This window comes from Camellia sinensis, chromosome 10, assembly GCF_055761805.1.
Source record: "Camellia sinensis isolate YWXY chromosome 10, ASM5576180v1, whole genome shotgun sequence".
Classification (NCBI taxonomy): Eukaryota; Viridiplantae; Streptophyta; class Magnoliopsida; order Ericales; family Theaceae; genus Camellia; species Camellia sinensis.
In genome coordinates this window covers 26,842,495-26,946,421 of record NC_138970.1, presented here as the reverse complement: position 1 = coordinate 26,946,421, position 103,927 = coordinate 26,842,495, and the positions used below count along the sequence as shown (strand labels likewise).

The following is a 103,927-nucleotide window of genomic DNA, read 5'->3' as shown; positions in this document are numbered from 1 at the left end:
TCAGTCATACCCTTACTTTGGCTGAAGAGTACAAAGAGTTGGTTTAATCCAGCCAACCTCTAAGTTAGTTTTTCCAACCAACTTAGAATAAAGTTTTTGGTTTTTCCGACCAAACGTCCTGCAGCCTGGATCCTTATCCTGGGCTTTAGAAGGGGTGTTGGTTTAATCCAACTAACCTCTAAGTTAGTTTTTCCAGCAAACTTAGAATAAAATGTTTATAAAGCTCCTGACTTATTTAAAACTATCATCTACAGAGAACAACTTATGCTGAAAAAGAATCGATTGTTTTATTGAAAAAAAAAAGAAATTACACATGTTTGAAAAGAAAAAGGCTAAAAATAAAATAACTTGAGATTGGCCGTGTTCCATGGCCTAAGGATTGCTTTGTCGTCCTTGTCTTCTAGGTGGTATGTCCCTTTGCCTGCTAACCCAACCACTTTGTAAGGACCTTCCCAGTTTGGCCCTAGCTTGCCATCTCTTGGTATCAAGGTGTTTCTCATCACTTTGCGTAGTACCCAATCTCCGATCTTGAATTGTCTTGGATGCACCATTTTGTTGTATTTCTTGGATAACTCTTGTTGATACGAGGCAATGTGAACCAGTACTCTTTCATTTCTTTCTTCCGCAAGGTCAAGTTCCAATGCTATGGCTTCTCCATTCAAGTCTGGATCAAAATTTTCGCTTCGAATTGTGGGGAGGCCAACTTCCAGTGGGATTACTGCTTCCATTCCATAAGCTAAGGAGAATGGTGTCTCTCCTGTTGATCGACGAGGTGTGGTGCGGTAAGCCCATAAAACATGAGGGAGTTCATCCGCTCATTTGCCTTTTGCCTTCTCTAACCTTTTCTTCAGTCCATCCAAGACGACTTTGTTTGATGCTTCTGCTTGGCCATTTGCTTGAGGATATGCCGATATAGAATTATAGAACTCTATCTTGTACTCTTCACAAAAGCCTCTGAAGATTATGCCGTCGAACTGAGTGCCATTGTCTGATATAAGGGCTTTTGGTATGCCAAACCGTGTGATGATGTTCTGCCAAACGAATTTCTTCACATCTCTTTCCTTGATTGATGCCAATGCTTCTGCTTCCACCCACTTTGTGAAGTAGTCTGTTGCTGCGAGAAAGAACTTTCTGTTGCCAGGTGCTGTCGGAAGTGGTCCTACTATGTCCAAGCCCCACATTGCGAAAGGCCATGGACTAGTTAATGGAAGGAGTTCTCTAGCTGGTTGATGTATTTGATGTGCGAATTTCTAGCATTTCTCGCACCTCTTCACATATTTCTTCGAATCTGCCTGCATGTATGGCCACCAGTATCCTTGCGAAATGGCCCTGTAAGCTAGCGATCTTCCTCCTTGATGGCTTCCGCACACCCCTTCGTGTATTTCGAACAAGAATGCTTCCACTCTCTTCCGCTTCGGGGTCCTCAATGCTTGGTCTAGGTAGGTAGTCGATCAGTAGTGGATGAGGGATGGAGGTGTCTGCCATTGAGGCGAAGCCTGCTAGTTCGTCTACTCTACTATTTTCCTCCCTGCCGATTTGCTTTATCCTTACTACTTCGAATTTCTTAATCTCTGTTTTGACCAATTCTTGGTACTTAGCCATCCTGTCATCCTTTGCTTCATAGTCGCCAGAAATTTGGTTTACCACCAACTGTGAGTCGCTGTAGACCATTAATTCGGTGGCCTTCATGCGGTATGCTGATTTGAGTCCTGCTAGAAGTGCTTCATATTCCGCTTCGTTGTTTGATGCTGGGAAGCCAAGGTTGATTGCTTACTCCACAACCAGGCCGTCTGGTGAGATGAGGACTATGCCAAGTCCTGCACCATGCCGGTTGGATGCTCCATCCACAAAGAGCTTCCACATTTCACCGACGAACAACTTCCAGCAAATGGAGGGGTCATATGATGTTGCGGGATCAAGAATGTCGCTGGTGTTTTCTTCAAGGTCCATGTTTGCTGTCTGCCCCTCGCTATCTGATTGTACCAAGTCTTTATTTGTAGTATGGTTTGCTCCCTCCTTGCTGTCTATAGTCTGGCCTGCCTTGGGATCTGGCTGAGTACCTTCTGCTAGGGGTTGCGCTATTCCGGCGTCAACTTTCATCCCTAATTCGGTTGTGTCAGTTAGGTCGACTGGGCAGATATGATGACTTCCTGGAATAAATTATGCGACAAAGTCTGCCAAAGATTGGGCCTTTACTGCGGTTCTAGGTTGGAACTTGACGTCGAATTGTCCCAGTTCTACTGCCCACTTCAAAATTCGCCCAGAAAAGTTCGCCCTCTCAAACAAAGCTTTTAGTGGGAAAGCTGTGAGGACAACTATGGTGTGGGCGTGAAAGTAGTGTGCCAATTTCCTGGAGGCCATCATTAAGGCCAATGCAAGTTTTTCCAATGGCAAGTACCTTGTTTCGGCTCCCAGTAATGTCTTGCTGACATAATAGATGAGCAGGTGTTGAATTCCTTCTGCGCGGACCAACACTGCGCTAATTGCGTGCTGAGAGACTGCAAGGTATAGGAAGAGTTCTTCTCCTGGTATTGGGGTGACCAGTAATGGTGGAGAAGACATGTATTCTTTCAGGCTTTCCAGTGCTTGGTCGCATTCTTCGTCCCATTCGAACTTGGCTTTTAAAGCTTGAAAGAATGGTCGTAGTCTGTCTGACGATCGGCTGATGAATCGGTTGAGTTCAGCTGCCATGCTAGTGAGATGCTACACTTCTTTTACTGAGTTTGGTCACTCCAAGTCCTGGATTGCCTTGATCTGGGAGGGGTCCGCTTCTATACCCCGGTTGGTCACAAGGAAGCCCAAGAATTTGCCTGACCCTACTCCGAAAGCACATTTTGACGTATTGAGGCGTAATTTGTGCTTCTTTAGGATCTGAAACATCTCGCCTAGGTCCTTGAGATGGTCATTCTCATCCTTGCTTTTGACCACCATGTCGTCGATGTAAGCTTCCATTGTTCTGCCTAACAATGGTTCAAACATCTTGGTGACCATTCGTTGGAACGTTGCCCCTGCATTCTTTAGGCCAAAGGGCATGACCTTGTAACAGTATAGTCCTCTGGGAGTTGTAAAGGATGTGACCTCCTGGTCTGGTTTATACATGGCGATTTGATGGTAGCCTTTGTATTCATCCAGAAAGCTAAGTCGGTTGTGCCCCGCCATTAGGTCGACCAGTTGATCTATCCGTGGTAAAGGAAAGCTGTCTATTGGGCACGCCTTGTTGACTGTTTTGTAGTCGATACAGACACGCCACTTGTCATTCTTCTTTGGCACTACGACTGTGTTGGAGACCCATCTTGGGTAGTGCACTTCTCTGATCGCTCCTGCCTCCAGTAGGTTTCCCACTTCTTCCGCCACTATCTCGGCGTGATGGAGTGCCGATCTGCGAGTGCGCTGAATGACTGGCCTGGCGGATGGGTGGACATTGAGTTGGTGACAGATGAAGTTTGAATCAATGCTTGGCATGTCGTAAGGTGTCCAGGCGAACACTTCGATGTTAGAGGTTAAGAATTCCAAGCCTCTAATCTCTCAGTGCTGGACAACGACGAACCGAGCAAAAAAAACTTATCCGGGTTCTTTTCATCTATTTTTACCTATATATGAAGGAGATGGATTACGAAATCAAAATAAGAACACATTTAATTAAAATACATTTCATTAACTGAAAACTTAAAACACGGAAGCAGCATATATATGAAGGAGATGGATTACGAAATATATATGAAGGAGATGGATTACGAAATCAAAATAAGAACACATTTAATTAAAATACATTTCATTAACTGAAAACTTAAAACATTAAAAACATTAACATAACTTACAATTGTATTAGTAGCAACTGCAAGGATCTTAAATAGGTACAACGGGGAAACTGGTAAGGCTCTCAAAACACTCTGGTTTTTCTTACAACAAAGAAGGGGAAGAAAAAATTGAAGACTGCCTGAATCCTTACAATTGATTACAATATAAAGAAATAGAAAGCAACACAGTAAACATGTGACTTCTGAAAGCAGCTGGCCGAGCATGTGAAAAGTAGATGCTGTCGGTTGCTTTCGGTGGATTCATTGAATATTTGAACAGCTTTAAACAAAAGTTGACTGGGTGAATAGTGACAGTGAACAGTAAAAGTGAACAGTAACTTTTACTATTCATCACTTTTGGTGAATTATGGAATCAATATAAATACAAATTGGCAGCTTTTCTCAAAAGAGTATTGATTGAAGCTAATTTGTATTTATATGGAATCCAAAGTTGATTAAACAAATGGATCCTGAGCATCTTGAAACTCGGGTCCTGAATACTGATTGGTTGATTCTTCAGAGGAATAGATCTGGGCTGAACCGTCTGAATTGTCTGAATCGGTGGATTGAGCTTTAGCTTGATTCAACAGTTGATGGGCTAACTGGATCATGTCTTCTTTGGATGCTTGGGCTTTACCTTTGGATTTGCCTTTGGGCTGAACAGGAGGTGGAATGGGCTTTGATTTGACTTTGGATTTTGATTTGGGCTTTGATTGGACTGGCTGAGCAGCAATGGCTTTGATCTTTGATTTGGATGATTTGGGCTTGGAGCCGCTAGATGAGGGGCTTCCAAGATTGACTGGAGGAAGACTGGGCTGACTTCCTTGAGTAAATGCAGCAGTTGGGTTCTGCTGGGCTTGAGCAAGAGCAGGAGTTGGAGCACATTGATCAGGTGGAAATTCTTCTTGAACAATTTCAAGAATTCTGGGAACATTGAACTTAACCCACCATTTAACTGTGTGTTGGCGGATGATGATATTATCATCAATCCCATAATGCCATTTAAATATCCATGGAATCTTGTATTTGGCAATGAATATGAGTAATAAGGGAAATTGCTTCTGGTGAGCAGAAAATGGGTAAACAGAGTTGAAATAATGAATTATATTTTTGAGACCATCAGGAAGGATAGCTGAAATGGCGCCATAGTGAGACCACCATCTCAGAAACCAAGTTGGTAACTCAGATTTGAATTTTTGATCAAATGAGATGAACCAGGAATGACTAAAAGTTTCATTTTGGTACAAGAAAATCTTGAACCAAGCATCAACGTAATCATGATAATTATATGGAATAGAATGGCCAGGTAGATCACGAAGCTGATTAGGATTACCCCATTCAGCCATGGAAACAATGTTGTGAATATAAAGTGAATGGTATAGGACCTTATAGGCATAGGTGCGGTCCTGAATTGGCTTGATTAAGATGGAATGATGGTTGATTAAAATATCCTTGTAATAGGCTAGGGTTTTCTCTGGATGGGAAAGGGTGAAATGGCATCCAGAGCCAAAATAGAATTTAGCAATGTCATTGATGGTTTGATTTCTTGGGTGACTGGGTTCTTTATAGAACAGGTTGGTAACATGTGAATTGGTATATTCAGGCCGAGATGATTTAATAGGGTTAACTGGGAATGGAGTAACTGAAACCGATTGGCTAGAAACAAAAGGATCAGCGGCCAAAGCAGATGAATAATCAGGGCGTTGAATAGTACCAATGGTTTGGTAACGGTTAATGAGGTCAAGTGAATAAGAGGGGGTAACTGACTCCAAAGGAGGAGGGACAAGGAGTTGATTTGGTTTAGTGGAAGAGGAGGCCAAAGCCTTGGAAGGAGGCCTTGGACGAGACATCTGTGAAATAATAAACAGTAATTAGCAACCAGAAAGGAGATCAAGATAATCTTGATGACGATGTAAACAATTGTAGTTGTGAGCAAGTAAATTGCGGCGAGCTAGAATTTGGTGGTAATTGATGTATTGGGCTCTTTTGGTAGTGGGTCTAGCTGATTTGAGGTGGTGAATGCGATGGGTAAGCTGTTTAATAAGGGTTTTGAAATAGGTAATTCGGGATTTATGGTAAGCAGTAAATGGTGTAGTCATCCCTTACCCCCCTGTAAAAATTCCCGGGTAAGAAAATCAGGTAGGGAATTTTGACAACCAGGTATATAGGTAATATCAAAATCAAAAATACTTAGAATAGCTTGCCAACGGGCAAAAATTTGTTTACTAGCAAGATTTTGAACATCCTTTTCTAAAATAAATTTGGCAGATTTGCAATCAACACGAAGTAAGAATTTTTGATTTAAAACATCATCCTGAAATTTTTGAATACATAAAACAGTAGATAAAATTTCTTTTTTAATAGTACTATAATTAAATTGTGCTTTATTCCAGACACCAGAATGATAGCGAACAATTTGTTCAGATGATTGAGGAGTAAGTTGTTGAAGGAGAATGCCACCATAACCAATATCGGAGGCATCAGTTTGAATAATTTTGAATGAACTTTCAGTGGGAATACCAAGACAAGGAAGAGACTTAACATATTGTTTGACCTGTTTAACAATAGAAGTATGAATAGAAGACCAAGGAGGAGGATTATCTTTTAACCTATCAAATAGAGGTTGACAAGTTTTCCTAAGGTCTTTATAAAATTCAGCAATGTAATTGAGGGAACCTAAGAACCTTTGTAATTGAGTTTTATCAAGGATTTCATCAGGGAATTTGGAAGCAAATTCAATGGATCTACTAATGGGTAGGATAGTATTATGATGAATATCGTACCCTAAAAACCTGACTTTGGTTTGAAATAATTTAATTTTAGGAGCAGAAATGACGAGACCATGACTTTTGATGGTGTAATAGAATGCATTTAAATGCTTCCAATGTTCACTAAGTGATTTTGAAAAAATTAAGATATCATCAATGTAAACAATTGAAAAATGACTAAATAGGTTAAATATGTCATTCATGATATGTTGAAATTCACTAGGAGCATTTTTTAAACCAAATGGCATGACATTCCATTCATATTGACCAAAGGGTGTATTAAATGCAGTTTTATATCTATCTTTGGGATGAATTTGAATTTGTCAAAAACCACTTTTTAAGTCGAATTTACTGAAAATAACGGCTTGGCTAAGTCGTTTAATTAAATCTTTTTTATTAGGAATAGGATACCGAATCCATTCTAAAACAGAATTTAATGGTTTGTAATTAATAACAAGTCGAGGGACACCACGTTCTAACTCAGCATTTTTATTAACATAGAAAGCAGGACAGGACCAAGGTGATTTACTTGGGCTAATGATGCGATTTTTTAATAATTCTTTAATTTCTTTTTTACACATTTCAAGTAATTCATAGTTCATTTGAATAGGTCGAGATTTAGTAGGAATTTGAGATTCATTAAAATTCTTAATATAGGGTAAGGTAACGACATGTTTTTTCCTATGCCAAAATGCAGTAGGTAAAGTGGAGCAAACAGTTGATTCAAGTTTTAATTTAAAATCATTAATTTGGGAAACAAGAACGGGGTCAATTAATTGTTGATCAATGCGTTTGTGATTGATTTCTTCTTTAAGAAATTTTAAATGACGAGTGAGGCGGTTAATTTGATGAGAAATAGAACAATCTTTTAATTGGTTTAAGTGTAATAGTTCAGGAGGAGATAAAAATTTGAATGTAACAGGTTGTCCTAAAACATGTGTAGTGATGCCTGTACTGGATGTAGTAAAGGGATATAATAAATAAATAAATAGGGAACCTAAAATGATTTTATCAGTCATGTTAGTGACTAAAACAAAAGAGGTTTTGAAACATACATTATCTTGGCAAACATGTACTTTTGGTAATTTATATTTGATATGCATTTGAGTACCATTAGCGGAAGTTAATTTTTCTTGACATTTTTCATAATATGTAGTGGGAAGTAATCCTTCTTGTATACAATTTAAATCAGCACCAGTATCAATTAAAGCAATTAATTCTAATTCAAAATCATTAACAATTATTTTGATTTTGGAATACCATTTTTGAATGTAAAGTTTATTGATTAGGCTTAATCGTTTTTCGTCAGGATTATTGGATTGGTGTGATCGGTTATCAAATATTAAATTAGCCGGATCAGATTCATGTTCAGATTCATGTGGGGATTCATGTTTATTGGTTTGGAAATTGTCTAAACTTTTATCAAGTTTTAAAGTAATAATTTCATCTTCTAATTTGTTATCTTTATGTTGTAATTCTTTGATTGTTTGTTTAATCTGATTAATTTCTTGTTGTAAATCTTGTAATGTGACTTCTTTTTGTTTATTTTTAAATCTTTCTAAAGTTTTGGATAGACTAATTATAGGTTTATCAAATTTAGGTTTGGAATCTGAATGAATTAATAGGGATTTTAATTTATCAGTATATTTTTGTTTTAACTTGGGATCATCTAATTTACTAATTAGGTCAATTAAAGCAGATTCTTCTTGAGTAGTTTTGGTAAGGACAGTAATTTGTTTGACGGGTTTACAACAAACGTCATTACAACCTATTGTAATATCATGATCGGAATTATCACTAGGTGAATGGTAGTCAGATGAAGTATTAGATGGATCATAAGAAGAAGAACTATTAACAGAGTGATTTAATTGGAAAATTTCATATAACTGATTTTTGGAGTTATCATCAATTTGAAGTTGATTTACTTTATCTTTTAATTTTTGTTTGTCTTTACACTTATTTGAATAATGTCCTTTTTGACCACAATTATAACAGGTAACATCTTTTGTTGATTTAGATTTTGGATGAGATTTGGATTTGTAATATGTCTTTTTAGGTTTGGTATAAAATTTATCATTGGATTTGGAAGGTGAATAGTTCTTCTTATATTTATATTTATTGGAATGTTTGTATGAGGATTTATGTTTGGAGTATTTGTGTGATTTCCTACGAGAGGGTGCAACAGGAGGTAAACCATATTGTTCACAGAAATTGCCTAATTCATACTTAGCTTTATGTTTATCTTTATTAGCTTTTTGAGTAAGTTTGAGGTCAATACACATTTTTAAACCTTCTTTTTGAATAGTGCTGATTATATCACCATATGTGAGGTTATCATATTCAATAACACCAGTGGGTTGACTAAGAACATCTCTAATTTTGTGAGCAAATAGGCTAGGTAATCCATTAATAAATTTTTCTTTCCAAAATGATTTAGTACAGTCTTCTCTTAACATGACTCGAGAGGTAAATACATCTTTATACCATCGAAAATCACTTAAAGTTGGACAGTTAAGATTACTAAGTTAATCATGGATTCGAGAATAAATATTTGTAGGAGTACCAATAAAATGTTGAACTATTGTGTATATGAGTTGATTAATACCATCAGGGTAACAACATCCTAGGGATTCATCAAAAAGAGGGAGACCATTTTCATCAGTTTGATTGGCATAAATAACAGAGTCACGGTCTGTTTCAGTGAGATATTTTTCCCACCAAGATTTGAGCATACCAGTAAAACCAGAGGTAAGTAAGGAAACAATTTCAGGTTGAGAGTATTGGGGATAATTACTGAGATAACTATTGGCGACCATAGATAAATGGTTTAATTTTTGAAGGATTTGATCTTCACTGAGACCATCAATATTCCATTCGTATAATCTTTTAGCAGAAACAGAAAATTGATTATTAATATTTGTTTTTTCAAATTGGAGGTCGACAGGAGTTGGTTTAGAATACCAGTTTTTGGTATTGTGAGGATTAACTTTGGGATAGTGGATTTGTTAAGAGTAGAAGGTTGAAACTGTTGAGCTAATTGAGTTAGTTCATTATCAGTAGTGTCAGTTTCAGATTGATCAGATACAGTATTAGTAATAGGAGGTTGTTGATTTAAAACAGTAAGACCTTTGTCTTTAGATGTAGAAGTATCATTAGGAGTTAATTTGGTAAATAATTGTTCAATAGCTTTGACAGTAGATTGGTCATTAGTAACTAGACTATTTCGTTTAGAACGATGACTAGGTAGATTAAGTAATGGTTGATCTAGAGATTTGGTTGATTTGGCAGATTGGTCATCTAAATTAGTTTCTAATTTATCTAGTTGTTTACCAATTGTTTTTAGACATTGATTAGTGTAATTATTTTGTTCAATGACCTTTTTAATTTCAGGATCAGTACCAGGTAACTTAAAAGGAGAAGCTGGGACTTCAGAACCTTGATGATCAATAATTATATTTTCTAATGGAGGATGATTAGAACTGACAGAAGTATTTGGAGAAGTTTTCCATTTATGTTTTGTGATTGTATTAATCTTTTTGTAATATTGATCCATATAATCAAAGAAAGATAATTCAAAACCATATTGAACCATAAAATTATACCATTCTCTAGTTATTCTGGATTGTTGAACAGAATTATATTTAGCACTATAAGTATGTCGTTTAGTTTTATTTTCTTTGGATCGGAATTCAATAAGTAATTTATTTAAATCAGGAGTAAAATCTTTTTTGATTGTCATTAGCTGGGGATTCACAGGTTGTATAAATTCTTCGAAATCAGTTTGAGTTGGGGAATTATTTGAAGCAATGTCTTCTTCGGGTAACTGTGTTTGAGTAGTGTAAACAGGTTTACTAATTTGGGAAGTGGTAGAATTATCAATTCCTTTTAGTTTATTTTTTGAAGTTGGATTAAGATGGATTTGACTATTTTTTCTAAATAACGGAGTGTTAAATATTTCATCTTCAGTTGATATTTCGGAAGGGACACTAGATGTACTATGTCGAGAAGATTGACTTCGATTAAATTTGATATTAACTGATCCATCATTGTTTTGCTGGATATGTTGAATGTCTTGTATTGAAGATTGTTGTTGATTATGTTTATAATTTTCATTGACAGTAACCCATTGATCAGGTAAATTAATATCTTTCCATTCAATCATGTGAGGAATATTAATATTTGATTCATTAGTACTACTACTTTGGATGAGTAAAGTTTTATCTTTGGGACTTTTATGTAAAGCATGAACATTTAAATTAGTTTGCATACATTTATAATGAACACGATAAATTAAAGCAATATTATGAGAAGAATCTAACATTTCAGTATATTCACCATGTAATTGAATGTTTAATGTTAAAGCCTTGAGAATATGTGGATCTCTTAAACTTAAGGTAAAATCAGGAAAACAGTTAAAATGTACGGGACCTTTATTAAGACCAGTTTCCATCATTCCCATTAAACTAGCATTATAATTAAGAAAACAGGCATCTCTTAAACAGAGTAAAACAGAAGTATTTTGTCCTATCATTGTTAATGGGTTGACACCAATTTGAATTAAACCAATATGCATAAAATTGTAACCACGATCTAAATGTCGTTTGATTAATTTTTTATCAAATAACTGACAGGTTTCTCTTGGTTTTTCGAGAGCATAAACTTGTTCAATAGTTTTAACATGGAGAGTGACTTTAAAAACATCTTGTATAAAAGAAGTTTTATAAATTTCTTTAATAGGCAGTTTTGGAATATTCCATCCAGAATTAATCTGGTCATTTTGTATTTCAACATCTTCTTCATTAATTATGATGCCTGGATTAGGTATGGAAGGCAAGGTAGTTGACCTAGAACTGACTGATGAGTTACTTCTAAATAATCGATTCATTGTTTTGATTTAATTAACTAGTTTTACAGATATCTTAATACATACCCTATTCTTGTCAATTTTACCATATACCTAGTATACATACATACCCTATCTTGAAACCCCAAAGTCTGCCTCTGCCTAAACCGAAGGATTCACAGAAGACTGGGAAGAAGTGGGTGACTTAAACTAGGTGGATAAAACAGACTGATCTTGTGGGTGATTAAGATGAACTGAAAACAGGATTAATTAACCAAACAAGAAAGACGATTGATCATAAGTAGCTAATCAGTTAGAAACAGAATACAACATAACTTGGCTCTGATACCATAAAGGCGGAAGCAGCATATATATAAAGGAGATGGATTACGAAATATATATGAAGGAGATGGATTACGAAATCAAAATAAGAACACATTTAACTCGGAGCTTTCCGGGGTCTACGTACCAGAACCATGGGCGTAATGGAGTTTGAACAAATGACCTGATCCCGAGGACGGTGAGTAGAGATAAATTCACTCTTCAGTTAAACTAGCCTATATCCGGGTCGAGGCGGCACGATCTAGGGGGTCCCTGAGACTTGGTAATATTTGCGGCAGGCCGTTCTCTTGAACTACCTCTGACCCTTCTGCAGCAAGATGTCCTCTAGGACTACCCCTGACCCTTTGGGATGATTGGGGATCATTGGTTAAGTGTGGCTAAGAATAAGGGTTCGCTGAGAGGTTGATCTCCTCTTCGAGGGTTTTTCTCATCCTCGGAGAGGTCACCTTCTTGGATAAAGTGGTGAGAGAGAATATTCCCAATGTGCCTTGCACATGGGCTCCATCTTACATCATGAGGTGCCTATAAATAGCATCCACCCATAGCTTTACAGGGAATGGAATTTAGAGAGACAACGCTTGGGAAAGAACTAATTTTTCTTCTCCATTATCAACATTGAAAGTGAAAGTGGGAGATCCATGGGAGAGCCATGCCATTATTCTCTCTCTAACTATTTTACCTTCTTCTTCACCCAATCTTTTATTTCCATCATCTCTTTGCTTTCATGTTCTTAGTTGTGATTATTGAAGAATCTAGGCCTCTCATCATTTATAGAGAATTCAACTTTTCTTAAAAAATCTTCGAAAATCTTCGAATTTTCCAACAACTTTCTTGAACCCTCTCATATAAATAGCAATCACAATAATAAATCATAATTATTACAATGAGTCATAACCATATCATAATTAACATTACAATAATTATAATTAAAGAGCACAAAAAAAATCATAATTGGAACACATAATACTACTTTATTTAGGGTGTTTATTTTACAAGTTCTCATACTAGAGGGATTGATGCAACCTTTTCTTATAAATTATGAAGAAAAAAAAAATAGAAATTAAATGTAAATTATGTTAACCTTCCTCAAGGTTTTTAGAAAATAAATTGAGCTTCACATAATACTTGGCTCCTTTTCTTCAATAATTTTTTATACTTTTTTATGCACTGAAATTTAGATTTTAACTTATTTATCTCTACATGTACTCGAATAGTGATTAAGAATTCTAAAATTAGAACTCCAAAGTGATGTGACATAAAAAAAAAAAACACACACACACACAAACAAATAAGCATAAATTAGAGTTTTCAATCACTTTTGGTATGTACACATTTCATGTAATAATTCCAATCATTTTACTCTTACTAAAAAAAATCAATTTAATTATGCTAAACACATAAGAATCAATGTATTTTTTTAATATCTTATAAGTGATCAGTGTAATAATTTAAAAGTTGTGACGAATGATGCTTGTCTATTTGGTTGTATTTTTATTTATTTGTTTTTGTATTTTATGTTCTAAAAAACACTTATCATTCTAGTTTCTATGTGAAAATAGTTTTAAATTTTGCTAAAGGCCTTGTTTGTTCGGCTCATGAGTGAGTGGATTGAATTGATAGTGAGGGAGGATCACATCGAGGGCATATTTGTTTGGATAGATTGGATTAGATTAGATTAGCATTTCTATAATTAATAATCTTAGAATTATGAATTCATTTGGATTGTGTATTCTATCCTATGTTTGTATTGAATTAGTATCATAAGGAGGGATTAACAAAATATTATATAATCTGATATTTGTTTAAGGGGATTGGAATTGATAGGACATAAGACATTCAATATATTGACTATAATACTCCTGTTATAATTATTGTAAAATTTTGCACCGGCAAGTGTTATAAATTTAAAAAAAACAAATTTCCCTATTTTTGCTCCACATCCATTTCAATTCATTTGAATAAAATTTAACCTACTTTTTTTTATTAGAAAAAATAAAAATCATTCAACTATAAAATTTATATATACATAAGCAATCATTAAAAAAAAATGCACTTCTACTTTAATCATCTAACCATTCATTGCCCAAATTCAAAAAATAATTTACTTGAACAAAATTTAACCCCCCCTGTTTTTTAATAAAAAAAATCAAAAATCATTCAATTATAAAATTTATATATACACAAGCAACTATTAAAAAATATACAATGCTATTCTAGATAGTAATATTATTGTTCTTAGATCTCCAGTAGAAAATGTGTCAAATCATGTTCTTAGTTGCATTTTGAAATTGTTTTGGTTTTTTTTTTCAAAATATTTTAAAATTTTCTTAATTTTTTTAAAATATTTATAGATTAAAAAAAATATTTTATGGATTTTTTTTAAATATTTCAAATATTTTTTTAAATATTTAAATGAGGGTTAATATATATATATATATATATAGTCAGGGTTAATTTGGTCATTTGATGAGTTAGTCAAGACTTTGACTTAATCCCTCAATTTATATCTTACCACCACCTGTAGAATTAAATAATCTATCATATGTGAGATACCATATCTGAATAGATTATTAGTCTATACTTCAAGCTTTTAACCAAATATCGAATTAATAATTTTATTGAACTATTAGTCTAATCTCAAGCATATGCCCGTCAAAACAAACATGGTCAGAGAGTGTTCGATTGCAGAAGGTTGAGACGGGATTAACACTCCAAAGGGGCTAGCAATCCCTCTCCTTGGTTGGACTAGCATGAAAGGAAAACATGTGAGATTCGAAATCTAGTAGTGAGATTAATGGATTAAAATACGAAATAAAAAGGATTAAAGTATTTTTAATATTATTTTTTTCAAACAATTTATTTGTGAAAGAAATATTTGAATTTTTTAATAAATACTAAAAAAACATGATTTTTTTTATATATTTAGTGAATTTTTAAATGATTTTTACGCAAAATTTATATTTTTTAAGTGTCTAGATTAAGTAGACTTAAAAAGTACAATAATAATAATAATATTATAAAATACTAAAATTAAAAAAATATTAATTTTATATATTAATACTATTTATAGTATTAATAATCCGATGGTGTACAAACAAACACTCTTTATCCTCTATCTCCAACTTAATACCATTATACTAATAATCTCTTCACTCAATCATACTGTACTCTTAATCCCTTCTATCCTATGGAGCCAAACAAACGAGGCTAAAGAGTGTGTTGTTATCAAAAACAAATTATGATAACAAATTTTTAAACAGATTTCTTATGTTTTATAAAGAAAAAATTACTATTAAGTCTATTTTAAGAAAATTAATTTCAAATTCATTGTAAAACTTATAATTTTAATTATTAATATTGATAAAATTTATCATTACTATATAATTAATTTTCTTAAAAATAATCTGGTTTATAATTTCTATTTTTATAAAAAATGAAACCAGAACATAACAAAACCTAAGAATCAAAACAAATATGTTATTAGTTTTTTTATTATCAATTTTTTTGAGAAGAACTTGTCAAAAAATACGACCACCTAGTAAAGTATAAGTGTTATGCCTATAAAATTAATTATTATTAATTTTTACCTTGTAAAGAATATTCCAAAGAGGACATTTAACATGACAAGTCTGGGTTCTTTTACGAGACTAAACAATGAAATATCATACTCTGAAAAATCAAATAGATTTTTTAGTTTAATAAGATAAAATATCACATTCAATCCATAATCATTATATTCTTTCTCTTATAAAAAAATAAAAAAGCCAACTCACTTCCCAAACCAAACTTTTTAGCCACAGGCTAAAATACTCAAAAAAAAAAAAATTCAAAAAACCAAAAAGTCAACCCCTTCCCAAACAAAACCAATACATTTGAGTGAGCTTTGCTGTTCAAGTTTCATACAACATTATTGTTTTGCATATCAACTTTACAATCTAATGATTTAAAAGTGGTGAAGCTCGATAAACTATAATACATTAATAACGTAATAAATATTATAAATTCTATAGTATCCATATTATAATTTTTTTTTTCAATATAAAATTATTTGGTTCTCTAATTGACAGATGATCAAAGAACATTTGGAATGATACGGTTGTTGAGGCATTTATCATGGAAGCATAAAATTATTTTTTATGAAGAAGACTTATGAAGAGTATAATTGGATATTGATATATACCATATAATATTTAGTTGGTTTGATAATTATATTGTAGGACATTTAAAAAAATAAATAAAAAAGAATGTCGTTCAATTGAATAGTCTTCTACTTGAAGCTCTATTTTGGTGTATTGTTAATAAACTAATAGAAACTATACCCCTCTCTATTTTAATTTTTTGACTACGGTTGTTGTAATAGTTTTGTATTTTATTTTTTGTCAGAAAAAGTGGATAAAAGGATAAGAATTTAAGTAGGAGACCAAGGTGACAAATTTGGCAATTAGCTAACTTTATGTAAAATTTGAGATAAGATTTGATAGCATTACAATATACAATCCAATTATGTGGAATGGGTTACCAAAATCTCTGGCATTAGAAATTATGGCAGAAAACAACGGTAAAGACTCTCTCTCTAAACATCGGTAACAATGGCCGATCCATCGAGGAGGAGGATCACCTAGTGCAAAGCACCAAAAAGGTCAAAAGCACTACGATTGATGAGGGAGATCAGCCGATGGAGGAGAATCTAGCATCACCTGAGGCGATCCAAGAAAACTAGGAAGTGGAAATGCTTCCCACGCCCTCGGAGGTGCCCCAAATGAAATCCTTCAAACAAGCTCTCACAGCAACTAAACCTAATGAAAAGGCTTTTGATAATGATTTGGATCGGCTATCCACAGACGACGAATTTCTCACTGATAAAGAAGATAATGAGGCCGTATCAAAAGACGAACAAGAGCTAGACCTAGCTCCTAAAATACCCAGAATCAAGTTGCCCCCACGGCTCGCGAAATGAATTCGCAAACCTTGGAAGGATTGTCTCATAGTTCGCCTCTTGGGCAAAACAGTGGGATTCAAATTTCTTGTCAACAAATTAAGGAAAATTTGGGGATTACAAGGTGATTTTGAAGCCACAGATCTGAGACTTGGCTCTTTCCTAGTGAAATTTGAAATGATTGTTGACTGCAACAGAGTATACACAGAAGGGCTATGGATAATCATGGATCACTACCTAACTGTTCGTCGATAGGAACATGATTTCAAACCATCGGAAGCTAAAGAAGTTGCTACCGCTCTGTGGGTTTGTTTCCCACAACTCCCCATTGAATATTTCAATGAAAAGGTCCTATTCCATATTGCTAAGGTGATTGGTAAACCACTCAAAATGGATCTGAATACAACTATGTCTACTTAAGGTCGGTATGTTCGGGTTTGTGTGGAAGTTGATCTTACAAAACCTCTTGTATCTAGATTTGCTATTGGTAAATATACATATATATAATAGAATATGAACACCTTCACTACTTTTGTTTTGCATATGGGAAGGTTGGTCACCGTAAAGAATACTGTAACCTCAAAACCGTCCAGTTACCGACTCTGGCGTCGGCTCCGGCACATCAAGGAGATGTTAGCAATAACTCAACTGCCTTCTCTGAGAAAATTCCAACGACTCTTGCACCAGGCCCAATAGACGACCAATACCTTGGCAATGAAGCCTAGTTTGACCCACGGATGCTTGTTAATAAGAGAGCTCGCAAGCCTACTCCTCCTGTCTGTAACTCAGGGCCCATAATGTCCAAAAAGCCCCAAAACAAATTCAGCCCACTCACTTCCAAATCCAATAGGGATAGCAACATTTTTCAAATAAAGCTAAGGAGGGCCAGGTACCTCAACACATAAACCTCCCTCAGGAATCATCTAGTGTAAACACCTCACACGCTAACTTTGAGTCTGCTCTTAATTCACATCTGTAATAACCCTCATCACTGCTTACCGATAAACATTGATTACCATCAAACTGAACTGATTATGACTGATAATTGAACTGATTAAAGTACTGAACTGACTGACTGAAAACTGGAACTGAATTGACTGAGTATGTGTGTTAATTTGTATTCTATCTGTTTGATTGATTATTTGATCTGTTCACGTTTTATGTTTAAACTGCTAATTGAAGGCCTTATCAGCGGCCGAACCGAGAATTGATTGATATTTTATGATCATCATAATTAATGTGATTTTACGGTGTAATTACCTGAAAACTGATTAGGTATGATTAAATTAGATTAAATATTGACCAATTGCAGAGTTTGACTCATTTACACTTTTGCCACATGAGTGGCCCACTACCTAGTCACTATTAGAGCCTTGCACACTTGAATCAAAACGTTTTCCTCAGCCTTCTTCCTTGCCTTGCCGACCTTAGTGAGAGAGAGAGACTTGAGAGGTAGATTTCATCTCACTTTGCTTGGCTTTGCTTGGAAATTTAAGAGAATTGAAGCATAGATTGCATATTTGAGCTCCTAGTCTCCTAATTCAAGACTTAGGTAAGGATTTCATCTTCTCATTCTTGTGTTTGAGCTAATTCTTGCATGGTCCATGTTAAATTATAGAGCTAAGTCATGTTTTAGTTCATACATGTTGATATAGAGCATAATTCATGCATGCATGTTTGAATTGTTGGATTTTGAGTTGAGTTCATGGCAAATGGTACTTGCATGTCCATAGTTTTGTAATGGTCCATGTTTTCAACTTGTTTTTGGATCAATTGGCTCCTTAGAGCATCAAATTGAGCTTCAAAGTTGTTTAAAATTCATGCATGTTGCATGTTCATCTTGTTCTTGAAAAATGGTTTGAAATTGAGTTTGAATTAAACACCCTTGGGCTTTGATTTCTCAAATTGAGCTTTAAACCATGTTATTCCATGTGTTTACAAATGTTTTCCAGAAAATGGGCCCAAGAGGATTGGTTTTGATGCATTTGAACCTGGTTTTGGCTTGGAGGTGCAATCTGGAATTCCTAGATTTTGCACTTCCGCTCGAGCGGGTAAATTGGCGCTCGAGCGTGGAATCCGAGCATCCAGTATTTTCTCTGCACTGTTTTACAGTCCGCTCGAGCGGAGGATTGGGCGCTCGAGTGGAGGCATGTGTCTCATGATCGAGCGGGCGTCGAACGTCCGTCGAGCGGAGATTTCACCCATTCAGTACTTTTACAGTACGCTCAAGCAGGAGATTTGACGCTCGAGCGTGTACCTTTGTTGCATGACCGCTCGAGCGGGAAACCTGAGCTCAAGCGGGACTCTGTTTTTCTAAAACTCCTGAAACTGTTTTCTGATCACATCTTTGCATCCTCATCTCATCCTAGGCATTCTTAGGCCTAGTTTAAGACATCTTGTTGAGGATATAGATGTAGAACACACCGAGGCAAATTAGGGATTAAGTTATTATCTTTCCCAGCTGTGTAGCTTAGTGTGTTCAATCTGTTAACTGTGTAGGGTTGGCGACTGGGGAGACACGCTCTAGCATACTGTAGCCCAGAACTCTGTGAGTAACGATTGTGTAAAGATATGTTCACAAATGATTATCTTCTGAACAACTGAACTGTACTGTTTTCTGAACTGATTTACTGTTAACTGAATGAATGTATGTCCTATATTCTGAAATGTATTGTGGCATCCTTAGCACCTACTGTTTACTGTTACTGTGACAGAATTCTCTGTCGGTTCCCTCGTTGGAACCACTACTGTTTACTGACTGATGGCCATCATTACTGTTCGGTCTTTTAAGACCTACTGCTTACTGTACTGTTATGCTACTGGGTGTACCACATATGATTGTACTGACTGAACAACTGAAATACTGTTTAATTGAACTGTTTTCATACTGTAAGGACATTCATTCTTAACCTCTTTACGCATTATGTTATTCACTGGGCTTTAGCTCACTGCTCATATATATATGTAGGTGTACAGGCACCAGACTGCGGCTAGGAACGTCAGGGTTACTCCAGTTTTGTCAAGCCAGCCTATGTGCCTCACTGCGAGGTTCCGAGCCTATCGTGTTAAGGCTTAGGGGTGTTTTGCAATTCCCCCTTCTGTACTGTCTTACTGTTTTGTATAGACCGAATGCTTACTGTATTGTGATGTGCAGGGATTGAGTCCCTAGTCTGAATGATTATAAATAGTGTGTATACTGTTCTGTACTGTTTATGTATAAATGTATGAGAAGTCTTTTTGCATACAGACTGTCACAGCTCATTGGGCATTGTTTATTTACTGTTTTGGCTTCCGCCAGGCCCTGTACTCTGTTTTACTGTTCTACTGTTCAGCAGGCCTTCAGTAATCTCGGATTACTGGCCGGTTACGGTGCTAAACCCATAGGGCCAGGTTTGGGTCGTGACAACATCAGTCTACTCCTCCTGCTTTACAACACCCTATGGATAGCTTAGCCACAATCCTCTAGGATAGCCATGTGAAGATTACCACTGCTTCAGGCACTAGACCTATGACCAGCTTTGCCTTTGAACCTGAAAGCTTGTTACATGAACTGGCCACCACTACCATAATTAGCTCATGTTCTATCCTTCCTTTATTACCATATCTTTTTAAGACCCAAGTAGCTCATAATCCAATCTCATCTTCTGTAAACTCTTCAACTAAGAAGAAACTACCAGATCCTAAACCTAAGCCACCCCAGTACCACGACAGAAATGGAGAATTTGGAAGTTCAGATGTCCGAGATGATACACAATGCAGTGGGTTCATACCTCGAACCCACGAGTGAAGCAATTCACCAAGTAAGCATCATTTGGTGGATAGAAGAAATCAGGCTGAACTTAGAGCATAAATGGCTGAGCGCAGATGGCCGACCACTTCAAGCAACGCAGATGGCAGCCCTGAGGTCAACTATGCTGAGCCAAACTCTCATACGTAATATGGTGGGTTTAAGCCATTCAAAACGGTTACTACACCGTCCTAGTTGTCCATCAATGAATGCCATGCTATGGAACTGCCCGGGAGCCGTCAACAAAATCTTCAGAAGGAACTTCAGAGAGATCATTAGAACTCATAGACCAGATGCGGTAGCCCTTTTTGAAACCAAAGTTTTGTTCAGTTCCATGGGACTCTTTTTCAACAACCTAGGGTATACTGCTTTTACAATTGTGGACCTTGTGGGTCATGTTGGAGGCATTTGGCTTCTCTGGAATCCTACTCAAGTCTCTGTTAGTGTTCATATTGCTAACCACCAAGTGATTCAAGCCACGGTCCAACGGAAAAATTATGAGGACTGGGTGTTGGGTGTAGTTTATGCAAGCTCTAACACCAGACTCCGCCAAAATCTTTGGCATGACTTGGAAGACAGCCAGCTCTATGACCAAGCCCTGGTTCATTGCTGGAGATTTTAATAAAATTAGTAGCAACCATGAAAGGAGGAGCTTCACCTCGTCTAACCAACAGACTCGAAGTCGTAGATTCTTAGACCAAATCAACCGATGTGGTCTCATGGATCTTGGTTGCTCAGGACCTAAACTCACCTGGACGAACAATAGGAAAGGACTTTCTAATACTATGGAACGTTTAGATCGTGCATTGTGCAATGCTGAATGGTGCACCCTCTTTTCGGATGGTACAGTGCGGAACATCCCTCGGACCTACTCTGATCATTCTTTTCTCATTGTACACACTGAAGGTATTTCTAAACTTTCTCCTTGTAATCGCCCTTTTCGTTTCGAGGTAGCTTGGCTTTCGCACCCTTAGTACAGAGATGTGATCTCTTCCTCTTGGGACCATAATCAATCTCTAAGTACTAATTTATTGCAAGTTCTTGATGATTTTCTTATTTGGAATAAGGAATCTTTGGTAATATCTTTAAAAGAAAAATGTGTTTTCTTTCTCGCATTGAAGGAATTCAAAAAGCTCTTGCTAACCACTTTTCCCACAACCTGTTTTTACTAGAAAAAAACCTTATTTGTCAATTTAATAAAACCCTCTTGCAAGAGGAGATCCTTTGGTTTCAAAAATCTAGAGTTAATTAGAATACTCAAGGCAAAATAAACACTAAATATTTTCATATGTCTACTATCACCAAACGAAAGAGACTCAAAATTGATTCCTTACGGTCTGATACTGGTAACTGGATAATAGAAGCCTAAGCTATCAAAACTCACATCCAAGATTACTTTATAGCTCTATTCCAAGCTGTTCCAATTGTTAAACTTAGCCACTGGAATAATATTACTACTCACACCTGAAGAGAATTACAGGCTCACTAGGGATTTAACTAATCATGAGATTTGGGAAGCCACTAAGCATATTAATGCCTTCAAAGCTCCTGGCAAGGATGGTTTCCAGGCCATCTTTTACCATAAATTTTGGGGCATCATTGATCAGGATGTTTGTGCCTTCATCAAAAACTGTTTTCTTGAAAATGCTATACCCCCAGAAATCAATAGAACCCTCATTGCCCTTATACCTAAGTCTGATAACCCTGAAACCATTAAGCAATTTCTCCCTATCAGCCTTTGCAATGTGTCTTACAAAATTTTAACCAAAATTCTTATCAACAGACTTCGCTCCCTTTTTCATAATCTTATCAGTCCTAACCAAAGCAGTTTTCTCCCTGGCCGGTCGACCCATGACAATATCATTATAACCCAAGAGTTAATCCATACCCTTCATCATAGGAAAGGTCAACATGGTGGCCTTATTCTTAAATTAGATCTTGAAAAAACCTATGATAAAATTTCCTGGGATTTTCTTACAGATACCCTTCAGGAATTTAATCTGAATTCTCACTGGATTGATCTTATTATGTCCTGTGTTACTTCCATTAGATCCTCTTTTCTTTGGAATGGGGAAACATTAGATGAATTCACACCTGGCAGAGACTTGAGACAGGGTGATCCTTTATCTCCTTACTTATTTGTTCTTTGTATGGAAAGATTGTCCAATATGATTAGATACAAAGTGGAGAAAAAACAGTGGAAGGGTCTTAAAGCAGCTCGTGAGGGCCCATCTATATCACACTTGTTTTTTGCTGATGATCTCCTTCTATTTGCACAAGCTGACCAACTTAACTGTGAGACCATTATGTGTACCATCAATGAATTCTGTCTCATCTCTGGTCAGCAACTTAGCCTGCACAAATCAAAAATGTTTATCTCTCCAAATATGAGTAATAGAAAGGCAAAAGAAGTGAGTCAGTTTTGTGGGATAAGTCTTACTAAAAATCTGGGCAAGTACTTGGGAGTCCCTCTTCTTCACAGTAGAATTCAGAGGAGTATGTTTAATGACATCATGGAAAAAGTTCAAAACAAACGATCCACCTGGAAAGCCAAGACTCTCTCTCTAGCTAGCAGAACTACCCTTATTCAATCTGTGACCTCAGCCAGTGGCGAATGGAGCATGCGACAAGGGAGGTCATGTGCCCCCTAGATTTTGGGATTTTTTTTATTTTTTTTTTGCAAACATAAACAAATATTTTAAATAAAAAATTACAAAAATATTATTAGAGTGAAATGTCAATGACATTTTAAAAATTATGAAAACAATAATGGTTGTTTTGATTGAAAATGAAGAGACTATTATAAATAAATCATATTAGCTATGAAATTTTTTGAATGTAACGACGATGCCATTATTAGTGATATGCAAGTACAAGTAATCTCACTATAAAGATATGAAATTTATTAGATTGTTAGTTACATTTGACATGTGAGGTTCACTTTTTATGCGTTTATTTATCATTAGTGAATGATATCACATACCAATGATGACGTTGTATTACCATTATATTAAATTTTTAATCAAATTTTGTATCAAAAAATAATTTACCATTATATAATTTATTTTAAGGCTTATATCCATATTTTTTTTTGTATTGTCCATGACACACAAGTTACAAATAACATTCAGCTTGTTTGTTTTAAGTTTCCAGAAAATTTAATTTTTTATTTTTCGTATTTTAATGTTTTGAATGAATTTTTTTAATATTTTAAGAAATTTTTATTTTTATTTTTAGACACACCTAACATAAATACACTTAAAAAATATAATATTTGTAAAAAAAATATTTAAAAAATATTTAAATACCAAAAAAAAAAAATTAGTATATTTTTTTTTTGTATTTTTGTGTATTTATTAATTTTGTAAAATATTTTTTTATAAATATTTTACTATTTAGATACATCTAAGTAAGGTGCATCTAAAAAAGTAAAAAAATTACTTAAAATTCAAAAAATATTCACTAAAAACAAAAACAAAAACAAAAAAAAACTCAGTTTTCAAAAAACTGAATTCAGAAAACTAAAACCAAACACACTAATTATATATATATTTTTTTGTGATATTTCTTGAAATCAATCGTAAAAACTTACGCGAAAAATTATTGTAATTAATAAGTGCCCCCTCTAATTTAATTTTCTAGCTCCGCTACTTACCTCAGCCATATCATCTTATATCATGCAAACTACTGAACTCCCTCAGAGTGTGTGCAAATACCTTGATAGACTCAACATAAACTTCATTTGGGGAGACCTTCCTGGCAAGAGGAAAGTCCATCTTGTTAATTGGAGACAAGTATGCAAGAGTAAACAAGAGGGAGGCCTTGGCATCAAAAGAGCTGAAGACTACAATCTAGCACTTCTAACTAAGCTTGGATGGAAATTAATCAGTGACAAGGACACTCAATGGTCTGCTGTCCTCAGAGGTAAGTATCTTCACAAAGAGTCATTGATGGATTGGCCTAGTAACAGATTGGCTTCTCACACTTGGAGAAGCATCATCAAAACCAGAGATCTTTTGAAAAAATGTGTGAAGTGGCCAATTGGTAATGGGCAGAATATATCTTTCTGGAATGATTGGTGGTGTGGAGAGACTACTATTGCGTCTTAATGCCCAGGAGACCATACCTCTAGCTATTTGAAAGTTACCGAGGTTATTAAGGAATATGGGTCTTGGAACCTTGATTCACTTACTGAGTTCATCCCCCAGTCCATTCTACTTGACATATCCCAAATCCATCTACCTCAATTTGTAGAGGTACCTGATAGCCCCCACTGGACAGGAGCTCCTTCTAGAAACTTCACTGTTAGTGCTGCTTATGACCTCCTAACAACTTTGGATCAAGATAGTGATAACGTTAGCTGGCATTGGATCTGGAAACAAAAAATACCTTAAAATCTTAAGGGCTTATGCTGGTTGCTTTTTCATGAGAAAATTTTGACCAACTACCATAGAAAAATTAGAGGCTTGACCATGGATGACAGTTGTCCCCGGTGTAATCTAGCTCAAGAAGACTTATGCCACCTTTTTAAAGACTGTCCTAAATCTATGGAAGTTTGGCTTGCTATTCGCAACCTTAGCTGGTTATAGACTAGTGCACATCAATCCTGGAATTAGTGGCTCCAAACTAATTTGAGATGTCAGGAGAAAATAATTTATCAAGTCCCTTGGAGTATTGTATTTTTGTTTACTGTGTAAAAAATCTGGAAAGATAGAAACACTCTTGTTTTCAGGAATGAAGAATGCAATGTCTATGAAGCCATCAGATACATTCAACAACAAGCCACTGACATTTATGATGCATTCAAATCTGATCACCTTACTGGTCAACTTCTCCAACACAAAACTAATTGGTCTTTGCTTTTTGCGGGTACAATTAAACTTAACATTGATGGATGCTCAAAAGGTAACCCTGGACCAGCTGGTTATGGAGGCCTATTCAGGGATGAGAGAGGACCTTAGATTCATGGCTATCATGGGAGGCTGGAGGAAGCCACCAGCTTGGAAACAGAGTTATGGGGAGCGTATAGTGGTCTCACTATCATATTAGAGAAATGATTGAAAGACATTACGGTTGGGACTGATTCTGTGCAAGTTATTAAACTCCTTGAAGATGCAAAGTTCCTAATGCAGAGGTGTAAATGCACCATCCAACACATCCCTAGAGAAAGCAACAAAGCTGCTGATGGCTTGGCTAATCTAGGAGTTCAACACCAAGAATCTTTTGTTTTTTTGAATGATCCTCCTACTGAGGTTGCAAGTCTGCTTGTGGCAGATATTATAGGCACCTTCTGTATGTAATTTAAGGCTTCATGCCTGAACTCTGTCTTTATTTCTTTTGAATAGAAAAAAAAAAAAATTACATACGATTATAGAGTTCTTGAACTCGTACTCTTACTCAATTTTAATTATAGCAACTCATGATAAATCGATAGAGTTTCTTTTACATTCAGTCAATTCTTACCATATCACTAAATGAGATGTAAAATAATATAAAGAAACTTGTGTTTGTAGAATAATTATTGGGTATGTAAAAAATGGACATTTTAATGGCCAGGAATAAAATATAATTTTGACGAATGAGTTAGAAATTGTTTCAAGGAATTTTTAAATACACCCATTTTTACATTCACCATATGCAATGTAATCATTATACCTTAAGAAGTATTTGTACATGTGGGGGTGCATAGAGGAAATTAATACGTGTATTTAATTCACTTGTTTCAAATTTGATAGTCTGCCCAAAGAGAAAATTGCACAACTTTACAATGACTAAAATTGAGTTTTTTGATGAATTCTATTGTTTGTACCTCTAAATTTGCATTTTTGCAGTTTTAAAAACCTTTTGATTTGGTAATTACTTTGTGTTTAAATATTGGTTTTCAGTGCAACAAGTTTTGATAAGTGTCTAATTTTTAGTATTCAAATTTAGGCTTAATTTCAAATTTACTAAACCAAATCAAGTCTTAAGTCCCATCAAATGGGGTTGGCTACATGAATCCTTCTTCTTCACACAGCCCTATCAAAGGCCATTTCGTCAGTCAAACTAAGTAGATCCATATCTCTATTTACAACGCTAGTCAACGTCAATCTAGGCCTATCTCATTCCCTAACACTCCCATCTACCATTACAGTATCGCATCTCTTCACTATAGCCTCTATTGGTCTCCGTTGAATGTGACCAAACCATCTCAATCGATTTTCTCTCAACTTATCTTCTATCTTTGTTATTCCTATCCATTCCCAAATACATTCATTTCTAATTCTGTCTTGTTTAGTCTTGCCACACATCCCTGCGCATCCTTATTTCAGCCACACTCATCTTATCTACATGTTGTTTATTGGTTAGCCAACACTCCGTCCCATATAACATCGCTGGTTTAATAACCGTTCTATAGAACTTACATTTTAGTCTAGTGGGTATTCGTTTATCGCACAGTACCCCAAACGCACTTCTCTACTTACACCATCCCGCCTTAATCCTATGGCCCACATCCGCATCAATCTCCCTCTCTGTTATGATAATTGACCCTAAATAACGAAAATGTTCGCTCTTAGGCAGTTTGTGGTTCTCAATCTTCACTTCTCTTCTACTTTCATTGTTGCTGTTACTAGATTTACATTCCATGTACTCTGTCTTAGTTCTAATTATCCGGAATCCTTTAGATTCAAGAGCTTTTCTCTAAGTCTCCAACTTTGTGTTAACTCCTTCTCTAGTCTCATCCACTAGCACAATATCATCTGTAAAAAGCATACACCATGACACTTCATCCTGAATATTTCTCGTCAACTCATCCATAACTAAAGCAACAAGATAAGGACTTACAGTAGATCCTTGGTGCAACCTTACAATGATAGAAAATTCATTTGTCTCTCCAACATGCGATCTAATGATGGTCACCACCTCTTCATACATGTCCCTAATCACATCAATGTAACCTTTTGTCACCCCTTTATCCTCTAACACCCACCATATTATATCCTAGGGCACTCTATCATATGCTTTCTCAAGGTCAATAAATACCATATAAATATCTTTTTTCTTTTCTATATACTTCTCTATTACTCTCCTCAAAAGATAAATTACTTCCATTGTTGACCTACCAGACATAAACCCAAATTGATTCTTTGACACCTCTGTTATATCTCGTAATCGGCGTTCCATCACCCTCTCCCACACTTTCATTATATGACACATTAGCTTGATTTTTCTATAGTTATTGCAATTCTAGACATCTCCTTTATTCTTATAGATTGGCACTAAAATACTTTTTCTCCACTCATCTAGCATGTTCTTAGTCAACAAAAATTTGCTAAACAACCTAGTCAACCAAGCAATCCCCTTTTACCCAAACACTTCCAAGCTTCAATAGGGATATCAATGGGTTCTAAAGCCTTATTTGATTTCATCTTCTTAAGTGCGATCTCCACTTCAAAATTCTTAATCCTGCGATAGAACCTATAGTTTTGGTTTATCGTATTACTCGTTATTTCTTCCCTTGTTGTCGAATCTCCATGTTCCTCATTTAATAGTTTCTCAAAATAGTCATTCAATCATTCCTTAATCTCTTCATCCTTCACCAATACCTTAGAATCCTCACTCTTGATGCACTTAACTTGATTAAAATTTCTCGTTTTTATTTCCTATATCTTAGCAAGTTTGTATACCCTCTTCTCTTCCTTCTTACTATCTATTATAGTATATAGGTCATCATAAGCTTTCAACTTAGCCTTTCTCACCACTTTTTTGACATCCTTATTAGCTAATGTATAGCTCTTAAGGTTTTTTTTTAGTTCTATATTTCTGTTACTTTTTAAAGCACTATTTTTTTGCCTTAACTACCTCTTGAACCTCTTCCCTCCACCACCAAGTTTCCCTAGAGCTGGGTCTCGTCCCTTTCGACTCTCTAAGCACTTCCTTTGAGATTCCCCTCATATAGTTGGCAATCGAGTTCCGCATAGTATTAGCATCATCTTCCAAGTCCCATGCACCTTCCTTATCTATTATATTCTTAAATATTTCTAGTTTTTTCCCTTTTAGGTCCTACCATCTCGTCCTACGACCCCCACTATCCTTCCTAGTTTGGTATTGCCCTCTAAAACATAAATCTAGTACCAAAATTCTATGTTGAGAGGCCAAGCTCTCTCCAAGAATCACCTTACAATCATTGCATTTTAGGTGATCCATTTTTCTCACTAAGAAGTAATCTATTTGGCTTTTAACTGACCCACTCTTAAAGGTTATCAAATGTTCCTCCCTCTTCTTATACATAGTATTGGCCACCACCAGGTCAGAAGCTAATGCAAAATCTAAGATACTTTCTCCAGCCTCATTTCTATCACCAAAACTGTATCCACCATGCACCATTTCATAGCCTAGTTTATCTATGCCTACATGGCCACTAAAATCTCTACCTATAACTAGGTTCTCTCCTATGGGTATCTCTTGTAAGATCTCATCCATTTACTCCCCAAATTCCTTTTTAGTCTGGTCATCTAATCCTACTGGAGGGGCGTACGCACTAATAACGTTCACTATATTCCCTCAAATAACTAGTTTAAATAATATAATCCTATCTCATTTCATAATGATCGCCATTATATTCTCCACAAGACCCTTGGCAATTATGATTCCTACCCCATTCCTGCGTCTATCCTTACCACTATAATACAGTTTAAAATTGGTATCCTCAATTTCTTTAGCTTTCTCACCCGTTCACTTAGTTTATTGTATGCAAACTATATTAACTCTCTTCCTAATTATAACATCTACCAATTTCATCACCTTACCAGTTAAGATTCCTATATTCCAAGTGACTACCCTAAACCTGTAGTATTGGACTAGCTTCTTTACCCGCGCTCGTCCACAAAAGTGCGGGAACCTTTGCCAATTTTTCACTGCACCTAGACGTCAATGCGGCGCCCTTGCTCACTTTTCGAAACACCCAGAAGTAGGCACAATGGGTCACTTGAGGGGAATGACTTAGTATTTAAACGATTCAAAATAGGATTCATTGTCATAAGGGATCCGACCTGCTTTCTTACATGTTGGCTGTCGACTACCTAATACACAACCCTCCTCCTTAACCCGGACTTGGGACCGGCGGAGTTGCTAACAACCCCAGTGGAGTTAATTTCAAATTTACTATTTTTATAATTTTGTGTCAAGGATGACAATTTTGGTTTTTTTCTTGCCCTGAATATATATATATATATATATGGGGAGGGGATGAAATTTGTTTTTCCTTCCTGAATTAAATTAATTAAATACTTATTGTATATATATATATATATATATATATAAATATAATTTAATTTATTAAATATAATAAGAGGAAACATAGAAACATTGATAATCATTCTTCCGCATGTGTTATATCATTTCTTTCATTAATACTATTTGCCTTCTAAATGTGACAAATTATCTTGATACCTCTTCGTTGTCGTCATCTTCTTGATTTCCCTTACCCTATTCCAACAAATAATAATAATCTATACTATATATTAAGTAAAATAGAGTTTTTAACCCTAAGTCTTGTAGGAGCTTCAATCTCCCAATCTAAATTTATTGATTTTTTGATTTAAAAAAAAAAATCTTAGCATTTATTAACTTCTCCCAACCCCTAAGTCTTACCCTCATAATAACATTTTAATGCATTAAAACAAGTATAAAAAAAAATCTTTGAAATCCAACACATATATATTCCTTGAAAAGTCCCAACATATAAGATTATTATGCCTCATAATAACACTTTAATACATTAAGAACAAGTATAAAAAAAATTTATTGAAAAGTCTAACACATATGATTATTATCAAAATATTAAACTTTAATATAATATAGAAAAGGAAAAAGAGAAGACATTTAAAAAAAAAAAAGACATTTAAAAATTACAATTCATACGTATAGATAATTGTAAATATATTAAGAAAAATGGGGTTTCTAAACCCCAAGGCTTGTGGGAGTTCCAATCTCTCAATCTTAATTTTTAAAATTTTTTATTTAAAAAAAAAAACTCAGCATTTATTGATTTGGTCAAATTCCCTGATCAGCATTTATTAACTTTTTTCAATCCACATGTTTGCATTTATTGATTTGGTCAAAATCCTTGATTAGCATTTAAAATCCCCTCATACAAATAATTATGAATACAATCCGTACATAGTTACTGCAGTAGCATTTTTATTTTCTCCTGTGCACCATGGTTATTAATAAGATTGTTAAATTATTTTTATAAAAAATCTTAAAAAACATAATTTCTATATTAAAAAAAATAAAAATAAATATAAATATCTATAATTATCCCGTGCATAGTACGGGTGATAAGCTAATAATAAAAGAAACAAAAGTGGGAAATAAAACACCACCAACCAGTTCCGTCCTGCTCCGTTACCATTCCTGTTTTGGGTTTCTTGTTAGAGGATGATGCATGGGTGCCTTGCTTATTGACACAAGCCAACAAAACGAAAGAGTGCTGTTAGCAGAGCTGCATCTATTCCTTTCTTGCTCTCCATGTGGTGGTGGGGTTGTGGAAAAGATATGTAACATGGAAAGGTAATATAGAATAGTATGAAAATATCACAAAGGATGGACCATTTACGAAACAATTTAATTGTTATAATCCTTCAATGCTTTGAAGAATTTGTACTATTTTTTTTAATGATATATTTGGATGTAGTCTCTCTTTGGTTGGAGTTTTAGAATTTGTTTTCTGATAATTGTTTTTAGTTTGATTGAGTTTTTAATTTTTTTTTTCTTTGCGAAAATTAAAAATTAATTTGACAAAAATAAATATTAAAAAATATTTTTAAATTAAAAAAACAACTATTTTAGTAAAAAAAGTCATAAAATTTTTAGGATAAATTTCATAGACTTCTCTTATGATTTATAAAAAATACAATTGATACTATAATTTTAATATAATTACAGTAATTTCTTTTAATGTTTTAACTTATATAATAATCAGTTCCATCTTCATTAATAATTCGTTAATTATATAGACAAAAAAATGAATATTGTCATTATTTTATGCTAAATGAATATGTTTCATTATTTGTTCTTGCATTTTCATATTAAATTTTAGTTCTTTTAATAAATTCACCATAATCATATTAAATTTTATATTTTCTTCAAATTTATTGTAATTTATCCAAAATTTCAAGTTAAGTGTGTGATAGGGTGGAGTCAACTCGATTGGGTCAAACCGAGTGAATTTAAATTTAAATATCCTTGCGAATACTCACTCTTAGGATTAACGCTCCGTGAATATACGATACTACATATATCAATTAATATATTAATATTAATTATAATATTATTATTACCCTTATTAATTAATCGCATTATAATATTATTTATTAATCACATTATAAATATTAAAAATATCTTAAATTATCTTCTATAAACTATATCACATTATAAATATTAAAAATATCTTAAATTATCTTCTATAAACTATACTAATTGATACATAGGATACTTCGGATGCGGATGTTTCTCTTTCTCTGTAAATCCCTCGCTCCATCGTGAGTTTCGCCGGCAGACTCCCTCTTTCTCTCTGTAAAACCCCACACACTCTCTCTCTAGAACCAGTGTACGCACCATGGGTTTTACGCTCGAATCCTTCACGTTTGCAAACCCTAACCCTAGCTTTTGTCCCTTCTCGAAGAGAGCTTCAATGGCGTTGTGTCCTTCACAGACATCTCTTCGGTTCGAATCTCTCATCCGACCTCCCAGAATCTTCGTTTGTCCCAGGGGACTCGGCCTCGGTTTACTTCCTCTGCACGAGCAAGGGTTACGGAACCGGTCGGTGTTCTCCTTCGCGGCCTCGCACGAGGAATCGGTGAGCTGTGTTTCGATCAGTTTACGCAATTGCTTTTGGTGGTTTGTATTATTTTGTTTTTTTGGATTCAATTGCTTGATTTACTTGTTTTGGTATTAAATGTTGGCATTGATTGAAATTTTGAAAGGGATATTTTGAAAGGTATGTTTTTGATTCACATGAGAATTGTTTGAAATAGTTCAGGAGATTTTTGAGCATTTATTGTTGTTGGAATTTGCAGGGTTATGACGAAGCATTTGCACTACCATGGTGATACATGCATTAATTAGTGTACTAATTAACTAGTGTATCAATACTAATTATGACATTATTATTAACCCACTCATTAATCATATTATAAATACCAAACGCCTCTTAAATTTTGCCACATCATCGATTGGCATACTAGTTAAATTGATTCCCATCGCATGAAAACATCATCAAATTTTCCAAGAGGATGTGGAATTACAAAGATTGCTCCTGTCTGATGCATTGCAGAAGGTAAGTTCCACCATTCATTCTTTGGATCTCTTCTGAAATTAGAGAACCTTGGTACTCGGTCTCCATATGTTGGTCTCTGAGGAATAGGAATGGCAGTACTTCCTGTAGCTGGTGGATATCCTGGAGGACCCATCATAGAATCTTGAGGTGGCCGATAATTAGAAACAGCAGTTGAGGATGAGGAAAGGATGCCTTTTTGCTTCAGTTCTCTTTCATCTTTTTCCAATTGTATGATGAGTACATTAATTGGTGCATATAATATTATATTAGTTAATACATTAATTAGTGCATTTAATATTATTCTTTGCACTAAGAAAGGACAAGTATTATTTTTTTCCCCTCAAAATAAACAAATGAATTTCATTAGTTCCCCGAATGTGTAAAATTTTCATCTTTGGACAGGGGAAGAGCCAAAATTGACACCATTTTTGCACATGTTTGAACCGCATATAGGGGTAATAAATGTACCAAACAGTTCGAGCTGAATTTATCTTTGACTTGTTAAAAGTTCATTTGAGCTTAGTTTGTTGGGTAAACAAGTCAATCTTGAACACATTTTTGGAGTTTGTTAAACTTTTCAAACTAAGTTTGAACAATCAATTGCTCATTCGGCTTGGTTTGATAACCTAAAACTATATAAAAATACCACACTAATTGAGCTTGGCTCAACAAAAGCTCATTTGAGGTCGGCTTGAAAGCTTAATGAACCAAACTTGAACCAATTCTAAAGCTCGTTAAAGTTTTCAAACCAAGTTTGAATAATTAACCGTTTATCACCTCTAACTGCATTCTCTGCTTGTGTTTATGCTAAAGCTCATTTTTCAAATGATTAGTGGTGGGTGCAAATGTGATGCGTTTGCAATTTTGCATTAAATTTTTTTGGACGATTTGATGAATGAAGAAAACTGTAGTAGTTATGGTTTATTTAGCAGCTATTGGATGTGGAGGTCATTCTTGGAAAAATTAAAAAGCATGACAGCAGTTACACCAAATGGGGTATATTTATTCTATATAATATAATAGAATAAATAGAATAGATTTTCAACATCAATGCGTTGCAAGATTGTATCTCACTGATGTTATGGAAGCCTGTGAATCACTGACATTATGGTGAATTCAATCTACAAAGGGAAACAAAAATCAATATAGTGAAGTGTTTTTGTCTCTGGTGTAAAAGATGGGTATTTTGTTTGCACTTACCAATTGGGAACATATGTTTTAATACTGTATACCATATGCATTTGGGGTTTTTAGTCTTGTATAATGTTGGGAAGGCTTTCGTTGTTGGTGCATAAAGCATGTTTATCTTTTGCCAGGTACATCTTGGTTATTCTATATTGCTGTGGCCTGACATTTAATATATATATATATATATATTTAAATTTGTCAGTGTGGACTAATGACTGTAGGGAAGTTGTGGCAATATATCACTCATAAGTTCAACTTCTGTTTATAGGGGGAAAAAATTGTTGAACTACATCTTTCTTCATCAGGCATGCTTGTAGTTGCATAATCAAGTAATGACCTTTCAGTTTCTTGATTCAAATGCACGAGATCTTGAGGTTTATGTACAATTTTTACTCTAGGGACAGGGTAGAATAGGGATGGGAAAACATAGTGGCCTTTGTTGAACTGATATAATTTTAAGGAATAATTTCCATATGATTAAGAGGATGGGTGACCATAATCTTCTCTATAATTGGAGTAAATGTGAAGTTTTGGAAAGGAGTTGCTTGTTTGCTAGTTAAGTAATGATATATGAAGCAAAGCTTATGGTTTATCTTCTTATGCATGCATAATCTCAACCATATATTTTGCATGGTTAGCTTGGATTTATTGTCACACTTGATTTGATTTGATTCATAAGTGTATACATATTTTTCTTTGGTGCTAATAAGTCTATGCGTATTTGATGGTCTTTTACGTATTTGATTTTTAGAAACCTTTAGAAGTTGAAGCGGAGGAACAGAAGAGCGATCTTCAAGCGGAAGCTAAAGAATCACAAGAAGCATGGAAACAGACTCTAGCCTCTTTCAAAGAACAAGCACTAAAGATGCAGAGTGTGTCACAAGAAGCATACGAGTTGTATTCTAAGAAAGCAATGGTCATTTTAAAAGAAACCTCAGAGCAGTTGAAAATTCAAGCAGAAAAGGCAAGGTATGATTTAACAGTGGTTGCAAAGGAAATCAGCGAAGAGGGCAAAGAATATCTATCCACTGCTGCTGAGAAATCCCCTGAACCAGTGAAGGATATCATTGAAACATTCGCTTCCTCAACTGATGATGTCAAGGACATTTCTAAAGTGTGTGACTTTTACATTGGGATACCATATGGTAAGTATTTAAGCATTAATATTTTTGACAGAAATATTGTAAACATTCTCTATTCTGTTATTTGGTTCCAATGGTTTTATGCTTCAACATCATTTTTTGTCTGGTGCTTATATTAAGCAGAAGATGATTTGCAGCAAAGTTTTTAAAGGTAAATGCGTACCTTGAGGCGTTTACCCCTCATGAGGCGGGGTGTAAGCCTCAGGACGTTGAGGCGCAAGCATTTCAAATTTCAAATTTTAATATTAACTGAATAAATTAAATATTTTTAAATAGTTAAAAAAATAAAAACAAAATTAAATATAAATGTGTAAATACTTTTCGCTTTAATGCGTTGAACATTTTACTGCATAGAAGGAAGTTTTCCTTCATTGAAAGAGAAATCGATATTCTTAACTTCAGTGATTGAGTTTCTCACTTGACCATTAACTGTGTTTTTCTTGATTGATCATTTACTTAATTTTTCCTGTAGAATATAGTTGTAAAAATGGATTCTTTTTAATTTTTTATGTTTAAACAATCTAATAAGTTTAACAAATGCCCACGGCAACTTCTGCATGTGCATACTCCTCACATGCTTATGCACAAAAAGCGTAAAAAGTGCACTTAAGGCACATGTCTCAAACTATGATGCGCAAGCCTTTGGGGAGTAATGCCTAAAAATCAAAGCTTTGATGCGTTTTACCTTAGCCTCAATGCGAGGCGAGCATCGAGGTGAGCCTCAAGAAAGCCTTTTAAAACTCTGATTTGCAGTACTTCAATTTTTTGTAACCATATTGCTAATGTTTTGCAGGTATCCTTCTTTGTTTAAGTGGCTTTCTTTCCTTCATGCTAACTGGAAGCATTTCAGCTATTAGGTTTGGTGTTGTCCTTGGTGGTGCTCTTTTGGCCTTAGGTGTCACTAGTCTGAGATCATGGAGAAGAAGAGAGTCATTTCCTCTAGCCTTGAAAGGGCAAGCAGGTTGGTTTATAAAGGAGTCATCTATTAACACCATGTGTCTGTGTGAAACATCATTCACTACGGCAGTTAATTGATCATTCAATTGAATGGCTTCTAAAACAATAGCAACTTAGGCCTCGTTTGGCAAGAGGCTATTTTAGCCAATTAGTCAAAAAGTTACTAAATTAGCCAAAAAGCCAACAACCCATACCAAAAAGTCAAAGATTCTCTTTTCTCTCTACTTTTTGCACATCTTTTCATAATTAGCCAAAAAGTCATCCCAAACATACAAGTTTTTTTACCTACCTTTTTAGCCAAATAGCCAAAAAGTTACTAAATTAGCCTGTTCCCAAACGAGGCCTTGCAAACCCCAAGGGGTTGGCCTGGTGGCAAGGCCTTGGATCTTGGGAGTTTGCTCCTTCCAAGGTTTAGGGATCGAAATCTCTTAAGTGCTAACAATTCCTTGGGGCCATCAGATTGGTGGAAAATCTTTGAATTAATTGTGGTGCACTTGCGGAAAACTCCTTGCCGAGGGCTTGTGCGCCGCTGGGGATTGGTCGGGTTTTGATCCGGACACTCCAATGATAATAAAAAAAAAAAAAAAAATTGGCCTTCTTGCAACTTAATCACAGTATGATTCCTTGCATTGTATTACTCCAGCCATTGCATAGGTCATCATAAGTATTACCAATACGAGTTGAGCTAGGCTTGTGAGCTTATGAAAGTGTCACAAACCAAGCCTGAATATGCATTGCTGTGCTCATCATGAACACAATCTGAGGCCGAACATACATTAAACTGACTTAGCCAAGCTCAAACACCTTAGTGCTTGGCTCGGCTTGGCTCATTTGCAGCATTAATCCTCTGACACATCATGCAGTTTTCTCTTCATTGGGTTCAAGTTTGATGCCCAAAGCTTATCTTGACTCCATTTTTTCTGCCCTTGAAATCCTTTGGATAAAATAAACTTAAAAGGGAACAAATGACAAAATCCACATTATGTCAAATTTGTATATTATTTGCATTTTTGTTCCACTATTATGTGTTTCTTTGTAAACAATGCACATCTTATTCCTTCAATGCGTAAATACATGATATGGTGTATCTTCTACTATGTCAGAAACTTAGAAACCCTAAACTATCCATATTGCTGCACATGCCTTAGTACTATGGATACTTTTTTTTTTTGAGCTATGTTTGTGAGAGAGGATTTTTGGAGGTTGTTTGAGGACTGTTCCTGCGTGACATCCACAATGGTGGAATGGCCTTGCTCCTATTGTCTACTTTTCCATTTGCTAAGTGACACCCACAATGGTGGAATGGGCCATAAGAACACCTTTCAACTGAGAAGTACAGGAGAAGGCCACCACCCATAAAGGCTTATAAGTGAAACGTAGAGAATCAGAGAATGATGTGTATTTTTTACCGTTCAAATAAATTCTGTTAGAAGTAAGCATAAATGATGATTTTAGGTAATTTTTTTTGGTAATACAACTTCCCATCAAAATGTATTCATTTCATTCCCAGATCTAGCTGTAAACTGGACGTTAACATTTTTTAATGGCTGTTTGAAAGATCTAAAGATTTAGGTTGGTGAAAGAATATTAATTTATGAATGCAGTTAGACAACTGCCTGGTATTAACATCAAGGATGTGTTTAATATCCCACCCCCCTCTTCTAAAATGTCAGGATTGACCACTGTCTTTTAATGTTCAACAGGGGGATGAAGTTGGAATTCAGGCTTCAGCTTACTTTTGTGGAGTTGTATTTGTTACTTAATTTTCTCTGTTAGTAGAGTTCACTTTCAGTTATGTTTGTGATTTGATTTGATTGATTGTACTGTTGATCCTGCAGCAATAGCCAGCATATTATTTTTAAGGGAGACACGTGTGCTGTTTGAGGTAAGATTATCTAGCTATCATTCTATTACTGGTTTTAATATGCCTTCTCAACAGTAGTTAAACATGTATTTTCTTCGTTATTTTCCCCCCCTTTCTTTGGATACATTGAAGACCATACCCTGGTGAGGGGGGTGTCTTACCTCCTAGTAAGGTGCATGAATTTGGCCAACTGGTTAAACATGTGATATTTTCTGACATTTTCTTGTTCTCTCTCTATTTTTTTTTTTTTGGGAACCTTGCAGAGACCTTCATTTGGCAGTTGCTTTACAGCCTTGTTCAGGTGCTTCATTTTAACACTCTGTCATGATCTTTTCTTTTAATCAACTTATGGATCTCCTGCTATTTTGGAATTATGTTTAATTATGTTAGTTTAGGAATTGTGGAATAAAGGTGTTGGTTGTAATCTATGGAAAATTTGGAACTGGATGAATGGAATAGCATACTGGAACTTTTACAGTTAATGCTAAATTTCTGAACAGCAGCTTGGTGTTGGTTGTAAGGGGAAAAGCTTATGGGATATCGGTGTGGTTAGAATTATGATTTCATTTCATAATCTCTTATTATCTGTTTGGTTCTTGTATTTTTCAAAGGAAGAGAAAAGAAATGAACAACAAAATAAAACGGGAGAATCTAAGGTAGCGTTTGGTAGAGTTTTAGAAATATGATTTGAGAATAGAGTTGTATTTTGAGTTTGTAAGTTTTGGAATTATGATTTGAGTATAGAAAATTTGTTTGGTTATGAGTTTTGAAAAGAGTTTTGAGTTGAGTGTTGAATTGAGTTTTAAATGTTTGATGTGACATGTAAAATAAGAAAATTTGCTTGGTTATGAGTTTTGAAAAGAGTTTTCAAAACTTAATTCAAAAAGTTATAACTCATAACCAAGCACATAACTCAAAATTCTATTGAAAATTATATTCAAAACTCATAACCAAACTCTTTTAACATTCAAACCAAACCAAACCAAACCAAACCAAACCAAACCCAATAAGCCTTAAGTCCCATCAAATGTGGGTCGGCTACATGAATCCTTCTTCTTCACGCGGGCCATTTCGTTAGTGAAATTAAGTGGATACATATCTCTATTTACAATGTTAGCCAACGTTAATCTACGCCTACGCCGTCTCCTAACACCCCCATCTGCTATTACATCATTGCATCTCTTCACTATTGCCTCTGTTGGTCTCCGTTAAATGTGACCAAACCATCTCAATCGATTCTTTCTGAACTTATCTTCTATCGGCGTTATTCCTATCCATTTCCCGAATACACTAATTTCTAATTCTGTCCTGTCTTGTCTAGTCTTGCCACACATCCATCTTAGCATCTTTATCTCAGTCACACTCATCTTATCTACATGATGTTTCTTGCTTGCCCAACACTTCGTCTCATACAATATCGATGGTCTAATAGTCGTTCTATAGAACTTACTTTTTAGTTTAGTGGGTATTCGTTTATCACACAGTACTCCAGACGCACTTTTTCACTTATACCATCCCGCCTTAATCCTATGGGCCACATTCGCATCAATCTTCCCCACTGTTGTGATAATCGACCCTAAATAACGAAAATATTCACTCTTAGGCAGTTCTTAGTTCTCAATTTTCACTTCTCCTCTGCTCTCATTGTTACTGTTATTAAATTTACACTCCATGTACTCTGTTTTAGTTCTGCTTATCCGGAATCTTCTAGATTCAAGAGCTTTTCTCCAAGTCTCCAACTTTGTGTTAACTCCTTCTCTAGTCTCATCTACTAGCACAATATCGTTTGCAAAAAGTATACACCATAACACGTCATCCTAAATATTTCTCGTCAACTCATCCATAACTAAAGCAAAAAGGTAAGGACTTAAGGTAAATTCTTGGTGTAACCCTATAGTTATAGGAAATTCATTTCTCTCCAGCAGGTAATTTAATAGTCAAGGTTCTAAAAAGCGGTTGCGGTCGCCGTAACGGTGGCGGTGGAGCGGTTGCAGTTGTGGGGTGTAAAGGCCGTAGCGTAACAGTTGCGGTAACCGGAACCGTGAATTTTTTTATTTTTCGCACAATTTAAAAAAAACTTACCGATACGCACATTTTTTTTCCATGATCATATTTACTGAGTTTTAAAATAAATATTGATTAATTTTTATAAATTTTTTAGTTTGATCCAGTATATTTTATATTTTTAAATCATTACAAACTGAGTTTTTTACATTTTATTTTAATAATTAATGACTTTATATTATATAAAAAATCAATCACTAACTATTATATATAAGATAAACAATGACAAAAGTAAGTGAATAAATAAAAGCCTAAATATATATATATATATATTAATCAAGCCAAATAGATAATGACCACACTTGTTATTATTATTATCAAACAATATATAGATAGACACACACAAGCAAAATGGTTGAGTGATAGCATCTGAATATAATAGTATAAGTCTTACAGCTTCAACAAATCAATAACATGTTCTTCATCTTCCCTCTTCTCTCTCTTTATCTCTTGTTCCTCCATCTTCCCTCTTCTCTCTCTATCTCTCTTCCGTATTTTCAACTTTTTTTTTTCGAAAAAAGCAATTTGGAACCGTTACGTAACGGTGCGTAACATGCCGTTACGGCCGTTACGGCACCATTACAACCGCTATAGCAGCCATTACAACCGCTATAGCCAAAAGCCAAAAGCGGCCGTAACGGGTGGCGGTAACGACCACAACCGTTACGTAACGGCGTTACGTAACGGTTGCGGCCGCTTTTTAAAACCTTGTTAATAGTGGTCACAACCCTTTCATATATGTCCCTAATCACATCAATGTAACCTTTTGTTACCCTTTTTTTCTCTAACACCCACCATATTATATTCTGGGACACTTTATCATATGTTTTCTCAAGGTCGTTAAACACCATATGAATGTTTTTTTTTCTTTTCTCTATACTTTTCTATTACTCTCCTTAAATGATAAATCGTTTCCATTGTTGACCTGTCAGGCATAAACTCAAATTGATTCTCTAACACCTCTGTTATATCTCGCAATTGGCGTTTCATCACCCTCTCCCACACTTTCATTATATGACATATTAGCTTGATTCCTCTATAATTGTTGCAATTCTGGACATCTCTTTTATTCTTATATATTGGCACTGAAATACTCTTTCTCCACTCATCTGGCATGTTCCTAGTCAACAAAATTTTACTAAATAACCTAGTCAACCAAGCAATTCCCTTTTTACCCAAACATTTCCAAGTTTCAATAGGGATATCATCGGGTCCTAAAACCTTATTTGATTTCATCTTTGTAAGTGTAATCTCCACTTCAAAGTTCCTAACCCTGCGATAGAACCTTTAATCTTTGTTTATCGTATTATTGGCTATTTATTTCCCTATAGCTGTACTTTCATGTTCCTCATTTAATAATTTCTCAAAATAGTTCTTCCATCTTTCCTTAATCTCTTCATCTTTCACAAATATCTTAGAATCCTCACTCTTGATGCTAACATTCAAATATAAAAAATAAAAAAGAAATTGTCATTTTGGTTTAAAAAAAATAATTTTTATATTTAAAAAATATCAAAAACAAATATAATTTTTTTTCCTCCAAATAACAAGTGGCAATTGACGTTTGACAGTTGCCAAAAAAGAAAAAAAAAAATACACTGTTCCGGTCAATTGGCCGAGCGTTCGGGAGGATGACCAGGTAGGTCCAAAATTCAAAAATTCTCGATTTTTCAGAATGGAGAACACAAAAGAGAGAGAGAGTAGCCAAACGTGAAGGAGAATTACATTTTGAAATGTGTGGTGGAATCACATTTTGAAAACTCCATCCAAACATGAAATGGTGGAATTATATTTAACATAACCAAACACAGCCTAATTTACTTGCTTTTGTTTGGTTGGATTGGGAAAATGAATAGACGTCTTCAAGATCTATTTTTTGTTTGGTTCCTATAGAAAAATAAAAGATGAATAGGGAAAAGTGATATAATTGTCCTACTTTTTCTTTTCCCTCAACAAACCCAAGATCCAAACAGTCTTAAGGTTGTATTTGGATTCATGGACTGGAAATGAACAGATTTGATTTTAATCATTGGAATGATTACTATCTCTCCCATGGATTTGCAAATTTAAAGCTCATCCATTCATTTGACATCTCTCCATCTAAATGCTGCCCAAAAGGTTAATTAGTTACTGACAGTTCTTTCTGTAATCAAAGGCAATACAGTGTATGCTTGTAATGTAGTTGAAAAATGCTGTCAATTATAACATCTACATGGATAAGTCACAAGATCTTTTGGTAAATATTTTGGCACAATCGTCTTGAAAATGTTGGATTGTGGTAGCCATTTTGTGACTGCATGGTGGTATGCAGAGATCTCTTTCTAATGTATAGCAGTTGAGAAGGATTGGGGCACACATACGTCTAGTTCTAGATATTTTAAATTACATGCTTAAAAGGATGATGTGTGATATCAAGAACGTGTAATTTCATCCCAAATGCTAGACAATCATTGACGACTTTGATTTAAAACATGCTAAACTGAATTGGCATGTAGTTCATTTGTTTATCTGACAATTTGCTTTGCCCTGTGCAGTGGTGCAATAGTTGTGTTCTATCTTTATAGGATCACACTGAGTGGTGGACAGACAAATGCAACAGACTACCGCGGGACTGAATAATAAGGCTCTTATGTATCACAACTTTTACAAAATGTAATTTTCCATGTTATAAATGAGGGAATGGATTATGCCTCTGTCTAGCAAGCACAACCATCCTGGTGGAAGAAGGCACGGCAATCTCTCCTATGTTCCAGGTAGTAGATGTATTGGTCTAGACTTTGAGATTCATACTTCCGAAGCAAAACTTGCCTGGCAATATTGGAGAGTGGATAATGAGATTGTATTTTCAGTTTGTTTGTTTTTTAGTCAGTTATGAAATAATTCTGCCACAACCTTCAATGTGGGAAATTCAACTGTTTTTACATGCTTGTAAAATGTCAATGCTTTAGGATTCCCTTGGTTTATTGGATGTAAATTTGTCCAGATTTGAACTGAAGTGACGCATCTAGCTGTGTGGGTTGCAAGGTATTCGATCAGATCAGATTTAAGACCATCCTTCTTCTTCCTGTTCAAACTTTTGCAGACTAATCAAATTTGATCGACTGGAGAAGTCGTTATTGTTGACCTGGGTTTTCAATTGAGTTGTGAGAGAGTTAGGATTGTGGAGGGTTAAGAGGACAGACAGACCATTTGCTTGATAGGTTTTACGGTTGCTGCTGCTCTGTTTTTTATTCAAATGCTTTGATGGCGTATGCTCTGTTTTTCATTCAAATACTTTGATGGTGTATGAGCAAGATCTATTTACGCCACATTATTATCTGTACACATCATTTCATATATTTTTATAATCATTTTACCCAAAATTACTTTTTGTGGGATAAAATTTTTGAAGTTTAAGAATTAAATTTCGCTGTACACCCACCTCCTTTTTCATCACAAGCTGTCACTGCCACTGGCACCTCCCCCCTCCTTCACTTGCCCCCACCCCACCAAAGAATGTTACCCCCTTTCACCAGCCACCCCTAGCTTCCCTCCCTCCCTTGTTAATGCTCTCTGAGAACTACCACCACCTCGGTCCCAAATGACCACCAACCCTCCTCCCTCCTCCCTCACAAACCCACCTCCCGTTTCCCTCATTACCCTGCCACCCCCTTCCTTCACCAGCAACCTTGCCTCAGCACCCTGATAGCCCCCATGCCGAACCTCACACCCTTCTCTCCCCACATAAAAACCCTTGCCACCATTCCTTCTCACCACCTTCAAAACCCTAGTTATGCCGCCACCCTAGATCCAAGGGGGAGCGAGGAGGGAAAGAGAAGAGTAGAGGATGATTGTAGAGAAAAACTAATCAGAATGTTTGGTTATCATTTTTCAAACACTTTTTAGAAAATTATACGTTCTTATTTTTCGTATTTTTTTGTTTTTACTTAATTTTTTTAATATTTTGAGCAATTTTTATTTTTATTTTTAGACATACCTAACATAAATACACCTAAAAAGTAAAAAAAAAAAATTAATTTTTTTTTTTTTAAAAATTCACTAAATACCAAAAATATAAAAAAAATACGAGAATTCAGTACATTTTTTATATTTTTATGTATTTATTAATTTTTAAAAATATTTTTTTACAAATTTTTTACTTTTTAGATACATCTAAGTAAGGTGTATCTAAAAAAATTAAAAAAATAGTTAAAATTTTAAAAATATTCACTAAAAACAAAAAAACATGAAAATCAAAAAATTCAGTTTTTAAAAAACTTAATTCAAAAAACTCAAACCAAACACACTGAATGAGTTTAAGAATGATCATCGATTTGAGACGCAAGAATGCAAAGAGAGAACATTAAAATTTAAAAAAAATTAATTTGGTATAATGAGAAAAAAAACAAAGCAGCCATAACACTACCCTCCATTCAAACTTACTGAGTTTGTTCTCTTGAACAACATAACAAGAATGATCCCTGAAACAAATGGCAAAAGGACAAGATTATTCTTGTGATGTACAAGAGGGTAAAATCTGCAAGTGCTTCTATTGGTAGGTCTATTGTTTCATCCATCATATTGTGACAATTATGTTATAACCAACAAAAAAGACATGGGACACGTGTCATATATGTATGAGAGAAAAGAAACTATACCAAAATCATCATATGCCAGCTCCATCGAAGGAAAATTTCCCAAGTTGGGAGTTTATGAGCACTAGTTCGGATTCTGTATACATAAATATGAACAAGAGAACAAAACTCCCCAGAGAATAGACAATAGAGAGAAAATGCAAAATGCAACAAAGCCACCACCACCAAGGTAGAAAATTAAACCAAATCAATGCTGGTGGGGGATCTTCCATGTCCACTTTTCAATACGGAGCCTCATGTTCATACACCACTGTGAGGAATGTGATTAGTGACCTCCCCTTGATTATCCAATGGCATGTATTGCGCCATGATAGCCCGAATCTCAGAATCCATGTATGTCTGCAAGAATCGAGTTCCAACAACAATGAATACAAGTGGACACTTACAAAAAGATAAAAAGAAATTTGGTGCTCCAAAACAATTCTATCTATTCCACTTAGATTAGAAGAGGGATGCCCCTAGAAGGGCACTTTCAAATCCTCCCACCTTTGGATCCCAAGCTCACAACACTTGACAAAAAGGGCAATCCCAATAGATATGAGCAACATTGTATGAGAAATTATTACCTATATTCAGGGACAAGGGGCAGAATGACCTTTGGATCTACTTATTGTGGAGTGAAATCTCACATCGCCTAGGTACCAAAGTAATGTCAAGTATATAAGCATGAGGGCATCCTCACCTCAATAGCTAGCATTTGGGGTTGAGTTCTATGTAAGACCGTGTAACAGTTATTGTAGCATTTAAAATGGGCTTTAAATTACTAAATCACATGTAAGAGTTTTTTGGGATCCAAGTTCATCGATCCAGTTACCAGTAGGACACAGATCAAATTTAAATCATCACCGGGTTTCATTCAGACAACTAAAAATTCCTTTGTATCTTCTATTTGTCTTCTTCTCAAACTTCTCTTCCCCACCTTGTGCCCCACTTGAGTTTTAAACCCACTCGGGCTCCATCAATTACCGAGTTCATTTAGATAATCGACAGACATCACTATTATATTTTTCTTATCCTAAGGCCTCCCTTTTTTCTCATCCGTCCCTCATGAAACATTCTCTACTAGTTCTCACATGTGTTTTGCCCCTGTTAGTTGTTGGCTCAAATCACTTTTATTCTTTTCGATAGATAAAGAAATCCAGCTTCAAGCCTGCCATGAATGACATCACATTGTTGGATATAACAAAGCGATGAAGGCATACCCGGATTCTGTACTTGTAAACTGCATATCCACCAACTCCAGCAGCAGCCAAACCGAGAATAATAACCCAAATAAAGCCCCAGCCGACCTCTGTATTAGCATCTTTACCTGCATCTTTCCAATAAAAAAAACTTAGCTACAGACAAGCAAGCATAATAAGGAAACTAGAAGGAATTCAGATTGTTATTATTTAAGGTTGTATTTGGATTTATGAATTTGAAAGGAAATAATTTGACACTATTCATTCAAGAAGAATTGCTCAAATTTAGATATGGATTTCAAGATTGAATTTGATAGCTTTTCATGATCGATTTGAAATAACAACATAAAAGTAGTTACTTGAAATCCTTTATATATGCTAAATAAAGGTTCTAGTTAAAGATCCTAATAAAATATTTTCCTTCTATCTTTAATCCATCTTCTCATTTAGTTTTTCAATCCACTTACCTCATATTAAAAAAAAAAAAAAAATCAATCTCAAATCCATTCATTTGAAATCCATATATACAAATGGAGCTTAAGAGTAGCAATTAAATTTAATATGGTCAGCTGTATAACTATGAGCCAACACAACAAAAATAAATTAATCACTAGTTCTTTCATTTCAGCAAATAGTCATAGACATGCTCATACTCACTTATGCACGTGTCATGTTCTCGCATGTATAATAAATTGCTGCCGCAGCGGCACTCATAACTACCCCAGGTATTCTTGCATTTGCACTGCAGGCATTGGCAGGCTGACCTTTCTTTGCATTCGTCAATATCTGGAAGACAGAGAACGGTCAATAGAAAGAGACTGAAATCTACAGGGTATCAGCCTACAAACCTACTAAATGTTTAAAGACAGTATGCTTGAAAAGAGTCATCGCCTAATTTGATATAGCCATAGCAAAATAATGGGCCCAACAAGCCTTGTAAATCCCAGTCATCTTTGTAATGCTCCACGACATTAATCAGTAAAACCAAGAAGCGGAAATACATTACCTTCACAAGTGTGCACTCCATCACCCTCAAATCCTGATGGACACTTGCAGCCTTTTGTATGGTTATCCTAAAAGTACGTCAAGAACCGCTCAATGGTCAGTGGGCAGTTAAAAAGAACTGAGAAAGTGTCCTAATAATAATCAACTCTGACAGATGAGTTGAGTTTGAACCACTTACAATGCAAGCAGAATAGGTCCTGCCTTCCTGGGTCTTCTTCCAACAGCCTCCATTATTTAATTCACACCGTAAAGCACCTGAAGCTGTTAAACCAAATATGCCAAAATATGATGTAAATATAAATTTCTGAATGCTGTGTGTTAAAATCCACCTACTCTCCACCTACTTCACCCACTTAAACCTACTCCACTAAACCTAACCCACTACACCACTACCACCTCACCTACTCCACTAAACCTAACCCACTACACCACTACCACCTCCACTTCACCTACTCCTTACCTACTACACACTCACCCTCGTCTATATATAGGAATCATGAATCATTGTAATAGAAATCAACATATCAATCAATAATACATAAATTTTTACATGGTATCAGAGCAAGGTTAAGACCTTAGTATTTCTCGCTTCACCGGCGGGCGGCAACCTCGCCTTGGCCGCCCGCCGGACCTCAACCTATTCCGCTTATTTTTCTACACATACCTTGACTTCTTCAACATTTTCTTACACCCCTCCTCCGCTATGTTGGCGGCGGCACCCGCATCATCGTCTAGCCTCTATTGCCGTTCACCTCGCCTCTCACATATCCGTGGTTGTACTCTTACTCGTCGTCGTCGTTGGCGTTTCTGGCGCTGCTTTTCTGCTCGTCACTGCTGTTTTTTTCCCGATTTGCTCTCTCTCTCAGCCATGGATTTGGGTGTGGGGTGTAGAGCTGTGGCTCTGTTGTTGGTAGCCATGTTTGCTGGCTTGAAGTTTTCAATGGCAGCAGTGTACAAGGTTGGGGACTCTGCTGGTTGAACCATCATTGGGAATATTGATTACAAGGCCTGGGCTGCTTCCAAGACGTTTCATGTTGGAGATGTCATCATTTTCGAATACAATTTTCAATGTCACGTGTTGCAAATGCATCACAAAGAATACCAAGCCTGCAGAAGTGTAAGACAGTAACATGCATCTTCACATACAGCTTGGGTAATGTGTAACTGTCAAAAGCACAAGCTTCTTGGACATCCCTCTCTCTCTCTCTCCATGGACCCAACATCATCATCATGCACCCACTCTATCTCCCTCTCTCTCATCTTTTCCCACTTTCAAACCCATTTTAATCATATCTCTCCTTTCTCTTAATTTATTTCATCCACGTTCTTTCACCCATTTCTTTTATTTTAATATATATATATATATATTTTATTATAATATATTTTCCCTATCCCTTGTTAGTAAGCATCACCCGTTTTCCATTCTCTTATTATTATTTATTTTATATTCCACCAAAAAAAAAAAAATAAAAAAAATAAAAAAAAATCACACTGCTGTTTTTTCTTATCACCCATCCACAAATATTTTTCTCTATTTTCTTTATCCATTATTTTCTTTTATTTTATTTTTCTTATTAAACAAAACAACACCACAAAATAACACCAACAACATTCCACAACCTTGTCATTTTATTCATATCAGGGGATCAACCCCGATCACACTTTTACATCAAAAAAAAAAAAAAAAAAAAAAAAAAAAAAAAAACCCACACAAACAAAAACAAAACTACCACAGCCACAGTGGGATTTTTCTTCTCTACTCAACCGCCGGTCTTTTCTTCTTGCCTCCGTCCTGGGTGGTCCTTGCCGGTGTTGCCTCCGTGCTTCCTAGACCACCAAACAAGTTGCCTCCTCCCTGCTCCTCCACTACAGCATATGGTGGACCTCCAAATCGGAACATCACGGTAGCCTTCCGCTTCAGCTCCTTGTTTTCTGTCTTTAGCACACTTATCTCTGCTCGCGCATCCTTATACATGCGTTGGAGCAGAGCCAGCTGGGAGTTTAACTGTTGCACCTCATTTGTCCTGCTCTGCAGCCGGTGCGACAAGTTTGTGACCGCAGTCATGGTTTCCACACATGACTTCAGAGTATACTGATTGGCCTCAATATCAGTTTGTACCGCCATTTTTTGCTCCACCGACCGCATCGGAAAGTTCAACGGAGCAAAACCAGAGGTGTTTGGTTGAGGTTCACTGGCCACCGCACCAGTTATTTCTCTTGTGGACTCGTTCAGTTCTGGAAAGAGCGTGAGCAGACCACGGGAAGAGGAGGCTATGTTCTGGGTAGCTGAACGGGAAGAAGAAGCCATGTTTTTGGGTTGCTGAGTGTTCAGAGAAGGGTTGGTTACAAAATGTTACAGAGAACGAAGAGGTTTCAACTGGTTTGTTATGCTTCCAAGCCTCAGACTTCGCTTTGGTTTATAAAGACAGAGACGACGAGGCCGACACGCGCTCTGTCAATCACGTGCATCGCCGCGTGTCAGGCGCCCCTTTTGATGGCTCGACGCTTTCTGTCGGGCACGTCTTTTGATGAAGTGGGCGCGCCTTTTGATGGCACGCCTTTTTATGGATTGGGCACGCTTTTTGATGGCACGCCTTTTGAAAGATTGGGCACACCTTTTGAGGGTGCGACTTTTTAAGGGTCCGACAAGACTCTATAAACTGTCCCGACATTGATTCCGGTTAGCTCCTTTATGGGTCCGACAAGACTCTGTAAACTGTCCCGACATTAATTCCGGTTAGCTCCTTCATGGGTCCGACAAGACTCTGTAAACTGTCCCGACATTGATTCCGGTTAGCTCCTTTATGGGTCCGACAAGACTCTGTAAACTGTCCCGACATTGATTCCGGTTAGTTTCTACAAGGGTCCAGCAAGACTCTGTAAACTGTCACAACAACTGTCAGAACATTGTCTGCTACAACGGTCCGACATGACCCCATAAACTATCTTCTACATTGGTCTGACACCGCCATCCAGTGTCCTCTACACCGTTATGACACCACCATACAGTGTCCTCTACATGGTTTTGACACCCCCATACAGTGTCCTCTACAACGTTATGATACCACCATCCAGTGTCTTCACCAATGGTCTGACACGACCATACAGTGTCTCTTATCCTCTTTTATTTTTATGTATTTTCTTGTTTTGTTACTCTCTCCAAACTCAAGTTGGTTAGTTCCTATCCCCCTTGAGTTTGCGGGGGCTGTTAAAATCCACCTACTCTCCACCTACTTCACCCACTTAAACCTACTCCACTAAACCTAACCCACTACACCACTACCACCTCACCTACTCCACTAAACCTAACCCACTACACCACTACCACCTCCACTTCACCTACTCCTTACCTACTACACACTCACCCTCGTCTATATATAGGAATCATGAATCATTGTAATAGAAATCAACATATCAATCAATAATACATAAATTTTTACACTGTGTGTATAAGTTCAACAGCTTGTTCAAAGTGTAAGATGCCCGCTTGATCAGAGTAAATATCATCTTTCTAAGCTGACGGCACTTTGTGTACGGCTGCAGGATATTAGTTAAACATGTCTATTGGAAGAGACCATTAGGTTGTGTTAGGATCATGGAATGGCTAAGAATTTGGAAAGGAAAAGGAAAAGGCGGGGGAAACGGGGAACAAATTTAGCTTATATTTCCATTTCCATTCACATTCCCTTCACCTTCTTCCTTTCCCTTCCAAATCCCTATTCAAATCCATAATCCAAACACAACCTTAAGGTTCCAATACAATAAAGGAAGATGAACACCTAGTTGCAATATTTCAAAGTAAGACTATGAATCATGCTGGAGACGGTATCTTATCTATTTGATACTTATTTTAGATATAAAAATAGAAAAACTGCGCATTTAAAGAATTCAACCAAGTCCTTGTATCTTATGATTTCAATATCCTATGGGTACACACCCCTGCAGCCAGCATACTATTTACTGGCTGTAAGCGTAGGTTAAGATTTCAATTCAATCAAAAAAGGAAAAAAAAAAAAAAAGGTTGCCACAAAAATTTAAGAGTTACATTGTTATTAATGACATCAGAACCACAATGAATCAAACTGATGTTACAAGATCTGTTTATAACAGCAAATCACAAAAATCAGCAACTTAACAATCAAATCTATTTTGCTAGACATTTTCATCCAAAATATTCTCTTGTTTCATCTAAAGTGAGAAGACATGAAAAACAAAATTCCTTAATGGAGTAAGATATCAGGCATGGTGATAATTTTTTTTATGCTGATGGCACTGAAAAAACAAAAATGGGTGAAACTAAAAAAGGGGGCATTTTTACTTGATTTAACTAAAAAAGGGTGAAACTACTGCCACAACTTTTCAAGAAATGATTTTCCTAGCTAGATTTGTTGATCTATTGTCTCTTGAGCAATATACCAAAAGGAGCAAAACTTACACTCGTAATTTGAATAAACACATACCTTCACAATGAGTATAACCATCACCAACAAAGTTTACACCTTGCACAATAGGACATTCACACACTCTCCCTCGAAAAGTATCCTACAAGAAGTCTCTTAAAATCAGAGAAAACAAACTAGAAGAGATCCAACCATATTCAACTCTAAAAACACAAGAAATTTTATTTTATTTTATTTTTCCCAGAAGCATTCAACTGAAATGGTTCCATACCCGGCATGCAGTGATGTTAGCATCCTTATCCTGCCAGCATCCACCATTGTTTGTTAGACACTCGTTTGTTTCTATATCTGCAAAGAAAATGCATGAGAAAATATTAGGGCCCATCCATAAAAAATTGCATAGATTATAATATATATATATATATATATGTATATGATTTATTATTGATTGTTGAAGTTAATCATCTAAAAAGAACCAGATCCATGCACACTATAAGGAGTTGAGGACTGCAATCACAAGTAACAGGAAATTTAACATGTTGCTCCCATACAAGTTCCTCCACTAATTATGCATAAAAAAACCATATCGATATAGACTAGGCATTTGTTCCCATTTACATTAACCTCATGCACATTGAAAGGTAATAACCCTAGAATTCTGGTTTATGACCTCGGACTTATTGGAAATGAAACTTATGTAGTCTTATAAAAAAGGGACTCTTTTGCAATTTATGCTTTGGTTTCTATTATGAAACGATAACTGCACCCCTATGGTGGGAGACAAACATCCAATTGCTAACAATTGAAATAACCAAACCAAACCAAACCAAACCAAATGAAGCCTTGTTTTGTTACCCAATCAATTGAGGTCAGCAACATGAATCCTTCTTCCTTCACTCAGCTCATCAAGGTCAATATGCTCAGTTAAATTAAATAAATTCATATATTTTTTCACTACTGATTGGCTGCATGCAAAAATCCCCATCAGATCCCTTATGAACATCACTCGTAATTGCCAATTGTTAGAATTTCCCATCTTTACCTTCACCTACTCCACTACACACTCCACTTCACCTACCTCTACTCCACTACACACTCCACTTCACCTAACCCACTATCACCTCCACTACACCTACTACCACATTACCTTCACCTACTCCACTACACACTCCACTTCACCTACCTCTACTCCACTACACACTCCACTTCACCTAACCCACTATCACCTCCACTACACCTACTACCACATTTTCTTCTATATATAGATTGTATAGGAATTGTAATTAATGCATCTTGTAATCTATCAATCAAGACATCAATCAATAATACATAAATTCTTACATGGTATCAGAGCAAGGTTAAGAATTTAATATTTTTTCGCTTCACCGGCGGGCGGCAACCTCGCCTTGGCCGCCCGCCGGACCTCAACCTAGTCCGCTAGAATTGTCTACTACATACCTACCTCCTCATCATATCTTCATAACATCTCATTCTCTCTCGGCATCATAGTAGCCGGGATACTGCTCATACTTCTGGACAGCGGAGAGAACATCGTCTTTCTCGATCTTTCCGCCGACGCCGGTGGCGAGATCCAAGGCTCCGGCTTTCGACATCACTCTCCCCAAATAGTCCATAGCAGCTTCTCCACCGGAAAGATACTCCTAACAGCAGCGGAAAAAAGGTGTTTTCCTCAGCCAAACAAGGCTCAATAGCTGTGGTCCTCATCAAAATACGTGTAATTGCTACTCCTCAACTTGGTTTCCCTATCCTTGCTAACAAGCTTCTCAAATGCTTCCGGGCCATGTTCTTCTATGTACTTCTCAGCAGCAGTTAGAATGTCATCTGGCTTACTGAAGATGTCCTTCTTCCTTGGGACATACTAGACGTTAACAGTCTGCTGTGGGTTAAGAAAGAAAGGCCTCAAATAATGCTCATAAACATATGCAGCACCACTGATACTCTTTATGATGGTGGATATTTCAATGCCATTACAACACAGCACCTTGAAATTTATTTTATTTTATTTTCTTATCTCTCTTTCCCATTACAACACAGCACCAGCACACTTGTTCCCACCTTTCATCATGGTCTCCACTTTCTTTTTCTTTTTTTTATATTTATTTTAATCCATCTTTTTTGAAAACAAAACCAATATCACTTTTTTTAATTCCTTAATTTATTTTAATAACATGAGTGGCCTCTCTTTTCCACCATCTCCCTCTTTTTCTACACAATATTTTTGTACCACCGCCCACTCCATGATTTCCATATTAATATTATTATTATTATTATTATTTTCACAAAAAAAAAAAAAAAAAAAAAATTCATTCCAGTTGATTTTTCTGCCTTACCACACCTACCATTCGAGTTTGCCAAACACACTTATTTTATTCATGTCAGGATCAACCCCGATCATAATTTTACACGAGAAAAAAAAAAAAAAAAAAAAAACCACCATAACACACCCAACACCCACAGTGGGATTTTTCTTCTCTACTCTGCTGCAGATCTCTTCTTCTTTCCTCCGTCCTGGGCGGCCCTTGACGGTGCTGCCTCCGTGTTTCCTACGCCGCCGAGCACGTTCACTCCTCCATACTCCTCCACTGCAGCATACGGCGGACCTCCAAATCGGAACATCACAGTGGCCTTCCGCTTCAGCTCCTTATTTTCTGCTTTCAGCACACTTATCTCTGCTCGCGCATCCTTATACATGCGTTGGAGCAGAGCCAGCTGGGAATTTAAATGCTGCACCTCATTTGTCCTACTCTGCAGCCGGTTCGACAAATTTGTGACCGCCGTCATGGTTTCCACGCATGACTTCAGAGTATACTGATTAGCCTCAATATCAGTTTGCACCGCCATTTTTTGCTCCACCGACCGCATCGGAAAGTTCAATGGAGCAAAACCAGAGGTGTTTGGTTGAGGTTCACTGGCCACCGCACCAGTTATTTCTCTTGTGGGCTCGTTCAGTTCTGGAAAGAGCGTGAGCAGGTTCTGGGTAGCTGGACGGGAAGAAGAGGCCATGTTTTTGGGTTGCTAAGTGTTTCAGCGAAATAGCAATTTCAGACTGGTAATGTTCGGAAGGGTTGGTGACAGAATGGCAACAAAGTGTTCCACAGTTTCTCTCTCCGCAGAGGCAGAGTTTTTTCAGCGAAGGGTTAGTTTCAGAGGTTTCAGAATGGTATGCCTCAGCCTCAGCCTTCGTCTTGGTTAAATAGCCGAGGCAGCCACGCGTATCGCGCGCCTCTTGCCGCCCGACAAACTGGCACGCCTTTTCATGGCACATCTTTTGACAAAGTGGACACGCCTTTTGATGGCACGCCTTTTGATGGCACGCCTTTTGATGAATTGGGCACGCCTTTTGATGGCACGCCTTTTGACAAAATTGGGCACACCTTTTGAGGGTGCAACTTTTTAAGAGTCCGACAAGACTCTGTAAACTGTCCCGACATTGATTCCGGTTAGTTTTTACAAGTGTCCGACAAGACTCTGTAAACTGTCCCGACATTGATTCCGGTTAGCTCCTTTATGGGTCCGACAAGACTCTGTAAACTGTCCCGACATTGATTCCGGTTAGTTTCTACAAGGGTCCAGCAAGACTCCGTAAACTGTCACAACATTGTCTTCTACAACGGTCCGACATGACCCCATAAACTGTCTTCTACATCGGTCTGACACCACCATACAGTGTCCTCTACAACGTTATGACACCCCATACAGTGTCTTCACCAACGGTCTGACACGACCATACAGTGTCTCCTATCCTTTTTTATTTTTATGTATTTTCTTGTTTTGTTACTCTCTCCAAACTCAAGTTGGTTAGTTTCTCTCCTCCTTGAGTTTGCGGGGGGCTGTTAGAATTTCCCATCTTTACCTTCACCTACTCCACTACACACTCCACTTCACCTACCTCTACTCCACTACACACTCCACTTCACCTAACCCACTATCACCTCCACTACACCTACTACCACATTACCTTCACCTACTCCACTACACACTCCACTTCACCTACCTCTACTCCACTACACACTCCACTTCACCTAACCCACTATCACCTCCACTACACCTACTACCACATTTTCTTCTATATATAGATTGTATAGGAATTGTAATTAATGCATCTTGTAATCTATCAATCAAGACATCAATCAATAATACATAAATTCTTACACCAATAATAGAAATGAAAAAAAATTACATAGGAGTTTTAGCTTCAATATTAAAAAGCAAGGGTTATAAGTCGATACCTTCAGTTAAACAAATGGCAGGCTCCGTGGTCTCCTGGAAACCTGAACAGATGGCTTTCAGAACAGCACTCTTGCCCAGCTTTCCTGAAACAAGAAAGAAGTACACACTCCAGAAGCAGATTCATGAAATTAGAAAGTAACTGAAATTACGAAGTATAGTTTCTTAGAACCTCTATACTGTCGATTGTTTATGACAAGGGTCGGCAATATAGTCACATCTCCACGTGAGCCTTTGCCAATCTGAAACAAGATTTCCAAGAAAATGCAATATTGCTATCAACATGATACACAGAGAGAGAAGTATCAGAAGAATCAATCTCTTTGGTTTAATACCTGTGCTTCCTGCTCAGCCTTGAGGACCGGATTGTCTACATCTGCTTCAGTATCTCCTATACATTTGTCTATCAGCTTGACATCAACCCCTTTAACGTTTACCACAAGAAACAAACAAAAATTTGTTAGAATATACAGTACATGGGTCTTAGTTAAGTCATCCTTGTTCTGATTGAAAATCAACCAAATTAAATAAAATCCGAAGGTGCTTTCTTCAGAATTCATATGCCCACAAAAGCTATTGGTTTCACAAATTTTTATTTTTTTTTCTTTTCCCCAAAAAAAGTCCCAATCAGACACAATTTCTGGATATTTCACATCTAATGACACATGACTCAATTTGACAAAAATATCAGAACAATAGACCAAGGAGTAAATCTAATTTGCACACTCTGAAAATTAGAACTACTGAAACATGCAGTGCCACGATTGATTTGACAAGAGTAATACATGGATTAGGATTTGATGATGAAGAATGAGAAAGCATCTTACAAAATTACTAGTCGGTTGCAAATCAAATCATCGAATGATATGCAATACTCTTGAGGACAAATGCATAATGAAGATTTTGTGGGTACTACAGTGGGATATTCCTAATATTTCAAGCTCTTATGTCATTTGAATTAAGACTTCTTTTGGCTGCAACTCAAAACTTGTGCTACTTTTTAGGTTTACTCGTCTTCAGTAAAAAAATTCAACTTTGAGTCAAAATGTTACTTTTTAGGTCTGTTTAGATTAGAAGATTCTAAAAATTTTAAGACACAGAAAAATTCTCAAATTTTTTTTAGAAAAGACAAAAATATGCCAACCAACTTTTATAAGCTTCTTCTTTTTTATATTGTTAAAAAATTTGGCCTATTTTCATCTTTGATAAACTTTTTTTTAAAATTTTTTGAACTTTCAAGGTCATCTAGATTAGATGGACCTTTAAAAAACTATTTTGACATCACTTTTTAAAAATTCCAATAAAAACAAATCAAAAAAAAAAAGGCCCAAAGACCCTAGTAACCTAAAGTTGTGCAACTAGAAACATAATGACAAATTGAAACATTCAGAAATTTACCAAGTGACTGAAGAACTTGATTTGCACACTCATTGTTATACTTCTTCTCTTTCATTGGGCAACGGATTGAGAAGTCGGTCACATAGTCCCACCAAAGCCACGGTTTTCCACTTTCATTGGCCACCTTGAAAAGGCAAGCTTGCCTCAAATTCTGAACGACAACATCTTTCCCATCATACCCGATACTAAAGTCCTGCTCTGGATCCGGAGCACAGTACCTTCCATGGTTGATGCACTGAGACTTGCACTGTTTGCTCAAGATAAAAGCCTCTGGGCAATACCAAGTTATGTAGTGCGGGGTAAACTGAGTGTACCCTTTCCGTTCAAGAATCTGAGCCGCTCCTTTGAAACTCTTGACAAACTCGATCTGACTATCACATTTGGGCCCACACTCGTCGTTGCTATTTGTCCAGAACTCATACTCAACCCGATCATCAGGATGTGGAAGAGACTCTCTCCAGTCAAGATTTATGTTAACCATCTCACCATTAGATAAAGCTTTCTTGATATTTTCACCAAAAGATTTGCTAATTAGTGTTGCAGGGATAGTTATTTTTTGCAGATAATCTGGTGCTGTGTCCTCTTCTTCTGGGGTGTCCATGGTGATCAAAGGTTCAACTCTGTCGTTCACAACTAGAAGAGCTGCTGCTCCAGCATTCTGTGCATTCCATGCCTTCAAGGTGAAGTAACAATCTGCGACAAATGGAAACTTATAGATATCAGAAATTCCCTTGGCGAGGTCAATAACAATGAATGTGAAAATTATGAGAACTAGTCACGACTCAACTTGTTATCCGAGTTGTATATATATTTATGAACAAAAAATCTACATAGACGTACACACACACACACACACACTTGGTCCGTAGCTGAGCTACTTCTCCCAGACCTGCATCCAATGAGGACAGTGAGGACTAAAATTACTGAGTATACTCTTTACTTTTATGGAGATACAAAGAGAGACCCATATCAGACAATATAAAATTTAAGCAAGGCCCATACTTTCTTTTTTGTCTTCTATACCATCAAAATTGTACAACTCAAGTCATATGGAAAGAATACAAAATTACATAACTTGAAGAGTACAAAGACATCACAAATTTACCACAAAAAAAAAAAAAAAAAAAAACCATCACTGAAAAAAGCCAAGTTGATAACTTAAATATAAGAATAAGATACATAGCCAAGACAATTAAATTGCATTTACTCAGAATGATATAGTATTGTTGAGATTCAATTAGTGTATTGCAGAATCCACGCTTTAGAATGAATCTAAAGCACGCATTAATATTTTTACATCCCCTCTCCACTTTCCGTACATCTTTACATTAAAAAAAAATATCAAAAAGTACACTCAAGAAACAAATCCCAAACAACCTCTCAATATGGGCAAAAAAGTGATTTTTCAGAAGTGAACATTATGGACGTTTAAGATTTTTCAAAAGTGAATCCCACTAAAAAAAAATTCTGTAAAATCTTATTCATTAATACCCATTATGTGTCCACTTCTGTGATCGTCCTAGTATTGATCAAATAAACAAGATAACCAATTACCATAAAAATCGAAAGTTAACAAAATTGAGAGCTAAAAACTGATCAAAATCAAATTTAATTCAAAAAAATTGTAAATTAAAAAATTTCACCTCCTCGATCGGCAAGAAGGAAGATTGGAAGACCACCAGGCTTGGATTTGAAGGAGAGATCAACATCACTGAAGCTCTTACAAGCCTTTTGATTAGCCTTTGCATAAACCACAGTTCCAACCATTGTTCCTCCATATTGAGGAACCCCAAAATTCCCAATTGCAGATTCATAAACACCTTTCAAAGAGTCCGGTGAAGTCACCTTCAAGCTATTCCTCTCCACCACAAATCTACCCAAACAAGACCCATATAGAAGAAACCAAACATACACAACGAATCCCACTTTTTCTCTCATGTTTTCTCTCACTTTCCTTCGAAAGAAAATGACCCCAGAACCGAACAATCAAACTCTAATCACTTTCTCGAAACAAACCCAAACCCAAAAATCAATTCTTTACACGAATTTATTTCGAACCCACATCATTATTAATCTAGAAATGACGTAATTCTTCTGGGTTTTTTTTTCCTTTCTTCTTTTTCAGCTGAATATGGGTAGTTGGGTTGTTTGGAAGACAAGAATCTGCAAGAAAAAAGAAAAGGTTGAGGAATTGTTAAAAAACATTGCTTATTGGATAGAAAAATGTATACTTTGGATTGTTTTTGGAAAAAATTCGCTACCCTTCTTCACGAAGTAAACATGAGATCTAAAACCGCCATTGATGAAAGCTTTCAAAGCTTTATTTGTAAATTCAAGATAAGACAAAAATGAGGTTGCTTTATGGTGAAGGACAGTATCATATATAATCAACGGTTCAGATTTATTGAGGAAGAAAGAGGTTGGGCCAGATAGTTTGGGCTATAATCCAGTGTGGCAGTCTTACAATGATATTATGAAATCTCCTTCTGATTGGGTTTTGTTTGATGTGTTTGACCTGATTTACTGGTTTGCATGTGAACCACGTGTACAAATGGATGATTGAATCTCGGATCTCGAGGTAGTTCGATTTGGATACCGTGGATCTGAGTGTAGAATAACACGTCACTGAACTCCCTTTCTCATGATTTGATGTGTCTAAAATAATTATAATTTTTAATTTGTTTTTTTGTTTTATCTGTCCCCCCAAAAAAAAAAGATAAAGAAAAAAATTGAATAAATAATAAAGATTCCCTCATTTCATTCTTATTTAAAAAATTAAATAAATTCTCTCTGCTTCATAATAGAAAATTTTCTATAAATTTAATATATTAAATTATATTAATTTATTTTTTAGCAGGTTGATGGTCTGAAAATACAAAAATAAATATGATAAAATATGTATAATGCTAGAAATTCTTAATATAATTAGGTTTTAAGTAGTTATTTTTTAAAATCAAGCACTAACTAGTTTACACCATTTTGTATAAATTTAAAGATCATGTTTTAAGATTTTAACTTTTTTCATATACTTTAATATAAAACAATAGCATCATTTTTTTTATTTATTTATCTAAATCATTAATAAATAATTTTTTTAAAAAATAGAATAAATGTTATGTGAATTAAAATTTAACAGACCTAATAAAATTATGCTAAATTTATGATGTTCAATATATTTTTTTACAAATCACAAAAAAGATTAAGTATAGTTTATATAATAAAAAATTAAGAAATTCTATATATCATCAAACTTATTCACTTACATAATTTTTCATGTACTTGAATAATTCTATTATTTATTAAATATGATAATTTCCTTTCTATATTTATTGGGCGTGTTTGGTATAGTTTATTGTAAGTTAAAAATTGATGATTATAAAGTAGAAATCAAAAGTACCCATCCCCCAACTTTCAAATAATCAATTTTTAAAAATTTTATTTAAGTTATTTCTACTTAATAAATTTTAAGCAAAAATTGTATCAAATAATTTAACACATTCTCAAATTAGAATACACTATAATTAACTTAGGGTTTTGCCAATAAGTGCCTCTAGGGTACAAACAAATGACAAAAAATTTAAATAATACAAAACACTTTTCACTAAATTCAATACAATTTAATTGAAATCAATACATTTTTTAAACATTTTTACATTTTCAAGACACTTTACAAATACTTCTTAATATTAAATAATACAAAGAGACACTTATTAATATTTGCCATTAACTTATTTAAGTTGCAACATACAATTCCATTGTCTAATAAAGGGTCTTTTGGAAAGAGAGTAAAAAGTCAACTTTTAGCATTTTACTCGTTTTAGGTCACATCACCTCTTACATTTTTTACTCACAAAAAAATAAAATAGACTAAAAAGATAAAAAAAATTAATTTTTTACTAATTTTTCAAAACACCTAAGTACTCTTATGAGAAAAGTTAAATTACTTAAAAAGAAAAAAAATAAAAAAATTATAAAAAAAATAAAAAATTAGGGCAAATATATTGTTTGTCGGGGCATTGATGGGAAATGTGAGAGAAACTTCCAAGGCGTGAAACATGTTGTGTGATGTAAAACACGTGCACGAGTTTTAGCTGACGTTTTCATGCACTTTTTGTTTGTATCCCAATTTCCAACAGTAAAAGTTTGGCAAATCTATAAAAAGACAAAAAAATTAAAAAGTTATTTAAAAAATTAAAAAATTATCATTATTTATCAAAAGTTAAAAATTACAGCTGCACAACTCTTAATCTTAATTTTTTTTATACATTAATTTATACAATTTTTTAATACATATTTTTTCATAAAAAATAAAAAAGTTAACCCAAATATTCATATTTTTTTCCTCAATTTTTTAGTCCAAAAAGACAAAAAGTGCACTTATTTAGTACCAGTGGCGACTCCAGAAATTTTTGTTAGTGGTGTCAATCAAAAACTTAAATACCATATATCTTACAAAAAATTCACATTAATCATTATATCACATATGGAGAAAAAAATCAACAAATTAATTTAAATTCTAAAATTATAAACAAAAATATTTCAATATATTGATATTATTATTTAAGCAAAAAGACATGCTAATACACGAGCTTCTACAATTGACCACGACGAGATTTCATATTTTGAAATCATTGCATAATAAGCTCATTATCAACACTATCAAAATAGTGGGTTCAAAAGAGTAGGATTTAAAACTATGAGTTCCAAATTGTATTTTAGTTGGTTCAATTACTAATTTTTTTCTTAAAATCTAATATTTATATAATAATAATAATAATAAAAATTCAGCCAGGGGGTTCGGGTGACACCCCTGGCTTTGGAGCCGCCCCTGTTTAGGACACTCCAAACAATCCCTAAAAATATTTTGGAAAAGCTACAAAAACAAAATTTAATAAAAAAATGTTGAAAAAATATTATAGACAAATTAGATTACCTTACAAAATACTCTATAATCATGAACGGTAATGCTATATTCAGAATTTTTACTCAAAGTTTTGTTAAAAAATATCAATATGATTCAGATTTATTTATGCATAACAAAAATTTTGATTAAAATCCTATTGTTCTACAAAAATTAAAGTTGATTGTTTTGGATAATATGTTTGTGTGATGGAGATTGAATTGTTGTCATGTGAATCTAAGTAAAATTTTCTGAATTTATTGTAAATATTGAGAGATTTATTGTAAAATTTCTAAATTTTTATGCCTCTCTTGAATTAATATTACACATTTTTAGTATAATATTACATAATTTATCTTTTAATTATTTTTCTGTGCATTTTTTTTTAATAACAAAGTTGAGTAATATTACTTTGGCCTTTTGTGGATGAAAATTTTAAATTAATAGTAGAAATATTCTAAGGAAGAAATCACAAATTGTAAGATTAAAAAAAAGAAAGGAAAAAAGAAAAATAAAAGAAAACATAGAAAATTTCACAATAGAGGGTTGGCATCTTCGACATAGATGAAAGCAACCAAAGTTTACCTATTAACAATCACATCTATCCATAGGCCTCTTTCGAAAATAAGTTATTTTAATAACTGTTTAATTTTTTAAAAAAATATATAAAAAAATTAAAAAAAATGATGTGATAATATGTAATAATTTTTTGACTTTTTAATTAAAACATATAATTAACAAACGAGACTTTAAGTGGGGTTTTTAGTCCCATTTTTCATTGTCTAACTTTAAAAAGTTAAAAATTAATATTCATGTAGTTAATGAAAATGGCTGAGCTTATTTAGAGATCATTGTATCTATTTTTTTTTTAATTTATTTACATAATAAATGAAACACTTTTTATTTTTATTTATTATTTTTTTACACATATTTTGAAAATAAAATAAAAAATAAGGTTGTTGAGTTGTCGGGGCACAGTAGAGGGTGATGGTATAGGGAGAATGTAAAAGTATAAATTGGTGATAAATCTAATTTGAAGGGTGCTTAAGAGCATTTCCAACCCTGAATCAAAATTTTCATCAAATTTGAGTAAAAAAATGACTTTTTCCTCAATCTGATACCGAGTGCTTCAATTGTTGATTTTCATCAAATTTTCATCAAATCTGTGCCGGGATAACCGGTTGGTCGATCGGCTGGTCGACCAGTTAAGCCAAATTTTTTTTTTTTGATTTTTTTTTGAACTGTTTGAACCTTTTAGTGGTCGATCGGTTGGTCGATCGGTAAGGCAAATTTTTTTTTTTCAACTGTTTGAACTTTTGTTGGAACTGTTTGAACCTTTTGGTGGTCTACTGGCCGGTCTGCCGGCTGGTCGACCGGTTGGTCTCCCTCAACGGTCATGCACAGTGTTTTGGTGAAATGCGGAGCCTGTCCTCATTTTAGTGAAACGTTTGGTGAATTCTCGATTTGATATCAATTTGGTTAAATCGTTGGAGCTCCAAACAGTAGTACTTTTTTCACCAAATTTCAAATTTGATGCTAGGTTTGGTGAAGGGTTGGAGATGGTTTAAGGCATTAGATTCCGTGAATATTTTTTATTAGTGAGAGATTCACGTTTTGTGATATAGTTTGGTGAGAAGTTCTTTTTATTGTTTTCAATTTTATGTCTTAATTTATCTGTTGACTTTTTTTTTATCTGTTAACTTTCGTTGACTATCTGTTCAATTTTTTTCCCTATCTGTTCAAAAAAATTTCCTATCTGTTCAAATTTTTTTAATCTTTTCAATTCAAATTGCCCTTATCTGTTTAATTATCTGTTCAAATAAAATTCTATCTGTCCAACTTTTTTGTCTATATGTTCAATTTTCTCCCATATTTGTTCAATTGTTTCCCGTTCGTTCAATTTTTTTTTTAATCTTTTTCGGTTCAAATTTTATTTGTTTTAACCTTTTCAGTTCAAATTTTATTCTATTTGTCAAACCAACGCTATCTGATGTCAAACCTTTTCTATCTGTGTGAAGTTTTGTATCTATCTGTTGCAATTGCTAGGGAGATGACAGAATTATTTGTTGCAATACTAAGACAAACCAAACCAATCTGTTAAAAAAAGATATTATTTTTTCTATTTGTTCAAATATCTCTCTCTTCAATCTGTTCAACACAAGAACAAAAACAAATGGTGCAATCTGTTTCATCAACATCTACATCAACAACAAAAACAACAACAAAAATAACTAGAACTACAACTATCTGGTGAAATCAAAGAGAAAAAATGGTGCTAGTTCCAAAGAAAAAAATTGGTGATGAAGAAGATCTGGATAAGAAGAAGATCTAGATCTGAATAGTGATCTGTTCAGATCTAAGAAATACACCAAGCCACAAGATCCACCGCAGATGGAGCGTGGTGGTAGAGTAAGATCCATCAGAACAAACGAACTTCATCAATCTGAACAGATCTAGAATATATATATATATATATATAAAACTAAAAAAATATAACATATATATATACACATATATATGATTAGACAAGTCAAAATCACCGAAATACAAAAAGCTAATCGTTTAACAACAAATCAACGAGGAGAGCTTGTTCTCGATCTTGGACCTGTAGTCCTTGATGGTGGAGACAGGTTGGCATTACTGCAAGACTACTCTTTCTGCTCGATCAAGGAGATGATTTGCTACGAACCACAGCGAGCGTCGATCATGTAATGTTCTTGTAGGTGACGAAGAGGAGGTTGCGCTCCTCCACCGTGAGCTCCTCGGATTCGACAGCGACGGAGGAGACTTTTTCCATGAATTCCACTATTTCTTCGTTGTGCTCAGCTTGCTTGGTGGAGGAGACTTGTTCCATGAAGTCCCTTGGTTTTGAGAGAGAGAGAGAGAGAGAGTAGATATGCAAAGTGAACAAGAGAGGGGAAAAGATCAGCGGAGGATACAGATCACCGGCGGCGGAGATTGGAGGATGAGGATTGGGAATGGAGGAAGGAGGAGATGGAGATGATTTCGGAAGGAGGAGAAAAGAAATCTGGAAACCGACACACACATAGAGAGAGAGAGAGAGAGAGAGAGAGAGAGAGAGAGGAAGAGTCAAATTTGGTGAAATGATATTTGAGAGAGTATATACCATATATATATATATATATATATATCTGCTTATTTTGGTCATTTTATGACAACTTGTCCTTATGGACAGACTAATTTAGCCCCGTGGATCTATAGAGGAAGAAATCTAAATTTGGATTGTTGGACTAAATCCCTAATATAAAATTGTAATAATTATTCCTTTGGAATGTAAGTTGACTTTTTAATTATTTTAATTTGAGATTAAAATATCACGTTTAGAATAAATTTTTTGATTTTTTTAACTTTTAAAAAAAAAATGAGATGATTATGATTTATTGTAATATTTTATTTTATTAACTTTTTAGCCTATTATATATTTTTTTGACTAAAATAACCTTTTAACCCCAAAAATTGGCTTGCCAAACGAGTGCTAAATGGGAGATAACTTTGTGAGAATATAACGCTACTTGAAGAAAAGCCAGACCTTTCTACTTTGATTAGCTAAAACTAAAAAAACTTGTTCTTTTTTATGTTGTTTATGTTTGTCTATGCTATACTTTTTTCAACTTTTGAGTCACAATTTCTGACTTTTTAGGTCCATCTCAACTAGAAAAGATAAAAAATATTAAAAAAAAAAAAACATAATTCAAAAAGAAAGAAGTTAACCAAGAAAAAAAAAAAAAAAAAAACCCAAAGAAGTCACTCCCAATAGAAGCAGACCAGCGCAGAGCCTCCTGCCTCTTGGTGAAGGATTAACCTTCCCAAAGTGATGGGCTCAATACACAAGCAAAGCAAATGGTAAGCTTCCTTCCACTTGTATAAGGTAATACAACCCCAAACAGATACATAAAAGAGCACGCACCCTAGTTGAATTTCTCTCTTTCATTACCTCAAGAAAGGGGTGATCAGACAATTACAGTTAGAGCTTCCTGATTTTACTGTCCAAGTTCATCACAGTTGATTCTAGTATATACATTTGCCAGTCTTTGTACATGCAATACAGACTGTACAACAATAAAGGCAATTCACCTTTTCACAAGCAGAGGTTAAACAGTTATTCTCGCTTATCCTCCTCAAGATCTTCCCTTAGCACAGTTACCTGGTCCGTTTCACCGGCTACCTTCACTCCACTACTTGTAAGTGAGATGGCCTCCTCATCATAGTCATCTCCTGCTGAGTATGCATACCTGAGTATCCAAATTTATATATATTAAAATACTAACATTAGCCTAACGACGATCATTTCTATATGGTGCATCTTCTAAAATAGCATATTTCTGTATGATGAAAAGATTAGAAGAAAAAAAGAGAGAAAGATTTGTTCTACATTGAGTTGTGTTCTAACCTAGTGAGTGTTATTAAGTCTCCATCACTCCTCCAATAGCTAAGCCCCTTTGCATGCAAAGAGTGTGTTTGGATCTTGTATTTGGAGCACTAGATAACTTAAAGTTCAATAATATGCTTTTTGTTTTTATCAATGCAAAATATTTTTTTTTTGTTTTCGGGAAGGCAAGTGGCTACTGGTTCAATGGTTAAAACTCGGCTTATTAACCTGATAGATTGTGGGTTCAAACCCGAGGACACCCACTTCGTGCAAAGAGTGCAAAAGGTCAAGTCTATGCCCAATCTACTTCCTCACAGACCCCAATCCAATGGAGACTAAAGTACTATTTTTTACCACCACCACAACTAGTACTAATACTATTATTTGAATGGTATTTGTTCTAAAACTAAAAAGCATAAATTTCTATAGAAGAGACTTGGGAATGGCCTTTGCAGGCCTATACATGTGTACATTTCTTCTTCTTTTTCTACATTTTCTGGATGATAACTTATGCATATATATTAATAGGCAGTGCATATATCTGGAGGTGTGTCCTATATTATTTCAGAATTTACACCTCAAGGTGTATGTATCATGTGTCCATGTCCCATCTCAACGTCTATGTATCATGTGTCCATGTCCTATCTCAACATCTATGTAACATAGGTCCCTATAACACTTGTAAAACTAAAATGTATCTGCAAAGTTACAACACTCTTAATGGGTTAAGCCACCTCAGATTTATGTTTGAAGCTCAACTAATTTAGTAAGTTGGGTGTCTCGTTGCAAACATCTAGCCCTGCCACAACTCTAAAAGGCAATAAAACCAATAACTCCATCACCATCCAAAGAGTTTGTTCATATAGTTTATGAATAGTAGACAAAATAAAAAATAAGAAAATGAAGGTGTCGATGTCATAACGGATACCTAGTTGGGTTACTTGAAGGAGCCCAAAGAACACATATCACCACCAAGAGAGAGAATGCAAGCAGAGTCCAAAAAGCTGGAATTATCCAGGCAATTCGCCACAACTCACTCAATGGGTCACTTGCATTGAAGTACAGCTGAGCCAACATGAGTCAATAGTCAGTATTCATTGAGGTTAGTATATAAATGAGATCATCAGACCAGTTTTCATCAGTCATCAATGTTTATGAAGCCATGAATATATATATATATATATATATATAATATTAGGTTGTGAAACAAAACAAGAAAGGGTACTACCTCATAGCCAATCCAAGCAATAGAAAGCAGCACAAATATTGCGAGGGAATTGGTAAATTTTCGGTAGAGCTCAAGTTTGGCCATGCTTCTGCGCATCTACACTCAAGATAAACAGGAAAAGGAGAGGAAGAGAAACAATCAATGGTTGCACAATACGAATAAAAGTATAGTTTCCATACCCCATCGATCATCTTGTTACTCGGGGGGAGAAAGCGTTAACATATGTTCCAAACACAGTTTTGTACGTAAAATAAAATTAGCACTCGATCAAACTGTCATTCTAGCAGCAGTAAAAATCACACTCACAATATGCCAAGTCATGCATTAGATCAATTACATGGAAAATTGGCCCAACTATGTGGAAATCCATTTATTTATTCATGTCTTTCAATCACACACACAAACACATCCGCATGATTTACAAACATCAATTCATGCAAAATATATGAACAACATATGCATAAAGCATGCAACCCACATGACCTAACAAGTCAAATTTAGTAGATATAAGCCATGAATTTTACTGGGACCTATAACCAACCCATTGTGTTATTAAATTGAATAATTAAGAATTTGTATAGTGTATATACTGAAGACAAATTGAGATATCTCAATGTTCATACAGAACATAAGTATATCATTGGAATAGGATGATTTTGAAAGAGAAAAAATACCTGAAGTTTTTCTAGTGTTTTGGACAATGATGAGAAAATCCACAATATAAACCAAGCATCCAAGAAAACAACAGGAAGCGCCAAATATACTCTAGCTTTTTGAGAGAGGTCATTGATGTTCCCCAAATGTTCAACAAGATCAAGTGCCTCTGAAGCAATAAAATAAATCACACCAAGAAGAAGTACTCTTGAGGTTGCACCACCAAGGGTAGGCTTCACCACACCATAGCCCATTGAAACCACCAAAAGAAGCAAGCGAGACAGAGTCTTTTTAACAGCAGTAACGGTTACTGCCAACAATGTAATGCCCATTGGTCTGCTTCCTGTGGCATTTAAATTTGCATATTCAAAATACCAGAGAGCTGTTTCACACATTCCAAGAGCAATAACCGCTGTAATGTGATAATGCAACTGTATAATATCCTTCCAAAATTGGACAAACCGTAAAAACCACATTAAGCCAAGTGCAAGATAAACTAAAGACATGATTCCGTAGAAAGTCATTAAAGGGACCATTTTGCCAGGTAAATAACCTTCTGGGTTCCTCCACACAGTACTACCCCGAATTACTGTGCCGTTGAGAAATGGATCACAAAACATGAAATAAAGATAGTACATTCCAGTGTTGTTTATTTCAACAGATAGCATATCCATCTTAGCTTCTTGATTTTTTCCTTCGAAGAAGGTTTGAATGCGTTTTGGCCACTCAGGGTTGTCTACCTTTTTGTCAATAATAACTTCCCCTACCTTGCAGGATCTATCCTTGGAAAGTTCTGGGTTGCAACATATTGCATCAGATTTTAGAAAAGCGCCTCCAATCCTTTCCTTGTCCTTTACCTCAACTATAATAGCTTCAACCAATCCAGTCCTAGTCTGCATCTCATTCTGTTTATCACTGGACTCTTTCGTCCTCACAAAGATGATGCTTTCGAATCTGCAATTCATCAGTTAGACTGAGATCTGGCATGAATACTAAAGCAAGGATCTACGTATTAAAGAGCATAAGTACTATTTGGGAAATCAGAACCAGTTGCCCAATTAATTCAAATCAGGATACGCCCATGACAAACATTAACAAATAAAAAGTTCTTTTAAAAATAAATAAATAGCTTTTGTAAATTTGGTCATTAGCTCCATAACCATATCTTCCAAGAGATGTAAATTCCTTAGATACATTCATGGAAGACTGATGATCCTTCAAAATTAATTTCCTTGCATTTTCCACAAAATTCCAGGTTTGATAGTTGTAAAAAGCCCTCCACGCCAGTTTCAAGTAACTAAGAAAGGAAAGAACATGTAACGAACACAAAAGGAACAAAACTCCCCAAAAGATAAAACTCACGGTCATATAAAATGTCAGAGTAAGCAACTTCCAATTGGAGAAACTACAGGTCAGATTCTTTAGGAGATTATCTCTTCTAAGTCAAATTTACAAGAATCCCTTTATAGTTGTAAGACCATTGAAAAAGACATCAGCTTTGATCACTTTCCATGTGCTACTATTATTTGATTAAGACACCTAACTATTCAAAGATCTAAGTAATTGCATTTCTAACGTAAAATAGACAGGGCAAAGCAAGAAAGTGAGCTTATGAAAATTGAAGCACCACAAACTTTGTTCATATCACATCCAGATAGCTCAGCCCCTCCTCCCCCACCTCTGCAAACCCCCTCCCGCAGCCCTCCCTAGTAATGAGAACCCCCTCCCATAGCCCTTGGCACCGTTGCGAACCCCCTCTCCTTCTCCTTCTTTGCAAACTCTCTCTCTCTCTCTCTCTCTGGAGGTGAGCTGGGGGTGGCTGCCGAAGGTTGAGTGGGTTGGGGTGGTGGAGACGGTGGTGATGGTGGATGATGGCTGGGTGGGAAGGGTTTTAGGACTAGGGTTTGGATAGTGACAAAGGTAGGAATGAATTTTATGTTGGTGTAAAATTGTAATAAAAAATTATAGCAAGGTGGGGGGCACCAAATAAAAAATGTGAGTGATGTTAGCACCACCACAAAAATAAAAAATCATGATATGACAATAATTGTTGTCTTAAATAAAAAATAATAAAAAAAAGATTTAAGCATTAAGGCATTAAAAAATGTAGCATCACACATCAATTTAATAACAATAACAATGTTAAAAAACAACAAACATCATGGTTTCATCAAATCAAAGTTCACATTCAAATATTAGGGCGTTTTCAATCATCCCTTCAACTATTGAAAATGTTGTTGTATAGCATAAAACTTTAATTTTTTTGTTAAGTAATGCATCAGCGTAAATGCAACGCATTCAAAAAATCAGCACATATCATCATAAATCACAATTACAAAACCCAAATCACAAAACCCTAATAAACCTCGGCTTCTAAAATTATTTCAATCAACCACTCACTCACTAACTTCAAATATACAATCCATAGATAACAAGACATATAAACAACGCAGCACAGTGAGATTTGAGTTTTGGTACCTAATAAAGGACCTGCCTTCGTTGGAAGCGTAGAGAACTTCACTGCCTCCATGGAAGAAGAAAGCATTCGACTGAACAGTGAAGGGTTCGTTTTTGTACTCGTGAATTGAGGCAGAGACTTGTGAGATTGACTCGCATATATACACAAACCCTATTATAAACCCTAGCCAATCTCTACTACCATGCCAATAGCTTCGCTTCATCTCTCTCTCTTCGCCTCTGTCCTCTTCTCTGTGTAAAGCGGAAAGCGAAGGGAACTGAGACGAAGAAAGGATTTACATTAGCTAACAACTGAAATGATGATTAGCTTAATTTACACATTAGTCCTCTAATTTGAACAAAATTTCTCTTTGCTCATTGTAATTTAAATTTTGTTACAATGTGGTCTTTTTGTCCCTAAAAATTTAAAGGGAACTTACATGTAAATCTGAAATTGGTAGCAGAGTAGTGACTGTTGTGCCTCAATGTGAGGTGCATTGTGGGCTTATTTTTATGATTTGAATTGTTGATTTTGTAGGGCTTGTTGAGTACTTCATGCCTACCAAAAATCATATTAATCGGATATCAATAACTATATGATTGATAACAAAAAATATGCAATTTGAGAAATAGCATAAAAAATATGCAATTCGATCATATAGTTATTGATATCCGATTAATATGATTTTTGGTAGACATGAAGTACTCAGCAAATCCTACAAAATAAACGGTTCAGATCATAAAAATAAGTCCATAATGTACCTCAAATTAAAGCACAACAGTCACTGTTGTGCCTTTAGCACAGCAGTGATTCCTCCTGTAAATCTTAATAGATGAATTTATTGTCCAATAGATCCTAATTAATGATATTTTTCATTAAACACTATTAAAAAAATCACTAATTGTTAATTTTCAGTTGCAATTTGAAAATTGTCACAAAAAAATCACTAATTAGAAGTTTTAACAATAGTTTAAAAAAATCATAACAAAAAAGTCATAAATTTTCAACTTTCAATAATAGTTTGACAAGTTCGTCACAAAAAAGTCGCTAATTGCAAATTTTAGTGACAATTTGTAACAATCGTGACAAAAAAAGTTACTAATTGTCAATTTTTAGCGACATATGCAAAAAATTGTCACAAACAAGTATTTTTAGCGATGATTTTATTAGGACTTATTTTCAATAAGACTTTATGGAAATTATTGGTAGTTTACTCAAATTTTTTTAGAGGGCAAATTACACTAGTAATCTCTACATTTTGGATAATTCTATTTTTATACACCATTTATACTTTGTGAACATTATTTCTTAATTCATGCACTTATTAATTTAGTTACATTATATTTTTCTCATTTTATCCATCAAAAATTTCAAATATACCCCTAACCTGTAATTTGTACACACACAACACAAAACACATTTACACACATCACACCCGTAACTTCGACATATCCAGCAATAATTCGGCACATTTTCAACAATTCTTCAGCTCTATTGAAACCTACATTGAGCTCCATTGCATTATCGGATGTTGATAATTTTTACCCGCCTATTTTACGGTTATTATAGAATAAACTTGAAAAAATAAGTTGTAGTTTTACCATTTTCGATGGTCATTTAACCTTGGTTGGCGAAGAAACAAAAATAACCTATTCGATATTGATTTTTAAAACTAATTGGATTTATTCAGAATCAACATACGAAGCAAATGATTTCGTTTGATACACAACTACCAAACAACCCACTTTCTATACATCTGAAATGTATAAACCGAATAAAGGAAGATATTTTAAAAGATAATTTTCAAAATAAATGAAATAATTTTTGGCTGTTGATTTCTGAATAAATTGCACCTGTTCAACACCGATGGTGCTACATACACCAATTGGTATATCAACTAGTATACCAACATATGTATGACATTATTAGTTCAAAATTATGACCCCATCCATTATACAAATTATAAATACCCAAAACCTTTAAAATTATATCACATCATCTGTTAGTACACTAATTGGTATATCAATTAGTGCATATAGCATTATTCATTTGACACTGGTTTTTTGAATGAGGGTCGCCAAAAAAGAAAAAAAACAAATTAGCTTCTGTTCATAAAAGATCACATTTTCATCATTACATTGGTTATAAAAACAGTAATATTCTTCTCTAAATTTACACATATATTATTTTGCAAATCTTTTATTGCACAAATAAAAAATGACAGGAGGAACAATAAAGTTCAACCATAGCGAAAGTGAAAAACAATGGAGAAGCAATGTGGGCCTAAGCACTCTACCAAGGGTGGCCCAGTGAAGAATACAGTTCTCTTCGTAGGGGTGACCCAGGTTCAAATCTTGGCAGGTACGAAAAATGGTTGATTTTCAGCTAGCTTTCTTTGAGATCTCGCACTGTATTTTGATTGACCTTAGACGCTTTTTGTGGCGTGTGGCTGAACTCTATTGGTGTCTCGATGGTGGGTCCCTTCCTAAGGATTGGGTTAAATCTGGTTGGCAACTGGATACCACGGGGCCAGGGCCTACGGATGCAATAACGATACCATAGAGCATCTTTTTCGAGTTAAAAAAAAAATGTAGGCCTTAACACGATATGTTTTTGGATTTTTTTTTTCCTTTTTGTTTTTCCAAAAGATGTGCAAAATTTTATGTCAAAGATATATATAGAGAAAATTTAGTTTTAAGATTAGTTATGTATTAATGTTTATAGAGGTCATTTTGTTTAATGATAAAATTATAATAAAAATTTAATTCCAGTATACAAAGACTAAGTGGGATGTGAAAATAGAATTACTCCTACATTTTGCCTCTAGTGTCATTTTAGTCTCTACACTTTCAATTGGCTCAATTTGACCATTGATTTTATATTTTGTGTCAATTTGGTCTAGTATTTTTACGAAAAATAATCGCTAAATTATTTGAGATTAACTCACTGAGTTGAACAAATTTATTATTTCGACTCTAAAAGCATAACATATGTCACTTTTGTTTGGGATGTAGGTTGGCTTTTTGACTTTTTGATTATTTTAGCCTAGGTTAAAAAGCCTCATTTGGGATGAACTTTTTGATTTTTTTGACTTTTGTAAAAGAAAAAATGAAATGATTATGGTTTGGATGTGATATTTTGTCTTATTGACTTTTTAACCTATTTTGTCATTTTGTCGCTATTTTAGCCCAAGATTGAGATGCCAAATGAATGCTTATATGCATATTTTTCATTAAAAAATACTAACAATTGTTAGTAATTAGACTAAATTTAGGCAAAATCATAAATTTATGACCAAAATTGAGACAATTAAAGTTACAAGGAGCAAAATGATACAAAGATCAAAATATAGGGACTATGAACATAATTTGCCCAATTGTAAATGGAAAAAGACCAAGTATAAAATTAGAGGGACAAAAATAAAATTCAAAATAAACTACAAAACCGATCAAAGTAAAAGTAAATTGTGTAATTTACCCTAAAGATTACCAAAGTATGCTGTTACAATGAGGAAGGGTTTCTTTTAAAAAGATATTAAAGGAGAAAAAAAATAAGGTGGGGTTTATTTTGAGTGTTGCTATTAGCATTTCATTTATTATTTTGTACCCTCCATTTTTTGATTTTTTTATTACAATAAAACCTTAAATGAAATTACAAAAGAGAATATTAATCATTTTAAGACACCCTATCTCACAATTAAGGCTATATACCTACTAAATCATGAGATATGGTTTATAAGAGCACCTATCTCTATCACTACCTATCCTTCTTCCTCAAATCCCACCTATCCTCAAAACCTTGAAAACTTTTCGGCAGTAACGACAACCATTTGATTACATACATTTTTATGGCAATAGCAATAACAATGGCAATGAGTGAAAGTTTTTCCGACAACCACAACTTCCATGAGACGAGAGAAGGATAACAATGTAAGTTTAGAGGAGGTTCATACTTTTGATCTTGTTCTTAACTCAGAAGAGGTTGGGTTTGTAAGGGTAAGTTTCTTGAAAAACACAACAAAAATAGTGAAAAATGTTTGTATTTTTTTCGATACTAAACTTTAGAACATATGACCAAAATTCAGGAATATAGGTCCGCACATTGAAATTTGATATACTTTGAAGGGTTAAAATTGTTTACATTTGTGGGAGCTTTTTTTTTTATCAAGTTCGGAAACACATGCTTGAACATTGGTTATTTGTTTGGGAATACAGGCCCAAACATAGTTTATTTGTTCGGGAACACATGTTTGAACATTCTCAATGAAAGAGAGAGGAAAGAGACTTTGAGGGATTGGAGAGGAGTGAGATTGCGATTGAGCAAAATGCGAATTTACTCCTTTTGAACTATACATACACACACACACACACACATATATATATATATATATATACATACGTTTGCTATTTTTAGGGTTTTGGGTTAATCAAAGAAATGAATGGAATTGAAGGAAGATATAGGCACCTAATGCGAAGAAAAAAGTGAAGATCGCAGAGAACACATTCTTTACACCAATCGATTAACTTTAGAAATATTTTTCTTCCATCGTCATGAGAGAGAGAGAGAGAGAGAGAATGGGTTTTGGGGAGTTTTTTTTTATTAGGAATTTGGGAGATAATGGTTTTTTGAGGTGTGGGGGTGAAATTTTTATAAGGATAATTTTGGTATTATTTTGGAGAATGAAAGAAATTTTAAAGGTTTAAAAATTTATAAGTAAAAGTCTAAAAAAATGAAGGTCCAAAATAATAAATGATGTCCTAATAGCAGCAATCTTTATTTTTGTTGTAGTTTTCATAAATTTTTCTGTTGGGTTGAGCTCCTCCCCCACTTGAATTGGATTTCAGTCTGAGCAACTGATAGTCATTACATCAATACTTTTGTAAATTAATTGTTTAGATTTTGTTCATCTCACAAATTTAATATGGGTAAATTATCAATAGGTTATAATAATTGGATTTAATTTCTATCAAATCCTATTAAAAATAAGTTTTAATAAAATCGTCGCTAAAAATAATTTTGTGACGAATTTTTTGCATATGTTGCTAAAAATTGACAATTAGTGACTTTTTTTTTGTCACGATTTTTATAAATTATCGCTAAAACTTACAATTAGTGACGTTTTTCTGTGACAAAATTTTCAAACTGTCGCTGAAAGTAAAAAATTAGTATTTTTTTGTGACAATTTTTTTAAATTGTCACTAAAACTTATAATTAATAATATTTTTTATGATACAATTTTCAAACTATCGCTAAAAATGAACAATTAGTGATGTTTTTAAATAGTGTTTGATGAAAAATGTCATTAATTCTTACAAGACCTATTGAATAATAAATTCACCTATTAAGATCTATACGTAAAAGATTTGATGCAATATTTAATAGGTACATAAAAGCTAAACTTTTAATTTACAAAAATTGCCAATGTGACACAAATTTGTTGTTCGGATTGTTCCATACCGTCCAAACTTGGACTATGAATAATTCCTTCTTTTGTGTAAATTTTATCATTGTATTTCTAATTGCATTAAGAATTTTCACTTTCAAATTTTCATATTATGTTTTTTTTTTAATTTTATTGAAATCAGCTAATAAAATATTCATTCACTTTTTTCAAAGTAATTGAAGGGTTAGCATTTAATTAAAAAAAATTCATTTCCTTTTGCATGGACAATTTTGTCATTGATTCATGTTTAATTTCGTAATGGATCTTATATATTGAACTAAATTGAGACACATTATGGAAAATTAAAATGCAAAATTAATACAATTCAAATTACAATGACCAAATTCAGTTAAAAAAAAAAAACTATAATGATCAAATTGAGGCACAAGACAAATTTGATTATGTTTAAATTTATAGAAATTAAAATTAAAGAATATAATACTCATTAAAAAGTAAAGAAAAGAAAATTAAGTTTAAATTTAGTAGTTTAGATAAAGCTTTTAATATTAAATTTGAGCATACTACACAAGATAAATTTAAAATAACAATATAAAATAAGCACTTAATTTCCTGTGATTTTAGGTTGTTATAGACGACTCCCTTAATGTTTAAAAATATCACGGACTCCTTTCCTATGATTTTGGACTTATCTGCAATTGTTGCTTCTTCCATCCAAATAAACAAAAAGTGGGCTTTGTTTGACAAATTTTCCTCCAAAAATGGTTTGATCAAGGACCAAAATGACCCTATCCTGCATGTGATTTGAAATGGATGTTATACTCCACCCAAATTGGAGGGAAAAGTGAAACTATCATGGAACAATTAGTACTCCATCTCCTTTTTATTTTAATTTATTTTAATAAAAAAAATTACTTAAAATTTTAAAAATATTCACTAAAAACAAAAAATACAAAAAACAAAAAACTTAATTTTCAGAAAATTGCAACCAAGCATAGTAAATAAAATTATGAGAATTTCATATTATTATATGCCTTAGTTATGACGTGTGTGAATTTTTATTATGATCTATTGTGGTGTTAGTTATGATTTGGTTATAATTCGATTATGATTCATTGTGACATTAGTTATGACTCATTGTAACATTGATTGTGAACTATTATGATTAGAAAAATGATATCCACATATAAAATTCATACAAAAAACACTATAAAAATAAAGGGGCTGTGGCTTCATTGCAAATATAAGACATCTTTATGGGTGTTTTGTTTTAAAATAAAAGGTTATCATTTAGTTATATCATTATGTATAAAAATTCTATATGAGTTTTATGTTTTTATTGTTGGAGAAAAATGGTTGAATAAGAAATTGCCTCATAAATGTGTATATAACTCACACATTTAAGGCTCATCAGTTTTACAAAATTGATTGGCCAGTTTTGCTAGCATTAGTTGCCAGCCTTGATGGCTAGAGGCTCCTCCCCTCTCCCCCATGGTGTATAAAAGGAGGCCCTATTCATTGAAAAGAGATATAGAATTTTTCCTTGACATCCATACATTGTCAGTCTACTTCTCCTATAATTTTCTTCCTGAGAGAGAGTGCTGCCGTTGCCCGTTCGCTAAGATAATCAGAAGGTGCTTCTGTTATAGTTGGTAAAAACCGTTGTATCTTGGGAAGTAGATGCCGGCGTACCTCCAGCACCCAACGATGAGGCGGCGAATCTATTTTAAGGAGACTGTGGTATCACACAGGTTTCGGTTTGCTTCCTTTAACCATTTTATATTTTATCTGTATTTTATTCAGCATGTTATTTTTCCTGGGATTGAAGGTTTGTTTTGTTCATCTCATAATTTTGCGATATGCAATATGAAATTATGTAATGTGAGTAGTTTTTCCCAACAAGTTTAAAATAAATTCGACGTTTATCATAGAATTAGATTAATATATTTATAGGTGTGTGTAATAATTTTGCATATAATTGGCCACTGGTAGTACTAGCGAGTTAATTGGTTTATTAGATGCATGTTAAGCTTTTGATTTTGCCATTTTGTGTATGCTACTGTTTGGTCTTCCCATGGCATGGAATAGGCCACTGTTATCAATAGGGAAGAAGAGTTCCATTGGTGCAACATTAATTCACTGTATTTTCTAATTAATTTATTAATTTATGGTGTACCGGTTCATGCCTTATATTTCTAGATTTACATGCTTCTAGTTCACATGCTTCTAATTTACAATATAAATTACATGTTCATTCGGGTTTAATTTTTAGTGTAATTTACATTTCTAGCATGTTTATTAGGTAGTGAATTTTCATGTAACTTGTATCTATTAATCTTTAATTTAGGTGTGGAGTTGTAAAGTTTATAACTTGCCTATATTTAAATTCATGTTAATTTCTCTAGAATTATTTGCATGTTAATCATGTCATTTGCAATTCTTGCCTAGTAATGTGATTTAAGTATTTAGGAGTTATAAAATGTTTGTAACTTGCCTCAATTAATTACATGTTTAGTGTACCATAAGTTCATATGTAACCTTTACCAATTTAAAATATGGTTTAATTATATTTAATTTAGGTCTGTAACTTATATAGTTAATTACATGTTTATTATGTAATTAATTTTTTATAGTTTTTTTAGTTTAAATTCTAGATGTGTAACTTAAGGGTTGGTTTTAATCTTTACTTACAGTTATTTATTAGTTTGTTTGCTAGTACCATCCCCTTCAATCACTACTTTGCCAAAAGCAAAGAAAAGTTGAGGGATATTTTGTTGTATTTTGCTGCTAACTCTTTATTGCAGGAATACCTATGAAAATGGGAAAAAGGATTAATTTGGACTAAATATTTGAAGCAATTGTTTGTTTGGGTGTTCATTTGTGGTTATTCACCAATATGTAAAGCACGTTTTATTTGCTTGTAATTATTATAGCAATTTTGTTGTAATTGCTTGTACAGTTTGGAACTTAGTGTGTTTAACCTAGTTCATCCCTTGGAAAATTTAATTCTTAAAGTTGTTTCCCATGGACTAGGAATCAACATGCTCTTGAAAGTTTTGTCTAAGGTTAACTGGGTTTTAAGTGGGACCGGTGTGACCCCTCCAGTTTTCCTAGAAACTTTTCTGACCATGTTCGATTCTAGGTTGCGTGGTGAGGCTAGTTTTGAATTAAATTTCCAATTGTGGGATTTTCTAGTGTTAAGTTTGATTTCTGGAAATACAGAATAGTGAAAATTCTGCTGCAATTTTTTCGAAATGGCAACTGTCTCTGATGCTGCTAATGTTGGTGGGGATCCAAACCCCGGGGCAATTGGCTTGCCAACCCCTGCTGTGACCTCTGTGGTCAATCCTCCTGTTGTTACTCCGGCTGTTCCGGGAGGACCGCTCAATCATCACGAGCACCCGGAGAAGTTCACGGGAGTGAATTTCAAGAGATGGCAGCAGAAGATGCTGTTTTATTTGACTACTCTAAGCCTTGCGAGGTTTCTGAGTGAAGATGTACCAGCTGTAAAGGAGAATGAGCAAGATAAACAAAAGCTCATGGCTCTGGACGCTTGGAAACAAGCAGACTTCTTATGCCGGAATTACATTCTGAACGGCTTGGCGGATCCGCTTTTCAACGTGTTCTATGCCAAGAAATCCGCTAAGGAGTTGTGGGATGCCTTGGACAAAACGTACAAGACCGAGAATGCTGGGGTAAAGAAATTTATCGTCGGCCGGTTCCTGGACTTCAAAATGGTGGACTCTAAAACTGTCCTGAGTCAAGTCCAAGAGTTCCAAGTGATTCTACACGAGATACATGCGGAAGGGATGGTCCTAAGTGAGTCATTCCAGGCAGCTGCTTTGATTGAGAAGCTGCCTAACGGCTGGAAAGACTTCAAGAACTACTTGAAGCACAAACGAAAGGAGATGACAGTCGAAGAGCTTGTTGTCAGGCTCCGGATTGAAGAGGACAACAGGAAGAAATAATGGAGTACCTCCACTGTCAAAGCCAACATGGTTGAGCATGGTGAGTCCTCGGGGGCGAGGAAAAAACCACTGATAGGCAAAAGCTCAAAGTTGGGGGCTAGAGGAAGAATCTCCTAAAGGCCAGCCTACAAGCCAAATGAGCCTACTTTTAGGTTCGATGGCAAATGCTTCAACTGTGGAAGTGACGGGCATCGGGCAGTTGATTGTCTGAAGAAGAAGCCCTACAGGAAAAACCCTTCCCAACACAAAAACCGGGCACATATGGCTGAAATGGAGGAATTGTCACACGATGTGGACAACATGCATCTGTCAGCCGTCGTGTCAGAAGTGAACATGGTAGGGTCAAACTCGAGGGAGTGGTGGGTGGACACTGGGGCCACTCGCCATATTTGTGTAGAGAAGAGAATGTTCACAACTTTCGAACCGGTTTTAAACGGGGAGAAGTTGTTTATGAGAAACTCTGCAACCTCAGCTGTTGAGGGTAAATGTAAGGTGATCCTGAAGATGACTTCAGGAAAAGAACTGACTTTGAACGATGTCCTTTTTTGTGCCGGACATTCGTAAGAACCTTGTCTCGGGGTCTCTCCTAAGCAAGCATGGCTTCCACATGGTGTTTGAATCAGACAAGGTTGTGTTGACCAAGGGCGGGGTCTATGTGGGGAAGGGATATATGTCAGGTGGTATGTTTAAATTGAATGTAATGACACTTATCCCTAAGATTAATGAGAAAGCTTCTTCTTCTGCTTATATGCTTGAGTCCCCTAATTTATGGCATGGTAGATTGGGTCATGTAAATTTTGACTCTTTACGTAGATTAATCAAGTTAGATCACATACCATCTTTCAAGATTAATCCACAACACAAGTGTGAAACTTGTGTAGAAGCAAAATTGACAAGGTCTTCTTTTCATTCTATTGAAAGAAGTACCCAGCCTTTGGGTTTAGTGCATAGTGATGTGTGTGACTTGAAAGTTGTACAATCACGTGGTGGCAATAAGTACTTCATCACTTTTGTTGATGATTGCACTAAATACTGTTATGTGTATTTGCTTAAAAGCAAAGACGAGGCTATTGATAAATTTATTCTTTTTAAGAATGAAGTTGAGAATCAATTAAGCCGGAAAATCAAGGCATTGAGAAGTGATCGTGGTGGTGAGTATGAATCCCCGTTTGCCGAGACTTGTGCTCAATTTGGAATTATTCACCAAACCACAGCGCCTTATTCGCCTCAGTCAAATGGTGTTACTGAACGGAAGAACATGACGCTGAAAGAGATGATGAATGCAATGTTGATAAGTTCTGGGTTGCCACAGAACTTATGGGGGGAAGCAATTCTCTCCGCGAATTATATTCTTAATAGAATACCACGGAAGAAAGTGGACAAGACTCCATATGAGTTGTGGAAAGGTCACAAGCCTTCATATAAATACCTACAAATGTGGGGGTGTCTTGCAAAAGTGGCGGTACCTACACCCAAGCGAGTTAGGATAGGTCCAAAAACCGTGGACTATATTTTCATTGGTTATGCACAAAATAGTAGTGCATATAGATTTCTTGTGCACAAGTCTGATATTTCAGATATACACAAGAATACTATCATGGAATCTAGAAGTGCATATTTCTTTGAAGATGTATTTTCGTGTCATCCCCAAGACAGGGTTTCGAGTTCCATGAAAGAAATAGATGATCACATAGATGATCACATGGATGATCAAACATCTGATCAAATAACTGATCAAGTAGATGATCAAGCTGATGAAGTAGATGAGCCAAGAAGGAGTAAAAGGGCTAGAACCACAAAGTCTTTTGGTCTAGACTTTTTGACTTATATGTTAGAGAGAGAACCTCGAACGTTCCATGAAGCTGTGACTTCACCTGAAAGTCCTTTATGGAAAGAAGCAATTAAGATTGAGATTGACTCCATCTTACAGAACCATACTTGGGAGTTGGTGGATCTACCCCCAGGCAATAAGGCCTTGGGGAGTAAGTGGATCTTTCGAAGAAAGATGAAAGCGGATGGGTCAATTGACAAATATAAAGCTCGGCTAGTTATCAAAGGATGCAGACAACGAGAAGGCCTGGATTACTTTGATACGTATTCACCTGTGACAAGGATTACATCCATTTGCATGGTGATTGCAATAGCAGCTTTACGTGGTTTAGAAATACAACAGATGGATGTAAAGACAGTTTTCTTAAATGAAGATTTAGATGAAGAAATCTACATGGAGCAACCCGAGGGGTTTTCAGCTCCAGGAAAAAATAAGAAAGTCCGTAAGCTTGTCAAGTCATTGTATGGTTTGAAGCAAGCTCCCAAACAATGGCATGAGAAGTTTGACAATGCTATGTTGTCAAATGGATTTCGAATCAATGAGTATGATAAGTGCGTATATGTTAAAGACACTGACAAAGGTTATGTCATTTTATGTCTATACGTTGATGACATACTCATTGTTAGTAGCAATGATGAAATGATTAAAGCTACCAAAAGATTGTTAAACTCTAAGTTTGACATAAAGGATATGGGATTTGCAGATGTCATTCTGGGTGTTAAGATCACCAGAACATCTGGTGGTATTGTACTTTCTCAAGCTCATTATGTTAATAAGATACTTGAGAAATTTGGAAAGTCAGATACAAGTATGTTTAGGACACCGGTAGACTTAAGTCTATATTTGACCAAGAATAATGGTGAGAATGTCTTTCAACTAGAATATTCTCGAGTTATTGGGAGTTTGATGTATCTGATGAGTTGTACAAGGCCGGATATCGCCTACGCTGTTAGTAGGCTGAGTATATACACGAATAATCCTAATGTTACTCATTGGAAGGGCATTATGCGGGTGTTGGGGTATATCCGTTACACCCTGGATTATGGGCTGCATTATACCAGATACCCAGCGGTACTAGAAGGGTATAGTGACGCAAATTGGATATCTGATATAAAAGATCCCAAATCCACTAGTGGTTATGTATTTACCCTCGGAGGGGTAGCCATGTCTTGGAAATCTGCCAAGGAAACGTGTATCTCGAGATCAACGATGAAATCTGAGTTTATTGCTTTAGATAAAGCAACTGAAGAAGCTGAATGGCTTCGCCAGTTTGTTGAGGATATTCCATGTTGGCCGAAAACCTGTGCGAACTATCAGTATTTATTGCAATAGCCAATCAGCGATTGGTCGGGCACAGAGTAATATGTATAATGGAAAGTCTAGACATATCCGTCGTAGACATAATTCCATACAACAACTACTCTCAAATGGAGTTGTCTCTCTAGACTATGTCAAATTTAAGGACAATATTGCGGATCCGCTAACCAAAGGGTTAACTCGAGAGTTAGTAGACAAGTCGTCAAGAGGAATGGGGTTAAGGCCTTTAGTAAAGGTTACTGGAACGGAAAACCCAACCTAGTTGACTGGAGATCCCAAGATCTAGGTTCAAAGGGACAACCTAACTTCGTGTAACGAGTGAGTCACTGAAGAGGTAAATCCTTTTGCCTATTCCTTTATACAGTGATGCCCTATGGGGGTGGAACGTTAAGCTAATGCTTTTAATGACCTTAGTGATGTGGTATAATGAAATACCGTATCTAGGTCACCTATGTGAGTGCGAAGTGGGGCCATTTTTTTAAGAATTGCCAAGGTCGAATTCTTTAAAAACACTCACAGAACCAGGCTAGTGTTCCAGGGCCATACCGGACACACCAGTGAGAACAAGAACAATGGTTGGACTAACTCCTGTGTGAGGTCTATTGTCTCAGTTTACATAAATGGCAGAACAGTTCAAGACATCACGTTCACTGGTCAGCCAGTAAATCCGATAGGCTTTCACTACGAAAGGTTCAAGGCCAACAGCTACCTTTTCTGATGCAGGGTTAGTCTATGTGCTCTCTCTCTTTCCGAGTCTTTGTTGATAAACGTTGAGCGTTTGTTGTATTCGGTTAATTTTTATTCATGTGGGGGATTGTTGGAGAAAAATGGTTGAATAAAAAATTGCCTCATAAATGTGTATATAACTCACACATTTAAGGCTTATCAGTTTTACAAAATTGATTGGCCAGTTTTGCTAGCATTAGCTGCCAGCCTTGATGGCTAGAGGCTCCTCCCTTCTCCCCCATGGTGTATCAAAGGAGGCCCTATTCCTTGAAAAGAGATATAGAATTTTTCCTTGACATCCATACACCGTCAGTTTACTTCTCCTATAATTTTCTTCCTGAGAAAGAGTGCTGCCGTTGTCTGTTCGCTAAGCTAATCAAAAGGTGCTTCTGTTATAACTGGTGAAAACCGTTGTATCCTGGGAAGTAGACGCCGGCGTACCTCCAGCACCCAACGGTGAGGCAGCGAATCTATTTTAAGGAGACTGTGGTATCACACAGGCTTCGGTTTGCTTCCTTTAACCATTTTATATTTTATCTGTATTTTATTCAGCATGTTATTTTTCTTGAGATTGAAGGTTTGTCTTGTTCATCTCATAATTTTGCGATATACAATGTGAAATTATGTAATGTGAGTAGTTTTCCCCAACATTTATATCATCAAACAATTTACTTATTATATTTGTAAGAATTAACACTACAAATATCATAATTTTGATATGGTGTATATATTAAAATGACCCTATATATATATATATATATATGTATTTATAGTAATGTATTTACGTCTTTTATCATTTGTGGTAGTGGGTAATGGTACCGTGGGTAGTTGCTTGTGTACGAGGCGAGAAAAAATAAACAGTAAGATGAGAGAAATCTGATAAAGGCTGCTTGTTTGGTCTCGTTTTTTTAAAAACAGTTTTTAAAAAATTTTATTTTCTTATTTTTCATATTTTTTTTATTTTTATTGAATTTTTTAAAATATTTTAAGCAATTTTTTTAAAAAATTTTTAGACACACTTAACATAGATATACATAAAAAATATAATTTTTGTGAAAAAATCTTTTAAAAATTCAATAAATATCAAAAATACAAAAAAATATGAAAATTTAGTATATTTTTCATATTTTTATGTGTTTGTTTATTTTTGAAAATATTTTTTCACAAATTTTTTACTTTTTAGATACATCTAAGTAAAGTGCATCTAAAAAAATAAAACAAAATGCTTAAAATTTTAAAAATATTTACTAAAAACAAAAAAAAAAACAAAAAAACAAAAAACTCAATTTTTAAAAAATTTAATTCAGAAAACTTAAACCAAACACACTGACTGGTATTTTCAAAAAATAATTGATGATATCACCCAAATTTTGCAGTTGACTTAACGGTCAACTCACAGAGGGGGCATTTTGTAATGTAATTTTAAACCTCAAGAAAGGGGATGTAATTTCTAGAATGTAAAGGGGAAATTCATATTAAGAGTAAACTCAGAAGATGTTGATATAATTTACCCTTATATTTAATAGTTTAGATAAAGCTTTTAATATTAAATTTGAATGTACTACACATAAATTTAAAATAACAATATAAAATAAGCACTTAATTTCTTAAGGTTTTGGGATGTTGCAGATGATTCCATTAACGTTTAGAAATATGCACAGACTCCTCCCTTATGATTTCGACAATGGTAGGTAGCTCAAAATTTTGTGGCTCAAATAGCTTAAATCTGTCAAAACGACATCGTTTTGACAGATTTTGAGTGTAAAACGACGTCGTTTTGACAGATTTGAGCCATTTGAGCCACAAAAATTTGAGCTACCAAACATTTTCCTTATGATTTTTGACTTATCTGCAACTGTCACTTTTTTCATCGTAATAAACGGAAAATGGGCTGCATGCGCCCCATGTGCAAGTATTACTCTGTTTGATAATTTTTCTCTCAAAAATGGTTTGGTCAAAGACCAAAATGACCTTACCCTCCATATGATTTGAAATGGATGTTGTACTCCACCCAAATTAGAGGGAAAAGTGAAACCATCATGGAACAATTAGTACTCCCTCTTCTTTTTATTTTAATTTGTTTATTATTTTTTTAATTTTTTAACTATTATTTATTTATTATATTTAATCAAATATTCTATTTTTTTTTAAAAAAAAAATTTCTTCCACTCTATAGTGTCTTTTTTATTTTTTAATTTTATTGTTTAATTTTCTTTAAACTTTATTATATTATTTGTTAGGAATATTGACATGTTTTCTGCAAGCAACATTGGAGCAGGAAACACTTGATATGTATTTGTTTAATTTGTTTTCCACTTTATACTGTCTTTTTTTATTTTTTTATTTATTTTTTTTAAAACTTTATTATACAATTTGTTAGGAATATTGAAATGTCTCCTACAAACAATATCTGAGGGGAAACACTTGATTATATTATTAAACTTTATTATACAATTTGTTTATAGAATCATAATAAATTGATCTTTTCTTTAACAAATTAGTTTTATTTATTTTTTAGAAAAATAGAAGACAAAATTCAATCAAATACGATGAATTGGATTTCTCATGACATAATTTTTTGAAACTATTTTTAATGCTTAAATATATGTGAATATTTTTTTGATTATTTTTAGTGAATTTTTTTTGGTATTAATTTGTATTATTTTTATTGTATGATTTGAGTTAATAAAAACACAAAATAATATTTGTATGGTTTAATTTTTATTATCTGTATGGTTTATTATTATTTTTTATTTATACAATTTAAATTAACATTTGTGTAGTTTGAATGTTGTTGTTGTTGTTATTATTATTATTATTAATTTTGCACAATTTGAGTTAATATTTTTTTATTAGTCTTTACATTTTTTTAGTAAATACAAATAATATTTTCTGTTAAAAAATAATTCTAAATAATTTTTATTTACATTAATTTCAGATCATACAAATTATTTTAATTATGTAAGTTCTTTTATATATTTTTTGAATTATTAATTTAAATTTTTATTAAATATGTTAAATATTAGTCTTATTTTAAAGATTTTGTTGATATTGTTTTGAATAATATTAATTTTATAAAAATTGAATATATATATTAAAAATTATATGTATTTTATTAAAATAAAAATGAATAAAATTTGTTTAATTTTTTAATTAAAAAAGTGAGTTGAGTGATGTGATGTGATATATGCTGTGTAGAGAGAGAAATAGAGAGGAGAGAAGGAAAGTGCATTTACGTGACGTGTGTGTGGAGGTGAGTGCGTCTGTACCAGCAAGGGTAAATTAATTTTTTTGACATAGATGTTAACGGTGTGGCAATTGCAAATAAGTCTAAAACTATAGGAAAGGTGTCTCTATATTTTAAAATGTCACGGGATCATGTGCACCAACCCAAAATCACATGAGGGTTAATTGCTTTTTGCCGCACTTGGTAAGGCTTGGGGTTAAGACTCTAGATTTCAAGTTTGAATTCTTTGGGCCAATCTCTTGAGTGTAACGCAGTTGGTTAGGAGGTTAAGCCTCAAATTGTTGTTACCATAGCACTTGGTGTGGGTTCGATATTCCCCCGCTGCCTGAGTCTTGACTTAAGTAGAACTTGTCTTGGGGGTCGAGACAAATTCTCAGGTTATAGTTTCTTACTTGGAACAAACAACAAGATACCTTGATGATCTCTGGGAGGGGCTGCCTTGAACCTGCAGAAGAGTGGAGGATTTTCTTGTAACCAAAAAAAAAAAAAAAGGTACTTTTTGCCCAATTAATTATTTCAAAAAATCTTCACACTAAGGATGTTAGTTGAACAAAGATCTTAAAATATTACTTTTTTTTAAAAAAAAAAAAAAAAAACTCTACTTTACTTTTTTTTTTTTTTTTTTTTTTTAAAGATATCCAACCTTACTTTAAACCTTTAATTTCTAAATCTAAGTATAATAACCAACCCAGCTTAGATTATTTTTATGACATTTCTTTATTTGAATCCAGTAGCGGTCTATGGTTTTTTAAGGTCTCAAAATATCAAAATAAACTTTTATATCTAATTAAGTTTTTTAAAAATTAAGACCTTCCATAATTTTTTAAATTATTTTAAATTTTTTAATTATCACCCAAGTAACTTGATAATTGAACTATTCAAAAGAAAATTTTACAATTTCGACTTTTTGACGGGCCATTTTGGAATTGATTTGACCCCATTGTATCATCCATGTTGTCCATTAGAAATATTCCACAACACAAAGCAACCCATTAGTAATCAATATTAGTGCCTATGTTTCCTTTTCTCGATCATGACCTAAACTCCACTACGAAATAATTGAGGGAGAGACTATATATCTATATGGATAATCACTAAAGCTATCCATAATGTAATTGTATGATTGTGATTGAATAGCTATCCACAATGTAATTGTATGATTGTGATTGAATTAATGTATATTGAGATTCACATATAAAATAAATTTAAAATATATATTGATATTTTAAAATTAAATTTTGGGCATGCAATATTACTAATGAGTATATTTAATAGTTTTAAAGTATCATTAGATATTGCTCATTACAAAATACTTACGGGTGAAATAATATTGAGTTACCTTTTTATGTAGTTAAGAGATAAAAGATAATTCATCAAAAAATTTATCTTAAAAAGTGAATCAATGAATTACATTCATTGTGAATGCGACTCATATCTTACCAACTTTAAATCTATACCATAAGTTCACTTATACTGTGTTTGATTAGAGGATTTGGAGAGGGATTAGGAAATGGAAAGGAAAAAAGTGTGTGAAACTATGTGAAATTTAAGTATATTTTATTCACATTTCATCTACTTTCTCTATTTTCTTTTCCAAATCCCTCTTCAAATTCTCAAACCAAACATAATATTATTGAATTTCAAATTATATTTTTATGCTTCATAAAATTTTTATATTTCGAGAGTATCTAATAATTTCTTTATATATATATAGTCATTTTGTTTGGTCTACAAAACCATTAAACCCTTGGATGTATGAGACTGAAAGATGGGGGCGATTCTTTATCTGGACACCATATTGGTTCCTTTGAGCCTCTTCCTTACAATAGGATACCATGCCCTCCTATGGCACAACTTCAAGAACAAGCCCTTTCTAACCACCTTTGGAATGCTCGCACAAAGGAGAAGAGAATGGTTGCGAGGCATGCAACAGGCAAGCCCTTCCCCCAATCTCTTCACATTCATTTTCACACACACACACACATAAATATATACATATATTATGGTTTTAAATATTGACACATATATAGCATAACATAGTTTTAAATATTAATACATACTAGTAGCAATAAAATTACTTATTTATTGATTTGTTCGCGACACGTATTGTTTCATAGGCGATTAACAACTTAATTTACATCGTTATGATTAATTCATAGCAAATACAATTGATTCAGAGACTGCAAAACTCTTTTTTGTGACTAATCATAATTTTTAAAAATTCACGATCGCGTCACCTGATTCTTAATACATATAATTTTGTTAAATTGTTAATCACTTACTATATCATCTAAATTCTCAACACACTCCTGCAAGTAGTCAAACTATCTTTAAAAAATATGCCAAGCTCGTTTGTCCAAGTAATATACTTATCGAGTAGACAGTAAGGTGCAAACACATGATCTACTTTGATACCATAATAAATTATTAACTTCTAACTCATCAAAAAACTTAACCTATTAATACTTCTGATACAGTTATATCAGAACTAATACCAATTCATCTCCTCATACTGTGCTTTCAGGGTGATGATAAGATGGGCATGCTAGCAGTCCAAAGCTTGAGAAACACATTAATGGCCACCATCCTCACATCCACAGTCTCCATTCTCCTAACTCTCTCACTAGCAGCCCTAACCAACAGTACCTACACCGCCACCCACCTCTTCACCAACTCCATTTTCGGGTCACAGTCCAGCAAGATCCTAGCAGTGAAGTACGGCTCGGCCTCAGTGTTTTCTTCTGTAAGTTTTCTCTGCAGCTCCATAGCTCTCGGGTGCTTGGTCGATTCGAGCTTTTTGATAAACAATGAGTCGGGCGATCGGTTTTCGTCTCAGGGATACACTGAGAGGATGGTGGAGAGAGGGTTTGTGTTGGCTGTTGTTGGAAACAGAGTGCTTTGCATAACCTTTTCTTTGCTGTTGTGGTTGTTTGGGCCTGTGCCGGTGGTGGTGGGATCGGTGGGATTGGTTTGGGGGTTGTATGAGCTTGATTTTGCTGGGAAATTATCAAAAGTTTAGTGAGCAAGAGCTCACTTGAAAGTTATAAATATTGATCTTTATGTATATTACTTGTATAGAAATATATATGATCTTGACAATATACATGAATATTTTGTGTGCTAATTTTTTTTAAAAAAAAAATACTAAGAAATTTTATTAAGAAATATTTATATGGCCTAGATTTATTTTACACAAACTCACACTACACTCATTTAATCTCTACCATACACTCAATTTCTAGACACAAATCTGGGCACATAAGTCTAGTTCCAAAGACCTAGAAAAATGATGCTAGAAGCAACACAAAAATGGAAAATTATTCAATAATTCTGAAACACCACGTGTCCATATTTTAAACCAATCATCAATTACTTAGTCCCATGTTGTTTCTCCATTTTCAACATAAATCATGGGCCTCTCTTTCTCTTTACCAATCAAAATCTTGTGGAGTACTACGTGCCCATAATCCGAAAATACTGAATAATCACGCTCACAAAAATCTACCTAAGAGAGAGGAATCTTGTGTTTAGAATTTTGTTTGTGAATATCTTTATTTATCCTTGGAATTAGCATCTTATTTTCCTCATACAACAATACTTTTAACTTGTTTTTTTTGTTAAAATATTTATAATAAAAAAAAAGTCAAAAAGTCATTAACATGTTAAAAAAAATTACTAAAAAAAAGTCAAAGATGTAATTCATAATTTTCGATATAACTAAAAAAATCATTTTCAGACACATTAATTTTTTTTTTCACATTATAAAATCTAAAAAAATTCTAAAAACCTAAGCAATCCTGAAGTATGGCATTGCATTGTCCACATGTTGTTTCTAAGAAAAATCTTATAGGTAGACAATATTCACTCACCCGTATTAGATTAAAGAAAAAAGAAAAAAAGAAAGAAAAAAAGATAGTGAGTGAATTGAACCATGTAGTTTTGTCACCAACACAAGACTTTTAATTTAAATTATGTACTTTTGTTCAAAATGGTGGGTGGACTTAGAAAAAGTTGTGCTCACACTTCTGTGCTTCTAATTGGACAAACCCAACTTTTTAAAAGAATCAGGCCCAACAATATTACATTGAGCTAACCATTTATAGGCCCATCTACTCTGAGACTAGGCCCAAAAACGAAGCAGGAATTATTGGGCCCGTAAAGCCAACCTTCAGTCACAAAGTGAACTTGATGATAGTAATAATTTGCGAAACATTAAGGTGTGGTTTAGGATTGGTTCTTTAAGTAATTTTTTTGAACTTTTTTTTATAAAAAACAATTCAAAAAACTTTAGAATTTTAGAATCTACTCAACTAGATCAACAAATAAAAAAAAATTTAAAAAAAAAGTTAGAAATTTTTTTTAGAAAGACAAAAAAAAAAAAGTTGACTTTTGAGATTTTTTGATATATGTATTTTTGTATTTAGTGAACATTTTTTGAATATATATATATATATATATATATATTTTCTTTTTAAAATTTTTCTATACTAGATAAATTGAAAAGGTAATTTTTTTTAACACATTTAAAAAAAAATTGTTAAGAATAAAAAAATTCAAAAAAAATGTGACTTTTTTAGATGGATATGACATTATTTATGTGGTGTTTCAAACTAATTATGTAGTGAAATTTTTTGCAAGTATGACATATTAACTCACTTTTATTAGATAAATAGGAGATAAAGAATGACTCATTTAATATGTTTTGTAATTTTTTATTTTGTCAAAAATATTATGTAAATAATATCATATAATACTTTGAAAACATATAATAAATTTACATAGTATGAGGCTATGTTTGAGAACCTGAGTTTTTAGTCAAAAAGTTAAATTTATTTTCATTATTTTTTTATTTTTTATTTTTAAAAATAATTTCCAAATGAATCCTAATTGTTAAAGATGTGGTTGATCCATTTTGTGTCCCCTACATTGTACTACTACAAAAGAGGATTTATGAGACAGAGACGTAGCGGTTAGCAGTTTCAAAGCAACAATAATGACTGCCCAACAATGTTCTACCAACCCAAGCTATTACGCTCTACTTTAATGTCTTTAACACGACATTTGAACAAATCTCAAAAAAAAAAAAAAAAAAAAAAAAAAAAACACGTGACATTTGAAAGAAGGATATAACTGAGAGGTGTGACACTTGTTGTTAAAATTGTAAAATTAAATAAATAAATTTATGAAGAAATTAAATTATATATAAAAAATATATGCTGATAATTATAATTAAATTTTAACAGAAATACACAAAACAATAAAAGAGTAAAGAGACGAAACCGAAGCCTGCACGGAAGGAATTTCCTTAAAACAGATTTCGCCGCCTCACGGGTCGAGTGCTTGAGGAATCCCGGCGTCTGTCTCCCAGGATACGACAGTCAAAAACCAGCTACGGCAGAAGCACTTTCTGTCTACCTTAGCGAAAAAAAACAGTGGCAGCACTCTCTCACAGTAGGAATTTTTTGACAAACTGACTAAAGAATGGAAGAAACAATTTTTGTGTTTGAGATTTGACAGGAGGGTCTCAATTTATACATGCATAAGGGAGAGAGGAGAAGCCTCTAGCCTTTATGGCTGGTCATTAATACACCATTAACCTCTGCAATAAAAGCAGGAGTTACAAACCCCATTAATGCAGGAGTTACAAACCCCATTAATGCTCTATTAAACTCTGTAATAAAGGCAGAAATTACAAACCCCATTACTTCTTTCATGAAGCTAACTTCCTGAGGCAATTTCTCATTCAAATCTCAATGGTTTTTGGCCATCCTATTTGTGGTGTAAAGATCTCATTGCAAAGTATCTAGACCTACTTGGACCCAACACAATAGATGGTTGGGACCCACTTTAATATTTAATTAAAGTCACTAAAAAACTATTTTTTCCAACAATCCCCCACATGAATAAAAATTGACCGAAAGACTCAACAAACGGATATCGATCAACAATAATGACTCGAAGAGAGTTCAACGGACTAATCCCGACATCAGAGAAGTTAGCTTTTGGCTTTGAACCTCTCCCAGTGAAAACCTATCGAGTTTACTGGCTGATCAGTGAATAAGACATCTTGAACTGCTCTGCTGTTTATGTAAACTGAGACAATAAATCTCACACGGGAATTACTCCTACCACCATTCCGTTCTCACTGGTGTGCCCTATGTAGCCCTGGGCACTAGCCTGGTTCAGCGAGTGGTTTCAAAGAATCTTGGCCTACTCAATTCTTCTAGAAGCGGCCCCACTTCAAACTCACATATGTGACTCTACTTGAGTATCCTACTATACTCAGCTCAACAGCTTAACACACTAGAGTCATTAAAAGCTTAGCTTAACCTCTACACTTGCAGGTATCACTGATAGAAGGAATGGCTAGAGGTTTAACCTCCTCAGTGACATACCACCGTTACACGCAATTAGGTTGTCCCATTGAACCTAGATCTTGGGATCTCCAGTCTACTAGGTTGGGTTTCCATTCCGATAACTTCCAAAGGCCTTAACCCTATTCCTTTTGACGACGTTTTGACTAACACTCGATTTAACCCTTTGGTTAGCGGATCCGCAATGTTGTCTTTAGACTTTACATAGTCTATAGAGACAACTCCATTCGAGAGTAGTTGTCATATGGAATTATGTTTACGACGGATATGTCTAGACTTTCCATTATACATATTACTCTGTGCCCTACCAATTGCAGATTGACTATCACAATGAATACAAATAGCTGGCACAAGTTTAGACCAACGTGGAATATCTTCAATGAAATGGTGAAGCCATTCAACTTCTTCCGTTGCTTTATCCAAAGCAATAAACTCTGATTCCATCGTTGATCTAGATATACACGTTTGCTTGGAAGATTTCCAAGACACGGCTGCCCCACCAAGAGTGAACACATATTCACTAGTGGGCTTTGAATCCTTTATATCTGATATCCAATATGCGTCACTATAGCCTTCTAGCACCGCTGGATATCGAGTACAATGCAGCCCATAATCTCGAGTATAGCGTAAATACCTTAACACCCGCACAATGCCCTTCCAATGAGAAGCATCGGGATTACTTGTGTATATATTAAGCCTGCTAACCGAGTAGCCTATATTCGGCCTAGTACAACTCATCAGATACATTAAACTTCTAATTACCCGAGAATATTCTAACTGTGAGATACTTTCATTATTATTCTTGGTAAAATATAGACTTAAGTCTACAGGTGTCGATGACACACTCGTATCTGATCCACTAAACTTCTCAAGTATCTTATCATCATAATGAGACTGAGAAAGTACAATTCCGCCAGATATTCTGGTAATCTTAATTCCCAGAATAACATCTGCAATGCCTATATCCTTCATATCAAACTTAGTGTTTAACAACTTCTCGGTAGTTTTGATCATTTCATCGATACTACCTATAATGAGCATATCATCAGCATATAGACACAAAATGACATAACATCTGTCAGTGTCTTTGACATAAATACACTTGTCACATTCGTTGATTCTAAACCCATTTGACAACATTACATTGTCAAACTTCTCATGCCATTGTTTAGGCGCTTGGTTCAAACCATACAAAGATTTGACAAGTTTACAGACTTTCTTGCTTTGTCCTGGAGCTGAAAACCCTTCAGGTTACTCCATGTAGATTTCTTCATTCAAATCCCCATTTAAGAAAGCTGTCTTTACATCCATCTGATGTATCTCCAGACCACTTAGCGTTGCTATCGCAATCACCATGCGAATGGATGTAATCCTTGTCACAGGTGAATACGTATCAAAGTAATCCATGCCTTCTCTCTGCCTGTATCCTTTGATAACGAGTCTAGCTTTATACTTATCAATTGACCCATCAGCTTTAATCTTTCTTTTAAAGATCCACTTACTCCTCAAGGCCTTACTGCCTGGGGGTAGATCAACCAACTCCCAAGTTTGATTCTGCAAGATGGAGTCAATCTTACTCTTAATTGCTTCTTTCCACAAAGGACTTCTGGTGAAGTCACAGTTTCATGGAAAGTTCGAGGTTCTCCCTCTAACATATAAGTAAAAAAATCCGGACCAAAGGACTTTGCAGTCCTAGCCCTCTTACTCCTTCTTACCTCATCTACATATTCAACTTGATCATCAACTTGATCATGCAAGTGATCATTTGTTTGATTAGCTATGTAATCATTATCACCTTCAACCTCTTTCATGGAACTCGGAATACATTTTCAAAGAAAGATGCATTTCTTGATTCCATGATAGTATTCTTGTGTATATTTGGAATAGCAGACTGAACCACAAGAAATCGATACGCGCTGCTATATTGTGCATAACCGTTGAATACAAAGTCAACGGATTTTTAGGCTTATCCTAACCCTCTTGGGTTTAGATATTCCCACATTTTGCATGACACCCCCACATTTGTAGAATTTATACAAAGGCTATTGGCCTTTTTCGAAAATTCATATAGGGTCTTTAAACAATTCTTTGTGGCACAATGATTATGAAACTCTCAAAATCATATAACAGTAAATACATTCCCAGAATGTCATCAACCGAATTAGGCACCCAAATATATTTGGTCCAACCTATCACTCTAAAGCCAATAGTTTTACTATTAGGAAACATAAATCCAGTGTTCAATAGTCTACTATTCGGAACTTCATAACCTGGCCAGTAGTCTTATCACTAAGAATCACTAATTTCTCAACATGTGGTCAGTAGACTTTCTACTACTAAGAATCACAATGTCTTAACCTATGATCAGTAGTCATTTTACTACTAGGAATCACAACGTCTTAACATAGGATCAATAGACTCTTTCATTACTAGGAATCATCATGTCTTGATATATGACCAGTAGCCTCTCCATTACTAGGAACCATGATGTCTTGACATGTGATCAGTAATCTATTCACTACTAGGAACCACAATCTCATAACTATGTAGCTAGTGGTCTAACACCTCCTAGGAACTACCAGTTTTCTATCTCTGTGATCAGTGATCTTGTACTCACTAGGAGCCACCAATTTAAAAATATATTTGGAATTTAAAAATCTAAAAAATATTCACCGACTATAATAGGTTGTCTCATCTTTGCTTTCAAGCAAAATCACATAGCAATCATAAATGCTATAAATAACACAAGGATACCATACAATTGCCTCTGATCAAATCAGAGAAATTTTTAATGCAATCTTATGATTTCCTTTAATCATACTTGATCTCTCAAGATCTTCCTTTAAGAATCTCGCGAGGCTAAGGTTGTTAGGTGGAACAACATTTCTATTTGTCACATTTTGAAGCCATTTCTGAAACATCACAACAGAATTTCACTTCTGTGATTCTAGAAATTAAACTTAACCCTTAGAAAATCCCTCAGATGGAAATTTAATTCAAAACTAGTCTCACCATTTAACCTAGAATCGAACATGGTCAGGAATGTTCCCAGGAAGACTGGAGGGGTCACATCGGTCCCACTTAAAACCCAGTTAACCTTTTGACAAAACTTTCAAAAACATGTTGACTCCTAGTCTATGGGAAATAAATTTAAAATTAAGTTTTCCAAGGGATAAACCAAGTTATAGGTTATAACAAACCAATTCCCAAGCAAATAAAATTTACTACCAGAATTACACCACTCATAAAAGTTAACCGGTACTCCCGGATTTGAGCCCATGAAAGTCAACCGGTACTCCCGGAACTGAGCCCATGATTTCTGAATAAAAATCAGAGATACTTTAGCTAATGCTAAAATTTGATTTCTTTTCTCAAAACCACAACACTTTGGAAATAATCAGATTATAAACCAAAACACTTTGGAAATAATCAGATTATAATCAAAGATTTTCTCCAAACTTGATTTTCCAACACTTTGGGAATAAAATGATTAAACCCAAAGACTTCCTCAAACCCCAAAGGTTTGAAACCAAATCCGTCTTAGTTGTCATTTCTGAACAAATAAGAACTCCTCTTTAGCCAAGGCTGAACACTTTGGTTTCTATTACAGAAACCAAACCAAATTCCAAACTTACAAGCAACTTAAAAATTGCTACAACCAAATACATGCATATAAAATGATTCTAATAATACAAGCAAATAAAACTTGCTACTACAAATTGGTAAATAAACCAACTAAATCTCAAACAAAAAATTTCTTCAAATATAAAGGAAAAATAACCAATCCAATTGAGGATTATAAGTGTGGGGATATATTTTTTGAATACCAACACGTGGCATGGTGACGCCGACGTGTCAGCCGAGGTGCCACGTGTCGTCATAGTTAAGCCGAGATGATCTCGGAGTTACCGAGGTTATCCCCGAAGATATCGGAATCCGAGATAAGCAGATAAGGGACAAGAGTCCTAAGACAAAGAGGGGACTTAACCAAGATAAGGATAAAGCTCTTAGGGAGTTTATCTTTATCTCTTAAAGAGTCCAAAGTAAGCACTAAATTGGAGTTCATAGAAGTCATACTTCTAGTGGGACTTGAATTTAGTATATTATAAAAGAGAGGCACCCCCGTGGGTCTAAGGTATGCAATTTATGTTTTGAGTATTAAGTTTTGCACTTGATTATCTTTGAGAGATATACTGACTTGATCGTCGGAGTGCCCCCGGGTGGAAGAACCACCGCCGGAGCCCTTTCTTTCTATTTCAGGTTGCTGAAGCCATCTATTCTGACTGTGCTCTCCAGTTGATCACTAAGCAGGCAGTGTGGTCAGATTTTCACCCACACAATTTGGCGCCGTCTGTGGGAACGAAGGAAGAATAGATGGCCAGTAACGGACAGTAGGAAAATATTGGGGATGACGCTCCCGCTGGGAGTGGCATACCAATTGACCTTGACATTGAAGGAGACAACCACAATACAGAAGCCCGTGACCAGGGTCACAGAGAGAAAGACGTCATCCAGGAAGGCGACACGTCAAAAAGGACAGACCAAGGAAAGTACTACAATGAAGATAACCTCCAGGTATGGAGGGACAGATGCCTACGGAGGGATAAGGAAGTAAAAGAATTGGCAAACAAGTTGGCAGACCTTCAGTCAGTCGTCAACTTCATGATGCAAAATAATGTTATGCAGCCACCATACCCGCTGCAAGATACGCCGATGCTAGCAACCAACGCCCAGAAGGGCGGAAGAAAAACAATCCCCGACGTCCCTCAGCATACCAGGAGCGGAAGGCATTCTCACCGGCCTTCCAGGGAGGTCGGACGAGAAGAACCGAGGCAAGAGGAGTCCCGAAGGACGCACCACACGAAGAATCCAGAGCCCAAAGAACATCGGCATGTTCAAAGGCAAGCACTCTGCTTTGACACAACCCATGGAGAAAGATCCAAACGGGCCCACCACGAGGACGAAAGCAGTGTACCAAAAAGACTAAAATCCATAGACAGCCAAGCTCCAGGAAGGAGCAAAGAAGACCTGAGGGACTACCTTAAAAGAAGGCAGCAGAATGTTGAAACCGAGGTAAATTCCCCGGTAAAACCGAAGACAACCTTCTCGGTGGAACTGGACAAATTCGATCCACCAAAGAGATTCAGCATGCCGAGGTTCCAAATTTATGATGGCAAGTCAGATCCAAACTTTCATGTTGGACTATACTTGAATTCAATGGCGTTATATAGCGGGAACGAGCCGTTGCTCTGCAAAGTATTCCCCTCATCCTTTGGGGAAATTGCATCTGATTGGTTCCATAAATTACCAAACGGAAGTATAAGGACATGGGAAGGCCTGGCTGAGATGTTTGTGGCCAGGTTCGTGACCAACAAGCTGCAACCCCTGAGGGTTGATGCTTTGATGGCTCTAAGAATCACCAAGGAAGAAGGCCTTAGGGCCTATGCGAAGAGGTACTACGAGGTGTTCAACCGAATACCCGAATGCAACCAAGAGGTAGCGGTCGTGTCTTTCAAGAACGGCCTGAAAGATGACTGCCCACTACGGAAGTCTTTGGCAAAAACATTGCCAAAAAGCATGGAAGAACTCATGGCAAGGATCGAGAAATATGCCAGAGCCGAAGAAGATACATCGGGAAACAAAGAGATAAAGCAAGAAAAGGGAAACGGCTCGCCGAAGCGAAGCCGAGGCAACAATGGGCCGACCAAACAAGAAACAGAGTTGAGAAATAAACAGGCGGTAACAACGGTATTCCGGATCCCAATCCATAAAGTCTTAGATCAGATTCGAAATCAACCTTATTTCAGGGCTCCGGCAAGAGCACCAGGGGAATTCATGGGAAGGAACGTTGGTAGATGTTGTGCCTACCACAATGAAGAAGGGCACCCAACTCAAGGCTGCAGAGCCTTAAAAGCACACTTGGAAGACCTGGTGAGACAAGGCCTTCTGAGGGACATGGTCGATGAGGCCAGAACAAGGGAAGAACAGGCAAGGTTGCCTCAAGCACCAGCAGCACCGCCTCCCCCAGCACAACTATCACAAGCAGGAGGACCGAGGGTAGTTAATGTGATCCACTCAAGGGTCAACGAAAACGAAGTCAGAGGAGAGACCCAGAGGGTAAGACATTTACAGCATATCTACCAAGTCGGGGAGAAGAGACATCGGCCAGAAGAATGCCGAGGGCCGATGATAGCCTTTACTGAAGCCGACCTGGAATTGGTCCAACATCCGCATAATGATGCCTTGGTAGTATCCCTCCAGGTTGGAGAGTGCCAAGTAAAACGCATCCTAATAGATCAAGGCAGCTCCTGTGACATCATGTATGTCAGATGTTACAAGGAGCTGGGCCTTCACCCTGATGACTTAGAACAATCCAGCGGCCCGATGGTCGGCTTTAATGGAACGCCGACATGGCCACTGGGCGCAACAAGCTTGGAGGTGCAAGCCGACACTAAGAAGATCCAAACAGAATTTCTGGTAATTGACACGCCCTCACCATACAACATCATCTTGGGATGGCCGTGGTTGCATGCAATGGGGGCAGTTCCCTCAACGTTGCATCAACTACTGCGGTTCCCAACAGAGCAGGGGATTGAAGAAGTCAGAGGGGATCAACTGCAAGCAAAAAATTGCTCCATGACAGCAATGAAATCCACCTGTAGTATACGGGAGCCAAGGAATGCAGAAGTTGAAGATGAGGGCATGGAGGTCCTAGAAGACGTCGGGAAGGAACCAGTCGAAAAGAGCGAAGAGGCACTAAAAAAAGTTTTCATCCAAGAGGACGACGAAGAGCGTTTCTTTCTTCTCGGCTCAGGCTTAGCTAGAGAAGAAGAGAAAGAACTGGAAGATTTCTTAAGGGCAAACATAGAGGTGTTCGCCTGGACACCTTATGAAATGTCAGGCATTGACCCCGAGGTCACTTGCCACAAACTGAATGTCGACAGATCGGCAAAACCTGTGATTCAACGAGCCAGAAGACCGACGTTGATGCACGTCGAAGCAGTAGAAGAAGAGGTAGACAGACTCTTGGAGGCCAGGGCCATCCGAGAAGTTCAGTACCCAACATGGCTGTCCAAACACAGTAGTAGTAAAAAAGAAGAATGGCAAATGGAGGGTTTGTGTAGACTTTACCAGCCTCAACAAAGCTTGCCCCAAAGACAGTTTTCCTCTGCCCAAAATCGACCAACTGGTAGACGCCACTTCAGGACATGAAAGGATGAGTTTTTTGGATGCATACAGAGGGTACCACCAGATTGCCATGTACCCTCCAGACGAGGAGAAAACCGCGTTCATCACCCCTAAAGGCCTGTACTGTTACAAGGTAATGCCTTTTGGGTTGAAAAACGCAAGAGCAACCTATCAGAGGTTAGTAACAAAGATGTTTAAGCACCTGATTGGCAAAACAGTAGAAGTCTACATCGACGACATGGTCGTGAAGACCAAGGAATCAAAGGGTCATCTTGCCGACCTAAAAGAGGTCTTTGACATACTCAAAAGATATCGGCTCCGACTCAACGCCTCAAAGTGCACCTTTGGAGTTGGATCAGGTAAATTTTTAGGATATCTGGTAACAAGAAAGGGCATTGAGGCCAGCCCAGACCAAATCAAGGCCATCCTGGACTTACAGAGCCCGACATCGGCAAAGCAAGTTCAAGTGCTTACTGGAAGGGCCGCAGCCCTAAACAGATTCATCAGCAGAAGCTCAGATAAGTGCAGACCCTTCTTCAACCTGGTGAAAAAAGCCACGGACTTCCTATGGACAGAAGAATGTGAAGCCGCCTTAACCGACCTAAAAAAGTACTTGACCATAACTTCGGTTCTTTCCAACCCAGTACCAGGGGAGGAACTGTTTTTGTACTTAGTAGTCTCAAAACACGCAGTCAGTGCAGTGCTAATCCGAGAGGAAAAAGGAGAACAAAAGGCTGTTTATTATGTAAGTAAAACTTTAGCCGACGCAGAAACAAGATACCTACCACTGGAAAAATTAATGCTAGCCTTAGTAACGGCTTCAAAGAAGTTGAGCCATTACTTTCAGGCACACAAGATTGTGGTCCTAACAGAGCACCCACTGAAGTCCTTGTTACAACAAGGAGACTTAACAAGAAGGATAGCAAAATGGGCAGTAACCCTGGGCCAGTTTGACTTGGAGTTTAGGCCGAGAACAGCAATAAAGGGCCAAGTTTTAGCCGACTTCGTCGCAGAACTCACACCTGAAGCCATCGCACATCGGGCTCTGTCGAGCCAAGATGAGAATTGTCCTAACAAGCAAAAAGGATGCCAGCCAAAGACAAAAAAACAAGAGAAAGAGAAGCTCAGACCCTGCAGCATCTACATCGGCGATTCATTCAGACTATTCGTCGATGGAAGTTCAAACCGCCAGGGAGCAGGAGCAGGAGTACTGCTGATCTCTCCAGATGGAGAAATAGTAGAACAGTCCATCCGTTTGGGGTTCAAAGCCTCCAACAATGAAGCAGAATATGAAGCATTAATTGCAGGGCTAAAGCTGGCAGCAGCAGCAGTAGAGGCAGACGAGGTAATTATTTTTTGTGATTCACAACTCATTGTTAACCAGTCAACAGGAGAATTTGCAGCCAGAGACGAAAGAATGTCGGCATACGCAAAGGAAGTCATCAGACTGGCAGCCCTATTTCAGAACTGCAGATTACTCCAAGTTAGCCGAGATGACAACACCCACGCCGATGCGTTGGCTAACTTGGCCAGTTCAATTCAAACTGGAAGAACAAGGACAATTATGATCGACTACATGTCGGCCCCGAGCATAGATAAACAGAGCACCGAACAAGAAGCAATGTGCGTAGACTTGGGACCAAGCTGGATGGATGCAATCATTGCATTCCTAAAAGAGGGGAAGCTGCCAGAAAACCATAAGGAAGCATATAAAATCAGACTGAAGTCGGCCAGATTCAGTCTAACAGCAGAAGGCCATCTCTACAGAAGGTCCTTCACTGGGCCACTTTTAAGGTGCGTACACCCTTTGCAGGTTGAAGATTTTCTTTACGAAATTCATGAAGGAATTTGTGGAAGCCATGCTGGGGGCAGATCATTAGCCCCCAGGGCCATTACCCAGGGGTATTGGTGGCCCTACATGCAAAAGGATGCCGAAGCCTATGTGAAGAAGTGTGAACAATGCCAAAGGTTTGCACCTTTGATACATCAGCCAGCTGCTGACCTGAACCCAGTATCCAGCCCTTGGCCGTTTGCCCAATGGGGCATGGATCTGGTTGGACAACTTCCTCAGGCCACTGGACAGAGAAAATACTTGCTAGTAGCAACAGACTACTTTACAAAATGGATAGAGGCAGAACCTCTTGCCAAAATCCGAGACGTGGACGTCAAGAATTTTATATGGAGAAACATTATCACCAGATTTGGGATTCCAAGAGCAATAGTTGCCGACAACGGAACACAGTTTGACAGCAAACTCATCAAGAACTTTTGTGCAAAATTCAAGATCAAGAATTATTTCTCAACACCAAGTTTTCCCCAAAGCAATGGGCAAGCAGAGGCATCCAACAAAGTAATTCTGGATGGAATAAAGAAAAGGCTGCAGGCAGCAAAAGGAAAATGGGTAGACGAATTGCCCAATGTACTTTGGGCATATCGGACTACGCCGAGAAGATCAACAGGAGAATCCCCCTTTGCCACGGCTTATGGCACAGAAGCAGTCATCCCATTGGAGATCGGCATCTCAGGGATCAAAACCCAGGGAGTAGAGAATGGCACCAATGACGTACTCTTAGCCCGAGATCTGGATTTATTGGAAGAACGAAGAGAGAAAGCTGCAATTCAGCTTGCAGTATACCAGCAACAGCTTGCTAGAGCCTACAACAAGAAAGTCAATCCAAGAGATTTTCAAGTCGGCGACCTAGTCCTGAGAAAAGTCGTCGGGAACAAGAAGGACCCCAGGGAAGGCAAGCTTGGCCCAAACTGGGAAGGACCCTACAGAATTACTTCAGTATTAGGCAATGGAGCTTATCGGCTTGAGGACAATGAGGGCAAAGCACTGCCCAGACCTTGGAATACTTGTAATTTGAAATTTTTCTATCATTAGATGTACATCATATTTTTGCCGATATCATCAATAAAGTCTTTTCGGAATTCTTTCAACACACATGATTGAGAAAGTTATGCATTGATGTTTATTGAAGACACAATTAATGTGAACCCAAGTCAAACTCAGGTTCACATTGGGGGCAAAGAAAAAGCAGAGATTATTCCTTAATTCACTTGTTGAAATTTGTAGCAATTTACAAGTTGGAATTAAGCTGATTCCTTATCTTCACTTGCTGAAATTTGTAGCAATTTACAAGTTGGAATTAAGCTGATTCCTTATCTTCACTTGTTGAAATTTTAAGCAATTTATAAGTTGAAGTTAAGCCGAGGTTATTGCTTAAGTTCTCATAGCAATATATGGGTTACTTAAACCTAAGGAAGATGCTTAACACTTGTTGAAATTTTAGCAATTTACAAGTTTATGTTAAGCCGACATATGGTCACCAGCTGAGGTATACAGAAACTTACAAGTTGAAGTAAAGG

At 35.4% G+C, this 103,927-nt stretch overlaps 4 protein-coding genes and 1 long non-coding RNA gene across 10 annotated transcripts; 3 read left to right on the top strand and 2 right to left on the bottom strand.

The window, feature by feature from the left end:
• The first annotated feature begins 31,832 nt into the window (after positions 1-31,832).
• LOC114294865 (protein FATTY ACID EXPORT 3, chloroplastic) lies at positions 31,833-43,133 on the top strand. Of its 3 annotated transcripts, none has more exons than XM_082891163.1 (6): positions 31,833-32,315; positions 34,735-35,128; positions 35,919-36,086; positions 37,921-37,967; positions 38,210-38,247; positions 42,545-43,133. In XM_082891163.1, the coding sequence occupies exons 1-6, from the start codon at positions 32,076-32,078 to the stop codon at positions 42,627-42,629; spliced, it is 972 nt and encodes a 323-aa protein (XP_082747289.1). In that variant the 5' UTR covers positions 31,833-32,075; the 3' UTR covers positions 42,630-43,133. The 3 variants fall into 3 exon arrangements, 2 of the variants coding, with proteins under 2 accessions (XP_082747289.1, XP_082747290.1); XR_014341862.1 differs by having other exon boundaries at positions 31,906-32,315; positions 37,786-37,967; XM_082891164.1 differs by lacking the exon at positions 35,919-36,086 and having other exon boundaries at positions 31,923-32,315.
• A 1,494-nt stretch (positions 43,134-44,627) lies between these two features.
• Positions 44,628-59,357, bottom strand: LOC114294870 (vacuolar-sorting receptor 1). 4 transcript variants are annotated; one of them, XM_082891160.1, is made up of 13 exons: positions 59,138-59,357; positions 58,520-59,039; positions 56,877-57,569; positions 55,814-55,902; positions 55,651-55,720; positions 55,481-55,564; positions 51,502-51,578; positions 51,291-51,372; positions 47,009-47,091; positions 46,832-46,898; positions 46,483-46,611; positions 45,847-45,959; positions 44,628-44,983 (listed from the first exon to the last, which is right to left on the bottom strand). In XM_082891160.1, exons 2-13 carry the CDS (start codon positions 58,812-58,814, stop codon positions 44,885-44,887), a joined length of 1,881 nt encoding a protein of 626 aa, XP_082747286.1. In that variant the 5' UTR covers positions 58,815-59,039; positions 59,138-59,357; the 3' UTR covers positions 44,628-44,884. The 4 variants fall into 4 exon arrangements, with proteins under 4 accessions (XP_082747286.1, XP_082747288.1, XP_082747285.1 ...); XM_082891162.1 differs by having other exon boundaries at positions 45,847-45,953; XM_082891159.1 differs by having other exon boundaries at positions 58,520-59,257.
• Positions 59,358-65,706: 6,349 nt separating this feature from the next.
• Positions 65,707-70,895, bottom strand: LOC114294864 (uncharacterized). The gene is made up of 5 exons (XM_028239038.2): positions 70,527-70,895; positions 68,069-69,002; positions 67,395-67,490; positions 67,095-67,231; positions 65,707-66,029 (listed from the first exon to the last, which is right to left on the bottom strand). Exons 1-5 carry the CDS (start codon positions 70,727-70,729, stop codon positions 65,897-65,899), a joined length of 1,503 nt encoding a protein of 500 aa, XP_028094839.1. The 5' UTR covers positions 70,730-70,895; the 3' UTR covers positions 65,707-65,896.
• Positions 70,896-79,353: 8,458 nt separating this feature from the next.
• LOC145800240 (uncharacterized) lies at positions 79,354-79,875 on the top strand. The gene has a single exon (XM_082889898.1). It carries the CDS (start codon positions 79,354-79,356, stop codon positions 79,873-79,875), a length of 522 nt encoding a protein of 173 aa, XP_082746024.1.
• Positions 79,876-88,712: 8,837 nt separating this feature from the next.
• On the top strand, positions 88,713-90,120 carry LOC114294863 (uncharacterized). Its single transcript, XR_014341859.1, has 2 exons — positions 88,713-88,929; positions 89,521-90,120. It is a non-coding gene; the product is annotated as an uncharacterized LOC114294863 (long non-coding RNA).
• Positions 90,121-103,927: the final 13,807 nt, after the last annotated feature.

What these genes read in the sequence shown, in the direction of transcription:
- LOC114294865 (XM_082891163.1), top strand. Translation starts at nt 32,076, where the DNA reads ATGGGTTTTACGCTCGAATCCTTCACGTTTGCAAACCCTAACCCTAGC. An exon ending in TTACATTGGGATACCATATG is followed by an intron (nt 35,129 to 35,918) that starts GTAAGTATTTAA and finishes AATGTTTTGCAG; the next exon opens with GTATCCTTCTTTGTTTAAGT. An exon ending in TGCTTTACAGCCTTGTTCAG is followed by an intron (nt 38,248 to 42,544) that starts GTGCTTCATTTT and finishes TGCCCTGTGCAG; the next exon opens with TGGTGCAATAGTTGTGTTCT.
- LOC114294870 (XM_082891160.1), bottom strand. Translation starts at nt 58,814, where the DNA reads ATGAGAGAAAAAGTGGGATTCGTTGTGTATGTTTGGTTTCTTCTATAT. An exon ending in TGGTTATACTCATTGTGAAG is followed by an intron (nt 47,092 to 51,290) that starts GTATGTGTTTAT and finishes TTGGTTTAACAG; the next exon opens with CTTCAGGTGCTTTACGGTGT. An exon ending in AGAACATGACACGTGCATAA is followed by an intron (nt 45,960 to 46,482) that starts GTGAGTATGAGC and finishes TTTATTGGAAAG; the next exon opens with ATGCAGGTAAAGATGCTAAT.
- LOC114294864 (XM_028239038.2), bottom strand. Translation starts at nt 70,729, where the DNA reads ATGAAGCGAAGCTATTGGCATGGTAGTAGAGATTGGCTAGGGTTTATA. An exon ending in GAAGGCAGGTCCTTTATTAG is followed by an intron (nt 69,003 to 70,526) that starts GTACCAAAACTC and finishes GATGAATTGCAG; the next exon opens with ATTCGAAAGCATCATCTTTG. An exon ending in AAACACTAGAAAAACTTCAG is followed by an intron (nt 67,491 to 68,068) that starts GTATTTTTTCTC and finishes TCTTGAGTGTAG; the next exon opens with ATGCGCAGAAGCATGGCCAA.
- LOC145800240 (XM_082889898.1), top strand. Translation starts at nt 79,354, where the DNA reads ATGCTGTTTTATTTGACTACTCTAAGCCTTGCGAGGTTTCTGAGTGAA.